The sequence below is a fragment of the Pelmatolapia mariae genome, linkage group LG18 (genome assembly GCF_036321145.2).
Source record: "Pelmatolapia mariae isolate MD_Pm_ZW linkage group LG18, Pm_UMD_F_2, whole genome shotgun sequence".
Lineage (NCBI taxonomy): Eukaryota > Metazoa > Chordata > Actinopteri > Cichliformes > Cichlidae > Pelmatolapia > Pelmatolapia mariae.
The window spans coordinates 21,104,200-21,243,266 of NC_086243.1; the positions used below are offsets into that span (position 1 = coordinate 21,104,200).

At 39.8% G+C, this 139,067-nt stretch overlaps 2 protein-coding genes across 7 annotated transcripts; one reads left to right on the forward strand and one right to left on the reverse strand.

Annotated features, from left to right (window-relative positions):
- The first annotated feature begins 5,877 nt into the window (after window positions 1-5,877).
- On the forward strand, window positions 5,878-52,018 carry LOC134616251 (pituitary adenylate cyclase-activating polypeptide type I receptor-like). Its single transcript, XM_063460979.1, has 13 exons — window positions 5,878-6,075; window positions 6,808-6,916; window positions 28,433-28,540; window positions 32,241-32,341; window positions 32,737-32,834; window positions 33,120-33,252; window positions 34,806-34,959; window positions 39,383-39,443; window positions 39,571-39,640; window positions 40,630-40,724; window positions 45,286-45,415; window positions 47,201-47,242; window positions 47,475-52,018. The coding sequence occupies exons 1-13, from the start codon at window positions 5,968-5,970 to the stop codon at window positions 47,619-47,621; spliced, it is 1,356 nt and encodes a 451-aa protein (XP_063317049.1). The 5' UTR covers window positions 5,878-5,967; the 3' UTR covers window positions 47,622-52,018.
- Window positions 52,019-53,807: 1,789 nt separating this feature from the next.
- LOC134616250 (pituitary adenylate cyclase-activating polypeptide type I receptor-like) lies at window positions 53,808-87,581 on the reverse strand. Of its 6 annotated transcripts, none has more exons than XM_063460973.1 (15): window positions 87,418-87,581; window positions 84,133-84,300; window positions 77,962-78,055; window positions 74,055-74,165; window positions 73,859-73,959; window positions 73,682-73,779; window positions 72,042-72,174; window positions 70,680-70,833; window positions 65,285-65,345; window positions 64,208-64,277; window positions 63,823-63,914; window positions 63,061-63,144; window positions 60,998-61,127; window positions 59,544-59,585; window positions 53,809-58,181 (listed from the first exon to the last, which is right to left on the reverse strand). In XM_063460973.1, exons 2-15 carry the CDS (start codon window positions 84,220-84,222, stop codon window positions 57,957-57,959), a joined length of 1,485 nt encoding a protein of 494 aa, XP_063317043.1. In that variant the 5' UTR covers window positions 84,223-84,300; window positions 87,418-87,581; the 3' UTR covers window positions 53,809-57,956. The 6 variants fall into 6 exon arrangements, with proteins under 6 accessions (XP_063317048.1, XP_063317046.1, XP_063317043.1 ...); XM_063460972.1 differs by having other exon boundaries at window positions 87,223-87,581; XM_063460974.1 differs by having other exon boundaries at window positions 53,811-58,168; window positions 87,223-87,581.
- Between the last annotated feature and the right edge of the window lie 51,486 nt (window positions 87,582-139,067).

The following is a 139,067-nucleotide window of genomic DNA, read 5'->3' on the forward strand; positions in this document are numbered from 1 at the left end:
TTTGGTTGGTAAACAAAGGAATTTTCCAACGTGTGCTGTAAATAAATTATATCTTATTTTACCTTACATTGTTATTATGAATGTGCGCATAAGCATCCAGATTATTCATTGTTTTAGAATATTATGAAAACTTCTTAAATAAAATAAAATTGTTCATTTAATTGTTATTCTTGCAGTTATTGTTCAAAACACATACATTTTATATAATATATAACAAGTACTGTGTGTTTTAAGCCATAAATCTTTATTTATTGTTTTATTTTTTGAGCAACATTAAAATAATTTTACACTCCATACAGGTGAGCTTTTCCACAGTTTGATTAAAAGAACTGAAGTTATAATACTGACTTGTAATAATAATAATCCCCCCCCCCCTGTCTGGAGTAGAACTCAAGCCGATGAACTCAGTTATCCTGGTGAACCAAAATGTCACTGTTGAAAGAGAATCAGCATTGAAGATGCTGTATATAGCTCAGGCTGATTAAATACAAATGAACTCTTTCATGTGTTTCTGACCTTCATTCCTCTTTGATCTCAGATGTTCCTGGATGCTGTCCAACAATATTACTTCGCTGACTGCCTAATCTGTTCTTCTGTCATCAAACCTCCTCCTGTCCTAGTTTCGTGTTACTTCCAGTACTTGTGATGTCAGTTGACGATTTTTGCATTATTTATGTTCCATATTCAAGCTGCACAGCAAGTGTCTGCTGGGGTCTGTTCCAGCACATGCTGCTTCATACAGCTGACCACAACATTAAATCCACTGACAAGTGAAATCAATGGCACTAACAAGTGTAAGTTAAGATCTGAGTGATTTTGACAAAGGTCTACTTGTGATGGCTATAACTGGGTCACATCTTCAAAACAGCAGGTTTAGTGGACGTGCTCCCAGTGTGCAGCAGTTAGCATTTTCCAGAAGTCAGCAGCTGAAGCAGTGACAGGATCACGGACACCCAAGGCTCAGTGATGTGTGTGGGGAAGGAAGGCTGGCTCGTGTCCCCATGCTGACTACACACACTGCCTACAGTGAGCATGTGAGCATCACTGAGCGATGAAAGAAGCTGGTCTGATGAATCACATTTTGTTTTACACGCCAAGCTGAGTAAGCATTGTTCACGAGGGGGAAGAAACAGCAGCTGGACAAACTATATGGGAAGAGGCAACACTTAAGAGGCAGCACGATGCTCTGCTGGTGCTCATATGAATGTTACTTTGTCACCGACAATAACTTGATCAGCATTCCCCCACAGTAGTGGCCTCACTAATTAGGATAATGTCCTGTTACACTGCAAACATTACTCAGGAATGGTTTGAACATGACAGAGAGTTCAAGGACTTAGCCTCCAAATTCCCCAGATCACAGTAATGATTAATCTTCTGTCGGATGTGACACAAGTTTTGTTCTTCGAGGCCCAATTTTGCTACTTACAGGACTTAAAGCTGCAGGAGGGAGAAAAACAATATGTGAATGTTAATTGAAAGTCAGTCCTCCTGCAGCTCTCCCCTCTGTTCTAAACCACACCAGCAGACAAGCACAGATTTCACTAATGCTGCTTAGCTTCACGCCGGATTCAAACTGTTGTGTTTAACTCATTTACCATCTCACCTCACAGCTCACTAGTTCTGGCCTAAAAAAGGTTAATGTCTCCTTTTAGAAGCTGCATTTTTAAAGCCTGAAAGCAGAGCCCAGAGTAAACTCAATGCTAACATCTTACTCCCTGAATCAAGGACAGCTTTATACTTCTTATGGAGTTCTTACCATGATGGATTAGAACATTTTGGCAGCAAAAGAGGGACCTGTGCAATATAAAGCAGGAGTTTTGCACGATAAAGCAGATCTGTGTTTACTTATGAAGTTAATTTGGAGCCAGCTCTTTGCAAAATCAAATAAATAAATCTCTTATTTGCCATTTGTTCACATATTTAAACAAATAAAGATAAGATTAATTGTTTTGGTTTGAGGAGGATGTGACCTGGATGGTGGCAGTAGAAAAATAGATTTAAATGCTATTTTAAGGTCCAAACACACTTGAATTCTTGAATTTCTTGAATTAGTGAATGTTAGTCTTTAAATTTGCAAAATAAAATGTCCTTTTGTCTGGATCCTAAAGTGGGAGACTGCTGTATATGGGTTTAAGATAAACAAATCCCCCACACACACCTGCATGAAAAAAGGGGACTGACTCTTCTGGTTATCAGACACTCAGCTGCTTTACGGCATCCTTGCAACATAAAGATTGGCCTCCGCAGAACTGAAACCAGTGATCAAACAGGCGATGTCCAGCCTTGTTGAAATGCATTGTTTGAAAAACAAGCAATTATCCACCAGGCAGCACAAAAACCTTTTGTTGCCCAGTGTGTGAACAGGTAACGTGTTATAGGATCACCATTATGGGAAACCCATGCTGAGGTGACGCCCTGATAACGTGTGACGTTTTTGCAGAGACATTTGTTTTTCAGTTTCACACCTGGAGAAAGATGAAAACCTTCACGATGCCCCTCTATTGTTTGATAGGAGCTCTGGTTGCAGTAAAATGTTCGATAGATTAATCACTCGGTCGCTCTGAAAAGCACTTCAAGGCTGAAACCTATATTCATGTTCTTGGAAAGCTACTCTTTAGGGAAGGCTTTGGCTTTTTTAGCACTGCACTGCTCCACATTCACACCTGAAAACTGTATAGGGTGACCCCATTTGGAAACCACCTTGAACGCTCCAGTATAGACTGCATTGTTTAAAGGCATAAATACGGTAACACTTGAGTCCAGTCAGTGAATTTCTTGAAATCATTCTGGGTACTTTAACAGCTGTTCTTTCATTGCAGCGACATTTTGCAGTCCTTTACAGTAAATTGATACATTCATATTCTGCCAAATTATATATGTCACTCTTTCTAAACAGAACACAATCATGTAATGCATCAGAACTAACCTTGCATTCATTTATATACTCTTATTAAAAGAATCAAATCATGGATGATAATGAGACTCTCAGTACTCTGCGTATTAATTCTCTTTTGTTCAAAGCCTGTTTTGATGCAGTTTAAATTGATAAAAAATATGTCTCACTTTAAACAGGAAGAAAGCAACTACAGAATGAGACTTAGGGTGGTTTACCACTTAGGGTGATAGTGTTGACCTGTTGGTGTGAGAGGGAGATGAGAATTATTTTCTGAAGGAACATAACTCTTTTTTGCACTTTTACTGTGCTTCTTTTTCCCGAACAAAGAACACCATAAATTCCTGCTCAGAGCAGCTCCGAGGCCAGATTTATCTTCCCACTTAGCCCCAGATTTACTATGTGGTCATTTCAAAACACAGCAAGCAACACAAGTAAAAACATTAACACACACTACCTTAGCAAATTGTCAGGTGAAAGCTAACACTACTGCTGCCCCAGCCGGTTTCTTCATCCAAAAACTCTGTATTCAAACCAGTGTGTGTGTCAACTTGGATTTTTTTTTGCTTATCTTTAACTCCAATGATTAGTCATGAATATTTTTCAGTCTCCTCTACTTTGGAAAATGGTGATAGAGTTGTAACGAAAAACATATTTTTAATAACTTTTATTATAACAGGATTTTTGGGCAAAGATCATGTGAGTCATTTTGGGGGCACGGGGAACTTCCAGAGAGGAGAGCAGGTAAATATGGTTGCAGAAGATTATTTCGCCAAAATTGTTAACAAACGACTTGAATCCTTACTTTTGTTTTCTTTGTGATTGGCAGTTGGCTTCCAGAAGGCCGTGCCAGAGGAGAGTGGGCAGGCAGGTGAGTTTGAAGGAGATAAAAGCAGCTTGGATTTGCAGAAAAATCCTTCCTCTGCAGATGAACAACATGAAAGTCTCGCAAGTGACTTGAGTCCAAGCTTGGTGCGAGAACAAGGTCAGGAAACAGAAGGTACACTCAAGAACTACTCATGAGTTGAAATCCAAGTTACTGCTGCAAAGGTGACAACAACCAGGTGAAGAGTGAAGGATCTGGCCACCTGTCCAGGGTGTACCCCGCCTCTTGCCCTAAGTGGGACAGGCTCCAGCTCGCCTGTGACCCTGAATTGGATAAATAGAGGAAAATGGCTGGATGGACGATAGACAGGTTTGGTGGCTCGATTGAGGGCAGGACACCAAGGCCTGACTCTACTCCACATGACAGCAAAAGAGATAGCAGGAGGTGAGAGAGACAGGAAGTGAAAGGATGCTGGCCTGCTGGGACCATGATCAACAGCGACTGTAACGCCAGATCAGAGAAGCAAGTTGAAACAGCTTAACAAGCTGATGGTTGTCTCTCACATCAGGCTAACTGTTAATTACTCATATTTAACAACTGCTGGCACACCTCTAGTAATTTCAGATATACTCAAATCAAACTGCTCATTGTTTAAAAAGATAGTGAGCCCTCCAGCCTCAGGTAACAGCACAGTTATCACCATTTTCACAGCTTTCATAAGCTCTGATACCAGAGACTTTCTAAATATGGGAACTATGACTCTCTGGTCTCGTAGAGGGTGCTCACAAGTCAGTAGAACCCTGTAGAGCTGTAACCCAAAAATATAACACTGATGAGATAAAAAAAAATGTTTTATTGTATTTGATAGAATACAGGCAAAGTTCTGGTTTTTATTTTTACTTTTGTTTTTGACATGTTGCTTATTGCAAAGTACCTCTCTGTAAGGATGGGGAATGCCACAGCTCCAAAGACCACTTTACTGCATTTGCCATTTAGATTTCACACATCAAAGAGCAGCAGCAGAGAATTTCTGCCAGCAGCCACCTGACAGCACTCATCAGGGACCACCCCAACCAGCTCCTTCTTTCAGATTCATGTACAATTTTTTATGCTTTGCTTCCAATGTGCTTCTAAAGTCTGTTGTACTTATCATTTTAAAAGCTACTGAGCGAGCATCTCCAGTTTTAAGTCGTTAACCAACCAGTCAGCGGACATAAGCAGAGCATCAGTGTTTTCTCCAAGAAAAACAAAAGGAGACTAATTCATTTTATTTTTAATTCTCATGTATAGTCAGTAACATATTTGTCAAATTCCAGCTTTATTGCATGAAGCAGCTTTACGTGAACACCCTCTGCGTAAATCACAGACAGCTTTGGTACAACTCTGCAGTTTTATATAGCTCCAAATCAGAGTGCCAAAACCCCCATTTGTGTACCACTCAACTGTAAAAACATAAGCGCAGCATCTTTGTGTTCTTTCTTATGAACAATGCTAAACCCAACCCTTACCATGAAAGGATTTTAACAATATTTATTGCTATCCATCTTGAAAAAAAAGGGGGGGCAGGGGCAAAGGCCCACACAAGCTGAAATGACATGGCACCTATGCTAATATAAGAATACCTACGGTTACGTACTGTTTATTTTGATTAAAATGCATCATCATTTTTGTGTGAGCATTACAATTGTTATTAAAATATGTGACTAGTACATTTCTAAATGCTTGACACTTGCACTCCACCCCCTACACACAGGCGCCATCTAATAATGAACGTCGTTTAGTAGGTCATGATGTCTTCTGTTAATAATTAAATGGTTTGCCTATTAGCCTGTGTACAAATACAAGCTTCTTTTTTTTGACACTTTTAGGCTGACTGTTGGCATCTTAGTCATAAACATTTACAAAATATAAAAATGTGACTTGAAAATAGGCCATTGGCTGTTTCTTTGTCTTCTTCTTCTTTTTTTAAAATTTATTTATTTTTAATATCTCGCACCCCCACTCCCATGTCTCTGAATGGCGATATTCATTCATCTGCACACAGCAAGAGAGAGAGAGAGACGGAGAGAGAGAGAGAGAGAGAGAGAAGCTTTCCTCTCCCTCAAGTTTCCAGCTGGCAGGGAGAAATAGGTTGACAGAGTACATGCTCGCACCGAGGCTATAAAGAAGAAGTCAGGCTTGAAGAGGCGGAAAAAAAGAACAAATAAACCTGGATTTGCGCTCTCATCGGCATCCGGTGAGGGATATGAAGAAGACAGATAAGAACATGGAAATGAACTGTAAGGGTTTGAAAGGACGACAGGAGAAATTTGTTGTCCTCATCTTTTATCTCCAGATGTTGTCCAGCCCCGTGGTGAGTGGCATTTTGATTCTTTTATTTATGCGCACTTGCCGCAGAATCTTCCTGTCTGCGCCAAGGTGCCGTTATCCATGAAGTGATTAAAAGCTGCTCAAAGTGAAACAAAGTCCCTTTGGTGTGAGCATTTAACACGCAAAAACGCTTTTAATTAGAAAACGATCTTCTCAATTACGCCCTAATGACATCTTTACTTTAATACCCCTTTTCACATTGTCCTCTGCCTTCTTTCTCGCTCTCTCTTCGGGGCATGCATCAGACCTGAATGGCAAATGTCCTCATTAAGCTGGAGGCGCTAATTAGCGACCGGCATCCATCAACCTGCGTCTTTATCAATCAAAGAGCAAATCAGCAGGGAAAACGTGGGGGGCGGGGGGATACAGAGATGTTGTCATATAGATCGGAGAATGAATTCGCAAAAAACGGGACCTGTTCTTTAGTATGATTCTAATTCTGGCTCAAAATGTCAACTTGAATTAACTTGTAAACATCAGGGAAGTCACGCGTAAATGTCGTTTTTCCACCTCTCTAGAGTGCAGGCTCGTTATCTGCTCTAAAACTATGTCTGTTGTTGATGTTTGTTTAATAAACTGCATTCCCCCCCCCGACCCCCCCCAAATTGCTGCACCGATTGGCACCATAACTCCATCAGGCTCCAAGCGAAAGAAAATCAGCTTGTGCACATGTGTCTGCTTTCCTGCAGATAACTTAGTTGGATCTTATTTTCAGGCCGAAGCAATTCATCCGGACTGCGCCATCATCTCCCAGCACCTGCGGGCTCGTGAGATATGTAGCCAGACGAGGAGGAGCGAGGCGCAAAACCAAACCGACCACAGCGGTGGGTTCGCGCGCGTGTGTGTGTGAGTGTGTGATGCTGCTTTGTGATTTTGCAAACACGCAAACACTTCAAGAGATAAGCAAGAAACGTTGGCGCACTGGGAAAGGATTTTAATAGACTGGAATGTGGGCTGAACTAAAAAAAAAGGAGTTTTGAGATGGCTGGGGAGTGAAAGGTACAACAAAACGCGTTTTTACGCTCACAGAGGAACACAGTGCAGGTTGAAGTTTCAGCTCTTTGCAGTTTGGTTGGATGTCTTCTTCTTTGTGCTGTGATATTTGCGTCCTTGTGAGAGGCAATTTGCTTTCAACACGGAACAAAAAAAAGAAAAAAAAAAGAAAAAACCTTTGATTTTATTCATTTCTTCATTTTTATGGGGGCAAAGGTTTTTCATTTATTCAAATAATTATTCATTGAGGAAATATGCTTGGTATAAACTGAATATGTACCAATCAAGTATTTTTCATTTGACCAGATTTCATTACATGTAATATTTTACATCGTACTTACGTAACAAAATTACGTGGAAAATAAGTGAGCATTTTTGAACATAAGCATATTTTTGAGTGAAATCTATCCAAGCACGGCGTGCAGGATGCATATCATAAAGACCAAACATATAAAAAGAACCATACCGGTGAAAACATTTGGAGCCTTCATCAATGAGCAGTGAGCAAGTAAACCACTTGAATTAACTGAAAATTATGTTTACATAAGAAATTCCCCTTAAATTTTCTATTTTTTTAAACCTGCATTTCTTTTATAACAGGTTAGAGTCAAAGCTTTGACTGGTTTCCTTTCTTTAAATGAACTGTTTTGACAAACCAGTGACAGAAAATGTACCAGCGACCACCACAGCAACTATACAGTTTAACCTCTGAGGAGAGACCATGGTTTTAAAAGGATCAGCTGATTACCCAATTTTACTTTTTAACCTTATCAACCATCCATTTAAGCTTCTGTAGATGCTTTCTTTCTGACAATGATCACAGTAATAGGTGGTAAAAGTTCATATGTCTAATGGATTAGAAAAGCAACAGAAAGGACTGTGCGCATTTAAAGTGACAAAACAGACAAAACAATATAGAATATGCCTCTGTGATTAAAATCGAATTATAATATAGGATAAAAAATAAATAAGCAGAACACAATACATTTAAAATAGTGACAAATTAATTCACTTGTATTGTCTGTACAGCTTTCAGGTACATTTTGTGCTCCTTGCTCATTCTACTGCATTAGAATGCAAGAACATCTTTAGTTTTTACCCCACCACATAATATGATATTCCTACTTTTACTTCTGTAAATGTTACTGTTTGTCATGTGATAGTATATTAAGAAGAAGTACATCATAGTAATATAGACATTAAAACTATAGTCTGTTTATTTGTAGTAGTTCAGCTGTGTTAAACTGAACTTATTTTAAAAGGCTGAAAATGCCAGTAACACTGGAAATTTGTGTTGGTGCACTACTTTATCTCCATAATGACCTTTTTCTCACTCTTGTCACCTTTACTTCCTCCTGGTGAGGCCTCACCTGCTCATTCTTCCAGTGTGACTCACTCATTATTATTATTTATTCATTTTTTAAAATTAATGAACTTCCATCTCCCCGTGCACTTTAATGTCTCCATAGCAGACATTTCATCAGATACTACTCTAATACAACAACAACCTAAAAGTTCCCTTCTGTGAGAGTGATGAACTTTAACATTTCCAAACTAATTTGATCTTAATTAACGGTGAAGTGGCACAACACATCGGTGCAAAGTTGTCATCTGCTGCTCATTACTGAGATAAACGTCTTTTGATAAAATGTGTGTTTGTGCCCCATTTGCATAATAGCAACTGTGCAGATGACATGTGTTATCATGCAGAGACAGAATCCAAAGAGGCATGCAGATTTGAACCTTATCAGCGGCTCACTCCTCGTGGTAAAGGGCCCAAACAGATGTTACATGAGCTGTACCAGTTTGAAATGTGACGCCATTAGCTACAAATTTGAAAGTGATGGTTTGATTCAATCTAATGCCTGTTAACACTTATTTGTATTGAGAGTTTAATTTGTTGGTTGCAAAGAAGTGCTCTGTGCATCACAGTGTATCGGCTGAAGTCCTGCAGCAGTCTGAACCTATAATAGGGTCACCTGATCCACCCAAGTATAGGTTTCATCACATAGGAAAGTGTCTGTCTTCTAAATCCAAATTGGGAGCTGGTTGCACAGGAGATGGGCGTGATAGCTGAAGGTTCTGCCTCCCATTTTACTTTCAGAAACTCTAGAAATCACAAGTACACCAGCAATCTGAGGGTGAAGTGCTGTAGTGTCATAATGTGGTATGAGGTCTTTAAGATCTGATAGGGCCTGATTAGTTAAGACTCTGTATGTGAGGAAAAGCATTTTAAATTCAATTTTGGCTTTTACAGAGAGCCAATGAAGAAATATTAATATGGGAAAAACACAATCAAAGTTGGTTGTGGCTCAGGCCTTAGAGCAGGTCATCTACTAATCCCTGGCTGCTCCAGTCTGCATGTCAGATATCACTGGGTAAGATATCAAGTTTCTCTACGATGCCCCCGGCTTCATTCGGATATAGCTGAATATCGTCTGCATAGCAAGGAAAATACATGCAGTGTTTTCTAATAATATATGGAAGCATATATGATGTAAAGGATACTGGTCCCGGCACAGATCGCTATGACATTTTGTCCAGAGTGCCCATCTACATGCTCTCATCTGTTTTGTCTCTTGTTTTAGTCTACATAGAAAGATAAGTCCTTCAAGTTTACGGACCTTTAAAATCTTTAAAAAATACTGTTGGTTACTATGGAATTTAAATTTTAACAATACTCTAACTTTCTGTCCCATCATCAGGGGGAAAATGTATATTTGTCCAAACATCTGTAAAAGTAATAATATCTTCACAGTTAATAAATAAGAGCTTTCTAATGTACAGCTTGTCATTGTGAGTATGTTAGCATGCTGATGCAACAAGAGTATACTCAGCTGTTGAGAAAAGGTTAATGGGGTAGGCAGGTGCACTTTTAATGCTATTGGAAATGATAGGATCAAGGACCATGCCATCATCTAAAATACAATACTTATGTAATTTCCATTGCTGCGTTACTTTTATCTTCTGAAGCATCATCAATGTTTGAGGGTTCATTTTGTCCATGTTCTCTTCATTCTTCTCCCCTGGAGAGGTCCTTTGGAGCATTGGGGGAAATCTGCTACACAGCAACCGATTTCTGTAATCATATTAAGTTTTTCGGGTTATGCAGCAATATAATGTATTATTTATTTGTATAAATGATACATTGAAAGAGAAAAAAATTAAATATCCTCCTTTCTTTCTGGACACTTGCACAACAATCAGGTGATTTTGGTTCATGTGCAGGGAGGAGGAAAATGGTGATGTGAAGATTACTTTTATTTTTGTTGCACATAAGGACAAGAGGGGAATTTGTGACCAGGGTAAAACAAATACGTTATACTGCTAATCCAGCATTGGCTATGTGCAAGCATCTGCACAGACAGCATGCTAAAACCAAGCCAGTTAAAGAAGCCAGAGTGATGTTAAGGCTGAGTGAATGCTGATTCCAGCCCAGCAGCATCTTCAACAGGTAACAAAGGCATCAAATGCACTGGAAAGAAGAGGAATGAAAGTCAGTAGAAGCAAGACAGGATATGTGTGAGAGTGAGAGGGAGACAGGCGTAACAGTGAAACTGTAAGAAACAGAGGTAATAATAATAGGTGAGTTTGAATACACAGGGTGAAGATTGTGCAGGCAGGGTGGAGTAAGGCAGAGTGATTTGTTAAAAAAGAAGGATATCAGCAAGAGTGTAAAAGGAAGGTTTACAAGATCGTCGTGAGGCTTGCTATGATTTGGAGATGTTGGCACTGACAAAAAACAGGAAGCCAAGCTGAAGATGTTAAGGTTTTCATTCTGAATGACTAAAATGGACAGAATTAGAAATGTGTACATCTGAGGGACAGTGGACTGATTAAGATAGACAGGCAAGGCCAAGATGGTTTAAACATGCGCAGAGAAGAGATGGTGGATATACTGGACAAAGGATGTTAAGGATGGAGCTGCCAGAAAGGGAGTGAAAGAGGAAAACCACAGAGAAGTTTCATTGATGTAGTGAAGGAAAACATGCGGAGGGTTGGTGTGACAGAAAAAGATGCTGGGGATAGGGTGAGATGGAGGCAGATTATCCACTGTGGCGACTCCTAAAGAGAGCAGTTGAAAGAAAAAGAAGATATCTTCAAATGCTGTAGCAAGGGCATCAAATATATGTCAGTCTTTTATGCATCTCTAAGTCAGCAGAACAGAGGATCTCTCAAAAGAATTCATTCAAGTGACACCAAGTTAGCTGCATCATCTGGCTGTCTAGCAGTCCTCATTAATTCCTTATTATTATCCTTATTATTTCTTTTTTCAAAGCTTGCCAGGCATTAAATGAGTTGCTTGTGAGATTGAAATGACAAATATGATTTTACCGAAAAACTATATAAACAAATACATATGAGATCAATCCCTTTCTGTATTGATCCAGCTGCTGGATTGGAGTGACTGTAGCTCAGGAGGTACAGCAGGTCATCTACTGATTGGAAGGTTGGTGGTTAAATTCCTGGCTCCCCCAGTCTGCATGCCAAATACTAACCCCCACTTGCTCTCCGATGCATGAATGCGTATGAATGTATGTTAGTTAGGAAGCACTGACAAAGCATAGACAACAGTGCTTGTGTGTATGAGTGAATGCGGTGTGTTGTATAGAGCGCTTTGAGTACTCCAGGAGAGTAGAAAAACGTTATATAAGAATCAGTCCATTTACCATTCCTTTCTCTCATAAATGAACTGATTGTTTGCAACTGATGATGCTTTTTTACTGAATTTCAGTTTCAGAATACTTAACAATGAACCTTCTGCACATTTTGAATCTTTGGTAAATAAATTGCTGAAGATGATCTAACATTGAACATATCAGTATAATTACAAAATAAATACAGAAATTTTTTAAAAAAAACTATAACTCTGATGTGGGATTAGTAGGGATGGAAATTTAGTGATTCAAATTTCATTATCGACATCACTTACCGATTTGATTCTTTATTGATTCTGATTGATTCTTATGTACTCCAAGGAGAAATAGCTACTCATTACTACTCATTACATTACATTTCTCTGTAAAATGGAATGCATTGTCTCCTAATTTAACAATTTGAACCATTTAACAATAAAAACCTAAAGGCTTCAAGTTGTCACACACAAATCCGTATCCCATTGAATACACGGTCGCCAGAGTGATTCTACTTTTTGAAACATGAACAGGTAGAAATGCGGGCTACAGCCAAGCTTCAGTTTGCTACCTGCTGAAGTTTAGGGTCTGGCTGTTGGGTTGGGTTAGGCATTCACTTAGCTTTAACATCATTCTGGGTTACTGGCTAGCTTAGCATTAGCATGCTGTCTGTGCAGATGCTTACAAAGAAACAAAGTTGTGTTAGCAACATAATGCAGCTGTTATTGTCCTAGATGCAGTTTTCCGTTTAAGATTTCGCTCTTGTTTTATAGTGCAATGAAATATAAATAAAATGTCCATATCCACGCTGCATCACCAATTTCCTCCCCCCACACACTAAGTGAAATCAGCTGATTGTAGCACAAGTGCAGTTGGAACCAATGAACAGGATGAGCAGGCAAGCAGAATAACAATTCCAAGGAAATGAACTACTGGGGACCGGTTCTCTATAAGATTCCCATCCCCAGGAATTAGAACTTTTGCCACTGCCAGGACATCCTCCTTACACAACCACACTCAGACTTACAGCAAGCATTGTTATATGTCACCCAGAAAAAAAATGTGTGTTCAATCAATAGATTAATTTTCAAGTCGCTTTAAAAAGCAATCTCATAACAATGAATACACTCATTGTCATGGTAAGCTGTGTGGCTGGCAGGATGAAGGACCCAAATGCAGAACTCGTACACGTAAAAGTAAACTTAAAATGGCAGCTTTATTTGCTGGGAAAAATAATCCATAAAATACACTCACAATAATCAAACCCAAACTAAGAACTAAACACTGGGAAGCTAGAAAACTAAGACAAAGAAAACTAAGAACACAGAGGAAACACACAGCAAAGAGGGCACAACGCAACAACAGACAGAGGAAAACACAGGGCTTAAATACACAAGAAGGTAATGAGGGAACGAAACACAGGAGGAGAGCACAGCTGGGAATAATCACACATAATGAGACAAACAGGAAGCAAAACTAAATATACTGAACATGGGATAAGGACTATCAAAATAAAACAGGAAGCATGACAAATATGTGAATGCAGACAAGACACTTTAACACTATGACTGGGGGAATACAAACAGAGACAGGACTAGACACTGAGACATGGAGACATGAGTGACCAGGGGAACAGAGGTAAGACACAGAAACCAACCGAACCAGGACCATGACACTCATGTTTTCTAAAATAACCATATCTGGGGCCAAAAGTACTTGTTCTTCATAAATATACTCCAGTATTTCCTGCTCTAGAAGTAGTAAGTCAAAGGTTTCTATTGCAAAATATGATCATGTGATCATAATCAACCATATGTGTACAGTCATCCAAAAAAGACAAAGACACAAACAAACAAACAAACCAAAAAACATCTGTTTGCACAATAAACATTAACATTAATAACACTGAGAAGTCAGTTCAATTCATGCTGTATAATAAATGAAGATGTTATCGAGTTGGGCCTCAGCGCTGCTCGGGAAACGCTCATTTGTGTCCAAAGTTATATCATACGTCACTGTTAATCCTAAATGGGGTGACATTCATGGCTAAGTGTAAAATACTCTGGAGATGTCTGTTAATCAAAGCCTAAGAATAGATCCCTGCTCAGTGTGGGTTAAAACCCTTTGATCTGAAAGGAAATGTTTAAAATGAATCATCAACCTCTTGACATTTCAGTTAATTGTAAACTCTAGCAGTTTATAGAACTCCAGAATCACCGGGGAATAAAACATTTCAGCTTCTGAGATGATTGTTTGCAATTCCCCCCGCAGTTGAACACAAAGATGTCAGAAACAGTATAAGTTTCCATAATTTGGGGTTTTGGCTGCACTCGCTCTGGCTTTTGTTACATGAATGAATGAGGACAAATGCAAAAATCCTTAACATAGATCACATAATTGTGCCTCTTTCATTGACACCTCTAATCTCAGGCTAAAAATGAAATCTTTTCACAATCATCCAACCCAGTTGTCACATTGCTCTAAGTGTCTGTATGACTCAAGCCCAGAGATCTAAGTTTAAGCACTTCCAAGCGGGAACTCTCTTATGGGAATTATTATTGCACCACTTGAGAGACAGCAAAAGTTTAATTTGAACTTGGAAGCAACACAACATGTATGAGGAACACAAAACAGCTTGAGGTAAACAACTTAATATAAAACTTGGTGCATATACACTTCAAAGGACCTGTTAAAAAGGCCTGTGGAAACAAATATGGAACAGAATGAAGAGTCTGCAGTCTTCTGACAGTCCTGTGAGAAACATGGACAGGACAGGATTGTAAGTTGTAAGCTGCAGCTAACGGCAGTGTCATGCTTGAACTAACTTGTATCACACCCTGTCAGAGCTTGTTGAAAATCAAAAGGTTTTCATACTGTTCCAAATGGCCACACTTAACAGCAGTGAAAAGTGAGCTGTCGTACAGAGTGACGATCCATTCATCCATCCTGGGTCTGCATTTAGGAAGTGCCCAGGAAGCATCCCAGTCAAATGCCTCCTTTGACCTTGAAGTACTTAAACTCTCCAACCCAGAGTAGGCAATCTACCCTTTTACAGCCGAAAAAAGGGTAGATTTTCTCACCTAGGAGCATGTTAAATATAAAGATTGTTTTTAATACTTAGATGAAAATCTTTGTGACTGTTTCTATTGTAGATCCAGCACAAAATACTATATTTCCTCTACCAGGCTTTTGGCTGAATCAGAACAAAGAGTAGAGCCCTGCACACTTCAGATTTCATCCTGCTACTTCTATCAGCATTCACATCATCACTAAACACTATGATCCAGCTCAATGCATACCCATGATATAATATCACATCCACGATAATTGGCAGATAATGTTGGATGCTTCAGATTATAAGCTGTTTATGATCTTCTCCATACTTTTCTCTTCCCATTATTTTGTTACAAGATTTTTTTCAGATCTGTGCAGGCTCTTTCAGATGGTTTCTGTCAGAATCTAATCTGGCCCTCCTGGCCCTCTCTGTTTCTTTTTATAAAGGTGTCCCTTGATTGTACACTTGAGAGTGTTCTTGACTTGGTTAGAGGTTTTGAAGTTGTTTTTCTTAACCATGGAAATAAGCCATCATTCACTTTAGTTGTCTTCTTTGGTCTTTCGGGGCTTTTGAAATTGTTGGGTTGGTCAGTGCATTAAATCCTTTCAAGAATGAACCAGATTGTTGATTTGGCCGCTCCTAAATTTGTTCCTGATTAGTTTATTTTGTTTTTTCAGTCCAATGGTCAATTGCACCAACATGTCTTTGGGCCTCCTATTTCAAATTACACTGAAAATCTGTACAACACAAAGTCAACACTTCAGATATCATGTCTGCTTCAATAATCATGAAATTCCATGAGGGAATAGGCACCATCTGGCCATGAAACTGCTTGTCAGTCAATTGTTGCACTCATTTTGAGCCTCTGAAAATGGGGGACTGTGTGTAAAAATGATTGAAATCCCTAAACAGTTAATGCAAAAATCTTTAAATCTGTTGAATTAAGTCCTGCAGTCTGCACTTCAACCACATGTTGGTTGTTTGGTTTCAAATCCATTGTGGTGGTTTACAGAGGCAATACTGCAAAAATTGGGTCAAAAATTTGTCCCAGAAATTATGGAGCTAACTGTAAATAGTGAACCACTCACTTTTTAAGTAAAATGGATTAAAAATTTTTTTTACACTACATGGTCAAAAATAGTGGGCAAACCTACACATTGCACCTACAGGAGCAGTTCAGCCTTCAAAACCCATGAAATGAAGCTCCCAGTGCACAGGTTTTGTGCTGATGTTAATGCCAGCGGAAGTTTGGAGCTCTGCAGTTGAGTCAGCAAAGCATTGGGGAGTTTTACTACTCTGCAGCTCAGCACTTGGCCACCCCACCATTTACCTCTACATGGTTTGTCACTTTTGCTTTTCTAAACATTTCCACTTTGCAATAATATCACTTACAGTTGATCATAGAAAATCTAAGTCGGAGGTCATTTCACAATCTTGCTTTTCTATTTACTTTTCCTGTTACAGTACCACACTCAAATTGATAAGCTCTTTAGAATGTGGTAATGGGACGGAAAACACCAGAATTAGAAGATTAAGAGGTGTGGTCCAATACTTTTATCTGATATAGTGCGTTTATACCGAAACAACCCACATCTGTCACCTTAAGACAAAAGGTTGATTCTGTTCATCTGGACGTAGCGTTTTCAGTGGGAGATACATTTCGTCACTCATCCAAGTGACTTCTTCAGTCTGAGGTGACTGCAGGTTTCCCCAATCTTATAAACAGTACATTTGCACAATGACTGAAACTGGCACCACTGAATGAACAATCGGCTGAGAGGTCAGTTTCTTGATCATTAATGTGCAAACTGTCATGACCATTGATCAACAACCACTGATCAAAGACCATTGATCAATGGCCATGAGTACCATTTACAAAGAGTTGTGGAATGCCTGCAATTACCCCATTGTAAGATGGCGAAAGACGTACCCTTAGGCCTCCTGCTCAATTCCAAGTTGGTCTTTCCCTTTTAATCTAAGACACTTCATATTGCAAAACTCTGCAAATTAGTGGTGTAGAAGTACAGAGTGGTTAAAAATAAAGTAAATTTGTACTTACACACATAAATATTTGAGTAGATTCATGCATTTCATTACTAAATTGCTATAATATAGTATTGGCAGTGGGTGCACTTCAAAGCATCCACATCTGTTTTTTCCTGTGTATAGTAAGCCCACGTGCTGTCACTGTGTCAGGATATGCCACTGTCCTAATTCACACTGTCATCGTGCACCAAGTCTTTAGAAAAGCAGCAATTTTAGCACATTTGGTTCCCATTTTGGCATCCTCTCACCTTTACAGCTTCATAGAGCTTCTATATGGGGCTTTCAATACGTGGTACAGGTACAACCAAGGGCAAACAGTGCACACTAATATTAGATATGTCTGACTTTTAATGAATTTACCTGCCGCTTTATATTGTAGCAAGTTGATTTAAATTCAACCCTACAAGCTGCCAGATCATTTTTGCTCTGCACCTGAAATTCAATAATTAAATCAGGTCTCCCTTCAGCTATTCTCTTCTTGACTGTCAACAATGCTGCAGCTGAGAAAACAGATAGGACTCCGGTTTGGGTTTGTTCATTCTCTGCCATGAAACTGAATTATTTTGTAACTGTTCTCTTTGTTCTGTAAGGATTAGACCTCTCTGTGTAAACCTGACGACGATCCTCCCACATACAGTGTGCTTAAGAAGATGTTTCCCTCTCACCAGATTTAAATTTGAGAGATCCGGTTTTGTCTATAATCAGTGAGAAATATCTGCAATCTTGGAGAATGCTTTTTCCTAATCCTTGATAACAATTTAGTCCTTGTATAAATCTTTTATTTCGAGCTTAACCCCAGCAGATAGTTAACTGCAAGCTTGTATCCACTATGTAACCATTGTTTTTACTCAGAACTTTACTTTAATCGCCTTATCCACAGTAGATCTTACCCCCCTCACAACAAGATGCTCTTGACAGGGAGTGGTTTGAAAAGCATTGTTTCTCAGGCTGTGATTAATTCTGGCTTAGTGTGGATGGAAAGCCATGAGAGAGGAGAAGAAGCTCTTTTATAATTAGCTGGTTTAGCGGAGACATAACAAGCTTTTTTTTTAATCTATTTTTTTTACTGCACATATTTGTCTTTAATAAGATTAATTATGGTTATTTTGCTTTTAAGTATCACAAAAAGCATGTAAGCTTTATCCTGGAACTGTCACAGACAGCCAAAGGGATCCAAAAGAAGATTGTGGTACAGACGAGAACAGTTTATTACCAGGTTTGCGGTTTAATTATATTTAATTAGGGTTGCCCAGAGATTGTGGGTTGCAGAAGGTAAGTGTGAGTGAGTGATCAAAGGTATGCTGAATTAGCTGAGCATGAACTGGCTGAAAGAGGGAGTTGCAGGATGAGGTTAACTAAGTATGCAGCTCACTGAGCCGTGCAGAGCTGGGCAGGAAAGTTTGCATATGCCCTACCATATAGTTGTAGTGCAATGGGAAAACAGCTGCCAAGGGCAAGGGGAGATGTACACAGGGCGCCAGTCCACCACAGAGGTGTTTCATATGTTCTAGTTCAAAATTAAGGACCGAGGTTTCCTCTCCTCTCGCTGTTGACTAGGGCAGTGTCCACCATACCAACAAGCAGCTAAAAGTGGTGGCAGGGACTAACTTCTGTATAGATTAAATTAACTAAAGCAGAGGTGCAGAATTGCATCTAAGCTTTATTAAGGTATTTGCATTATTCTAAACAGAGAGGGGACCAAAAATGTGGCAGTACAAGAAAAGTACGGATATCAGAATTATCCAGTGGACATCAAGTGTTCAGTGTCTGCATACAATTTTCAAGACAATCCATCCAGTAGGTTTTGAGTTATTTCATCCCAAAGAAAGACTGACACTTCTAGTCATAATGGAGCCAACAGATGAAGACATGAACTGTAAAACATGCATCATCTGTGTGTTTGGTCGTGACCTGCTGTGTTAAAACAACCCCACAATTCATAGCGCCAACCCTTGAGATACCAACTCACTGAACAAACACTGAGTGAGATGACAGATGATGTGAAGCATCACTCCACGCAATCCCCTTTGTCATTTCTGAATCCTCGACTTCAGGAACATCAGACCGAGTCAGCCTGACAGCCACACAGTCCAACCATCCAGGGGTCTCTGTGAATAACCGTGCACCCCTGTTTCACTATCGCTTCCCAGGGTTACGACGGGTTGCGGATTATCTGATTAGATGAGTGCAGTTGGTTTTGTGGGACAGAAAAACATGGGCGTAAGAGTGCATAATGGATTAGATATGGTGGCTTTATACAGATGAAGTGAGGCACAGAGAGAAAATGGGAATTTCACTCTGACAGAGTCACCGCTCTGTCTCACATAAATGTCAGCAGCCACTACACGGCTTAAAAATCACCTGCAGGGCTCATGACTGAGTGCTGAGCTGTTTAATCTACTATATAATGAAGATTATATCAGCCTTTATTTATATATATAGATATATATCTATATCTATATAGATATATATCTATATATATATAGATATATATCTATATCTATATAGATATATATCTATATCTCTCTCGCTCTCTCTCTCTCTCCACATACATATATATATATACATATATATATATATATATACATATATATACACATATATGTATATATATATATATATATATATATATATATATATATATATATATATGTATGTGTATATACATATATATATATATATGTATATACACATACATATATATATATATATATATTAGGGGTGCAACGATACTCGTATCGATATTGAACCGTTCGATACAGTGCTTTCGGTTCGGTACGCCACAGCGCAAGCTAGCAAGACAGAAGCTTAGCTCGTTGCAACATGGTAAATTGAACCTCCCCCACCCTCATTCAGATCTGGCCTTTGGAACTATTTTGGTCTTCATGTGAAGTACGACCCTGAAGGTAAGCGCATCATGGACAAAAGTAAAACAGTATGTCGGATGTGCCACGCAATGCTCAATTACATGGGTGGGAACTAGTGCGTTAGCGCAGTTTGCTCGTTAACGTGTTGATGCCGTCCAGCCCCACGCACGGGGCGATCCGCGGTAGCTCGTTAACGGAGATTTGCCTTGTTGTGGCGTTAACGTCATTTCAGATTAACGCTGACAGCACTAGTGGGAACACAATGAATATGACTGCACATTTACTCCGACATCATCCTAGTGCAAAGACAAGTGGAAGCAGACAAAAACAACAAGCACGCATGCTACAAACTTTACCCGAGTCATTTAGACAGCTGTTAGCACATGATTCTCCTTATGGGGACCTGATATGTTTAATATGCTGCTGAGAATATACCCCAGAAGAAGCTATAGTATAGCTTTTATTTTGGAAAGAGCCATTTCTCTGTAATAAACTCTCTTTTCCAAAGATGAGGGATTTTTCCATGAGATATTTATTTTTTTATTACTTTGTCATTTCAGCAACATTAAATTTAAAAACTGTACTTTTGAGTTAAAATATATATTTATAATTTTAATAAATGACAAATTAAAAAAGCATGAACATTTTTTTGTATCGAAAAAATATCGAACCGTGACACCAAAGTATCGAACTGAACCGAACCGTGAATTTTGTGTATCGTTGCACCCCTAATATATATATATATATATATATATATATATATATATATATATAAAGGCTGATGTAATAAAGGCTCTCAGCTATATGGGCTCAAAATGTGGTCATAAATATTTTGTACTTGTAAATCAGTTTTGTATGTGTAAAAAGAATTTGTGTGTGCGTAAAAAAGATTTGTATGTGTAAAAAAGATTTGTATGTGCGTAAAAAAGATTTGTATGTGTAAAAAAGATTTGTATGTGTAAAAAAGATTTGTGTGTGTGTAAAAAAGATTTGTGTGTGTGTAAAAAAGATTTGTATGTGTAAAAAAGATTTGTGTGTGCGTAAAAAAGATTTGTGTGTGTGTAAAAAAGATTTGTGTGTGGACTTTGCCAAAAACCCCCTGCAAGTTACAAGTACGGATTTTGACCCTATTTTTCTTCCTTTCATCTGATTGGTCAATGTCATGTCAATCACAAATGTAACAATCCAATCAGAGAACAGATGGGTTTGGCTGTCGGAGGGGCACTTTTTTGAACTGCAGGTCCTTGAAGGGTGATACAGTTTGAAGCTGGAGGATCTCTATATAAATATCCGATAGCAGCTAGGTCCTTTAACTTTCAGCAGCTGTTGAAAGGATAAAGTTGTGGTATGTCAGTGGTTAGAAATACCATCATTACTTTAGGATTAGTTTAACACAAAGTCAGGGCTGACCCGGGACCATTGCTGTGAGTCACAGTGCGCAGCATAAAAGTCCTTTCACATCGGACACAGGATGTGCTGCTAATGCTAACTGCTAACTAAAAGCAAAGGATCCAGAATTTGTTGCGCTGGCTGCTGGGCTCTGTGGGTTTTTGCAGCAGCTCTACCTGTACTAGATGCACCTGCTCCTTGTCGTTTCTATCTCTGACTTTATGTCCTCTACAAGAGTTTCGGGGGGGGGGGGGTTTGCTAGTTCTTCAAATGTTCAATAAAAACATGTATGCTAATTCATAACGAAGAAAGCTTTGTAATGAAGACTGTCATTTCCAAAACACTGCCCGCCCCCCCCCGCGGTCCGCAGCGCTGTTGAAAAGGCTGTGGAAGTCCCTGTATTAAGCACATAGACCTGTGACACAAAAATCACCAAACTCAGACCACAGACTGTTTTCCTTCGTGGTGATAAAGGAAAACGCTGAGTTGGCATGTAAAAGGGCATTTATTCCCTTCAAAGACCTGCAGTTCAAAAAAAGTGCCCCTCCGACAGCCAAACCCATCTGTTCTCTGATTGGATTGTTACATTTGTGATTGACATGACATTGACCAATCAGATGAAAGGAAGAAAAATAGGGTCAAAATCCGTACTTGTAACTTGCAGGGGTTTTTTGGCAAAGTCCACACACAAATCTTTTTTACGCACACACAAATCTTTTTTACGCACACACAAATCTTTTTTACGCACACACAAATCTTTTTTACGCACACAAATCTTTTTTACGCACACACAAATCTTTTTTACACATACAAATCTTTTTTACACATACAAATCTTTTTTACGCACACACAAATTCTTTTTACACATACAAAACTGATTTACAAGTACAAAATATTTATGACCACATTTTGAGCCCATACAGCTACCCTATCTTCTGTTTGCAAACCAGCTCCTTCCTCCAGTGTCTGCTTTTGGGTCCACTCTAACAATCACACCGGCGCACCCCGCCATGACACTCTCGGCCTTTCTTTCTCTGTATCTTCATTCAGATGACATGACATGAGGGAAATTGGCAGACGTCCTGACAATGAACAGTAAGAGACAAAGGACTTAAATACACACATGAGGTGATCAGGGGAAGTGGAGACACATGAGAAAAACAGCTGACCAGGATAAACATAATGATGGACAGGAAATGTAAAATAAAACACAAACACATGGAAACTGGACTTTCAAAATAAACAGGAAAACATGACAAGACACAGACATGACAGCATTAACCAGGCAGACCAGAAACATGACAAATAAGACACAATAAACAACAAGGGGAACTTTAACACATGGGAAGATGACCCAAAGAAGACCTACTAAACAATGAACAATAACTAGAACTAAGAAACCTAGGATCTAATGCCAAAAAGACTAACTATAAACAATGAATATCAAAATACAAGAAAACACAAAGTGCTGGGTCATACAACCCAGGACTGTGACAGAGAGATAGGGCTGAACTTGGGGATGGAGGGAGAAAGAGACAGGAAGCAACTGAGGAAAATAATTAGGAAGATAGAGAGGGAAATAGCAAGGAAGTAAGATTGGAAGTGAGGGAGAAAGGGAGGGAGAGAGAAGGGAGTGAGTAAGAAAGGAAGAGAGGGAGAATGCAAAACAGAGAGAGGGAAGGCATAAGATAGCAAGCAAAAGTGGGAGAAATGGAGGGAGTTGGGGCAGATGAAGGAAGATACAGAGGGAGGAAGGGAAGAAGATATAGAGGGAGGAACATTGGGATAGAGGAAGATTGAGAGGAAGGGAGGAAAATAGGTAAGGAACGAGATAGGGACAGAATAAATGGGGGTAGAAAGGCAGTGAGGGAGATAGGGAAGAAGACTGAGAGGGAAGCAGATGGAAGAAAATTAAGGGAAAAAGGATGGAGAGAGATAGGGTTGAACAGGGAGGGAGATAGGTAGGAAGACAGCAAGTGAAGAACTGTAGAAAAAGATGAGGGGGAAAGGGAAGGAAAGAGGAAGATAGGGAGGGAGGGAGATAAGAAGAAGCGAGAAAGGAAGATTGAGAAGAATGAGAAAGGTAGGGGGTCAAGGATGAAGGAAATCTTTGTCCTTAAAGGGCAATTTGTTGTACAGTCAGCAGAAATCACACAACCATCAAGTAAAATGCAATAAATATACTCATTTTTTTTTTTTTTTACAAATGAGCAACATTAACATTAAGAACACAATGAGTAGATAAAGAAGAAGATGGAGGGAGTGAGGGATGAAGGGACATATGGAGGAGGACAGGGAGGAAGAAGGGGGGAGATAAGGCAGGAGGGAGAAAAAGGATGTTGATAGTCTAGTCAACAGGATAATTTGTAATGCTTCTTTAATGAGCATAATAATTTTCAGTACTGCTCTTGTAATAGGTAAAAATATGTTTCTATTGATGCATTATAACCTTTAGAAACAAGCGATTGTTTCTGTATGTGTAGAAATCTCATTAGCTTCATCGGTTTCTCTACATACTCACATCTTTGCTGCCCTTTGTCACTTTTACATGATTCACTAGCTTTCTATCATACACTGGTTTCTTTTTTCTCATCTGTTCTCTGATGTAATCCCACAGGCTGCCTTACTGTTTCTGCCTGCTTGTTACCTGAAATCACAAAGGTGGGAAAAATAAGGAAAAGTTTACTTGGAGATAAATTATCTGAATTTCAGGAGCGTGACAACGCCCCTTCCGGTTCTTATCTATATATGACCACTCAGTTCTACAAGCTGTTCGTTCTCGTTTTCATGCCCCACCCTCCGTTTTTCAGTTCTTTCACTTCTTCACTTCTCATTAGTACATGGGGATCTGCCAGGCCCAGGAGCTGCCGCAAGTCCCCTCAGAGGACTTCCCCAAACCGCTGCTCAATTCATGTTTAAGCCATTCGCCTTTATCTACTAAAAAACGCTAAAATGGGGATGTGGGCCCAGCTAGAGAAATATTTTAAATGGATTCAACTGTCAGGAACCAAGGTTTACACGTACAGATGGGACCCAAAGGCAAACTCAATACAAAATTCACAGGAACTATGTACAGATTTATTTCTTTAACATAAATGACCAGGAACAACCAAGGGAATGAGAATATAACTCAAGCTGTAGAATCCGGGAACTGAAATGCCCTGGGAAGCCGTGATTGGGATCGTGGGAAGATGCAACAGAAAGGGGAAACAATTACTCGGGTGCAGGAGAACGGAGAGTCAAAACTAAACAAGAATTAGAATGCTGCGGCTTACAATCAGAGTCAGACCGTGGGGCTCGGAGGGGAGGGTGTCCGTGGGAAAATCCTAGCAGGAAAAGATGGAGATTGAGGGAGTTCTCTCGCACGCAGAACAGGCAGGAGGGCGTAATATTAACACAGGTAACAAAATACCTGAATAAACTCAGAGCTTAGGAGACCCAAGTTATCACCAAGAGTGACTAACGGACTGGCATGGAGCAGCCGTCCGCACTGGGTGAAATAGCCCTGCTGCAATTGCCTGGGATGGAATACAGGTGTGATGTTGATGGTCCAACCCGAGGGCGTGGCCACCGAGGCAACCCAAACACTCCCCGGATACTGCTCCCACGGACCATGACATAAACTACTAGACTAGAGTCTTATTGTACCTTTTTAAATGACCTGATTTTGGATCATGTTTTTGTTTTTTACCGTGTTTTTAAATGGGTCCCGCCCATGGACACTAACAAAAACAAACAGGCACAAAACAAACCCTGATGGAGTCATCCAGGGAGAACTGAGAGACTCTGGGAACAAACTAAGAATAAACTAATCAGCAGTTTGTAAACTGGTGCTAGGGCAGATTTTAATAATAAACACATCTTTAAAATTGTCAGTTTTCATCAGGTTCTCACATTAATTGCAATTACCACGACAGCAACTTCCAATTTTCTGGTTTGGAGCAGAAAGAGACCTCCAGACTAGTTTGTCCTTGATTGTTGCCGTGCTTCTGAAGCGGATTCCTGGGGGTTCAGTAAAAATCTCTCATAAAGTATTATTACTCTCAGCAGTTTCCAGTTTTTTTCTTTCTAATGTTTTTGATGCTGTAGCATGCGGCAAAGTAAGGTTTATGAGCTTGCTCTTGCTTTGGTTTAGAGCTGATCAATTTGCTTCTCTCAAGTTATAAAACTTTGTTATGAGCCAGTGTGAACACCTGAGATTTATATCTGTGCGAAATGCTGCTGTCATAGACTGGACTCGGGAGTCCTGATCACAATGTCTCAGTCTCACATCCTAAAAGAGATTTTCTTAATGAGAAGGTAATGAAAACTGTCTGCATGTTACATGGGGTTTCAGATAGTCCTATTTCTGATGATTTAGGTTTGCAGGTATCCTTCATTGTCCTCTGAAATCCATCCAAAAAGTTAATGGCCTGTAGGTAATAATCCAAGCTGAACTTCAGATTTTCATTCAGGGGTTTTCTGTGCCTGAGAAATACAAACATATCATCGGTGTGTCTTCTGCACCGCACAGTTTTTTGTTTGGAAAAATGTTAAGTTTCTGCCATTTTCCTAATAACAGATATGTACAGTAGATGGAAAACATGCATCCATAGCTGTAACCTTTTCTTGACTTAGTTTGTCCTGAAAAGGTATTATTTTGAAGAATCCACTCAGTGAGTTGCACAAAAACATCACTAGTGGACATAAGGTCAATCCGTCTGCGCCTCAAATAGTAGGCCATCGGACCTACATCGTGTGCTATTTTACTTTTTATATATCTAGGTTATCATAAAGTGCAATCCTAGCAAAGAACATGAAACCCCAAACTGAACAAGCTCACTGAAATTAGTCACCAGATTTGAGTCAAGTAGAGCACCTTGGAGATTTGGCAATAAAAACTTATATCTTAAGTGACTTAGTTGCTTATTTTCTCACATACAGCCTCTGGTACATTTTTCCCTTTGTCAGTCACCAGTTAAGAAAGTATTTATTACATCAAGGGTCACAAACACAATCAAATGAATGGCAGCAGTAGGACAAAATTTGCCTCACCAACATCCTGCCGAGTGCAGAGCAGTAATCTCCATTTCAGATGCAGGCGGGCTGTGTTTATGTTTTACTCAGAAATCACTCTAGCCTCCGAAACTGTTTTATGTTCCTCGAAGTTTATGGTGCCTGAGGATTTGATACTTTTTTCTTTTTTTCAGAGAAGAGATTTCCTGCTTAAAATGCATTTGACATTTATTTTGATCTCACCTCAGCCTTTGGGGTAAATGAAAAAAAAAATCTGCTTACATTGCCTTTTTAATTCATCACTGCTGTTGACATTTATCCACGGTGCACTGAGATGACTGCAGATATTTGGTGCAGCACACGCACCGTTTATCAGCACAATTAAAATTGATCAGACAAGCTACTCCATCCAATCATCCACTTTCTCCTGTCAAATCTGTCAACTCAATGAAAAATGAATTAGTCCATTATACACCGGCGAGTAATCCGCGGTTTACATAGAATGTATTTGATGAAAAAAAAAAGTGAAAGCTTTTAATGTGGGCCAATCACAGCTACGAGACTGTGGACGGGACTTGTCAGCTGGTTTTATGCATCACTTTGGATTTATTAGGTCAGGATTAATATAAATACCCAATTTTAATTATACGAGAGTGAATATGTGACTTGGCAATCAGGTCACCTGAATGTACTGTGTTTGCACATGAAGGCCTGAGGTTTAAATGCGTCTGCTCCGTTCTTCATAAATAAAACAGCAGGATGTATGTCACGCTGCAGGGAACTCTTCATAACATTGCTGGAGTTCAGGGCTTTTTGAAATGTACTCAGTCTTTCATAAACATGCGAGATGCTAAGGCTGTTGACGGACGACTGAAAAGCATTAGATCTCATTTTTCCTGCGTGGTACACATAAAGACACCAGATAATGTTGGTACTATAACAGAGATAATACAAACACTGATGTAGCATATAGCGTAATATCTACATAGCTTATTGGGGCTCAGATTCTTTTTTCAAATGTAAATATATTATTTACATATCTAGTATTTCTACTGTATTTCTCAAAAAAAATTTAATTGTTTTTAAATGATTATTTCTTTTACTTATCTATTTTATATGTGGATTTTTCTGTTTGACATCTGTTGTTGACAGTAAAGGATACATTTCATTGTACAGGGAAACATGTTTCTCTGCTGTGCATATGACAATAACTTTGAAACATAATGATTGTGCTTGATGGCGAGGGGATCATCACAGTAATTGCGAATCATCCTGAATGGCACAAAAATGTCTGAAACAAACTGTAATGTCAGTTTAATAGTTGTGGAGGTATTTGTGATCAAATGCGGCAATGGGGACTAAACACACAAACATACACACACTCACACACACACTATCAGAAAACACGAGAAGGTTTTCAGACTTAAAACAAAGTTTGCTTCCTGTTTCACAGTCTGAGCCCTGAAGACGAGAGAGAATGGAAAAGTGATTCGTTGCTATTTTTCCAGATTGGTGTGACAGATTGCAGCAGACAGAGCTAATCAGCTGAAGCTAATTAATTAAAAGTCCAGCATTGAAAATATACTCAAGTAACATTCAGAATAGTCGTGTTTTAGAAATTCAGTTATACAAATCTCAAGCGACATTTCATTTAAGATTAGACTTAAAACTTTTCTTTTTTCATAAAACGTTATAAACTTGATAAAACTGCCCCTCCCTGAGGCTGGTTCTGCTGGTTTCTTCCTGTTAAAAGGGAGTTTTTCCTTCCCATTGACGCTTGTGCTTGTTCATAGGGGGCTGACTGATTGTTGGGGTTTTCTGGGATCTTCACCTTGCAATATAAACAACTTGCCAATAACTTTGAAGTAACTGTTCTTGCAATTTTGTGATATATAAATAAAACTGAAATGAATTGAATAGTGAATATTTTGCTCATAAGGAGCCAAACTTTTGTGTAACTTTTAAAGTGGTCTTTAACAAACGTTTGTAGATGTTTAATAAATCACTGCACCTATTTCCCATTTGTAAACATATGAGGGGTAGCTTAAGACTTTTGAACAATACTGTATATTTTGCAAAAACTGCAATTGGGAAAGCCACTAAGTAAAGCTGTAAATGTTTGAATAAATTTAGTGAACTTAACCTGTTCTAATTACCTATGAAGTTTAAAATATAAGTACAAACTTTTAGGATGTGGTTTGTGGAAGTAGAGTTATTCTCACTAAAGCTTGACAAAAGAGATGTTCAGCTTTGCAGCTGGATTTTGCACTAAATCTTGAGCACCTGAGTGTCTATACTGTCAGTATTGTGACAGTGTTATTAATAACTTTCTGCTGCTTCTCCCTCTGTCTCTGTTTGCAGGATGTAAAACAGAGTGGGACGAGATTGGGTGCTGGCTGAGAGCTGAGGTTGGGCAGGTGGTCAATTTGTCCTGCTCTGAAGTCTTCCAGCATTTCTCCAGCAATCAAGGTTGGTTCCTGCACCAGCCTCAGTGAACACAGAAAAGCACAGATCCTCATAGCCAAATCATCTGATCACCAGAATTGTTAAAATAATATAATGTAAAAATCTGATTCTTGGATGCTGTGCTGCCGCACCAGTACTAAGTCTAATTATCTTCACTGGATAATCAGCACAGCTAATGCAGGCTGGAGTCACTGCTGGAGAATCATAGCATGTATTCATGTATGTTTGTTGGCAAGAATACACACACACACACACACACACACACACACACACATGTCTGGTTTGCTATCCTCGTGGGGACATCCCATTGACATAATGCTTTCCCTAGCCCCTTACCCTAACCCTAACCATTAAAAATGAATGCCTAACCCTAACCCTTACCCTAAACCTAACCATAACCTAATTGTAACCCTGACAGTAAAACCACATTTTGAGTGTGAAAATTGCTTTCAACCCCGAGGGGACCTGGATTTTGGTCCCCACGGTGCAGAAAGTCCCCACCAGGATAGTAAAAGTCAGATTTTGGTCCCCACCAGGATAGTACGAACCCGTACACACACACACACACACACACACACACATGTCTGGTTTGCTATCCTCGTGGGGACATGTCATTGACATAATGCTTTCCCTAGCCCCTTACCCTAACCCTAACCATTAAAAATGAATGCCTAACCCTAACCCTTACCCTAAACCTAACCATAACCTAATTGTAACCCTGACAGTAAAACCACATTTTGAGTGTGAAAATTGCTTTCAACCCCAAGGGGACCTGGATTTTGGTCCCCACGGTGCAGAAAGTCCCCACCAGGATAGTAAAAGTCAGATTTTGGTCCCCACCAGGATAGTACGAACCCGTACACACACACACACACACACACACACACACACACACACACACACACACACACACACACACACACACATATACATATAATGTGCTCTAGGATGTTTTTGGCAAAAGTGGTTTGAAATCTTGTCTGCAGGGTTCATTCATCACAATTTGACATCCTTTTAGGCTGCTGTCTCCTCAAAGAAAGTCCTTGTGACACCATGAGAAATAAATTCTTTCTTTATAATGAGCTGTTGCATTTAGCAGTTTTTATATTTACACATACGTGTGTAAATAATGCACATGTATCCACATTAAGATTTTTATTAGCTTTTTCTTTGGTTAAAACAATTACATGTTTTGCGACTATTAAACTGGTCCTTATAGGACAACAAGTAAACGTTTAAAATGACGCACACAGACAGAAATATTGGTCTGTGCACTGTTGTGCATTAGAGGAGGGAAAGCCACATTAATTAACGAGTAATGCTCTTTTCTCCTTTACCTTGATGGAAATAACGGCTCATTATGATCTGAATTGCTGATCACCCAAACAAACAAGAGGCTTTGCTTTCAGCTGCACAGTTTGCAGCATTTGGACTCCAGTCGGTTTCTGTTTGCTCAGAGGAAATAATGAACAAAGAAAAAAATCCTCCTGTCATGTATTTTTATGCATCTTTGTTCTGCTAAACACCAATTCTGCTATTACCTACGTGCTATCTCTGGCAAAGATATTTAAATACACAGTCCCACAAATACCGGATGACTTTCTCCTGTCACCCGCTGTATCCAAATGAACTTTAACTAAAAGCAGACGTCAGTGGACATAAAAGAATAAAACGTTTTTTGACTGAAAGCACAATGGACCGAAATAGTCTCAGAGAGGAAATACTGGTGCAAGTGTACCGGAATCATGACTTAAAGCTTGTAGGTTAAAGCAAGGCGTGTAAAGCAATTGCTGATGAAAATCTGTATCTTGCTGGTAGTGGTGTTGGTCACCCGCCACATCTCGGACCCATACAGGACGACTGCTTTCACATTAGTGTTGAAGATGCGGATCTTGCTGCGCTGGGATAAGACTTTGGAGTTCCAGATGGGTCGCAGGGTGTTGAATGCAAGCCTTGCTTTGTTGATCCGGCTCCTAACGTCTTCATCTGCTCACCATCACTGTTGACTATGCTTCCTAGGTAGATGAAGCGGTTGGTTTCCACTAAGTCTTTTCCCTGTAGCTGCAGTGGATGTTCTTGTCGGTTGTTCAGCCGCAACACCTCTGTTTTTCTGACGTTGATCTTCACCGGTCTTTTCTGCCTCCTCAGCGAGCCGGGTAAGCTTTTCATCAACAAGTGCTTGCGACACATCCTCAACAACAGATGACCTGAGAAGATCTCGAACGCAGACCTGTGGAAGAGAACCAGCCAGAACCTGAACGGCCCAGAACAGAGTCCGTTGGTGTGGTGTTGTTGCGGCCCTATGCTCCACCAGGAGTCTACAGGAAAATTGATTGATTGATTTGTAAAGCAATTACAAATAATATTTAATTATAAAGGAATTAATCAGCTCATGGTTTCACAAGCATTTTGCAAATTTCTAAATATTCTTATTTTTTTTCCCCTTCACACAGCTGCCGGGAAGCATATCATTTACTTAAAGTACGTCTCTTCGATATGTTTATGTGAAAACACTGCTGCAGTGTGAAAATAGGCTCCCCTGAGCTTATGGATGAGGTTCTGCATATTGTTTAACTGTCCAGCCAGCAACTTCTGTTCAATCTCACAGTGTTGCTTTTGGTGACAGAAGCGGATGTCATTAGTCAAAAATCACTGTACACTGCTGCTTTGTGCTAAACAGCAGATATATTCTCAGAAGAAAGCACAGTGGAGACTTTAGAAGATAAAGGGCCAGATATTTCCAAAAGAAGTTGGAAGAGACCAAAGTGAGCTTCAATAGACTGAGTAGAGGATTTGCTTCAAATACAGTGGAGAAAAAAAAAATTAAAAGATGATAATGGTGTAGTAGTTATTAGCCCTGAAAGATAAAAAGGAAAATATACCTGCAGAGTTTCAGTAGGTTTCATACAACACTTTTTTTCTTCACTTTTCAAGAATCCTAAAAGTTAAACTTGACCAAAGGAGCCAGGGTGTAATTTCAACAGCATTTCACAACAAAAACGGACCTGAATAACACATTTTAATTCAGGTAGATTTAAAATAGCTCTTATTGTCAGACAGTTGTGTTGTAAAATGTATGAAAAGACTAAAAACCAAGACAGAAAAGGACACTTGGCGTAACAAAAACAGCTTCACTGAGCTTCTAAACCCGGGCTGTCAAACAAACAGCCTGCAGGTCAGAACTAGCCCATCAGACTGTCCCACTGGAGGGATTTGAAAAGTGCCAAAACTGTAGAGAAAGAGGGCATTTAGCAGTTTCACCCAAACATCGTGTTGAAAGCTGATGGTCAGGAGACTGACTGAACATTGTTGAGATCTCAGGGTGTTCATCACCATGTTTTGCAAATGCATGGTGCATTACGTGTGAACATTTTTCAGCAGGTAGTTGTACGTCTTTACAAGAAAGAGAAAATTTGAAGGTGTTATTTACAGGTTCCCATGCAGTGGTTATGTGACCCATAAACTGAACTGAAATTGTCGCTTTCATTCTTGAGACTGAAAAAGTGGCTCCAAGTGGTTTGCACATTCCCCTTGGAAACAAAAAGATCCCCGGTTTATTCCTGGAAGGAAACACCAATCCTTTTGGGGTTGTGTCAGGAAGGGCACGCAAAATAATAAAAGAACAACATTCATATATTTGTGCGATTGAAACACTTGAAATTAACTGTCTTCTTGCGTTCTCTCTTTGGATTCCCCACATTAGGGTATGTTTACAGGAACTGTACTGCTGACGGTTGGTCGGAAATGTATCCACCCTATGAGGAGGCCTGCGTGTTCAGCGATGACAGCGAGCCTGAGTCCGAGGTATACGGACATGTGGTTGTAATCATGCCAGTCAATGAAGGATGAACATATTGTTTCTACTTCCTCTATCGCTGTTTCCTTTTTATGTCAGACCTATTTGTAGTTAGCTGTGAGGACTTTTGTTCCAGGAATAAATGTAAACAACTCAAGGGAAATTACAGGTCCTGAAATTGTTTATATATTTAAATAACCACACAGTTAAAAGTACATCTTTTTCAGTGTTTCAGTATAATTACTGCTTTTTCTATCTAAAGCTTAAATAAATTATTATTCATTCATGAATCTTATAAAGAAAGAGCCCTTGAAGTTGCAGCGATTTGAATCAGACTCATAGCTTCAGACTTTTATTTTGATATTGTTCTAAACTAACAGTTTCTCTGTTTTCCCGTCTCCAGACGAGTTACCTTTATACCTTCAGACAGGTTTACACCGTAGGCTACGCCACGTCACTCATCTCCCTCATTACAGCCATCGTGGTGTTCGCAGCCTTCAGGTTAGACCAGAGTGGCACACACCACCATCTGCACCCACAAAAGGCCAATAAAAGGGGAAATTTCTATGATGCAGACACATTCAGGATTTGTGTGGTTAGGACAGCATCTTATAATTTTAGGAAAATATGCATATATTCAGATGATAAAGCCTCGAAGAGTCTTTGTAGTACAGAGGATTATGAATCATCTTACACATGCAAATTCATGAAGTTGTTTACCTTCTTCTTCTGCCTTATGAAATATTAATTTACATGCAGTGTATGCTTTACGCTATTGTTACGCAGGAAGTTCCGCTGCACCAGAAACTACATCCACATCAACCTGTTCGCCTCCTTCATCCTGAGAGCCAGTGCCGTCTTCATTAAAGACACCGTGCTGTTTGCTGATGAGACCTTGGACCACTGCTCCATGTCCACGGTGAGGGCTCTAATTGATGTTTGCATCACAAAATAGATTCCCACATGCTGTGTGATTGAGTTAACAGTGGAAACAGAGAACGAGGAGGGGAAGACATGTGACAAAACGATGAGAGGAAAAATCCTCTCATTAGACTGATGAAATCTTTTAGCAACAATTTAAGATTTTTTTTTATATTGGAAAAATGAGAAAAAAGAGGTTTAAATCTACAATAGATAGATAGATAGATAAATAGATAGATAGATAGATAGATAGATAGATAGATAGATAGAAGAAGGTATAACCGTAGGAATGATTTCCTGAAGTGGTCTTTATGTTAGTGGGGTCTGAGGGAGAAGGAACTCTGTTGGCTCTGTAGTGTGAAATGGAGTGGGTGTGATGGGTTGTCCATGATAGACAACAGTTTGTCAGTGACCTCCTGTCCCTCTGTGACTCAAACGCCTCCAGATTCTGGCCACTGATGAATTTGTTGTTCCTGCTGGCATCTCTGGCACAGATGCCACCCCTCCAAGCAGACAACAGCACTTGCTGCTAAAAATTGGTCTTGCCGTTTTGCCTCAAACACTGGAGGAACTGAGGTTCCTCAAAAAATAGAGTCCAATCTGTCATTCATGTGAATACCCTAGTACCTGTAGCCGTCCACTGCTTCAGTCACCCACCATGCTAATGGGCTTAGTCACCGGAAATCAACCACTATCTCTTTTGAGTGGCTGACTTTCAGAAGGAGGTGGTTTTCTGCCAGAGTACTACACATAGCCCTTCATCACCTCCCACTCCAGCCCTGTCCCTAATACACCCAACCACTGCAGTGTCATGAGACGACTTGTGCAGGTGGCATGATTCATTCATGTGCTGGAAGTCAGAAGGTTATAGAGTGAACAGGAATACAGACACTTCCGCCCTGTATATATTTTGTATCAGGATCTCCTTATATAGAATGTATTGAATATGCTTTTTTTTGCATGTGTGTGTATTGGATTTGGAGAAAAGGTTTGTTTCTTTTTTCATGAATTGATTTTAAAAAACAGCCTTTGTGTTTGTTCTTTATTGAATGTTTTGGTCTTTGGTCTCTGTGTCCATGCTTTTTATTGCTTTCTTGTCATCTTTGGTTTTTATTCTCTTGTGTATCTTTGTGGGGTTTTTTTGTTTATCTTTGTTCACTTATTGTTTGGTGCTGGTTTTACACTTTTTGTGTGTTTTTGTGGTTATGTACTGCACATCTTCCTGTTGGTTTATATCTTTAGATTTTGCTAATTTTGTGTTCCTTTTTTATTGTTTTGTAAACTTTAATTTCTTTTGCAAGTCTTCTCAAATTGTCATTTTGTGATTCTTTAGGTATTTTATTTTTGTCTTTTTTTAATTGGTTTGAGTTCTTTGGTGCTTATTTTGTATTTCTTTGTACTTGATTGACTTCAGTTGAAGCAAAAGTAGAAGAAGAATCAAATATCCTTTTATCACTACCTTCCCTTTTATTACACAAAAAGATGTATTTTTATGTTAAATAATGACAGATCCAGTTTTTCTAACTTTGTTTTGTTGTTTCCTCTCTATAGAAAGCGTGCAAGTCAGCCGTGGCTTTCTTCCAGTTCAGCATCCTGGCCAATTACTTCTGGCTGCTGGTGGAGGGCATGTATCTGCAGACGCTGCTGGCTCTGACCTTCGTCTCACAGAGGAAATACTTCTGGTGGTATATCCTGATTGGATGGGGTGAGTAAGAGTGACTGAATTTGTCTTTACAAAAACAATCACACACTGTAGCTCCAACACAAACACTAAAAAACACAGAATGACATGTGACCCACAAACAGATTAATATTCAAAAGGGTTATCTTCTAAAATCATTTGTTAATCATGATCGAAAAAAATATTTTCACTGCAAGTAATTTTTAGTAGTGTGTAACTTTGGGTAATTTAAAAGAAATCCAAATAAAATTTTCCACAGCTTGCACTGTGCAAAATACATTGAAATTCAATTGAATGATATGGGAAAACACCCTTTGTTAACACCCGTATGACGTTAACTTGTTAAATGGATTGCAGCATTTAAAAACAAATGTTTTATATAGGCAGGGAGGGATTGGTTTATAAAAAGGCATTTCTCAAACTCTATCTATTTAGTGGTACTCTTTAAAAAACTAAAACTGTTCAATAAGCAGTATTCAAGAAGGATAGTGAAAGAGGAAAATGTAATAAATACCTTTTAAAAAATGTAAAAATGCAAAATTGTGGTCATAGCCTACAACAGTGATTGGTTTTCTCGCTACATCCCGGATGTGTCTGTGTGTGAGAAAAACACTATAAATGATTGATTTGAATGAGCAATGTTTTCAGACTTGAAGAGACTGTAGCCTTACAAACAGGATGTCTGTGAACTTAAAAAATGGAAAGATTTGATAAATAATTGAATCTGTGTTTCCAGGTAAAAGTAGCATTGAAGCGCCGAGTCACACAAAAGCTACCTCCCTAAATTTTTTTTCTAGAGCTACACTAGCTGATCATCATGTAGCCTGACAAATACAAAACAGCAACAGCCAGCTCATCTAACCGTTAAAATATCACATGTCAGAGCCCATTAAAAGATGTAAAAGTGATTAAAATAATCATTAAAAGATATTTTTGCTAAGCGGAGAAATCACAGCAGTTAGCATGTTAGCTGATATTAAATATTCAACCAGGGCTAGCAAGCCACTTTGACCTCCACACACAGTACTGCTCATATTATACAGTAACTAACTAGCTTACACAACTACACGTTAAAAAAATAGCCAGTAAAACATCAAGAACTTATCATTAGCTGTATGTTTTTGGTTTGTTTCCCCATTTCAAAGAAGCTCTCAATGGTTTTCCGAAGTCCAGAGTAGTGTAATCCAGTGCAAATCATCATCATCATCATAATCGTCATCATCTCTCCAGGCAGCCAGCCCATTGTTAATTCTGCTTATGGCAAGTTCTTCACTTCACCCACTTGAGGTCTCACTCCTCATTGTGTCTGACACCATCATTGGCCACATCTGCTAAAGGTCCTGCAGCAAACATGTCAGACTTTTACAGTCTTGCCAGCAAATGCCTGAAGGACCTGTCAAAAATTCACTCATATTAACTCCTTAATGAAGAAAAAGTAAAAATAATAATAATAAATTGACTCAGACAGAAAGTTATTTACGTATGAAAGCAAAATGTGTCAAGATCCACTGAAAGTTTAATAAATACATTTTTTTTTTATTCTACAACATCAGATGTACGTAATGTAGGTAAAGGAATAATCTTCAAGAACAAACAAATGTTTCCATCGTGGCTTTTGCTGATTTAAAGTCAAGGCGTCTTGTTGCTTTTCTGTCTCTCGTAAATGATGCTGCTGGAGAATAAGTGCCATCAGTTGCACATTGTGATGTGCTCAATTTAATATATTCAGCTGCAGAATATGAGATAACAGGGGAACAGTATGAAAACCCCTTTCAGTGCCTTAAATGGATTAACCCTCTAAATTATTCCCAGAAAATTAGAAATTTTGAAGTGAGAGAGATTATTGGACCTTTTGACAAAAACATAATATTAATTTATTTTACAATTTATTTAGAATTTTCAGGGGAAAAATTTAAACTGATGAGGTAGAAGCCTCAAACGCTTACAAAAACTCATGTATCTAATATAAAGCACTAGGTGTTAAGGGGTTAAAGTCAGTATTATCACACATTATCTTCATATCTGGGTTGGAAATCTATTTTTACACAAGAACTGAGCCTCCAAAATCCTGGTAGCAGTTTATTTAGGCAGCAGCACAGCCCTAACAATGAGTGTAGCGCTTGTTCCCCCCCCCCCCCCCCCCCCTTTTATTTTCTCTCCTGTCTTTTTTTTTTTTTAGCTTTCTATGGATGTTTTGAGAGGTTCCCATGTTTTCTCATCCCTTGTTCCTAAGCCAAGTGTTTTCCATTGTCTTACCATTCCCATCCCACTGTCTTTTTGTTTTGTTTGTTTCATGCTGCTGTATATTTTCCTATTCAAGCCTGTAATCTCAAGCAGTCTTAGTGAAGCTCCACCGCTCCTGTCAGTCTTATATGGTTCCTGTTACCAAAATGTAGCAGCATAGTCCAGCCACACAGGGCTAAGCAGACACTTTTGTTAAGTGCAGCAGTGAAGGTGAGAAACAGCAACACACTTACCTGAAACTTTTAGGCGATGTCCAGCTGGCAAAACAAAAGCTTTCATGCCACGTGGGCTTTTAAATCCTCCACTGCATGCCAGTGCAATGCTGCATTCACACACAGTGGCAGGGATATTTCTGATAAGGCGATGAATGGAATTTATGGTAAGATATAAATGGATCTGACCCTGAGGGCTACAAGCACGCCGTGCCAGCATAATAAAAGAAAAGGTGGGCCATCAGCATTCAGGCAGACATTATTATGATTTCACGTCAGGTCTTGTGAGCTGTCTCAGTTGTAGGCTGTTGTTAAAGGTGTTCCACATGCAAACAGTGAGTCACGCTGAGCAGGATGCTGTAGCTGGCAACTGCTGCTCAGCTGCTTTGACAGGAAGTTAAGAGAGGAAAGTGAAATCCTCCACCGCTGTCAATCAGTGCTGGAGATCAGTTGATTCTACATCTCGTCTGGGAACTTGCACTTGAACCGTGATAATTTTTCCAGCTCCAGTTCACAGCAGCACCACTTTATAAGCCTGAACTGCTAATTTTAAAAATGGAATAGCACTGAATTCATAGGCATGAGACAATATTAAATGTCATTATTAATAAAATAGCAAAAGTTACATCAGGTAGCTTATCTTTGATTAACAACCACCTTAACCTTTTGGAAAAGATCTCTTAATTATGAGATTAGTCATAATTACAATTGTGAATGCTTCCTGGAGCTGTGCTTCAAAGCAGGTACAACATATTCAGGATATCTTTTCCCTATCTCTTCTCTTACACAGACATCAGCAATCAGCCTAATCATTCACACAAAGGTGGTTATAATTTCAATAAGTCAGTCCAGAGCTTCCCAATCTAGCTGCAAGCGTGGTTCCCTGGAAGAGGCGGCAATGGAGGCATCTGACCAGTCAGTAATGTGAAAGGTTTACAGAGAGCAGAGTGACTGATTCTTACAAACGAAAATCAAACTATAATATTAGAAAAAACTGATTGGGCACATAATACAGTTTGAAAGCAATGGAGCGCAACCAGTTCGGCTCATGCTGTGTGCACTTTAAGCTCTCTTGAGCCAGTAAGGAAAGCTGGCAAAAATGCAGACTGTAAAAGCCTTATTAATATCACCCATTTATCATTAAGGAATACATTTATTAAAGTTTAGGAAACACAAAGACTTTAGATAATTTTACTATCCGAGACATGTTCTGGGAATGTTTACACAGTCTTCTGCATAGTCGATTAATCTATAGGCAGTGATTTCACCTGTCTAATGTTGAACATGACCTGCAGACATAACGTGCTACAGAAAGCACAAGTTACCATGGCGATGTAACCTGGTAAGAAGAGGAAAAAACTATTACTGAAAACCCAGGATTTCCTTATTCGCCTTATTTTCACCCCAAAATTAATGCACAGCAGTTTCAGCTGTTGATAAAAGGATGATTAATTAATAAATTCATCTATTCCCCCAAATGATCATATTTTATACCTGGACAACAGATGTTGGGTTGGTGATAGACTGCTTGTGATATTCTCTATACAAAGTTACAACAATAACAGCCATAATAATGCTTAAAAAATGAAACTACACAGCTGAATATGTGAATATATGTAAATATTTTTGTCCTGAATGTTTTTACACAAAGCACCTGAGGTGTGTTTACGTGTGTGTACACGAGTGGTGCTCAGACTGTACCCACGGTGGCTGTGATGCGTCTTATCAGCTTCTTTCCGGCTTTACTATCCTGCTCTCTCATGTATCCTGCTTTTATTCTCTGTGTGTTTCTTTTTTTTTTGGCATGAAACAGATGCAAGTAGCATGGAAAAAAATTATACACAGAGTCAACTTAATATTTTCTATGCTTGTCAACTTCCCATAAAAATAATGCAGCAAACAGATGCGTTTGGTCTGGAGCAATGTTCGGATTGATTTTACTTGACAGGTAAACAGAGCATGCATAACTAATTCCTGCCCTTACGTTATAGGGCTCCCATCTACAGTTCTCATACTGTGGGTTTTGACCAGATTCTTCTATGATGACAGAGGGTATGTTTTTACTGTTGTTATTTTCATATAACTGAATTTTATTTAAAGCAGCTTGCCAGTCCATGTTAACTATTATATCTATTTTTGTAGGTTTAGTATTGCACTGACATTACATTTGGCTTCACAGTTGCTGGGATGACACAGACAATGTTGGCATCTGGTGGATTATTAAGGGACCAATAACAGCCTCACTGCTGGTGAGTATAGGAGTTAAACACCAAGTACGTGATAAACTTGCCGTGCTTGTCTAGTTTTTTGTTTGTGGTGGCAGATTTACAATTAAAATTTTATGAGGAAGTTTTACACTAAAGTTGGATTCTTCAGGCACAGGAAGTGCAAGTTTGTGGCCCTTGGGGCAGTGATCATGAAATATTAAATAATTTACCAGCAATGTTTTAAAATTTTAGGAGCTTGTTAAGAAACATGCATTGGTGGTTTTGTATTTTAAATCCTTTGATGTCAGATTTTCTTTTGTCAAAGCTAAAGGTTAATAAATATTTGCCAAAATACTGAGAGACAGAAGTTGGCAGAAGTTTTCTTGCAAATCACATTTGTTCCTGGCACAAGTTTAACTAGCTAATTAAGATAACTTCACTTTAGTGAGTTGGTAGAAATGAACATCTCTGGTAGCCATGGTAATATTTCAGTTAACCGAGGTTGTTTACTCACCTGTATTTTTTCTGGACTCGGTCCACTTCCAGACAAACTCCAGAGTGGTTAGTTTATAGTGAGGATCTGATCCAACCTCGAGCCGACCCAATTTCCTGGTGTACGCTGCAAGATTGAGCTAAAAGCCTTCCTGCATTCTTTACGTTTTGCATTATGAGATGCAACATAGTTCTGTATACATTCAGAGTACATTTTTTTCCTGAAATATTACTGTGATAAATATGATAAACACATTCGTTTTCCACGTAATCAACTAGTCCAGAACATAGTATCTTTATCCTGTATTTACTTTTCTTGCCTCAGACACATTTGGCCCATCAGCGGAGTGAATGTTCTCGTTTGCAGTGACACATTGTGGTTCGCTTTGAATTTGTCTCAAGTTCAATAGTAATCATCTTTATCCTGTGATGATACAGGATTTTAAAAATTTTCATTCCCCTGTGATAACACTGAATGTGTTTTAACTAGTGTGTATCTGATTTTGCCATTTAGGCCACTGTGCATGTTTCTCTTCCAGATCAACATAGTCATCTTCGTCAACGTCATCCGGATTCTGGTTGAAAAGCTTAAATCTTCTGCCATGACGGGGAACAATGACACTGGACACTTTATGTGAGTCACGAGGAGAGATTATCTCTGTGGGACAATGTGGGACACAGTGTACAATGTTGTGCTAGTGCAACATTTTGTTATAGCTGGTTTTTAAAAATATCATGCAACAGATCCAGATTTAGTTGAACTGTTTACATGTGGCTGTCTGCACTTGTGTATTCCCTCTTTTGGTCAAAATTAATAGAAGAACAGTCCCTCTTTCTTGTGATACAAAAAATAGAGAAAAAACTGCATCAACAAGTTGCTCCACTACTACCTATTTACTGAAGGACAGCAATATTCTGAAAAGTCATTATGCATTTGCGTCCTGCAGGCCACCCTCCTAATCTCAATAAGGTGCATAAAATTCACAAGACAAAACATTAAACAAAATAGGTTAAATCACATTAATACAAATGAAAACTTTTCCAGAGAAAAAAAAACACTCAAAAACACCTGTTCTGTTTGTTCATCATGGCAACAACAGCATACAAGCCCACACAGGACGTGCACCCTAGCACCCTGAAAGCACCTGGTTGAAAAGCAGGAAATTTTCATCTGACTCTGAAAAAATGACTGGTGCTAGTTTATTGCAACAGTCTATTGAACTTCGTGATTGGGTTTGCTGCACAGTGTGGCAAATGCTAGTTATTTCAGCCACTTTTATCTTTCCATTCATTTTCTTTGGTTCAGAGTTTAAATGCTATACCTCCTGACTGTAGCTAGGTAACTAGATAGAGTTTGTCACCTACTAATCAGAAGGTTGGTGGTTTGATCCCTGGCTGCTCCAGTCTGCATGCTAAATATCATATCCTTGGGCAAGATATTAACCCCAAGTTCCTCTCCAGTGGGCCCATCGGAGTGTGAATGTGTGTGAATGTTAGATAAAAAGCACTTAAACACAGAAAAAAGTAAATGGGTGAATGAGGCAAGTTGTATAAAGAACTTTGAATGCTCAGGCAGAGTAGAAAAGTGCTATATAAGAACCAATTCATTTACCATATAAATTGGAATATGTGAACAGTTTGATTGGCATCATAAGGAGCCCCCAATGAGACGGCCTCTTCTTCTTTCTCTTATTGGATAAGATCCAGGCTTTGAAAAGTGTTACTCAGTGTTGATTTATGAGATGTAAGGAACCATTCAAAATGCTGAACATTCTCTCAACATATGCCCCTCGTAAAATGGGACATATGGTCACTCTAGTCACAAGTTATTGATGTGACATATAATAGCTTTGATTTAATAAAAAGCGTGCTGCTCTTTAATAGAAGCTGTAAAGTAGTAAATTAATATGAAAACCAAAAACCTTTAGGGCAGTAGTAAGGTAAGAGGAGTCTGTGAGGATGGACTGCTCAGCAACTGTGGAAGGCTGTTTTATCTAGTGAAAATGAGATTTGATAATACGTCTCAGCAGGAAACCTTACAGCTGATGAACAGATTTCTGATTGTGAGGAAGAAAAGAAGTAGCTTGCACCAATCAGCTAATGCAGCACTCCAAAGAGCTCTGAACTTACCCCAGTGTTTCTTGTGTGATGTCAGGAAATGATGAAAAACAAATAACCTATCAGATAAATTAGTTTCGATATCCATACATCTTACATAGGGTGCTGAATTTAATCTTAGTGCTATTTTGATAAACCGTCATTTTAATAATCTGTAAGTTTAAAATTTAAACACTGTACAAGAATGAAATTTGATTTCTTACAGATTACATTTGTACTTTTAAGAAATGTCTTGTATGACTGAAAAATAAGATCAAAGCCACACTTCCCCTCTCTGATGCAATCTCTTTCAAGTTTTTTTTCTTTTTTGGATTGGATATGCTCTGTGAGTTTGCAACTTTCACCGTCTTTCTTTGAAGCCTGGATGTGAGCCAGCACATCACAAGTATAGGTTTGAATAAATCAAACCAAATTCACACAAATATTTAGAAACAACTGTAAATTTTGTGTATTACATTTTTACAGACATATATTGTCCCCAGAAGATTAATCCTTTTTCACTTTTCACCAACATTTAATCTTGTTCTCTCATGTGGATGAAAGTCGTATAACTTACTGAAATGTCTCAACTATTGGAACGGTTGAAATCTGGTTTTATCCAATTTATCCAATCGCTCAGAAACTCAATACATGTAGGGATCTAGATTTGGCCAAGACGACCTGCTGAATTTCAAATCAAGCAGAATGAGGGAGAAAGGGGATTTAGGTGACTTTGAAAGTGGCATGGTTGTTGGTATCAGACAGGCTGATCTGACTGTTACCTAAACTGCTGATTTGCTGGGATTTTCCCACACAACTAACTCTAGGGTTTACAGACTGTGGTCAGATAAAAAGAAAAGTTCCAATGAGCATCAATTCTCTGGCTGAAAATAACTTGAAGAAGAAGACTTGCCCGGTCTGAGTCTAAATTTCTGTTGTGACAGATGGTACGGTCAGAATTTTGCAAAAAATAAATGATAAAAACAAGACTGGCTTATGACATAATAACTTTTCTAAGTCAGGTGAGGTAGTGGCCTCACCTCACCATAGTGGCCATGCAAGATGATCTACGCCCTTGGTAAGTTTTAAGGGAAAAAAATATGGTTTTGGTTAAAATAGATCCATCGGCAATGTGAAATCCCAGAAATAAAAATTTCTCACAATATCATAATTTTTTCCGCCCTGACTTGCAATGATACATCCCAAGAACTTGATGACTTGCTCACTTGCTATTAGTAGAACTGTACAATCATTGAAGATCAACACTACGAGTGTCTAACACCAACAAGTGGATAAATGAGATAATTTTGGGCTTCACTTATGGGAAGCCATTATGTTTGTCCATACTTTTTTATATAAGAATAAGAATAAGAATAAGAACAACTTTATTTATCCCGAGGGAAATTCTTTTGTCATGTACATGCTCAAAGCAGCAGGAGAGACAGAGGAACAGATAAATAAGATATACAATATATACAATAAAAATAGTAGTGTACAGTAATATACAGTAGGATAGTGCAAGACATAGTATCGGATAACTCTAACGAAGTAATATACATAGCTATATCCTGGTGAATAAATAACTTAACTATCAGTGCAGGCGATTCTAGAAAGTGACAAAGTACTGTGCAATAGAATAAAAGGGAGTAGCAGCGTATGATGGGGGGATGAAACAAATATTCAATAAGTACTCTTGGGTAATATTGCACGGTCTGGAAGGGAACAGAATAACATAGGTAATAGTCTCAGGAAAAATCACCTACAGAGTGAGGAGGATATGATACAACCTATAGCTCAGGTGTGAGTTAAAAACATCATATGCAGAGAAAAATGGTTCAGCATTGATAAAGCTGAGCTTTAAATCATTTTCTTGCAGTAAACTCTCTATTGGATAAAAAGTAATTTATTTTAACATGTAAACCTTTTGCTGGGTGTTAAGTGGAAACTGCTAACTGAGGCAGTAGTATGTAAGAAGAGAAGGGGAGGGGAGCTGTTTAAATCCCTTGACAAAAGTTTGAACGGCTTCTTACACTTAAATATAATATATGCATACATGAATCTATTGCAGCAGCAGTGAAACCCTGCTTCACCTGAAAGAATCATTCTTTCTCTTGACATCTGGCTGGTGCACATTTGTGCTCAGCTGAATTAATTTAGAATGAGAGCATATAAAAATAGCTCCAGATTCCAGAAATAGATGTTACCTACTTTGACGTGCGACAGGATTGTTCCACCAGTTCAATGAATGTTTCACAGGATTAAAAGCCCCGCCTGTCGTAGGAACTTAAATTTGATTCAGGAGGAACCTTGGCGTTCACACAAAGGTACAAATTATTCGCCTGAAATAAGCTGATAGTTCCCTCCATCTTTAATCTTTAAGCAGTTGAAGCTGTGATAATATTTCTGATTAGAGCTATTTTATGGTTTAATCTGACTATCTAGATGACTAAAACATATACTGCAACATCCTCATATATGTGAGAGTGTCACTGAGGAAACAAAAATGAGAATAAAAAACACAAACGTCAGTTGTTAGGATAACAGCTGTCTGTTGATCTCTGATGGACTGGATACTCTTGTGAGTGGATCTGTACCCAGCTAGGTTTTCCAATCTCAATAGGATATACAGAAAAGTAAATGAACATTATACTTATCTCAGTGTCTTTTGATGATGAAGCAGATGTTGAGTTGCTCTTTTCAAACCGCATTACTTGCGGGAAACCATTTCAAGCAACAAAATGTCATAAGAAATTAAATGGCAACATTTACATGATATTTAGACATCAGTGATATGAGCTGAACTAAGCACAATGTGTTCAGGTTTTGTGTTTTGACATTTTAATCTTTTCCACTGATTGGCCTGACGACGATGTTGTTTTAAAGGTCAGTGTAATGAAAATCTGACACCACCAATGTAGCTTTGATGAAACCTGAATGACGCATTTAGTCTGTCTGGCATTTGAAACTTGTACCTCTGACATGACTAAAAGTAGCTGACCATACTGGTAACACACTGTAATCTTTCAAAGTGTTACATCATTATCTGGACTTATTTTTAGGGTTTCTTTTTTCATTCCTTTTCTTTTTGCTTCACTCAGGAGGCTGGCAAAATCCACCCTGTTCCTGATTCCTCTGTTTGGGATGCACTACACTGTATTTGCCTTCCTGCCTGAGAACACTGGAGTAGCAGCCAGACTCTACATCGAGCTGGGACTGGGCTCCTTTCAGGTATAAAACTTCAGAATCACAGTTCACAAAGAATTGCTAAAAATAAATAACTCACATTTCTCAAGTTGAAATTCTTCCCAGCAGATTTATTTTCCTTGTCACATTAGAAGCACAGGTGTTACAAATCTGAATCATCATGGAATTGATATTTATACCTGTGCATGCACAATAATAACTAAAGCCCATCGGCTGAAGGCCAGATGAACTTATGTGATGGTGAGGTGTCTGCCATCCATCCCTCAGTCTGTTCCATCACCTGTCCCTCTACAATTCACTGAATTCTCAACTCGATCATTATATTTTAGAGAAACCTGCACACAGTGATATCCTATGGTATCTTCCAATTTATCAAGATTATGCGCAAAATTAAAACAGGAGTTCACAGAGGGATAAAGCTGATGAGTGATCCCATGTAGACATGCAGTTGTAGTTCATGGAGCTAGGTTAAGGAGAGAGGTGATATCAGCTAACAGCAGTATGGGTTCATGCCAAGAAGTAACACTACAGAACTTGGAAAGAAAAGCATCTGGACTGAAGACGTTTCACCTCTCATCTAAGAAGCTTCTTCAGTTCAAAGAGCAACTGGTGGAGAGTCCCAGATTTTAAGCCCTACGGGAATGTCCCCAAGAGGGTCTGGCACTCTCCACCAGTTGCTCTTAGAACTGAAGAAGTTTCTCGGATGACAGGTGAAATGTCCAGACACTTTTCTCACCAAGCTCCTTAGACTGCAATGATCTGGATGACTGAGAACCTTCACAGACAACACTACAGATAAGATATTTGAGAGAGCTGATAGAGAAATATAGAGAAGGTCAGAAGGAGCTTCACTGTGTGTTCATGGATCTAGAGAAATCATATGATTGTGTGCTCAGAGGGACTGTGGTATTGTATGAGTACATCACTGAGGTGCAGTAGGAAACACAGAGACACAGATGAGTTCAAGGTGGGAGTAGGACTACATCAGGGATCAGCTCTGAGGACCTTCTTGTATGCAGTGGTGATGGACAAGTTAAAAAAGGAATGAAAGTTAGTAGATATAAGACAGAATACAGGGTGCACAGCAGAAGTGAAGAGGAGAGTGCAGTCAGGGTGGAGTTGGTGGAGATGAGTGTTGGGATGATTGTGACAGAAGGATAGCAGCCAAAGTAAAAGGGAGGGTTTACAAAATGTTAATGAGACCTGCTGTGATGTTTGCTGATCCTGAAAGTGGCAAAGTTGAGGATGTTAAGATTTTCATTGGGAGTGAACAGGATGGACACGATTAGAAATTAGAATATCAGAAGGACAGCTTGAGCGATAGAGACACAAGGTTGAGATGGTTTGGGCATATGTAGGAAGAGTACATTCATATGAATATGTGGCAGAAGAGGATACTAGGAATACTAGATACTAGGAGAAATGGAAGCAGATGATCTGTTATGGCGACCCCTAAGAGCGGCAACCCTTGCTGGCTGAAATAATCACTGTCATAAATAACCACTCCATAATATTTGTGCATGTGTAAGACTATAACTATGTGGAATGTTGACATTTATGCAGCACAAAATGTATCCCATAAACATGACAAAATGAATTAACAAACAACAATAAATCAGCAACCGAATGACTTGTTCAAAGCCTGCAGCTTCATCCTGTTTTGCTTGTTTGTTCTCTGAAGTTATTATGATGCTTTGTGCAATTAAGTGTTAGCAACACAAGTCACTGTTTTCCCTTAGGCGGACTGTACATGCAATCAGTTCTTACTCTTATGATTTTATCTTGAAACAGATGTCTTTTATGTTGCAGGGGTTTGTGGTGGCGCTTCTTTACTGTTTCATGAATGGAGAGGTAGGCAAATGGAGGTGAAGCTTGTGTAATAAAAAAAAGTCATACAAACATTTATCATAAATAGCTGCCCTGAGGTAAGAGCTATTCTTTGGAGTGAAAACCTAAAACACATTTTTTGGTATGGGTAAATGGCAGCATTGCAGAGACATTAACCATTTTGCTCAACAGGTGAACAAAAAGCCTAGGCATCTGTAACTTTCTGCAATTTCTATTTCCATGCATTTGTTTGCAGGTTCAAACAGAGCTGCGGAGGTGGCTGTGGAAGTGCCACAATCAAAGTCATCTCACACCAGCTAAGAGAAGCATCACTCAGATCACAATTCGGACTCATGGGGGGCTCGGGCTGCCTGCTTCTAGTGGCAACATCTCTTCTGTATGATTTCAGAGATCATTAATGAAGAAAATGTTTCACAAAGGAAAAGGAAGGGGAAAAAATGAATCAGTCCTTGGAGCTGAACATGCTGATGACATTAATTCAACAACCCCTGTGTAAGAACAGGTTACCAGAATGAGCACAGGTGAGTGAGGAGGAAATGTATCAGGATGCATTATACTGATTTCAGAAGCAGTTGTGGCTGCAGTTTAAGGATGGTACAGCACACATTTCTCATTTGAAACACAGCGTGCTCTTTCTTGCACCGTCTCCGATGGTGATTGATTTGTAGGGATGTCACGGTGTCACAGAGGAAAGAGGAAAACCTGGGGACAGAGCTGGCCCTGAGTTAATGACTGAGCAAAAATGTTGACCAATCATATTTAGCATTTGCAGACACATGACGACAAACCTCAGATGTTAATTTGTCTGCCATTTTGAGTGTGCGAGCATGGTGACATTGCAGTAATAATGCTAATAATAATGCTAATAGTAATGCTAATAGTGATGCTAACAGTAATGTTAATAATAATAACAACAATAATTATTTTATTTAAAAAATGCAGTTACAAAATTCCTAGTTTGGATGAAACCAGATATGTAATGTACAAGTCCAAACACAGTCAAACATCTTACAGTACATTCACTCCTGCATACACACATTAGAAGAACAAGAACCACAAATAATGGGAAAAGACTAAGGAAATGTTATACTATAAAAAATTAGGTTTTAACCGTCATTTAAGACAAACCACAGATTCAGCTGACCTGACAGTATATGACAGGGTCACCTCCAGTAGAACCAGAACTGGACAGAAGGGGAGTATGGTGTCACAGTGAGGAACTGAGTGGAAAAGCAGTTGGTTCTGCAGCAGGAGGAGTGTAGAGAAGCTAAGTGCTTAGCTTGTGTAGTGATGACAGATGAGAACTCCATGGTTAGCTCATCCTTTTTCTCCAGTTCCTGCTTTACCTGGCGGATGTCATCTTTTAATTGTATGCTGGCAGGCAGTGTTAGCACACTGTCATAATAGTGCTTAACAGCTGTTGAAGGTAGCAAGCACTTAGCAAGCAGGCTAAAAACAAAACAAGGAGCTAGGCTAACACTGACCCCACCTAATAAAGCCACCAAACCAGGTTTCAGGAAAGGTGTCAAGTTGCAGCGGTGACAGTAACACAGTAGCAAATTGATCAAAAGGAAATTACTAAATCCACCAAAACACAAAATTCAAGAAAAACTGGCCTAGAGGCCAGTCAGTGACGACCTGGCAATTACCAGTTAGAAGGAAAAAAGTTTATTTCCCAACTAGTTAAAAGTGTTTGCTGGAGGTTAAACAGGCCTATAGATAGGTCAGTAACCACCTAGCAACCCCCTGTTTCTAGGGAAAAATGTGTATTCCCCAACCTTGTGATTGCTTTCGCTGCTAGCATGCTGCTGTTGTCATTATTTGAATGAAAGTGTTTGTCTACAGACGTTGTCTAGTTAACCCCTTTTTCCATTAATACCTACTCGGATTGACTCACCACGACTCACCCACGTTTTGACTCGGATCGACTGGTTTTCCATTACAACTGAGTACTACCTAATGTGCATGGTCGTTGTTATAGAAACAGGGCGGAGCATCGATAAATACACGGGTAATGTATGAAATGAACGCTACATCAAAGGTGGACATCGAGGCAAGAATATACCTGCTGTTCAGTCTGTGGCTTTTCATCAGACTTGGGGACCATGGCATTGTATTTTGTAGCCATTTCCCCTCGTTACTGGGTTTTTGATTTTCGTGAATGGGACGCTATCATGACTCATTGAGCGATGCCCCTGACTAGCCAATTGGTGGCATGCAGTCTGACCACGTTACAGTTTAGCAAAAGCTATGTTCACTATGAACCCTGGCCAAGCAGGTACTATGTTAGTACCTGGCCCAGATACTATGACTTAATAGAAGACCCTGAAAACCGTGGCGAACCATGGCAAGTCGATCCGAGTAGGTTCTAATGGAAAAGGGGCTTTTATCTCAAGCTGTAGTAAAACTGTGAAAAAAAGTGGAGACTGTGTGTCTACAAAGTATAAGTTGTGCCTTTTAAAAAATATGGACTGCAGTGCTGAAGCTCCTTGTTTAGACATAGAAATAGACTTGATTTATCTCACACTGGGGAAATTCATATTTTACAGCTGCACAAGGGTCAGCAAGAGAAGTGAATTAGAGACGTATTAGAGAAAAAAAAAAATCTTTGCACTCAATTACACCCAACAGCCTCCAGGAACCACTAATGACCAGTTGTCAAGTGGTGGGTGTTTTTCATCATTATGGAAGACAACTCTTGAGCAATGGGCTCATGACATGAGAAACCTCAATAGAGACAGCTGTGGAAACACTGGATTTGTGAAATCACTAACATATGTGAAATAGTTCTGTGCTGCAAGGAGCAGAAGCAGTCTATGCTGGAAACTTTTGAAGGACCACTCTGGATCTGTGCGTGCTTGCTCACTTAGCATTTCACTGACAGAAATATATATTATGTATATCTATATATAATTTTTTTAAGTACTGAAATCCAGAGAGTCCAGGACAAGCATTTTGCATTGCCATTGATTGGTACATCATGTCTTAACTTATTGGTTTGATGATGAGCCATTGGATTTGTGAATATTTATTTGCTGCTTTCCACATATTTATGGTGTTGTCAGATGTGATAAATCATGAGCATTTGATGTACTAGTAGCACTTAAAGAAATACCAAATTTTTAAAAGAGTGCCTGGCATTTACATAATACAATGTCATAAAATGGGTGTGTTTAACAAGACTGGGCTGGTTACCCACACTGACAATGGTCCAAAGTTACAGCACAATAAAACATAGCACCTCTTATTTGTGCATTCAAGTGCTCCTCAGGTGGTCCAATTTTTGGAGTTGGGAAGTCATTTTTCAGAGATCTGTGTGTTCATGTGCTTTTACAACACTTCCTCACCCCAGGGTGTCAAATTATGCCTTTCTGTGAGATGTGCCTGGGGTTGCAGAGATGCACAAGATGTCTTTTCAGACTTTCTGTGTTGCTGTTCCGACCTCAGGGGACGTTCACGTGATTTTTCTAGTCAGTATATAAATTTTATAGTATGTGTGCACACAAATGCATATTGAGAATTGTACAACCATTAAGCCTTTGCATTTGTAATTATGTAATTATGTAATTATTTTAAGCAGCAGTTTGTTAGATTTGCTCACCATAAAGACTGGGAACAGCTTGCTTAATTATATTTCCTAAAGTAATAGTTCATCCAGCATCTCTGAAATTAAGTTTGGTTTAACTTCATATGCTGGATCTCAGCCCTGCACTTTTTAAGTCTTTATATTCAGCAAAGCTGCAGACACATTAGTGTACAAAAATATTTCACTATACAAGATCTGTAACACAAAGATAGTACCAGATTAACTACACACAATTGACATCAAACACTGTAACAGTGTACCCGTGCATGTAATGCACAGTAATAGATGAACATTTGTGGTTTTAAAAGTATTCAGTGTTTACTTTTTCCATCAAAGAATAGGATTTCCTTTCTATCAGAATTTTAACCAGCTAAAATTTATTTATTTATTTTTTTACAAAAAAGCACATTTTCTCCTTTCACCAAATACAATGTTAGACCTGAAGCCAAACCTCACCTTCCTCAGACCCTCTTTATTCCTCAGACCTAAAAATTATGCCTATAGGCCAGTGGTTCTTAACCTTGTTGGAGGCACCGAACCCCACCAGTTTCATATGCGCATTCACTGAACCCCTCTTTAGTGAAAAATAAAATGTGATTTTTTTTCAAATTCAGGACATAGATATGTCTTTTACTGGTGCACGAAATGAGCCGTGCATGTCATGGCGGAGGCTCTGGCGAACCCCTGAGACCGACTCACCGAACCCCTAGGGTTCGATCGAACCCAGGTTAAGAACCACTGCTATAGACCCTACTTGCTCGATTCATAATGAATGTAAAACACTTCTGGTTGTCACAGCTGATATCTCAGTGATCCTACTGAGCCCTTCTATCCCCCCTTCTATTGGCCTAATAAGTAGATACAACTTGTATAATAATATTTTATTTCATGTATATATGAATTAGTATAATATATGTTATACAATATACACAAGAAGCTATACTCAATATAATGGGATGAAACTTTTATTGAATAGAATAATTTATAAATCTTAGGAAATGTAAAATATAGAAAACTGTGAAATATAACATTAAGCTTTGGTGGTTCTCCTCATGAACTGGTACTCCAATTAAGGTTACGGTTTAATGCTGCTGAGAGCAAACGTTTTATTTTTTTGCCTCGAATAAACACAATTGCCCACAATAACTGGTAAGAAATATTTTCTGTGTCTTGGATTTGACTTTTGCTTGAACAAATTTTGCAGTCATAAACTGAAAGCCAACTTGTTTTAAATAAAATGTTTTTTTTTTAGATAAAACATTTTATTTTAAACTTTTTTTTTTTAAATTACTTTTAAATCCCGTATGGAGCAGAGGACCAAAACTGGTCTTGAACGCCTATGTCCAAAAAACCCTTAGAATAATAATAATTAACATTTATTAACAAGCACCCAGGATTATCTGTTAAATCTAGCAAAGTCGTACAGTTAATGTGGATGATGTTTTAAGATAGTTTTTCCAAAGTGTACCCCTCAGGTTACTTTAGCGCAGACACCAACAAAGATTGTTACTCACACTGGGTGCAATCCCCTGCAATAAAGTTATATGTGTAGTGCAAAAATCCTGTTATTCTTCACAGTTGTGACATTCACACCATGGGTGTGACTGTCATGGTGATTCTGGACTCTTAATGATTTCTTTGATCGGTTCTTTTTCCAGGATGGAGTGATTGTACAGCATGCATCTTTAATGACTTTAAAAAACACAAGAACAAGAAGCAAGAATTAGGCGCACAAGTTTTAAGCTATTTTGGATTTTCTCTAATATACACAGAGTCAAAAGTACATATTCAGGGTCTAAAATGTCCTTTGACTTGATAAAGCAAAGACATATTAACTTCTCATCAGTAATCATAATTGACTACAACTGGTAGTTTCTCTTTTTCTTTGTTTTTTGTTTGATTGACCGATACTCAGAACAATGGTAAAGTCCAAGGAACAATGAAGCTCTAAAAAGGAGAACATTTGAGCCATTTTTAAACATCTGCAAATTCTGAGATCATCAGTTCAAACAACTGTACATAAGTACAAGTTATTTGTATGTGTCATCGCTTTGCCAAGATCTGATAAGGCATTCAGGAACAACCCAGGAACCACAAAAGCACATATAGACAAGCAAATTGTCTTCTGGGGAAAACGTTTTATGGTCAGATGAGATAAAGATTGAGCTATTTGGCTCCGACAGCAAGAGGTATGTTTGGAGGAGCATGGTGGTGGTGCTCTTGGACTGTTATGCTGTCAGTGATACTAGTACATTCAACAAAGTGTTTAGAATAATGAAGGAGTGCTACCTCCATATTCTTCAACATCACCTGAGATCAACAGCCATAAGCTTGGACGTAATTGGGTGTTCTAACAGGACAATCATCCTAAACTTGGATCTGGTTTTGGAATAAATATATAGCAGGCTAACATTAAGCTTGTGGAATGACCTTTTTAAAAGCCCTGACTTCGACCCTGTTGAAAATTTGTGGACTATACTTAAAGCCAAGTGATGCCAAGAAACCAACTAATTTAAATGAACTCTACCAATTCTGTATTTAATCAAATATTAGTGACGATGTAGGTATACCTTTGAGCTTATACGTGTACTTTTGACCTTGTGTGGATAATTCTTATTTTTAAAGTCATTAACCTCCTAGGACCTGGCGTCCACATATGTGGACATCACATTTTGGGTTGTCTAGACCAAAATACAAAATTTTGCTCTACAAGGGCCTGATATCCACTTACAAGGACATTATACTGCCTCTGTTTTATCAAAATTTAAAACGAATATCCTCATATGTGGCTCTCACTTTTCTTAGAAACAAAAATCGGGTAAAAAAAAAAAAAAAAATCTGGTGATTCTTTGTTTTTACATTCATCGGGTCCCAATCAGCCCAAATATCAAAGAGAAATTAAAAATGCATGCCATGGAAGAGTTCGGGTCTTAGGAGGTTAAAGATGGATACTGTACAACCATTTCATCCTGGAAAAAGAACAATTCAAAGAAATTATTAAAAGCCCCAAACTGCCATGACATTCACACCCATGTGTATGTAAACTTCTTACACCGATAGTAAATGTAAGTAAATCTTCCATCTTTGAATAAAGTTTAAAATGAATCACACTCTTTGCAAATACAACAACTTACCACCGATAAGTTTATTTTGCAGTCAATTTTACACAACTGGAGACATTAATGTTGGACACCAGAACGCTTGTTACACATGGCACACTGTCACAGGTAGAACTTAACTTTGATGAAAGTTCATAGATATTTTTTCTTCATTAAACTGAGAATTTACATATATTTAAATGCTTGTCATTACATACACATGCATACAGATTACAGTCTCCAACTTTCAAACACAGACGCACGCGCACACACACACACACACACACACACTGAAAACTGGTACATAAAGAAATGTACAAAATCACAGCCACAAACACTACAGGTCTTAGTCAAGAGGTCCACCTGTGTGCCAAAAGTATGCATACATGATAAAGAAAAGACATCATTTGTACACTATGGCAAATTCATAGCAGGCAACATTTAAGAGCAGCTGAGCGACAACGGTACATTCAATTCATTGGCAATCAAGACTTAACAGACACTCAAAACGTCATAAAACCGGCTCAACAAGCACAACCGCCAAAGTAACAGCATCTTAACACAGAGATATGCCACATAGAATAATTACAGTCAAAATATTTTTTAAATCAGTTTTAGAAACACTCATTTACTTTTTTTTTTTTTAAATTTTGCAGAAAGTTAAATGAGATTGATGCTAAAAATGCTGGCAAAAAGACAAGATATTAGCTTGCTGTCCAGGTAGCTTATTTAGCTAAGGGGGGATTTCTCTTCTAGTAAAAAGTCACTTCCAGCTAGTAGAATTCTACTAGGTATGGGAAACAGCCTTTTAGGATTATTCATAAATTATATATATATTGTATTTTTGGTCTGGGTATAAAATAGGGAGTTAAATGAGGATCAGAGGCTAGCTGTTTCCCTAATCACTGGATGTAGCTTTTTTTTCTAGCATACAGATATAAGCGTGTTATCACGCTATTATATATCTCTATATATAATATTTTAAAAAAATCAGGGTTTCTCTTTGATACATTAGTTTGTTATAATAATTCTAAAATAAATGCAAGAAGAGGTTTATGAAAAGCAGTGTGGTCTCTTTTAGCCAAAATTTAGCTAAAAGCTATAATTCTCAGTTTTCTTCTAGTGCTAAGAATCAAAACAAATTCTCCAGATTTCCTCTAATCTCACAGTATGGTTAAAAACTCACACAGTTCACAGTTCACTAAAGTGAAGGGGAGGAATTTGAGATATGGCATGATAAAAAAACACATATTTTTACTTTGAAAAAACAAAACAATGTTAATTTAAGTTTTAGTATGGACATCAAAATGTTGGGCTTGTCACAAAAACAGATGTAGAAAAAGAATAAAAATATGGCACATAAGCATCTCTATCCCCTATCCTACATTTCTAAACATGAGCAAAACGGTGCCTGTCAAATTTTTCCACTCTCCTTAACATTTTACTGCCACCCTGTGGTAGACAAATACACAGCACAGAAATGAGCAAGGAGTCATTTTTACTCTTCTTTTTTTCACATACAGTAACAGCTTTGAGACATGGTCGTTTACATCTGAGCTGTTTAACACTCAGAGTGACGGCTGGTGATAGAAACACTTAAGCAGCAGCAGAGTGTTTGTGTTTAAAGTCACACTCTCTTACACACTTTGTGTTTTGTCTGTTGCAGTTGTTCCACCTCTAAAAATCTATTTGAATAAAATCATGTCCCCTGTCTGTTGTCCTCACTCTACTGTCCACAAGCTGCAAAGATGATGCATTTGATATAATGTTACTTTTCAGAGGTTGCATCTGCTTCTTGTGTTTTTTGTCTTTCTCTAGAGTGAGAGACTTGGCTATGCGTCTCCCACTCTCACTTCTTATGACACTACATTTATGGCACTTAGACCAAGAACGCCACATCACTCAAAATAATGAAATCATACATTAGAACCACAACTATGTTTTATGCACAAAAAAAGCATGTATACTGTACATATAGTCACTTTACATGGCACCATTTCATGGAAAATAAATATACATCCTTGTCTGTAAAGTGTCATCAATTCATTGCTCAAAGATTCTACATTCTTACAATCCAACTATGACGGTACATAAAATAAATATGGTGAAAAAATTTTTGTTTACATCATTTCACATTTTATTCTATTAAATAATTTTCCCACTTGTACAATTATTGTTTCTCAGCCTGTTTTTTGCACAAACAAAACAGAAAAATGAGCAAAATTCAGCGATTGTCAAGAGCTGTCACATTAAAGCATTTAATGTTGACTGTTACACCACTTGTTGTTGTCTTTTTGTTTTGAAGCCATTTATGTTTCACATTGCTGCTAAAATGAGTGTTGTAGATTCATCATGGTTGTAAACCAAGAGATAAATAAAATAAATAAAAATTATGGAAAACTACTCAGCAGTACTCTTTTTACACTATATGTAAGTTAATAAACTGACAATGATGAGAAATTCACTAATAAAGTTTTGAGACACACAATGGAAAAAAGCATATTTTTTTCAATCCACACCAAAATCCACCACTCTGTACATTCTTTGAAATGACTCGCTGCACCTTTAGATTACCTGTAAAAATGTAAAAATGATAGATATTTGTGACCGACTAGGCACTTTGGAATATGAGCGTAGGATGGTTAAAATTAGAGTAGGAACAATTTATTATGGCACAATGGTCTCAAGCTTGGAGGAAAGAGATCAAGACACAATGAAATTTGTTATGTTTAAGAGCATGTTGACAGTGGGATTCTCTCCCCTACAATAAAACGATGTACATTTAAACTCATGGCACTAAGAAGAGCTTTGGGTGAAAGCATCCACTACATGGCACATGTACTGTTTATGTTCACAGTTGGCAAAATAAATCTGTCTGAAAAGGGAAAAGGGGACTCGAGCTCCACTAGTAGAGCAGCTAAAGGCTCTAGTTGGTTTAGATAGTAGGTCAGTGGTTCCCAACCTTTCTGATCTGTAACCGCTTAAAACAAAATTAAGTCAACTCACAACCCATCATCACACTCTGTGAGGACAGGCTGCTTATTTTAAGCATCAAGATGAGGAACTAGAAGGAAAAACAAACCAATATTAATGTCCACATTATGGCTAACATCTCACAGTCCCTCTAATTCAATCTAATCTTGGGATTCCCAAGGTTGGGAAACACTGCTCGTTCACATCTCTTTTATATATACTGTATGTGTTTTTATTTTTCATTTCATACAAAAAATAGTCCAGACTAGAGTGGGCAGGATCTTCTGGGTCCTCTGGATATGGGATGTAGTCTACAGATCTGGGCTCCAGTTCCTTTTATTTGAAAAGGTCATAACAATACTGCGTTATCCTAAATAAAGAAATTCTGATCTAGACACTAAAAGTCACTATTTACACAATCCATGAGTTGTTTTTTTTTCTTTATATATAAGTTATATTTTGACATACTCTGTACTTACGGCTGAAAGTAGAAAATGTTTAAATTCAAGACAAAACATTTAAACAATGAGCATTTTTTTTACAAGCAAGGCGAACGTTTGGTTGATAATTAACTTTGGGCTGTAATGAAATCCAGTCAGGCAACCAGTGTGGCACTTTGAAGCACATTTACTTTACACCAACAGCCAAATGTGACCCCATACTTTATATCAAGCTATTTATTTCTTAAAATGTATTATTATTATTATTTTAGTAGTGTCTCTTGTGGCACCATCTCCTATCTGAATGTAAATAAAACAATAAAAGGGGGAAATATTATATAAAGAGAGTTTAAATCAATAAAATGTAATTTAAGTTATGCAAAAAAGTCATTACTCATAAAAATTGCAACCTAAAGTAGTCTAAGGTAGTGAGATAAATTAAATATATTACTTCAATATTAAATTATAAAGACATAAAATCTCCAGTAAATGTTTTCAGAAAGATTCATTTTCTAAAGGTGAATTAACTACATGCAAGAGGTTTGAGGGGCCACTTTGGTCTGCTCTGGTTGGTCTGATGTAGATAAGTGGAACGGCACCTTGAAGTTGATTCTAGCAAATCAGATGCTCAGGTCGGGAGGCTGATGTTGGCATTCTCCGCCAGCGGGCTCGACATGCGTATCTGCGAGCTGCTCTTGCTGAGGATTGACAGTTGAGTCCCGCCGTTCACTCCACTGCTGGCCAACGAAGGATGCCTCTGCTGCTTCAGGTCCACAGCAAAGTACCGGTTCACCGTCCAGCTGCGCCATTTCCTCTTGATCTCCGATTGCACCTTCAGGGAGAAACTTCACAAGGTCATTTTTAATGTACTTTAAGCTGTACCAGCTCCATGAAAAGGTACAGTAAAGGTGAGGTTTTTAGAAAGAAGAGTTTACTAACGTGATCTAGAGCGTTCGAAAGACATGCACACATGCCAACTTTTTTGGATTTGGGACTGTAATATAACATGGCTTTTATAACAGATAATAATTTCAACGTTTTATGTACCAGGACATAGTATTAAAAAAAATCTGATTCTTAGCAGGTATTAAAATTAAGTAAATATGAATAATGGAGAAGTTGTGTATGAAAAACTATCTATACCTTTTCCGCATCCAGAGGAATTAACAGGATAAGTAGCAGTGAGGTACTGATAATTGAATGACCTTAATTATCTGATAACCAGCAAGAGTGAGCACCTCTATAAAAAAGACATATTTTGACTTTTCAGGTTCGTGTGTTTTCCGGAAGAAAGACATTGGCAACCATCTTAAATAAGCAATTGTTGCTGCTACTCAATCTGGAAAGGGTTATAAGGTCAACAATCTCAAGTCCATCATTCTACAGTTAGAAAAATTATTCAAAAGTGGAAAACAACCAAGACAGTTTCCAATATCCCAATGTCTGACCATGCAGTGCTCAGAGAAACTGCAAAACCCCCCAAGACCCAGCATCTCTCTCTTTATGGATCTCAGTCAGCATGTTAAATGTTAAAGATCATGACAGTACTATCAGAAAAATATAATAAATATGGCCTGTTTCAAAGAGTTGTGAAGAGGAAGCCTCAGTTTAGTTTTTGCAAAACTGCATCTGAACAAACCAAAAGACATCTGGAACAAAGTGGAGTGTGTGTTGTTGTTCATCTGTATTCAAATAATTTTCAAACCTGGTAAGGACAGAATATTTTTTTATTATGTCCTGATATATAAAACGTTAGAACTGAAACACTTTTTAAGATTCTTATTTAAAATTAATTTATTTTTTAAATTATAGCTGATCTGGGGAAAATATGGAAAAAGGTCATCAGTTCTCAGAACGCACACTTTTTTCAACACTGGCCAGTATTTACCAACTAATGCTTTATAAAATAACTCATTAGATTTTTAATATTTCTTACACTATATGATTAAACAGGCAGATTGCTTCTGCATCACTTGCAGATGCTTCATGGGAGAAGTTAAACTATCTGTCCTCATATTTGCTTACAACTAAAATATTGTATATTATACAAAATGTATTAAATGGTGATAAAATTTATATTAAGTTATATTAATTTGGGTAGGATTATAAGCACAGAGATTCATCCTGAAATTGCAAGCACAAGAAATATTATAAAAAATATTATGAAGAAGTGAGCGTGTATATGAATAAATAAGGGGGAAGCTTACCTCTCCATTGAGGAAACAGTAGAGGACAGCTACCACAAAGCCCTGAGGAGGAGGATGAAGAGAAAATTGAAAGCGAAATGAGAGAAAATTAGCTTGAGATTCAGTTTAATCTAACTGTGGTAATATATACATTTAATATAATCAAGCAACACTTATAACAGCTGTGCTATATATGTATAGCACTGATGTTATATGCACTGTAAGAGAAAAGAAAGAGGAAAACTGACTTCTGCTTTTGCTGTGCACAACATACAGGTTTCTTCAATATTTGGGATGTTAAATGTGTATCAAAGTACATTATTTGGCAAAATTGGCCACCGGCAGTTAGTTTTACCTACAGTTAATGGTTATATTTACATCTACCATTTTGTAAGTGACCAGGCTGATAAGACATATCTGCCACAGATACCTGTGTAAAGCATTATCTCACTGTAGCTGTTAAATGTCTCTGTCAGTTTACTGCCAGCTAAGGTGACCAAGGCCTAACAAAATGCATGAGAAGGAGCACTTCCTGGATTCAAACTGCTTCTGTTTAAGGTGTTCTTTGAAAAGGATATACATACGCTAAATCCTCAAAGAACTCCAAGGCACTTTCTTTTCAAATAAAAGAAATGCCTTCTCCCTTCACCCGTTGATGACTTAGCACAAAATAAATCAAATGCAAATGAAGGTAAAGGGTTAACCTGCACTAGGAAGATGATGACAGTCGTGCCTGCTTTTCATTAGAAAAAGGACAGACTTAGAAAAGCCTATCATGAACTCTCAACTTTAGAAAAATAGAGCCAGTAAAATTGTGGACCATTGTATCTACATGTAGCTTTACTTTAACAAAAACAACTGTCTATAAATGTGTTCCTCAGTGTGCTGTCAAAAATATAAAAACACAAAAGAAATTGACTACCTAGCATGTTAGCTGATCACCCCCTAATGGCATTTTATTGGATGAAACAAACAAAATAATTTAAGATGAGTCACTGAAGATATTTTAGTCTTTTTTTCATCATTACTGATGCTGATCTTTCACTGATAAACATATTTCCTCCTGGCATCGGAGACAATATAGAATAATTGTTTCCATCTATTTTATCCTTTTATAAATCCAGTTTAATTGCTGCAGGGCTCATTTTAACGACATTGTGTTTAACTGCATGTAGCTTTATAGCATTTATTTGTTATTCTTACTGCTTAATGTGCTGCCCAATATTACTTTCACAGTTTCACAACTGCTTCCAGTAAAAAGGCTTTATGGGGTATGTACTTAGCTCCTCTTCACTTTTCATAGCTGTTGATAATAACTGCAGAAGATAACTTTTGGATATTACTAACACTCTCCTTAAGCGCCTGCTGTATCTTGTATATTCAAATGATTTATTGTCCCATTATGTTCTCTCATTCATCATCTGGCATCTCTTCTTTAAGTAAAACTGGATGATGAAGGAGCTGCAGGAGTGTACCTGGAAGGATCCAAGGCCCAGCTCAAACACAAGCCTCTCCCTCTTGCTGACATCTTCAGGCGAGAAGGCGAACACGGTGTAGTGAATACCAAAGAGAGGGATGAGCAGGAGGGTGGAGCGTGCCAGACGCCTGAACAAACAACAACAAACAGTTTAATGAGATTGAGTGAGACACAAATCAAAGTTGTTTTAATGTAGATTTACTGGAGCTGGTCAGGTGACGCAAGAGATGCACTGCTGATGTAATGCTGTGCCACATTTTACTACTATACTGTTGTTTAAATGTTTCATTAAGCCGCACATTTATATATTGATATATTAAAAATATATTAAAATTTATATATTAATATAATACTATATTAATCCTCAGCTTTGTATAAAAAAAGAGGATTTCCTTAAATAAATACTTAAGTGTTCGAGGTAAAGGCTGGTGGTATTCTGTAGTTTTCTTAATGTCAACAAACCCACTGAAAAGACCAAAACCAACAACAAACTGCTTTGTTGTAGTCTAAAGCCCCTCATTTCTGGCCAGTATATATAAAAAAAGATCAGTGATGTACTCCTATTTTTAGATGAACTTTTTTTTAACAAGCACTACAGTTTATTTTCAATTCCACATACACGGTCATGCATAAATAAATGTTCTAAATCACCTAAAAATTGTACTGCTTAGCCCAGTTTTAGCGACTAAAAATCAGCATTTCCCAGCTGTTTAAGCTCTATAATATTAGGTCAAAAGTAGTTGACTGGATTTGTTGACAGTCAGAAAAACAGAATAGCACCACACATCCATTCTTAACTTTACGATTGAGGTTTATTTTAATGTATCAGTTCTTTTTAGGTCAAGACACCGGCAAGAACACACTCAACTGCCGCTGTGTTTGATATTTTATGGCAGTCACATGAAGCTGTGCCATTACACTGTGGTGTGTATGATGGAGCCAACAACACTGGCTGACGCACAATATCAACGGCACAATACAGACAAACACTTGGTGGACACAACTGTGCAAAACAGTGGTTTCTACAGCGCGGTCCAGTGTCGCCAGGGGTCCTTATGAAATAGTTTCACAACTAGAGTTTGACTCGTTTTCTTGCTGAGAGTTACAGGAGAAGGTCACCTGTTTATCTGTCCACTTAGTGTGACGCTAGCTTAGCACCTAAAGTGGAAATGGAGAAAGTGCACACTGTAAAAAGAAATCTCTAAAAATATATGTGATGTTTTGAAATGGAGAAATTTTCTACATACTGTTTTTTCTTAATATAAACTTGCACTGTTAAAAAATATATTCTTTTTTTTAACAGTGCAAGTTCAGGTAACAAAATCTTATATATTTAGATATATCTAAATCCTCACAACTCATTATTTAACACATTGTCTATATTTACCTGAATCTAAACTTTTTTTTTGGCAGTTTATGGATTAAAAGTGTATAGTGAGGTTATACTGTTTACTCTTGTTTAGCTAATAAAAAGGTGTTGCTCCTATTATCCAACTCTGAGCAAGAAAACAAGAAAACAATATCCCAAAATGTCAAATTCTTTTAAATGCTTTATCATAATGGAAGGAGATATGTAACTAATAGTAACTATAATAATAAAAAACAGCACCAGAAATACATTTTTAAACAAATAGAAATTAACTGTAAATGAGTCCTTTCATAATTTATTGATTAGAACATTTTCAAAAGCATGAGCACTGATTAGATTTGTTCTGTTTTGTGAGTGAGGTAATGCATTTCTGAGCCTTGACAATTAAAAACCCCTAAAACTTTAAGAGCCCCTGGTGTAAGATACAAACACACACACACACACATAAACACACACATGCAGTGAACACAAGACAGAAACTCACACACACACACACACAAACACACACACACACACACATGCAGTGAACACAAGACAGAAACTCACACACACACACACACACATAAACACACACACACACACACACACACACACACACATAAACACACACATGCAGTGAACACAAGACAGAAACTCACACACACACACACACACACACACACACACACACACACAAACACACACACACTTACAGTGTGATGGTGGATAACTCTGACATCCTGCACGAATGCTGAACAGCCTGTGTGGGCTCACTGAAGCATTTCTGAGCACAGCTGCTACACAGCACAAAGACAACACACAATACAACAAAGACAATGTCTTTAGGGACACAGACGCACAGTCTCACGCGCACACACATCTCCACACTCGGTCACGCACACTCAGGTCTAAGCTGCAGAAGACAAAAGTATTATCTGCTGGGCCTCCAAAGATACTATCCGATGGGAGGGGAGCAGGAGTGATGTCTGGATACAGTACAACTCCATAATGAGGTTCAAACTTCCTGACACTGGGTTCTACAAATGGATCTGAAATTAAAAAAAAAAATCTAGGCAGACATATCAGAGGTTATCACTGAGTATTACAAAAAAAATGGCTAGATTTACATGTTTCTGACACTCACAAGAGAGACAACAACCCTTGTGCAACATATGCATTTAATATGTTAGCGTGTCTCTATAAAAATATCACCCAGCTTTTAATATACAGATGATACCTTTTGTAGGGTCAGTCGGTTGTAGGTTTTGGTCTTTTGATGCTGGTTTTAGGATTTTTTGACAAGATGAAAAAAGTAATAGTGCCAGCCTTAACTTAAAATTCTGAATCCTAGCTCTGCGAGTAGCAGGGTTGCAAAATCTAGAAAACTACAGCAATCAAATTTATTAAAGCATAAATTCTTCATCCAAATTTTGACATTTTTGAACTCACGTTTAACCCCACTGATTGTAACTTACAGGTAAATGCTCGATTCATTTCCTCCGATATCAGGCGACTGCAGCTTCTGGACCAGGATCACGATTATTCCAATGAAGAGGACGAAATTGATCTGACATGAAACAGAAAATATTTTCACTGCAGTCAGCTGAACATTAGGTCTTTCCCTACTCTGCTCTGCTTGGCTTTCTGTTGCCTCAGGAAGTAGCGAGCAGAGGTTGGCCTACTCAATCACACGTTTGTCTATAAAAAATTATTTTCCCTTTTGTTTCACACCACATTAGGATAGATAGGATTTAAACTGGGGCCACTGTAAGAAAGACTTTGACATTTAGCTTTTTCTATTGCAGGCGAGCAAGTTAATGACAAAAGGAAAACTGAATGAGCAACCAGTAAATGTCATACCATTATAGATGCCACCACAGGTCCTTTGATCACCCACCAGAGGGCAGTGTTCTCATTCGTATCCCAGCATCTGGAGGCCAACAGTACATTTCAGTAATCATACACCATGCTTCAGACATTAGGTAATGCACAACCTCATACTTTGCCAAACAATGAGCAAGGTTTCAATTATAACACACCAAATAGTCAAATTAGTGAGGAGGATTTAAAATGAAGGGAAAAACTCTCAATAACTGAGAATGAAAAACTGAGTTACAAACTTAGCATAATACTATCAGATGTTTTTTGTTTTCTTACACTCATATTACATCACATATTGTGCTCAAAAATGATGAAAAAAGATGCAATAACCGAGAACTCAACAGAGGCTTATTAACGTACCCAACAAAGGGAGAAATTTCATAATGGCAAAACATTATCAGTATTGTCATCAGTATTTTGTTAATAAGAACAGCTAAAACTTCTCATGTAAACATCACCAAACCTCTGTCAATATCAGTTAAGACACTTACATTAATTATATTGTAAATTTCTTAATGAAAATATATTATTAAAAAAATGATTTTAATAAAACTAAAAGAGGTTTTCTGGCCTGTGTTGCTAATAATATGAGACTGGTGTTTATATAACAGTCCTGACGGTTCTTTGTGATCGTTAATAAGCAACTAGTTTCACATGTAAAAGAATTACAGGTGCCAGTGTTCACACATAAAAGAGGCTCCTGCTTAAAGGGCACCAAAAGCAAAAAAAGATAAAAATCATTGTAAAGATGACCAATATTATAATCTATTGTAACATTATCTGATATTATCAAACAATTTATCTAATAATGTTTAATTATCTAATCTAATATAAGAAGACCAGTATTAATAGATATTGATGGACAATTTATGATTTTTACTCCAATGGCTCTCAAGCCCTTTTTGAAATGTATTAATAATAAACCAATAAATATTGTGTAATATAATGCATAATATCTGCTTCTAAATTACAGTGGAAAAGGACTGTAAAGCAGCAGAAAGATTATATGCAGTTAGTTTCAGTGACTAAAGGTGGGGAAGAGGAGTTCAGACATACCCAGTGTCATGAAAATGGAGCCTCAGAACAGCCCAAACAGTCACACAAATTGTGGGAGTTCCTGTAATCATGAATAAAAAACAGAAATAAAAAAACAGAAAAAGTAAAACAGAAATAAAGTGCACAATGTTAATGTGACTGCCACAGTTCCTACTAGTCAAATCTCGTCTTTAGACATAAACATAGGAATCAAAAGGAATCATCCGATTTCAAAAGGCTATATTTTTAAAGCAATGAACAAATTTTAAATACATGTATATTAGGGCTGGGCGATATGGCCTAAAATTCATATCGCGATATAATTTGAAGCATGTGCGATAACGATATATATCACGATATATTCTTTTCTTCTGTATAACGTACAGTGGCTTGCAAAAGTATTCGGCCCCCTTGAACTTTCCCACATTTTGTCACATTACAGCCACAAACATGAATCAATTTTATTGGAATTCCACGTGAAAGACCAATACAAAGTGGTGTACACGTGAGAAGTGGAACGAAAATCATACATGATTCCAAACATTTTTTACAGATAAATAACTGAAAAGTGGGGTGTGCGTAATTATTCAGCCCCCTGAGTCAATACTTTGTAGAACCACCTTTTGCTGCAATTCCAGCTACCAGTCTTTTAGGGTATGTCTCTACCAGCTTTGCACATCTACAGACTGAAATCCTTGCCCATTCTTCTTTGCAAAACAGCTCCAGCTCAGTCAGATTAGATGGACAGCGTTTGTTTCAGATCTTGCCACAGATTCTCGATTGGATTTAGACACCAGACAGGTCAGGGATAAAGTTATTGAGAAATTTAAAGCAGGCTTAGGCTACAAAAAGATTTCCCAAGCCTTGAACATCCCACGGAGCACTGTTCAAGCGATCATTCAGAAATGGAAGGAGTATGGCACAACTGTAAACCTACCAAGACAAGGCCGTCCACCTAAACTCACAGGCCGAACAAGGAGAGCGCTGATCAGAAATGCAGCCAAGAGGCCCATGGTGACTCTGGACGAGCTGCAGAGATCTACAGCTCAGGTGGGGGAATCTGTCCATAGGACAACTATGAGTCATGCACTGCACAAAGTTGGCCTTTATGCAAGAGTGGCAAGAAGAAAGCCATTGTTACCAGAAAACCATAAGAAGTCCCGTTTGCAGTTTGCCACAAGCCATGTGGGGACACAGCAAACATGTGGAAGAAGGTGCTCTGGTCAGATGAGACCAAAATGGAACTTTTTGGCCAAAATGCAAAACGCTATGTGTGGCGGAAAACTAACACTGCACATCACTCTGAACACACCATCCCCACTGTCAAATATGGTGGTGGCAGCATCATGCTCTGGGGGTGCTTCTCTTCAGCAGGGACAGGGAAGCTGGTCAGAGTTGATGGAAAGATGGATGGAGCCAAACACAGGGCAATCTTGGAAGAAAACCTCTTGGAGTCTGCAAAAGACTTGAGACTGGGGCGGAGGTTCACCTTCCAGCAGGACAACGACCCTAAACATAAAGCCAGGGCAACAATGGAATGGTTTAAAACAAAACATATCCATGTGTTAGAATGGCCCAGTCAAAGTCCAGATCTAAATCCAATGGAGAATCTGTGGCAAGATCTGACAACTGCTGTTCACAAACGCTGTCCATCTAATCTGACTGAGCTGGAGCTGTTTTGCAAAGAAGAATGGGCAAGGATTTCAGTCTCTAGATGTGCAAAGCTGGTAGAGACATACCCTAAAAGACTGGCAGCTGTAATTGCAGCAAAAGGTGGTTCTACAAAGTATTGACTCAGGGGGCTGAATAATTACGCACACTCCACTTTTCAGTTATTTATTTGTAAAAAATGTTTGGAATCATGTATGATTTTCGTTCCACTTCTCACGTGTACACCACTTTGTATTGGTCTTTCACGTGGAATTCCAATAAAATTGATTCATGTTTGTGGCTGTAATGTGACAAAATGTGGAAAAGTTCAAGGGGGCCGAATACTTTTGCAAGCCACTGTATTTTCCAAACTATAAGGCACACTTAAAATCCTTTAATTTTCTCAAAAATCGAGAGTGTGCCTTATGTATGAATTCTGGTTGTGCTCACTGACCTTGAACCGATTTTGGCGTGTAGAAATCTGTTAAAAAATGTTTTAGTACAACTTTGGTAAGCCTGCTGATGGACTGCTTGATGGATTGTCAGAGCATTACGGCTGCCGTAGTGAGGAGTAATCTGGGTCCAAAACTCCGTCCCCTTTCAGGTCCCAAAGTCAAACGAACACTGAGAGTTAAAAACGGTCTAAATTCTTTCATCTTGAATTAAATCATCAGCGTTGCTGCTTTATCGGGTGTAACAATTAAGTTTAACATCCAGGCATCCATGAAAACAGAATTTATTAAATTTAACCGAGTTAGAAGTTAACAGGAAGTTAGCTCGCTAGTTTCCACCTAAACATTTCATACCATGTTCTGACAGAGATTTTTGAAACTAATTAAAACGTACAGCTCTGCTATCACTTCCAACATAAGTGAAGACAGAAACACTAAACAGCAGTGGCGTTTGCAGGGTTACCGAAGTTGGACTACCTGGTATATAATGTTGTGCTACGTGATTGCTAGCGACACAGCTATGTTAGCATAACATTAGCACAGTGAAGCTGGAGGATGAACGGCAACTTTTTTTCCACTCGATAAAAGTTAACGTGAGGGATTCTGGTGGTTAGGGACAAATGCAATCGCATAGCAGGATGCTATACACGGGCCAAACTTCAGTCAGGAGAACATAATTTACTGATGATAATGGTTGTAGCCACTGTGATACTTTCTACCAAAACAGGCGCAGCTTGATGACATCATCAACATGCGATATCGCGATATAGTCAAAATCTCTATCGTTGGCCAAATCTATATCGTTTCTATCGTATATCGTTTATATCGCCCACCCCTAATGTATATAAAGTTAAGGCACTCAACGTTTTTCCCTCCAGATGCACGGCTTATCTCAAAGCCAAGTCCAAGTCAAATATGTTTTGCAAACATGTCTGAACAGCCACCGCTGTTGTTACATTACTTACCTGCAACCACGTAAAACTCACGACTCTTCTCGGTCTAACAATATATGTTTTGATCGCTACCGGTGAACGGCCGTGGAATTAAAGCACTTTGAAATTGCAGAATTGTTTCTGATATACCCTGTATTAAAGGCTACAATCACAATCAGCAGATGAAAATGATTTGCGTATTTCCCTACTTCAGCTTTGTTTTGCCAATATTTAAAACATTTAATGGCAAATTTCACTAATCTCTCAAAGGCAAACAAACAGCAATAAAACAGTTTAAACAAGACATCAAGCAACTGTGAAAGAAAATACCACTTGCTTTAAAAAAAAAATCTTTTATCAAAACTATACAATGCAGAAGATATAATAGATAATAAACAAAATTTTAAATGGTAAACAGCACAAATTTTAAAATTCACAATCTGATTAGTAACTCAGCAATGGCTGCTTCATTTGGCACAATTTGCTAGTATTGCGTTGGGTCCCCTTTTGCCTAATTAATGTCTTTAATTCTTCATGGGATAAAATTAACATGGTACTGGAAACGTTCCTCACAGAGACTTTGGTTTATATTGACATCTCATCATCCATGATGAGAATTTCTCGTTCCACCACATCTCAAAGGTGATGTGTTGGACTGAGAATTGATGACTGAGGCCATTTGAGTACAGTGAACCCATTGTCATGTTCAAAAAACTAGGGGTGCAACCATACACAAAATTCACGGTTCGGTTCAATACTTTGGTGTCACGGTTCGATATTTTTTCGATACAAAAAAATATTCATGCCTTTTTAATTTGTCATTTATTAAAATTATAAATATATATTTTAACCCAAAAGTACAGTTTTTAAATTTAATGTTGCTGAAACAACAAAGTAATAAAAAAAAATCTATCTGATTGAGAAATCACTCATCTTTGGAAAAAGAGTTTATTACAGAGAAATGGCTCTTTCCAAAATAAAAGCTATACTATACGCTTCTTCTGGGCTATATTCTCAGCAGCATATTAAACATATCAGGTCCCCATAATGAGAATCATGTGCTAAGGGCTGTCTAAATGATGCGGGTAAAGTTGTAAAGTTAACAAGCTAACTGCGCTAACGCACTAGTTCCCACCAATTGAGCATTGCGTGGCACATCCGACATACTGTTTTACTTTTGTCCATGACGCGCTTACCATCAGGGTCATGCTTCACATGAAAACCAAGATAGTTCCAAACGCCAGATCTGAATGAGGGTGGGGGAGGTTAAATTTCGGGTAGCGTTGAGGCAGTTGCCGTGTTGCAACAAGCTTAGCTTCTGTCTTGCTAGCTTGCGCTGAGCTCAGTGGATCTGCACTCGACAGTGCAGCCTAGGCAGAGTAGTCGAACGCAGATTCACTGAGCTCTCAACACAGACAGCATTGTCAGAAGAAAAGTTGATAAAATAAATAAAAAATTTTGTATTGTTCGATACATATGCGTACTGAACCGAAAGCACTGTATCGAACGGTTCAATATCGATACGAGTATTGTTGCACCCCTACAAAAAACCAGTCTGAATTGATGGAAGAGGCCATCAGAAGATGGCACAGTGATCATGAAGTGACTGACATGGTTAGCAACAATACTCAGTTTAAACAATGCTCAATTGGTACTAAGGAGCCCCAAAATGTCCTCCCCAGCATTACACCACCAGTAGTGTCAACCGTTGATACAAGGCAGAAAGATCCATGCTTTCATTTTGTTTACACCAAATTCTGATTCATCCAACTGTAGCAGCAGAAATCGAGACTCATCAGAATGTGAATTGTTGCTTCCTGTATTTAGCTGACAGGAGAGGCACCCAGTTTGGTCTTCTGCTGCTGTAGCCCATCTGCTTCAAGGTTTGATTCGGAGATTCTCTTCTGCATATTTGATTTATAACAACTGTTATTTGTTGTCTTCCCATCAGCTGAAAGCAGAGTGGCAAATTTTCTTCTGACCTCTGGCATCAACAAGGCTTTTCTTTAGCTCAGTGGACATTTTCTTGTCTTTTTTAAAAAACATTCTCTGTGAACCATCTAGAGGTGGAGTATAGGAAAATCCCAACAAAAGAGCAGTTTCTGAAACACTCAGACCAGCCTGTCTGGCACCAATAACCATGCCATGTTCAAAGTACGGTAACTTAAATCACCTTTCATCCCCATCCTGATGCTCACTTTAAACTTCAGCTGCCATTCGAGTTGCTGCCATTCGACTAGCTAGATATTAGATATTTGCACTAATAAGCTGTTAAACAGGAATATATAGTAAAAGGAATATGATAGTAATAAAATGGCCAGTGATGTAAATTAGTTACCACTTTATGCCAATAATGATAATCAAGCAAAAATGTCTACTTACCCCACCCAACAATGGTATACCAGTAGAAGTAGCGTCTCTCGGGAAAGAAAGTCTCTACCAGCAGAGTGAAGAGATACAGACCTTCAATGAACAGCCAGAAATAGTTGGACATGACACAGTAATGGAAGAAAACCATCACTGCTTTACATGCCACCTGCATATGAAGACACATTAGGAGATAAGTTGTGATTACCTATCTGTATGAAACGATTATTATCTTAGAAGATTCTGTACCAATATTAATATAAACAAGAAAAATAATCTTCAAAATTTCAGTGAAGTTAATTATGATAATCTTGTTTCTTCTTCTCTAAACAGAAAATTTGTGTTTAAATGGTCAGTCTTTATTCAAAAGCAATAGACCCCAAATGTCAGAGTGACATTATCCATGTAAACAACAAGGCTACAGTGCACCGCACAGGACGGTAATAACCCTAAATATTTAGCATGACCTGATGAGCTAATATGCAAATGATCTCCCCCAGCAGCAGGAGCGAGTCACCTACATGCCAGGTGAAGTGTCATGTGATGACACTGTGTTAATGACTAAAGTCCATATACACTGTGAGGTCAACCAATTACAGGACTGATCTGATTCTCTGTACTGCCATGACAATGACCTGTGATCACCATGGCAACAGTGGTAAAGCGTATGAATTCAGAAAAAAAAAGAAACGGAAAAAAGGCAAAGTAGCCATTGATATGTTAATAAGACTCTAGCAGAAGATTTCCACTGGTCTTGCTAAAGCCATTAGCGCACCTAATTAGGTTTATTTATCATGGCTGCTTAACAATAGTGAACAATGTATTCTTATCAGACAAAGGCTAAGAGCTTGTTCTGCATTTGTAATCAGGGAGTATTAGTCATCTAATAGCATGTTTGCTTTTTGTAAAATCTGCATCTGATTGAAGTTCTTTCAAAGGTGAACGGCAAACAGGAAACGCTGGAGGAGACGTATTTCTCAGGCTTTCTCAAGCTCTCGCTGTATCTCAAACAAAACAAGCCTGGCCATATTTTTTTATGCCCATTTTCTTTATAACCTGATTGGCTGGATTTTGGTGGTACACCCGATAAACCAGGACATGTATTTTACTGACTCTAGTGTGCACTTATTTTGTCAGAGCAGGGATTGTTTAGAATATTAAAGGCTTCAGCTTAAAACAATTAGCTTTAAATGAAAATTAATGATCTAATTAACCTTGGAAATTGAAAATTACCAATTTTTCATTAATCACTAAAACAGCAGTCATAATTGCTTCCCCTGGAAGTGATTAACACCACCAGCAGCAGGTGAAGTTTGTATTATGGCTGCTAGATGCCCACATAGTATATATATATAATATATGGTTGTTGTTACTGACTGTGTCCACGAAGCAATGGTCGCTGTCTTCCTGAGCGTACAACACGCCGTCCTTGATGAAGACTGAGATGGCTCTCAAAATGAAGGACACAAACAGATTCATGTGAATAAAGTTCCTGGTGCAGTGGAGCTTCCTGGAGAGATGAGAAAGGACATATGCACATCTTTATCTTGTCTTTACATCTGTGCTCTGTTTAACCCTTCGAGCTCCGCGATGATTTAGAAATTACCACATGAAACCTTGTGGAATTCAATCTGAAACCCTGTTCTTGCAACTTTAACTAAAAACCCCTGAATGTGCCGTGTTTGCAAACTTAAAAATGCTGACGAGCTTTGCTCTAATAACAGATAAGGGCTGGTCCCTGAACAGGGACCTCTAAGATAGAAATATGTTAAAACTTCAACTGGATATTATTGGTGTCTTTGAACCTTAAGATTTATGGTGGGGCGGCCTTAAAACAACCACTGCCACACCCATCTGGTGGGACATTAGGGAGGTTTAGGTCTGACAGTTTCCCACACACACACTGGCCATTTGTGTAGCAATAAGAAAGTAAAGAGAAGTTTGCATTTTCCTCTTAAGCTTAAGGTTTTACTTTATGAATAACTAAACGCAATCCAATAAATGCCTTTCAGAATAAACTGTCTATAAAATGTGCATCATTACCCTTCCATGATTCCAAGCTTTTAGTCAGTGAGTAAAAACAGGGTGAATTTTAAAGACTCAAGGCTGTCATCAAGCCCGTCATTGAAACTAAAGGTATAGAACCAGAACCTAAAGGACCTAAAGATATTTATTTTCTATGAATATACATAAATATAATGATTTATATAATGATCAAAGCTTCTAGTAATAATTTATCAAAGTACAATAATCTTCTCTTGTTGGACTAATGATATAGATTTTTGCTTGAATGTTTGAAACAACAAACACACAAAAAAGCTATTTTTTAATAAACTTTGTCACTCTTTGAGTTTGTTATTTAAATGGTTAAAAAAATTGTGAACATGTTTTTCCTATCAATGATTGATTTTCTAGTCCATCAAAGTTCCATCCTTTACCTATAGTCATGGGATCTGAGCAATGACAGAAATAGTGAGGTCACAAATACAATGAAGTGAAATGAGGTTCCTCTGTAGGGTAGCTAGGCCTGAACCTGTCGCATACATGGACAGCTGTGGAGACATCATAGTGACATAATCAGCTCTGTTATACTTCTTTGAAGTCTGCTTGAAGTTCACTGCCTAGGGTGCATAGTTGGTGCATTGCAATGTGAAGTCTCCACGGATGAGTCCTAAGAAACCTGGCAGAGACAAGAACATCTGCAAAGACCCTCGTGCTCACTATCTAAAGATGAAATTCATGTCATCAGGACCCAAGCGGACCCCAAAATGCTTTTAGCAAAGTCTTAGAGATAAGTGAGGAGCTCGGACATCTGAAGGGAGCTCAGAGTAGAACTGCTGCTTTTCTGTGTTTGAAAGGAGCCAGCTGAAGTGGTCCGGACATCTGGTTAGGGTCCATATTGGACACCTTCCTTTGGAGATTTTCAGGGCATGCCAATCTGCTTGAAAGTGTTGCTGGGGTGAAGGACGTCTGGAGATGGATGGATGGATGGATGGATGGATGCTCAGAAAGCTCACCTGAACCTGCAGAGAATAACCATGGCTGTGGTCAGAGACACAAGCGACGTGCTGTAGCCGACTGTGTAGAGGGCTTTGACTGATGCGTAGTATGGATCCTAATGGAGAAAGACAGAGAATGAGTCTGTGTACTTGATTTACATGCCATATAGAATAAAAAGATCCACAAAGCCTTACAAGTTTGGTAGTGTTGTCATAGAAGAAACAGACTTCCGCATAGTGAGGAAAAGGTTCTGACCATCCATACTCAGTACAGTTACGACTGACCTTCCCCATTTCTGCAAGTAAAAAAATATGCCTGAATAAAACTGCGCTGACTGGAAAGAAACTTGATGCTCAAATAAGACTATCTGAATATGGTGTTGCCACTCACCATCTTCAGGGACCGTGTAGTCATGAAGGAGCTCCGGACAGTTAACCTCCACAACCTCCCCAACATTGGCCGCTTGCCAGCAGGTAAGATTGTCCCACATCCAATCACATGCTGACAGGCAACGGAAAGGAAACAGAGCAACACATGTGGTCAGTGTGAAGCTCTTTTTGCTGGAAAAATGCAAAAGAAATTGTGCAGACACAATTCAGGAAAATTTAAATGGTGGTAAAACAGTTCAGTTTCAAAAGATATCTAGTATTTTCTTGGCAAAATGATAAGAACCAAGGAAGCAACTTTCAAATGTTATGACCTCTCTTAACCAATCTCAGGTCATTTTATTACCGACCAGTGTTACTACTTGACTAAAACGAGGCATTACCCCTTTGAAGAGTTCTTTCTCCACATGCTCCAGACAGCTTTATTATAGTTTCTCAGACACACACATTTTAAAGGCAAACAAGCTAAAACAGCTTGTTTCAGAAAATGGACAAACTGAACAACTGTACAAAGGCCCAGTCTAGGTGTGAATCATTTAAGAATAAAAATATGAGAAAAATATAAGAACTTGAAACGATTGCAATGGGTTCCCTGTAGTCTTTTAGCTCCATTTTTGGTCTCCTCCAACTCGTTTAGGAAAATTCATGTGGCTTTTTAGATGCTTAATGATCCACTGTGTTCACCAGCTGTTTTGTGTGGTTGCTGTTGGACTCAGATCATGTACGATGTGTTTTCAGAGCACTTTTACTGCCTGCTATGGCAGAAAAAGACCAGCTCTTTGAGCAGTGAGCGTTTGGAGGAACAGCGAATTTGTAAGATAAAAGTCAATAAAGCTCTGCTGCACATAACTTCACATTCACCTTTTATTATCAATGGATATATTTTTTAGTATATAAGCATTAATTATAGCTATTTTAACTATGTGTATTTTGCACTATTCGCCACCTTTTATGCTCTAAATGTAGTCACTGGAAAGACCATTAAAGAGGATGTTGAGGAAGGAGGTAGGCACAAGTACCTGCATTTATTCACAAACATGCACTGTCAGAGCAAAAATGACAGATTTTAGTTGGTCTAACATTTATCTGTGCACAGACACACCCTTGAGAGCATCAGCCCTCGCTGTCAAAAGAGCTGACAAACGATTCCTGTCTGACCAGCAGCAGAAAAAAGCCCTTCATTTCACACTGTAGGGCTGATGCTGTTTTAACAGTTTGTATTCCTGTGGAACCAAAAAACACACTCAGTGATCAGGAATAATGTCAAAAACACACAAAATATGGAAACCATCAGGAAACAGAACTATTCTATTGTTCTCCATTCTTGCCTGAAAGGATTTTTTCCTGGAAATCATTTCCATATGTTACCCTGAAAAATGTGAATAGAGCAATGGGAAAGGGTGACAGTGTGATGCCCTCCCTGGTTTGTTTGCCTTTTTCACAACTATATTTTCTTTTTGCAGGAAAATGGTGAATGGTTAAGTATAAGTTTTTGCAAGCTGTACCTTATAAAGGAGCAACTCTTAAGGTTTTTTGCAGGTTTAATGTGATACAGTTAATTCCCCTGGTGTCCCAGTTGAATCAAGCTGGAAGCAGACAATTTCTTAGCTCATTTCCATTTACTGGTTTCTGCTTTGTTTTGATCTTCTGCTATTCATCTGTCTCAATGCTTGACTGATGCTCAACATTTTTGTTGGTGTGTGTTGGTTTCACAGTTTTAATTTCTGTCTGTCTTTCTCTCGGCTCCCATCGCTTCTCAATCGTTCCCCCTTTTTTCTAGTTTATGCTCGGGCGGTTTATAGTGCTGCAGAGGCAGGCAGAAGTCTGATTTGTGTGCACTTTGAGTGTCTTTGTGACTGGGGGTTATCTGTTCATGTGCATATGTGTGTTTGTGCATGTGTCCAGTGTGTTTGCAGTGCTTTCTCTACTCTGCTTGGCTCTCTAATCTGTTTTGGTTCTGTCTGGTGAGCCGGACACAAAGCCAATTACCTTTTAAAGGGCAAATCTGAGCCAAATGAGCTGCACTGAGCTACAGAGGTAACTGGCTTAATAAAGCTCCCTGTCCCTATCTCACGCAAAATCTCACAGTATGCTGACTATTTGCCGGGCTTCAAAAATTCAGCATATGAAAATCACACGTCACACATTCTGTACTGTCCACGTAAATATAAAATACATTTGTACAAAAACACATGGCTGGATTCATAAGACTGGTATAATTTCATTTTCTGAAGCAGATTCGATCAACTGGTTTGACTTCCCAAAGGCCACGGCAGTATTGTCAAACATTTGCAGTGCAACATCCACAGATAATTAATTTGTAATGAAAGAAATGTCGGATTTCTGCAAACCAGGCAGTTTTATTTCCTCACAAATGATTTACTGTCAGCAGAAAACATCAGGACGGCTTCTTTTACAGCGAGGGGAGGATCAGTTAAAGTGTCAAGGCTGGCTATTATGTGCTACTGCGGTCTAAAAACTGAAAGTTAAAAACAAAAATAAACAAACTGTTTGTGTTGCAGAGCAATGAGGGAATAAAGTAATAACAGAATGCCCAATCCATACAATATAACAAATAAAAGTGTGATAAACTAAAGATGCCCAATTTGACCTCCTAAAGGCCATAGAAGTGTTATCAAAATCTGCACAGTCCAACATCCACAGATAACCTATTTGGAATCAACTGAAATCAGCAAATCATCTTAATTGAGAAACTGGAGACTGTTTTTGTTGATGTCAGTTAATTTTTTATCAGTTTGTTTAGATTTTTATCAATCAGAAAAAAAGCCTCATCATAACAGCTTCCCTATGCTTTATCTGACTTGTCGTTTCCTTGTTTTCATTTTTCTCTTCGCTTTTTCTCAAACCTCCATGTCGGATTTCTGCAAACCCGGCATTTTTATTTCCTCACAAATGATTTGCTGTCAGCAGAAAGCAGCAGGACGGCTTCTTTTAAAGGCGTGGGAGGAGACAGGGATCGGTTGAAGGTTCAAGGCTGGCCAATATGTGCTACTGTTTGTGCTACAAAAAAATTGAAAGAAAAAATAAACAAACTGATAATCTTTAAGAGGACTGAAGGAATCAATAACACAATGCCTCATTTTAATCATTTATGTGTGAGAAATTGTGCTCACATTTGCTTATAAATGACAGCTCTACTTTACCACCTCATATTGTGCAAAGATAAAGCGAAAACACTCAGATAAAAACAGACGAACCTAATGCAGTTTGCTGTGCAGCACACAGGGAGACTACAGGGCTGACCTTTAAAATCTACAGATGAAAAACGAACTGACCTTACAGCTCCTCTCCTCCTTAAATTTGTTATCTTACACTCTAAATCTTTTACATTTTCTTTTGTGTTTATTTTTTTTTTTCATGGCTCTGTGACTGTCACCAAAGCCGTAAGTCACAGTGCAGTCTGGGATTTGCAGTCTGCTGCCCAAATTTCAAGCAGCAGGAGACCTGTAGCAGTCGCTAATGAAAACCACAATCCATAGCCAAGAAAATAATTGTTTCCAGGGCCCACATAACAAGTTTCCTGTGTTTTTTTTTTCTGAAAAGTGACGTGGATAAAATACAAAAGCAACTCAAGGAAAACATTTTTCTCTTTGCTCCATATGACTGGCCTTTTGAGGTAATGCAATGTGAATCAGAAATACAGCTCCATTCATCTTTCATCCTTACATGTCCCTGTATGACCTTTTCAAACATGAAAAATGCCAGATCATTGAGTATAAAAACAAGCCTGTATTCCATTAAATCCCATTAAGCTATTCATGACTTTTATCCGCAGATCTGTGTTTTTGGAGCTGACCAAGGCGTAGACCATGTAATCACAGGAGCACAGATATGAAAAGCAGCATATGAAAACATTGCATACCCACACTTGGGGACGCATCCTCACTTACCATATTCTTCTCCATCTGATTTGTGCATTGCGATCCTCTCCATGCATTTATCATGTTCACGCTTTATTACGCAGTGCTCAGACTCGGAAGCCACCTAAAGAAAACACACAAGCGCACACACTGATGTGGGGAGACTCGGGAAATATAGTCCACATCAGATGCATTTGACTAGAAATACTCTTTTTGCTTGTTTGCTTTTGGTGTGGGTGCTCTGCAGAAGACCATGTCGTCCACTTGCTCACTGTGAATTATCAGGATAATGACCTGTGCTATTCTCATACGGGTGCAATTGGGTTTCTGCTAGCGAGGTGGCAGGATAAAAAACATGTACTGGAATGCCTGTGCTGGATATATGCATTCTCAAGCACACCTCTAACCCGATCAAAGAGATGTTGCTTGACTGTTATAATAAGATCCATTGTAATAAAACATCCTCTTGTCTCTTATCCATTTTGCCTAAGAGTTACTAACTAAATTTGGGAATAATCTTCTAACACAACCAGGGATCGGGACAGTGGTTCCAAAATTATGGTCCTTCCTCTGCTAGCCACTAAAACCAAAGCCCATTAAAAAGGCACACAAAAGACACCACAGTGGAGTAAACAAGGAAAGCTATTTACTCTCAGGCAGTAGACTTACAGTATGTCTGTCAACTTCTCTGTTGATGTACCCCCGCACTCTCCCTTAAGGCCAATCTCTATTTTGCACCTTTAGCTTTCTTGCTTCAATTCTGCTCTCATGGTGAAATGATAGGTGTAATATATCCCAGCCCTCTGAGCCATGGCTGACTCATCACTCTATCTCCCTCCTCTTCGATATGAATTCACTTCAGGCATCGGTATTGAGATAAGATAGGTCATCAGCTGACTGTAAAGATGTCCTAGAACTCACTTCCTTCCTTTATCTTTCAGCACAAGAGCAGAATTTTGAAACACTCCAGGAATAATGTGAAAAATTATTAGAGCTATCCATTCTCTGGCACGTTACCATTTAAAGGGCAACAGTTGTTAAATGCAAATAATTTCACCACCTCTCTGTGATGGCAAAAAATAAGCAAGAAACCCCCCCCCCCCCCCCCCCCCCCACTTCTTCATGTTGTCACAACCGTTTGGTATTCTTCAATAAAACTAGTGGAGTGTTTTAAAGGAAGACCTCTCTTTACCCATCGCAAGCATCCATGTTGCTAAGCAGCAGGTTACCAGCCAGGAGTCAGCACACAGTGTAGGCAAAGATTCAGAAATGAGAAATAATTGGATGCAGATGACTAATATCTGTTTGGCATGAATGCAGACAGGCCTGTAAGATGACAGTATGAAATGTGCTGTTCATTCCATTTCAAGTTACTCACCTGTTTTGTGCATGTGTGCATGTGTGTATATGAACCGTTTCCTGTTCCCAAATAAGCTTTAAAATTGTATTTCTGCATGAAATAATCCAAAGATGTAGCTATGACTGTAGTAAACATAATGTTTGCAGGCAGTGATGATTACTCAGAATGATGTTTACTGATTCTATCTGCAGAGTAACTTCAGTAAATCTAATACTTTATGAAAGCATTGCAAGTTCATGCTACAGGAGTTTATTTTGTTATCATTCATGCTTGAGGACATTTTTATGTGAGTGCATGATACCAGAAATAATTTATACATTTGGTGTCTAGTGCTGTGTGATGTTGATGTCAGTAACTTTCTGCTGCAATTGACAGCAAGCTAACTTAAGTGCCTGAAAATGTTAGCTTGCTAAGCTTTGACATAGTCTTATCACAGTTATACATCTAGTAAAAGAGATCATATGAAATACGGTCAACATATGTGACCTGATGTTTAATCAAAATGCTTTTAAGCTCATTATAAAGCAGTGCCTACACTGTAACAAACAAACAAACAAAATACAGTATAATGTGCTTTTTTAAAATGAGAATGTTTTCCATATTAATTTTTTACACATTTACCGATTACTATTTACAGACACTTTTGTTAAAAAATGGAAATAAAAATGTGAAATGTAAAACTTAGCTCGGAGATAGTGTACTGGCAAAAAATGTACATTTTGGAGACTGTTTGCTTTCAAAGTAAAAGTTGTTCCATATGTAAGTTACTGAGTATTTGTAGAGAAACATAAAAAATAAATGACAGTCAACTGTGGCATTTTTTGAGCAGCACATTTTTAACCTCTGATTGTACCCAGTAAGAGTCAACAACCTCCAGGAACCACTGCTAACCAGCCGGGGAAAACACATTTTTCCCTAGCAACCAGTGGCTCCATCACGTCCAGACTGGTAGACAACTCTTAAGTTATGTGTAAGACACATGAGGACCAATGTTCCCTCTAATTTTTCATGTGTCTGAGCGAACACACAAGCTCCCTGAGCGGTCCCTTGGACCACTGTGAGCAACAGCAGACGTGTGCACTGTGGTCACGCCAGCATCGAATCCATCCAAGTTACATGGTTTATTAAAATAATCAAATTACAGCATTTACATTTATGTTAGACTACTTTTAATTAACTGCTTTAGCCCACTTACAATGAAAATTAAAAAAAAATCTTGTTCATGACCTGTGTAGTATGTTAACACTATTGGAAGTAAAAATAAGTTGAACTCCAATTTTGAAAAACACAACTTTCTTTTTTTTAATTTTATGTTTTTTTTTTTTATAAAGCTCTGACTTGTATTATGAGTATGAGTCTGTGGTCTGGGAGAGAGTCCTGTAACTCTCTGTCTGCAAAATACAGTATATAATGACCAATGTTGGGCAATTAATTATATAGTTACTTCTTCAAAAAAAGTAACTGAGTTTTGCAAAAAACAAGGTTTTATGCAGCTGTTTACCTAAAAATGCAGTCAAGGCGTTTTTTTAAATAAACATTTCAAACTGTTGACAGAACAATCAGCTGTTCTGCATCAAATTTGATGCCACACAAATTATTTGTGCCACTCCAAAAAATAATTTTTGTCCGCTATGAGATAAGGGAGAACAACAGCCTGATACCTGCAGGCCTGACAACAGGAGATGTATCACTCCTGTAACACCTGTAACATTCAGTAGTCGCCTCATTGTTCTGACACACACAACAACTATTGACTACACTACACACTAACTACACAAGATTTGCTCTAAACGTCGCAGATCTCTCACATCTCAAAACACCACCGTCACTGCTAAAACTTCCCCCTTGCTAAACAACTAAATGTCATGTTGCCATATCATTTTTTGATTGGTCGACATGGTACTTTTTTCCACCAATAGGAAAGGCTGGGGGTTTTGGTTTTGTTTTTGCTCACAGGCGGAGAGTGCTTTCGAGGGTTTTCCTTATAAAACGCCGTTTTTACCATTTCTTCCCGCAGTAAATATAAACAATGACAGTATTCAGGAAAAAAACAAACACTGCATATATTTTTTTATCATAACTCTGGTTTTACGTGGCCTATCAACACAATTTAAAAACTGGTATAAAGTCCACACTTTTTCCGTAATTGTTCCGTCTGTCCTGCTCACATCTCCAATGGTTGTACACGTTGTCATTAACGTGGCTTCACTCCACATCAGCCACGCCGCTTTGCTAGCTAAAACACCGGTGTCGGCACATAAGGACGCTGTCGTAGCCTGTCAACGATGTTGATTAGCTGCATATATACGAATGTGAATCGCATTATTGGCTGGACTATGGGATAAGGTGGCATCGTTCTAATCCCATACGGGAGCAGCCAGTCACTTACTGACTAACACTGCAAAACAGAATTGTTAAAGTATTAATTTTAATTTCAATTCAGGTTAGATTTTTTTTTCTGTGCCCAATCATGCCAGCAGTGCGCAATTGCGCACGTGCGCAGCTTAGAGGGAACATTGATGAGGACCTCAAAAACTACTTCTTCCCCACTGCTATCAGTCTCTTGAACAGCTGACCTATTTTAACAGTAATAATAATTTTTGCACATATGCAGGTCATCTTGCATATTAAGCTCATAGCTTAATATCTATTTCACACTTAAATTTTGTCTTTATTTATTTATACTGTTTGTATTTTATCTGTTATATTTCAATTTGCATATATTAACCGGGCATCTGCCTGTGGACAGCAAAGAAAGAATTTCATTGCACAGACAAATGCTTTTCTTTGTACATATGGCAATAAACACTTTGAATCTTGAATCTTTGAATCTTGGATCTTATTTAACTGTTTGATTTATAGCTTGACCAATATTTACATTTATGATTTAAAATGAGAGATTGCTAAGAAAAAGGCAAAACCTACAAATATACATAATATTCATGGAAACATACATAAATACAGTATCATAGTTGTTTAGAATTGAAGCATTAAAATGACTGTAAAGTTGTTTATGCAGTTTTGTGCGAGAGAAAATAAATGTACATGGGAAATAAAATATTCAGAGATGTGTTTTTATCCTATAGCTTTAGCAGTATCTTTCTGTGTTACAAAACTGAATAGAAGTAAAACTTTTTGGTTTACTCTGTTACTTGGTATCGGTACTTCTTTAATTACAGCTTCCAAAGGTACTGTACTGTAGGTCTGCCATTTACATCAGTTTGAATTGACTACAACCCTGCAGTGTGGCAAAACAAAACAAGCCTGCATGTGGTATTTTGACTAAACATGGGACAGACAGCATTGTGAGTTTTCCTTTTAGCTCTGTTTTGGAGTCTTAAAGCTTCTGGGGGCAGTAATGCTGTTACCTGCTAAATGCTTTAATTTGACTTCCCTAGCTAGTTGCTAACTTTAGCAAGCCTACACTGGATTTTCAGAGCCATTTTTATACAATACTGTTGCTTGCTGTGATCTAAACCCACAATATTAGCAAGAATTTCTACCCACTTTAATACATCGTAGCTCTAATATACAAAAGAACATGCTTTAAGCAGTTATTGAGTCAATGGTTCTTAATGATAATATTCATGCTAACATTAGTTTCAGATATTGTTAAACCTTGGTACCGTAAAGACTTTTGTGATGGGTTTTGAGGCCACAATAAGACAGCTAATATTGTGATTAGCACCTTTTTCAAGTTCTTTTTTTAAATGTGGAAATATCAGTATATAATGTGAAATCAGTATTTTTTAAACTTGATGGTAGAACTATGAGCATCAAAATTTTTGTATTTGATTTTAAAAGACAGGTCCCATGACTAAGCTGCGTAAAAACACAGGGCTCATCAGTATATTTCTAAGCGTGCTTTTTAATCTCTGCTCCCTGTAACTCTTCTTCTCTCAAACAGATGTCTATCCAGATATGGCCTCCATTCTGAGGCTGCAGAATTCAGTTTCCCCCCTCGAGGCTATTTTTACGAGAGCCAGATAACTCAGTAGCACCCACAGAACCACACAACACAGATAATAACTCCCATATGACGTCGCAGACCACTGGCCCACTGTACAGACCCATCGGACACATAATAAGTACATCACCACAGACATATCTGCCACATCAGTCGCTAAAGGTCAGCCTTAGATGGGCACTGTTCAAAGATGTCAGCTGAAGAAGCACTTCACATATGTCAGGGGGTGGTGACTTCAAGGTTGACACAATGTTTCTGGCTGCCAGGTCACTTTATGAATTCATTTGAGTCACCATCATCAGCTGGCACTGCTGCGAAATTTTTACTAGCAGCTACAAAGGCAAAAAGAAACATCATCACGAAAAGGACGATATTAACTTTCAAATAACCAAAAGCAATTTCTACATCTGTGTGGTTTAGCCAAGGAAAGAGCTGCTGTGCTGCATCAGTTCTCTGAATATAATTCCTCCCACACACCTTGCACAACTCTTCCATTCTGCTTTTCATTTCAATGAGACCACAGAAAAGTGAGTCACGGCAGATGGATGGGTAGTTCTCTGGTCAGTCAGGCCATCTGTTTTTGTGCTTGCCTTAATGATGAGCTGATCCTGAATCTGTAACGTATGCTGATGTGCTGTGCATGGGGGTGATTTCCATCCTTCTACTGCTTGTCACAAACACATCAGCAAAAGTGTGGATATAAAAATAAACCAGGCTCAAGCTGAGGAACAGGAGGGTAATAACAGAGACCTAAACATACACGTATGGATGGATATATGCATTCCAATGCTCCTGAACACCCGCACAAGCAAACGCACAAACAAACACACACAAATCTGGACAACATACAGATAAATGCCCAGAAGCTACTCACCAAGGGCAACAGAAAGATTGCAGTCAGCAGGAAGCCTCTCATCATCCCCTGGGAAGTGTTTGCATCCAAAAGGCTCCTCGCTATCTTCATGTGTGTGTGTGCCTGTGTGTTTTCAAAGGGATGCACTAAAAATGCTCCCCACAGCGTCACCGTGCTTCATCAAGGGCTCTGAAACACAGCACACAGAGAAAAAAACACTAGAAGAAGAAACAACAACCATCACTCAACAACATCATTAAGTTTTTCTGAGTCATAACAAGAATCGCAATTTGCAGATACACGTGTGTAACCTAATAATGTTACTGCTGCTAATTGTGGCAACTAAAATGGTTCATTCTTAAGAGTTTCTGCTTTATTTCAAGTGCTGACGTCACTGCTCATGTCAGATGAAGTGAATGAATCTGTGTAAACGAGACGCAAAGCCAGAATGACCTGTAACGTCATCTTTTTTTTAAAAAAATATTATTTTTAATTTTTTCAAGACTTTATTCAACAGACTTTAAATCACAGTGCACTTCTAACGACTGAAAGAACTGTGTACTATAAATATAATTAGTGGTTAATTTAATGCTAATGTCTAAGCCAAATTACACTGAAATGCTTCCTGATGCCTTTATTCATACTGAATTGATTTTATAAGAGTTACACAACAGTTTTTGGACACTGTGGCATCTTTCATTTTAACCTTTATTCAAGGCAATCTTTGGATGTTTTATGGAGCAACTCTATGAAATAATTTGGATGTTTCCTACCCTTCTGCTTTTAAAGTATGTGTTTTATTGTTCCTCTGTGTTTCTTTCATCTTTTGATACCTTCTGACACACTTACACTGGCCTCACACAGTCCTACTTAACAATGTGCATGTGTGACACAATGAGAATCAATTCTGTCATCAGGTATTGTTTTAGGTAATTAGTAACCCTGAAGAAAAGAGATAATATTGTCACTTAAAAATAGAAAAAGAACAATTAGATGTGGTTTTTGTGTGTGTGTGTGTGTATCAAAACAATGAATTTAAGTAGTTAATTAACCAGCAGGTTATTTTAGATCAGTTGTCAACTCATATCAAATAATAACAGGTGCAGCCCTTCAGTGCATTTCTATACATTTCCATCAAATGTTGGATTTTGTTGTTTGCCTAAGCTGTGTAACATGAATATAAACAAGCAAAAACACCCTGATTTATACTGCAGAGCACAACTTGACTCTCATACTAGGAGACATCACACATATAAACAAACACAGGCCTTCAGTGGGTGTGCATAATTTGATATTTTGTCTCTAAAGCACCCCACACTTTGATTAAATCACAGAGGCAACATTTTACTGAGTAAATAAACAACAGAAAAAGAGATGTCATCATCTATTCACTAAATTAAAACATGAACATGGGTTTGTGGAAGACAAATTGATTTCCAAAAGGCAAGAAATTTGGAAGATTCCTCTAAATTTCCTTTAAGATAATAAAATTCATGTGCCTCGGGTCAGAATTTAAAACATCCCCCTCCCGAACCTCCCTGACTTCATGTCTTACTCATCCGCTCAGCCTCCTGAAAACACAATGATTCACTGCTAACACAAAACACAGCAACACCAGAAACACATAACAAGCACACAACCAGTGAACCAGCAGAACATGCACACCTTCTCCTAAAGATAATTCATGCACACATAGAAACAAATTCCACTCTGCATCCCCTCCTTCTTGTACTGAATCCAATTACCTCTAAAGCATCTCTCGGATGCTTTATCAAGTAACAGGACAGAGTGTGCTCAGAGGAAAAATCCAGAGATACAGAGGAGGAAGACATATGTCCAACAGAGCTGAAAGCAAACTTTCAGGGTGAGCAATCAAACCGAAATGCACAAATAAAACCAGAGAGGGGCAGATAGGTACGGGGACTGGCATGATTGGTCCGCTCTTTTTTCCCACACTCCATCTATTTAACCCAAAAGCAGTCATGCTGCTCTGGGCTTCAAATGAAGTTAAAAACAGCCTTATGTAGAGCAAATCAATGTCTCTGGTCCTGAGAAAGCTCTGGTGCAGAAAACAACAGACGGGCAGAACTATCCTGAGGGCGAGAACGCCAAGAGAGTCTGCTTCGCTCAGTACTGAGTCACCAGGAAATATTGGAAGGTTTGCAGCCATGGGACTATTCAGGTTTATTCACTGCATGAAGCAGAAGACGAAGCTATAACAGTTTTTACTCACATCTGTTTGGCACGGATGTCAACAAAAGCTGAAAAGAAAACACTGGGAAACACATCCACTCACTAAGATGCCAATCAACCAAAAGACTCTCTGTGTGTGTGTTTGTGTCTATAAGCAGATGCACGACAAAAACAAGAGAGAAAATCTGAGACCCAGCGCAGATTCCTTAAAGATTTATATTCACTGCAAAGGGAATTTTACAGAACAGTTCCCTCTTTCCGTGTGTGTGCGTTGAATTCCCCAGAACATTGTGTTGCATCAATAAATCATTTCCAATCCAAAGCGATCCCGGCAGGACCGAGAAAACCGCGTCCAATCAACCCACTTCCAATGCCGTGAACGTGTACCGCAATTCAAAACCTCCACATACATTCAATGAATGTTCCTTTGCTGAAGCACAGAGGTCACATGGCCCACATACCGCGGATGAAGCCTCTTTTCCTGTCATTTAAATCACAGCTCGCAAAACGTCAGTTGATTTCTATCATATCTACAGGGAGAAGAAATCAGTCTATACAAGACACCGTAAGTGACAGTTGCTTTCTCCTTCGCTAAACCGCACAGAAGGGGCGATTTTTTTGCCCTGTCTTTTCCCTTTATTCCCACATTCGCACATCTTTAACACATCAGGCATGTGTGTGACCTTCGCTTGCACATGTAGCAGGAAAAAAACCGTCAGCCATCCCCTTTTCACGGCACGTTCACTCGAAACGAATTCACTGCTTCCCATTTTTCAATAAAACAGACACACACACAGCGTTTTAAAGACCTGCAGGCTTCAGCTGAATGCCTCCTTAATTCACCACTCACATCGAAAGCCACAGATGTAAGTGAGAGCGCGCTGCGTTCGCCCCGGAAAACAAGTCAAAGCAACTTACCGATGCCTAATTTTCACCGGCGCAAATGTCTGCACATGGAGCCATCGGCATTTACGGTTCTGTGTTTCTACCTTGTTTTCACTCCTAAGACAGTTAAAAAAGAAAAAAAAAGAAAAAAAAGCCTGTCCTGGGAAAAAATAGACAGGTGCCGTTACTGCTGCTGTTGTTGCTGCTGCTGCTGCAGGACGCACTCACCGCTTTGGCTGCTGCGGCACCACGACGAGGTGGAAGAGGAGGAGGATGATGATGATGAAGGTGTCAGTACCTTCGGGGTTCTCGCCTCGTCAGACACGCAGAAAGCAAAGTGAGACAGCTGTTTAGCCTACAAGTGCATCGATGCAGCGCGGGGAGGAGACAGATTTTCAAAGTCTGGGACGTGGTGGAAGAAAAAACATCCTCCTCACGTCTTTGCGTCGCGTGCGTGCGGGGGACTTTGTTTCCAAAAAGAAACTACTCATAAAACTCTGACATTTGCGCCTGCGCCTTTCAGACGCTCCAGAAGGTACAGGGTCCGGTCCCCTGCTGTGCGCAATTTGTGGGCAGCGTGATGTGCGTGACTCACATTTAGTCAGAACTTTAACATCTGAATTCCTGCATGTGCTACTTAGAAAGCCCAAATTGCATGCTGGTCGAGTTAAGACTGTCAATTGGACTCCAAAAGGCGTGGCCCGCAGAGGCCACTGTGGCCCGCTGGCGATGCTGTTTACTTTCAGGACCACAGACAGCACACACAAGAAATCGCAGCAGGGAACCAATGAACTGAAAGCAACGCCTCCAGTCAACCACGCGACCTTTTACCAGCAGCTAAACAAAGCTTAGGTATCAATATTAAGCTGCTTTAATTAAATCTCCAGTTGAGTTTCTTTGTTGGGATCCACACATGAGAGAGAAGCCAGACGAATGAATTACTCAAAAGGCCAAGAAGAAGCAGTTTCTGATTTGGGAAACAAGTTAAAAGGCTACAAAGACATGCAACAAGATGACCAATACTTAAGATAAGATGACCCCCGCACAAAATTACATTCAAAACGTGCAAAGTGTCAGTATATTGTGGTTACACGATCATAAAATAAAATGAGTAGAAGGAAGAGCAAAAGTACAATTGAGACAAAACTACAGAATGAAAAACAACCACAAACCTGTACCAACAAAGGCAAAGAGAAATAAAACCTGCAGATGCAAAACAAGTGAAATTGGATACAAAGCAACATCATAAAACATCAATATTGAAAAGCAAAGTGAACAGATAAAAAGATACAAAATGAGCAAAACCAGACACTCAGCAATAAAGACAAAAAAAAGACATAATCAAGAATTACTAAGAGATAAAAAGGATACACAATCATATTACATAAGTGTGACAAGAATAAGGACCCACGCACACTGCGTTGCATGCTGATGGTGTTTTATTTGCAGTGTATCCCACAATATATTTATCATTGCGCAGCTTTCCAGCTGTGTCCCTCCGCTCTGCACACTCAAAAGGGAAACCATTATTAGACGATGGTTGTCAGCATTTCTGGTCATCCTCTGCTAACACCACAACCTGAACCCACTGCTCCACCCCTCCCCTACACCCCGCCACATACCCCCATCACCCTACTTAGGCCATGGAGCTGTCCCTCCTAGTCTAACCACTGCAGCAGTGGGTAGATCTGGGACACCTTTTTGGGTGAGATCAGTCAAGAGGCTGGTCAGTTATGCAAAGCCGGGAACGAACTGGCGGTAGTAACTGGCCAGCCCCAAGAACCGCCTCACCTCTTTTTTAGTTTTGGGACATGGGCAGGATGCAGTGGTTGCAGTTTTATCCATCTGTGGACACACCTGCCCACCCTACCAAGTGGTACCTCAGTGTACCTTCCTCTGCACATTTCTTTGGTTTGGCCGTGGGCCACGCGTACCTCAGGGACTCCAGGACTACGACCACCTGCTGCACCAAACAAGCGGAATGGACGTGTGACAAATTGCTACAAGCCATACGGAGAGGAGAAGGCCCTCTGCTAGTAGCCCTTGGTTAAATCCAGTGTTGTGAAAAAGCAAGCCGTGCCTAACCAGTCAAGGAGCTCGTTGACCTAGGGCATGGTGTAGGGATCAAACTGTGACACTTCATTCACCATGCGATAGTCGACACAGAACTATATAGACCAATCTTTACTTCACCTCAAGAACTATGGGGTTACACCAAGCACTGTGTGTGAATTTGGCACTTCCGGCTCCAACTCTTCTCTCCTTCACCTGGATCACCAGAGACGCAATTCCAGCCTCTCTCCATGCTTTTGGGAGGTTGAATGTGATATATCTGTGTGGGTCATCCCCTATCCAACCGTACCACCTCATAGTCTAGGTCCCCACTAGTCGTGTGACCACAAAGGATCCTTGTCAATTGGTGAGTAACTCTGAGCTAGAAGATGGGAGTACTACAAGCACAATACGTTTTTCAGCTCCACTCAGCACACCACACACAGCCATACCATCAGGTCCCGGCATCATACTCAAATAGGACAGACATAATTAGACGATGGTCGTTAGCTGTTCTGGTCAGCCTGCCCTGACACCACACCCTGAGCCCACTGTTTTGACAACTTTGGGATGCTGTGCGGAAGAAAAATGTGTCACCTGTGTGAGGTATTTGGAGTCACATACAGCAGCTATTTATGCATATTATTATTGCATATTGTTCATACATGAATTAATTCTGCATTGATTCATTGAAACAAACAAAGAAGCTTATTTTTATGCTCAGTTTAAACCTTTTTTTTTTTTTTAAAGCTGTTTCTTTAACCTGCCCCAGAATCCAAGGATATAGACAGTTTCCAGTGTTTTGAGTGCGGCTCGACTCAGACGTGATTGATCACCCAGCATGAGGCTTTTGATGGGTTGGCTATAAATCAATGAAGCATAAAAAGTATTAAATCCAGAGAACCAAACAGGAAATAGAAAAGGCCACATTAACTGCCTTGAAGACACTCGGCTCTATCAAAATGTATGAAATAGGGGTGGGGGTGGGGCCCATGAAGAGCAATGACGCATGCCTCCCTCTGTTCCTGGAACATTTTAACACTGTTACTGGACTTGCCTCAAGGACAGACACAGAAATGCTCCCAGTGAGACAAGTTCAGAAAATCTTCTGTTATTAAAGTCAGAGATTTGTAGAGTGTTGTACATCATAGCACGTGAGACAATGATTTTAGCCTCGTTTCCATGGGAAACACGGATTCTACCAGTTACTTTCAGTAATTTGGCTTTCCAGTTCTCTATTAACTCAAGACCAAGCAGCAAGGCAATTGCAGAATCCTACTGCTGTGATAATTGCCTCTGTGTGTGCGCAGAATAGCAAGGCAAGAAGAAGATAAAGCTGCTTGTGTTTATATTTTTTTTTTCTAAAATATCCACATTCATAGAGTTTTTCAGTGCAATTACTGCACAAACAGTCAGTTTAGGGTTTCAGGCATTCAGTCATGGATGGTAATGGGTACTATAATAGAAATGTGGGTCTGTGTCAAGGGTCAAACCACCAACTCTGGATATAAAATAGCCTCTAAACCACAATGGTAACCTGTGTGTTATACGACACTGGTGTTCATTTTACCCAAATAAAAACCCTAAAACACAAAAAAGAGAGAAAGAGATAATTGTGAACAATTTTGTCCTTTATTAAAAAATACTATGGTATTAAAATGTTTTCAAAAAGGTTGTGGAACTAATATTAATCAAGCTTTAAAAGATTTTCAAGAGTGAGTCACTTGGGGTTTTTTTTGTCTAAAAACCACATTTTTCCCTCCTCACTGAAAGATGATTTAAGATGTTGTCATTTGTAACCTGAACGCCTTGACAACTCCATTCATAAATTCAAATAGCTGATGCTTAGCAGATTTATGGCTTACCATGCTAATTGTCTTAGTTTAGCCTGTTAACATACTGAAATAGACTTTTTTCTTTTAGCCAGTGCCTGGGGGTCGCCACAGCATCTACCTCAATCTCACCCCATCTCTATATCATCCTCCTCTGCATCAACCCTCTGCATAAATGGGGAGAAAAATGCTAACATTTTCTAATTGACACTAAACCCAAAGTACAGTTGAAAGTTATTGGAAGGCCATTATATTTGTAGGTATTTGGTCATAACCAGTGTTACTACTGATCATCCCAAAGGGCACATGAATGTCTATACATAAAAACAACAACAAAACCCCCCCAAACAAACATCATCCTACTAGAAGTAGGAAGTACCAAGTTTAAGGAAAATGAAAGGGTTCAGGATTTGATTTGACCACAGGGTACATTAAAAGTCTAAAAAGGCAATTCAGATAATGGTTGTTTACTTATATGAATAAATAAAGTTGGTAGCACAGCAATAAAACCTGCAAACAAGTACACAAGTGGAAGGTGCTCCACATAGTCTACTGTCAAATATAATATTAAGCATTACATTTTACACTCTATCCATTTACACAGATTCAAGAACATCCCCAGGAAGAATTTGCTTCTTTAGTCGTGTTATTGATATAACAAGTGTGTACGCTCCATTGGGCCACCACTCAATGAGGCTCACCACAGGACTTCTCTCCTACTCTGTCTGCCATCATGCACTAATCAGACTATTGGATTGCCATGGAGACTCATCTTTGACAGCATGTGGGAGGATAGCATCAAGTGGTTGAGTGCAAAGACCACCTATCCATCTCATCGCTGAGAGGACGCTGTGGGGAACCAGGCAAGACCTCCTCCTAACTTCCATGCCATCTTCATTCTCCTCCCACATGTCAACCTCCCACGGAGCGGCTCACATGGAGGGGATTAATCAATCAGCTATGCACATGAGGCAAGGCAGAAGGAGGAGGAAAACTATCCCTTCTTGGCGATACAGTGCCAAAAACACAAACATTATAGAGCTTAAAAACTTGACAATAATTAAAGCCTGTTTGTAGCCATAATGCAAGCTAGATGGCTGCCTTGGACAGCATCAGAGGAGCTTCAGAGAAAAAGACTAGAACTTCAACTATTCTTCTTTTACTCCTTTGTTGTCTGAACATTTTTCCACTCTTGATTCATTCAATAATTTGTAATTTCCTAATCCTAACCAAAAAGAGAGGCAAAAGTAAATTAAACAGTAACATTATTTAAACTTCATAATAGCTGTCCAGCTAACACAATGCATGGATAAAAGCACTGGGCCACCTAGACATTACACCTTTAGGAGCTGCTCAGCCATGGAAATCCATGCAATGAAGCTCCCGCTGTATGGTTTTTATGCTGATGTTAATGTCAGAAAAAGTATGGCCACTTACAGTTGACCCCTGGAAAATATAGAAGGGAAGAAATTTCACAAACTGACTTGATGCAACATTATCATCCTGATGGGGAGGTGGAGCGTGAATCAGACCAGTAAGTTGGTGCAGCGTCAGCAGTAATGTGGGCATTGTACTGGACTATTGTGGTGAATAGAGAGCTGTGCCAAAAGGCAATGCTTTTTACCAGTCCACCTACATCCCAGCCCTCACCTGTGGTCATGAAATCTAGATAATAAGTTTCCTCTGCAGGGTTGCTGAGCTCAGCCTTAGAGATCGAGCAAGGAGCTCAAACATCCAGTTGGAGTGCAACTGCTGCTCTTTTATGTTGAAAGCAGCCAGTTAAGGTGGTTCGGGTATCTGATTAGGACGCTTCAATGGCACGTCCCTTTGGAGGCTTTATGAGCACAATGAACTGGGAAGAGATCCCAGGGTATACTCCAAACCCCCTGGAGAGACTATATTTCTTGGCTAGCCTGGAAATGTCTCATATCTCCCAGGAGGGACAGGAAAATGTGACTGGGGGGAAGGATGTCTGTAATACCCTTCTTATCCACCATGACTTGATTTCAGAAAAACAGAAGAGAATGGCTCGATGGACGGATGGAATCAAATGGATAACAACTGTAAGGCTTAAAGGTTTTGTTATTGGAGCGTGGCCCAAATAAATAGCATTTTCTACCTACTGATTTTGAGTCTCCTGTACTTAAGATTTTTATTTTTACTCATCATGCATTGCAGAAATTTTTGTTAGTCGAACCTTGGATTCGGGAGGAGCAATGTGGTTTTCATCCTGGCCTGGTTTCAATGCTGGACAAACTCTTCATCCTCTCAGGGCTATATGAGTATGTGTAGATAATGTAAACTGTAAAACGACCATCTGACTAGGATGCCTCCCGGGTGAGATGTAGTCACCTTTGTCACTCACTATGTATTATACACCTCTACATTTAAGTATCTGTTATTATTATCTGTGGCTCTCTTCCACAGCATGTCTTTGTCCTGTCTTCATCCACTCACCCACAACCAGTCGCGCCAGATGGCCGCCCCTCCCTGAGCCTGCTTCTGTTGGAGGTTTCTTCCTGTTAAAAGGGAGTTTTTCCTTCCTACTGTTTCCTTTGTATTATTGTAGGGTCTTTACCTTTCAATATAAAGCACCTTGAGGCAACTGTTGTTGTGATTTGGTGCTATATAATTAAAATTGAATTGAACTGAACTATAACAATAGCACCCTCAAATTCAGTGAGCTTTCTAGAAAAATCCATACTTTCACAACTGTTTGTAAAGGCAGACTAAATGGCTACATTCAGTTTTGTTGTGTATTCCCAATTGCATCCCCAATTACATGGCACACTTCTTATACTTCAGTGTGAAATCTGTTTTAAGTGCATTACCCTCTGAAACCCTATGCCCCAACCTGTGCTGTAACCTCAGGTTGGGGCAACCGCACTCTCCTGGAAATGTAACTGCATGCATTGCTGACGCAGCCTGCAGCTGTTGTGTTTGATCTGTTCAGTAGTGCCAATCCCTTATATGCATTTCCAGCTACTATTCCCAACAGTTTTTGAATTTATCAGTAAGAGAATAACAATCATCACCTTAATATAAGGAACAATAATCATTGCCTAAATATAAGTTAGCAAATTCCTCATTACAGAATGGGCACGAGGAAATATATAAACATGGGGAAAATATGTTACCTCCAACAAGAAGTGACCACAACAAAGAGTCATGATCCAGGAGGGGGAAAAGTCCCAGCATTTTATTTGTTTCTATCATGCCTGGCACTGCTTATAAAACCACAAAGTAATTAACACATAATAAACCATACACAAGCACAAATGCTGGCAACGACATCGGCCTTGTATGTGTATGTCAGATTAGTGGCTCTATGAAGATTGACTGCAGGAGTTTAAATCAACTATTACACTGAAGGTTACATTGTAATGGTTTCAGAAAGGTTTTGTGGTTACAATGTACTACCCTACAGTGCAGACTTAATACAAAACTATATTTCCACACAGTGTTCCTGTGGATAGTGAGTACAGGGATATGGCAAAAGAGATTTCTTCAATGTTAATGCTGTAATCTTTATTTTCTATAATAATATGCAGAATTTTTAGAAATCTCGTTTTATGAGTTTATGTATTTAAAGTCAGCCAATCTAAGTGCTACTACTAGGTCGGTAGGTTTCACAAAATTTACAAGCTAAGATTTACACAAAAGGAGTGCTTGCAAAAAATTAAGAGAAAATATTAATTTTTTAATAATAACCCCCCTCTTAATTCATCCTGACCAAACTGGTTTCATAAAAGGTAGGCACTCATCAACAAATACACGTAGATTACTTAATTTGATAGACTACTCATACAGTAAAAACCTTGAAACTACAATATTTTCTTTAGATGCAGAAAAAGCGTTTGACAGAGTTAACTGGAAATTTCTATTTGCAACTTTACACAAATTTGGTTTTGGATCTTCTTTCATCAACTGGTTAAAAATATTATATAATTCCCCAACAGCTTGTGTCAGAACAAATGACCAGACATCCTCCAGCTTCTGTCTCCTGAGGGGCACCAGGCAGGGATGCCCACTCTCCCCTTCACTGTTTGCAATTTTTATTGAACCACTAGCAGCAGCAATTAGACAGAATTCAGTAATTAAGGGCATAAAATGCAAGAACGTGGAACATAAAATCAGCCTTTATGCGGATGATGTGCTACTCTTTCTCCAAAATTCACAAACCAATATCTCTGGGGTGATTGAATTGATAAACTCTTTTGCAAGAATATCAGATTACTCAATTAACTGGTCAAAATCTACAGTCCTTCCGATTAATTGCTCCTTCCATAATTCCTCTTCTACTCCACTGCAATCGGGAAATATAAAATATTTAGGTATTAATGTTTCTCCCAAGCTTGCAGATCTAACTAAATTAAACTATATCCCACTTTTAAAGAAAGTAGAAGGCGATCTGGCTAGGTGGAAATGTCTACCCATATCACTCATGGGAAGGATTGCCGCTATAAAAATGATGGTCTTACCAAAAATAAATTATTTATTCTCAATGATCCCAACTAAACCGCCGCAAGATTGGTTCAGATCTCTAGATTCATATATGTCCAAATTCCTTTGGAAAAATAAGCCCCCACGTATAAGCTTAAAAACACTACAAAAGACCAAGGATAAAGGAGGATTAGATCTACCTAACTTTCAGCACTACTTCTTAGCCAACAGGCTCCAATTTATCTCAGGATGGCTAAAACATACCCTCTTAGATGAACCTTGGCTAGATGTAGAACAAGCACTTTGCAATAATCTAGAGATTTCAGATCTACCATTTATCAGCTCAAACATTCAACGACATGAATGCTTCAAAAGCGTCAACATTAGCTCCTCTCTGACAGCATGGTGGGAGTTTCTGAAGTTGACAGAGTCTTCATTAATCCCATGCAAATGTACACCTATCTGGAACAACCCTGACATATTACAAAACAATAATATGATAAACTTTTCAGATTGGAGTGGTAAAGGAATCAAATATTTAGAACATATACTAGAAGGAACAGAATTTATTTCATTTGACAGACTAGTTACACAATATGGGATCAACAAGAAAAGATTTTTAGAATATCAACAAATTAAATCCATAGTAAAAAAGAAATTTAAACCGGGTCAAGTTGAACTACAAACACCACCAAGTGTGGTTCAATTTCTTACTCTTAAAACCCCCAAATTACTATCCAAAATATACAGAATGCTTTCTAAAATAGATGAATCAATATCACTTCCTATTGCAAAATGGGAAGCGGATTTATCAGTTAACTTAGACCAAAACTTCTGGTCTCAGATTTGCTTAAAAACCTTTCATCTAATTAGAAATCCCAGTCTTCAATTAATTCAATACAAAATACTACATAGAGTGCACTATACAGGTCATCGGATGTTCAAGATGGGCTTTACGTCTACCAACAACTGCTCACACTGCCAAACCAATTCACCGGACAATTATATCCACGCTCTTTGGTTCTGTCCACCAGTTCAGAAGTTTTGGCGCGAGATATGTGAAGACTTATCAAAGTGTCTGAAATGTAACATTCCAACTTCTCCTTTAGTGTGTTTGTTGGGCAGCTTAGATAATGTCACTTTAGAAAAGAATATAGCCCACATGGTTTTCACTGCCCTATGCATAGCCAAGAAAACAGTCCTCATGAACTGGAAAAATAAAAATAATCTTAATTCTAACCAGTATAGAAATTATCTATTAGATTACATTAGTCTTGATACAGCCTCTGCCACCACATCAGATCAATTGCTCTGGGCTCCTTTGATCAGCTCCATCACCTAGTGGGGGTGGGGGGTCATAGTTTGGTCCCACCTTCACTGTTGTGATTGGTGTGGGGGTAGGGACAGGCTTAGGGCGTCGGGGGGTTCCCCAGGAGCATCTTCCTTGGGGGGCTCAACCCGGGGTAGCGGTCATGGCCAATTAAGGGCTCTGTTGGCTCTTAGGTGACGGTTTCCTCATGGCTGCGTGCAGCGGGGCTAGGGGAGGGTCTGTGCTGACGGATGTGGGTTACTGACCTGGTAGCCTGGCTGCCCCTGGGTGGGTCCGGGACGGGCGTGAGGTTCTGGGGGCGCTCCGTCTCTGGGCTGGGGCCCTGGCCGGGCCTCAGGGGCTCGGGTCCTGGTTGGTGTGTTGCTGGGGTTGTGGGCGGGTGGGTATATGGGGGCCCAGCCCTGGCGCAGGGTGCCGCCAGTGCATCGAGCCACCTGGGGGACTCTTCAACTGGTCGGGGAGGTTGTCACATCTTGCAGGAGCTTTCCTCTCCTCAGGAATTCTCTCTGCAGGAGGGGGAGATATAGGAGAGGTGGAGGAAGATCTCAGCCTGGGCGTCTATTGTCTTGTGTAGTCTGGAAGATGAGTGGATGATGGGGTGGGTGCAGTTTTCTCTGTAGTGGGGTCGGGTGGGCTGTCCCGGGCTCTGTGGGGCCGGGCGGCGCTGCTGCACTGGGCCCTGGTCCGGATGGGCCTGGGCCCCCTTTCCCTGGCGGGTTGCAGAGTATGGGGGTGCCTACTGGGGTCAGCGGGGGAGCTGGCCCCAGGGAGGGGTCACTTGCCCCTCCCTTTCTTCCCTCCCCATCTCCAGCTGCCTCCCTCTTCCCGCTCCACCACAATCACCCACACATGCAGGGCCTTGGGGTAGGGGTGTGTCACCAGGGTGCAGAGGAGGCATCCACCCCCTCTGTCCCCTTCTGGCTGCCTCTGCCTCAATTTTATCTCACAACTTAGACATTCACATTACTCACACTCTCATAACACATACATATAGGATCTTGGGGGTGGGCTCACAACACGGACTCCAAATTACCATCAGGTTGTACACCTCACCCCTGGCGTCGTTGCCCACCTCTCAATTTTAAATACACGTAGACATTGAGGGCTATCAGGAGGGGCTATGCGCTTACCTGCTGCTCTCTGGCAGGTAGCTCCATGCCCTCCTGGGTTTTAAATGCACCTTAGAACACATATACATCAACACTACATATGAGCGGGTAGAGGGAGGTTTGGCGTCTTCTCACACCCCCGGTCTCTGCGGCCTGCTGGAGCGGGGGGGCTAGGAGGAGGAGTTGACCGTCCGACTGGGGTCTGGTGTGTGGGGCCTCCCTGCTGCTGCGGAGTCGGGGCAGTCTGCTTCTCCCCACTGCAGGGAAAAGGGTAACACCACCTGGGTCTGGGTGCAGTTTCCCCCTCCAGGGGCAAGGGTACCTAGACCCGGTTCTTAGAGTACGCTTGGGGAGTGTGATTGTGTGTACAGCGTCTCTTTATGTCTGTCTCCACGTTGGTTGAGTGTGGAATAATTGCCTATGAGAGCATGAGGGTGGGAATGGATGTTTGTATTTGAGTGTGCCTGTATGTCTGTGTCTATATGTCAGGTTGGGTATCAGACGCCACCTCTCTGGGGACATCTCAGGCCCTCCAAGGTTTGGAGGCCTATCTCCCCCCACCACTTCCCCTGCCGGTGGCAGACGCCCTCAGACATCGGTGCGTTGGTGGTTCTTTGTGTCCGGGGGTGGGCGTCCGGGTACATACCGGCTCACTCCTTGGTAGCTGCTTGGCGGGGCCTGGAGCCTGGGGCTCGCTCGGGCCACTTCGGGGGTGGGGTGCCCTCGGCCTCTCGGCCTGGGGCTCGGTCACTCAGGCACAGCTGGCTGCCAGCGGAGCTCACGGGCACGTCACTGCAACACCCCCTGGCTTCTGCTCCGCGGCTGCTGAGTGACCCCTCATCTGGGACTCTCCTCAACTCTTTCTGGGACAGTGGCGCGGCTGCCCCTCTGTTGGTCTTCCTTGGTCTCTTGTGTTCTGGGGGCCTCTGGATGCCTGGAGTTTTGATCTCCTCCATACCTGCTTCATGCCCTGGAGGATGGGACTGTGGCCCCCCACACCCTCTAGCAGATCATTACATTAAGGAACCTTTTAAATACAAGCGCGCTCATGCTCACAGGTGTACACACAGGTGATCACACACACAAACTACACCCTTTTTGGCTCCTACCTCCTACACTGTGCGCTGTCGATCTTACGTGCTGCACAATAATGTTTAATATTAAGTATTTAGTGTTATATTCCCATATATCATTGTGATGTTGTTTATTCTATTACTCTCGTTTTCTTCTGCTTGTTTTCTTTTTTCTTTCTCAACAGGTGATCCAGGTGATCGATGTATGTATTTTTTGTCTGCTTATTTTGTTGGTTTTTGTTTTTTGCCCTTTATCCCCGTCCCTCTTCTCCGCTGTTTTTTTTTTTTCCCCCCTCTTTCTTTCTCCCTTTTCTTTTCCCCTGTCCCGTATCTAGCAAGTAAAAAAAAATAAAATAAAATAAAATAAACAATAAAAGGTAAATCAAATGGACCATTACGGCAAGGCTGGGATGGTCCATTTGGTAAAGTAAATCCGTTGGGCATCTTTCTTCGCCTTTAGACAATAATTCTGATGGGAAAAGAACCAAACGGGACAGGTTTAAAAAAAAAAAAAAAAAAAAAAAAAGAGAAAATATATCCTCTTAATGCAAAGTTAAAACAGAAATGTCTAGAAAGTGCATGGTTAACAGTACAATGAACAGAAAGACTGGATCATAAAGTATAATCCAGACATTTATAAATGAAAGTCTTACCACTAGTTTGAGGACACCGATGTGGGCAAATCAGTTCCTGCACAAATAATCAGAAACAGATCATGTTTGAATCACAAACAGACACTAATAACACATTGTTTCATATCAGTCTCATGACAAAAGGTAGAATAAGTTAGAACAAAGTCGAGTATTCATATAAAGTCTCTTTACAGTTGATGACATTTAATTGTCACAAGATCATCTAGTCTAAGTCTCTCCAGGGTACCAATGGATGTCTTGCACAGGGCACTAAACTCTTTGGAAAAGTCTTAGTAATTATCATAAACAAAGACAGTTCTGCCAAGGTGACTGGCAACTTCAACTGGTGTTTCCTCTACATTTACATTATATCTTCACAGGACGTCTGTTGGGTTGGTTTATAGCACAGAAGCGAGGGGAATGAAGAGGAGGAAGACTGTTGATCTTCCAGCACAGACGGAGCTAAAGTTTTCTCAAATGGCAGATGGTGAGATGAGCAAAAGGCTGAATAAAAAACTCAGAGTTCTCAGTTATGAGCTCTCACCCACTTATTTGCTTTTAACGAGAAATGCGTGCAGAGAAATGCCAGTAAGTTGGAGGGAGCACCACAAGAGGCATGGCTTATAAAGACATGAGTGAAATATCCATCTAAATATTGGCTAAGTTGATCAGTAACTTTTAAAATGCTCTTAAATATAGCTGCAAAACAGATATCATCTTGTAAAAACAATATAACCTAAGACGTCATAAATAGTAATTTGGGAATAATATACAGAAGCAAATTTTTTAAAACATACTGTAGGAACTGTCATGATATCTGATCGTCTTTCCGAGGCTTCTTTCTAAGCAGTCAGCGTTAGTACGACAGCACAGGGTCTGGACCTCCAATTTGTTCCTGACAAGACTTTTCAAAAGCTCTGAATTGCCTTTAATGTGAGGCTGGCAGTGTGGATTGACTTCTCCGATGATGTGGATATAATTGCAGGTTGTCAGAGAAAGAGAAAAGCAGCTCAACAAAATGTTCTGTAATGGATGACATGTCGTCACGAGGCCCTTTCACTGGTGTGGGAGAAGAGAATGACAAATCACCCAGCAGACGTCTCGGTAGGGGAAACTTTGGAGTGTTTGTGTGTCTTTGAGAGTGCATGCCTGACTGCCTGTTTCCAGTGCATTTGTTAATTGTTAGTCTCTGTGTTCATTTCCACCAGTAATCACTCGCTGCTCAGTAGGAATCAAGAGCATTATGCAGAAGTCTAGACAAAGAAAGACAATTTGCAGCTACTTTATCTTCTTTTTAAAACTACAGGATACAAAGACATGACAGTACCACAGATCAATCTGTGCAAGTAATATTATTCCTACAGAGTGCTTTCTCAACCTTTTGGTTTGAGACCTCCTTTAAAGCAAAACTATGTTTTATGACACGCATTGTGTAACTGAACACTGACTTTTAGCTTGTCTTGATTTGAATACATTTAAACTCGAGTGTGAAACAACTGAAATTAGCCTGTAATTTAGCAGACATTTTGGCATTTTGTTAATATTTTAATGAGACCTTCCAAGCCATTGCTCTTAAACTCATGCTGCTTCATTTTAACTAAATCACACCCTGATATTCATACTGCAGGTATTTTCACAGATAAACTCAGATAAAGTTTCTGGACATTCAGGTTAGGATTGATGCTACTGTTGTTCTTATGCACATGTAGCACAGTCACACTGCTCACTTACCCACCGCTATATCAAAGGTGCTTTAAAGTTACAGTGTGTAACTGCTGTTAGCTGTTGTTAGTTGGTCTTCGGTAGCATTAGTGACACTTTCTCTGAAGTGGATCTAACATTGTTGGAAGAATAAACTCTGATGTAATCAGAGGGAAAATGTAATTTTCCCAAGCCTAACATAGTGTTAGCTTATAACGGGCTGTTGTTGTTGTTTAGCTAGCTCATTGTGTGCTGTCTGGACACAGGAGGATCATATATCTAACCTGGTGAAAATAATAATGACAATATCAGGAATAAATAAGTATTTTTCTGCATATTTGTATGTGTTAGAGCCCTGATCTCACTTCAGTCGGTGACGTTTGGGGTGACGCAGAAGAGAATTTTCACTTCTTTGTTGAAAGGGAACCCTCTCAGATATGAAAAGATTGGTATGAGCTTTCATATCTTATGAATTCAAATGTACTTCCATTGTATGCAAACACATATAAGTTTGCTTCTCCTCCACCTTTGGTGTACTACGTGGCCAGACTCTAGCCATGTGATTTGGTGGTGGTGGAAAACGGACCTCATGTCAATAGAGGAATGCTAAATAATATTATTGCATTATGAGCTTGCCACAATGGAGTAGATTTAACCTACTAGCAAGACAGAAAAATACTTAACAACTATGAATAGCCTTTTCTTCTTTTAGCTGCTCCCTTTAGGGGTCACCACAGTCTATCATCTGCCTCCATCTCAACCTCTAGCATCTCTAGCATCCTCCTCTGTCACATGAATCCTCTGCATGTCCTCCTTTACTGCATCCATTAACCTCTTTTGTGGACTTTCTCTTGTCTTCCTGCCTGGCAGCTCCATTTTCAACATCTTTTATCCAATATATCCACTATCCCTCTTCTGCACACTTCCAAATCATTTCAGTCTTGCAGCTCTAACTTTGTCTCCAAACTGCTCAACCTGAGTTGTCCCTCTGATGTAATCGTTTGTAATCCTGTCCATTCATGTCACTCCCAGTAAAAATCTTCAACATCTTAAACTCTGGCACCTCCCGTTTGGCCTGTCTTTTTGTCAGTGCCACCGTCTTCAGACCATGCATCATTGCAGGTCTCACTAGCATCCTGTAAACCTTCTCTTTCACTCTTGCTGCTAGCCTTCTGTCACAAATCACCCATGACACTTATCTCCACCCACTCCACCCTGCCTACACTCTCTTCTTCATCTCTCTTGAGCCAATTTTGAGATTTCAGCATGCAACAACAGCTACCCAGTCTACAAAATATAGCACACGGGAAATGACTAACAGCAGAGACCAGAGAAAGTAAATGACGTCAGTCAGGCAGGTCTCAGGCAATAAGATGAAAATGGTTCTCTGCTGGCAGTGTGTAGGGAGCTACAGGAAGCTCTTCTACCTGCAGAGAGCATCTGTTGCCAGGTGGAGGCAGTACTCAGAGTATGTGGCACGACCGGCCTGAACCATAATTGCCTCAGTTGTGCTGTTGCTGGTCCTTCAGCAAGCCACAGAGAACAAGAAGCTATCACAAACAAAGAGCAGAAGTGAAACCAAGTAAAAAAAATTAAAAGTGTCCATTGCAGCAATTGTCTGTACCTCTCATGCAGTATTTTGTGATGTTTGATTTTTTTTTTATCCTCTCATATTTCTAGTGAACTTTCTGGACTCTGCTATTGCTCTGTTCTGCCTCAGTTATATCAAGTAATCAGTATTCGACTTACGCACCTCTCCATAAAGATTTTATTGTTAGTGGCAGGCGTATGGAGAGCTACGTGCTGTAGTATTTATGGAGAACTGCACTGGAGCACATTTATGTAGGTTGAAACCCCTCCTAGTAAGCTCTCATTGGGCAAATATCTATGCAAAAGAATACAACCATGGTACTATAAAACAGGAATTAAAGTTTTCTCAGCTTCAAGGCAAGCAATTCCAGCAACTATAGCAATGAGTGGAGGATACTGTTGATTGACTGAAGACAGAGTAGGAAATACATTTGAGGGTTACCTAGGCAACTGGAGTTCGGAATGTCAGCTAGCAGCCAGTGACAAAACAATGCACGATGAGCTAATCACTTCCTGTGCAGACGCCCTTGAAGAGTTTTGAAGTCATTAATGCTGCAAAACTAATGCAGTAGACGATCTCTTGTTTTGATCTGTATGTCACATGAAGAGCGTAGCGCTTCCCCCTTCTAAAATGGCGCACTTTCTTTTCTCTGTTCCTGCATCATTTTCCTTGTAAGAACACGTTTTGTCTATTTAGTTTCAGCATTTGTTGAATTTCTGGAAGCTCGACTTGTTTTCATTAATGTTTGTGCTTTCTGTCTTGCATTTGCTTTGTCCCTAGGAGCCACTGTACTTACACACAGCTTTGTAGAGTCAGGTTTTCATTACACCACATTCGCAAAAACAAAAAACAGCAAGCAAATCATATCAATCAGGCCTTCTTTTGTCTTTTGATACATCGACAGTATGAAAACTTGCATGTGTTTTTGTTGTATGAAGATCATAAATAACCTGAGGCCGTGCCTTTTCAAAGCCAAAATACATAACCTGGGGATGAGGGATGAATTGGCTCAAAACTCTGTTGTTCTACTGTTGTTATAGACAACATTACGTGAACCATCAAAGAAATTAGTGTGGTTATGGTCAATTGTGTCTGTAATATGCCAGAAAATACAGCAGACACAATCTGCTGCTCATAATAACCAAAATTGTTGTTTCATCTGTTGGAGTCGATGTATCTAGGTACAGTTTGTCTTGTGAAATGTAGGTAGCAAACAAAGAGCTGATGTTACAGAGAAACAGGACAACAGAAAAAATTGCATTTTCATCAAACCACAAACAAAAAGGAAATTATATGATGGTTTTTACCCAGAATTCAATTTGGAGATAGTTTGGGTCTAATTTTGTATTCAGTGCCACTCTGTTTATTCTAAAACCGTGTGGCACTGATGTCTTTGTTTTTACCACTATGACTTTTATTTCTTAGTCACTGCCTTGCTAATGACGGCAGGCGACAGCATTGCAAATGATTCCAAATGGCCTTTCGCAGGTTGTGTCTAAATTTAATGGTTTGTTTGCAAAATTATGCATCTTCTGTTCACATTAAAGCCCCATCCTGTGAACAATCATGCTAAACGCACCTGAATCCAGACAGAAGCAGAAATTATCACCAGATGATGACTGTCATCAGCTTTATTTATTTTTTTTGCTCTTGGCTACAGTATATTAAGATTTTACCACTTGGATTAGAGAGGTGCCTGTTTCGGCTTCTTTTTCATTCTAAACATTTACCCAACATATTCTCAGGATTCAAACCCTCCCGTGAGCCAAAATTTGCTGCATTAATCACTATGCAGTTGCTCAGTTGATTAATGGTTCCACATACAACGTAGTAATCACTGTCATCCTGCTTTAGATAACTAATTATAAGGTGAGTGGAAGCCAGCTGCATGACCTCCAGGCTTTGTTCGAGCAGCTGGAGGTTTCAATGCACTACAATGACCATTTGGCCTGCACTGATGACTGAGATCTAATGAGTCTCTTGAGGCAAGATTACAAATGTATTACTTAGTGCTACTTGTTGGTGATCCATGAGAAATTCATTTTTAGTGGATTTGTAATTAAGAGATTGATTTCAGGTTGTTTAGCATCAGAGTGATTTGCCTGGCTAACATTTGCCATATTTGGAGTGTGTCTGTTTATAAATTCACTGTTAATTTACTACTAGATACCGAATAATAAAGTGAAAACACGACTCCTTTTTTTCCCTGCAAATTTACTAAAAGTTAAAAAACTGAAATTTGTTCCCAGGTTTTGCACAGCTGGACTCTTCCTGGCAGATCCTGTCAGACTGGATGTGATGCATGTGTGAACTGCAGTCTCCATACCTCTCCACAGATGATCTAAAGGCTTTGACTCGGCCACTCAAAGACAGTTAGAGACTTGCCCTGAAGTCACACCAGCCTTGTCTATATGATGTGATTCACTGTTGTGCTGATAGGAAAACTGCCACCTCAGTCTCAGGTTGCTGCACTGTGAAGGAGGTTTTTACCCCAAGGACCTCTCTATATTTTAGTGCATTCATTCTGGTTTAAATTATGAAAGGTGTCCCTGTCTCTGCGTCTGAGAAGCACCACCCAAAAATGTTGCTGCTATCACTAGTTGTGTCCTTGGGCAAGACACTTCACCCGTTGCCTACTGGTGGTGGTCAGAGGGCCCGGTGGCGCCAGTGTCCGGCAGCCTCGCCTCTGTCAGTGCGCCCCAGGGTGGCTGTGGCTACAATGTAGCTTGCCATCACCAATGTGTGAATGTGTGTGTGAATGGGTGGATGACTGGTTGTGTAAAGCGCTTTGGGGTCCTTAGGGACTAGTAAAGCGCTATACAAATACAGGCCATTTACCATTTACTAGTGTGCGATATTGAAAATTTTTGTATTGATCCAATATGAAGAAAAGACAGGGTTAGCTCTGGTGTTATTGACATATACTGAACTTAGAGGATAGAAACAAAGTATTGATCCTCTTGCACTAATATTAATCCAATACCAATACCTGAGTTGGTATCGATACTATCAATATTTATTGATACAATCCACCCACCTCTAGCTACCACAGTTCTTTAATATCTACTTCTTAAGTGATTATCAGCCCAACTTTTGGGTCCTACTGCGTTCATTGAGGCTATTGTTGTTTTATAGTGTCTAATAGTTTTTATCTTGTTTTAATAAATATAAAGAAGGCCACAGGCTCACAGTTAGCCAGACAATAAATAACTGAAAGCTTCAGAAAAGAATCTTTCTCAGATTGAATAAGATGTTATTGAGGATAAGAAGCTCAAGATCACAAATTGTTCATAGAGAGTCATCCAAACCATGCACTAGAATATTAATGACTAAACTCGAAGTTTGAATTTATTTTCAGTGTCCTCTTCCTGCCATGTGTGTGCATTTCTCTCTGTCGATTGGAAAAACTCAGTTTGACATTTACTTAGGGCAAAAACGTAAACCCTCAGTCTCCATCTCGAATGTGCTAATGTTTTTATATTATCCTAACCATAGCTCTGTAGTTAGCCACCAGGTAGCAGACTATTATATGTCAGCTAGCCTAACTTCAGAAACCAACAAACATCACTGCTGTTTAGTTTGTTGTTCTTTATTTATGTCCAAAGTGACAGCAGAGCTGTACATTTGAGTTTTGTTTTGTTTTTTCCAAAAAATCCTTCAGTCAGAAAGTGGTCTATATATCTCTAGATAGAAACTAGCAAGCTAACTTCCTGCTAACATCTAATTCTGCTAAACCACGAAAAATTGTTTTTGATGGATGCCTGAATTTTAAACTTCATTGAAACACCTGAGAGAACAGATACACTGATTATTTATTGGAGATGAAAGAATTTGGATTGCTTTTAACGCTCAGTGATGCCGCTGCTTTATATTGACAAATTCTAAGGAAACTCTTGTGTGTCTTACTCAGAGTTGCTTCCATCTAGGTAGTCTCCTATCAATGCCTCATTAATAAAGTGAGCTGGTGAGCTGCAGGTTCTTGTATTGCTGCAGAACACATTTTTGCTAGAGTGACAGCTTGGTTCTATATTTATTAGATGGAGAGATTGTTGTTGAACTTTTTAATATGGTCTTTCACTTGAATAGCATCTAGATTATGCCTTTAAAAGCTGCAGTCAAAAAGCTCATTGACTGCATCCATAAAAGCAAAAACCATACTGCTGTAATTAAACCTATACTGAAAAAGGACAATCTTGACAAGACACAAATGAATAACTACAGGCCGATCTCAAACCTCCCATTTTTAAGTAAGATCATTGAAAAAGCAGTTTCTCAACAGCTCAATTACTTCTTAACACAGAATAACTGCTATGATGCCTTCCAGTCAGGTTTTAGACAGAACCACAGCACTGAAACCGCTCTGACCAAAGTGTTTAATGACATATGTCTGAATACAGACAGTGGAAAAATGTCAGTCTTAGTTTTACTGGATCTCAGTGCAGCATTTGATACAGTTGACCACAACATATTACTCAAACGACTGGAGAACTGGGCAGGTCTTTCAGGAACTGTACTAAACTGGTTCAAAACATACTTAGAAAACAGGAAATACTTTGTATCAATAGGTAACTTCACATCTGAGCAGACAAGTATCACATGTGGAGTTCCCCAAGGTTCCATCTTGGGACCCCTTCTGTTTAACATCTACATGCTCCCACTGGCACAGATTATAAAGAACAACAAAATAAACTATCATAGCTATGCAGATGACACACAAATATATATCACAATGTCACCAGGAGACCAAGGCCCTGTACAGGCTCTTGGTAAATGCATTGAGGAAACTAATGACTGGTTGTGCCACAATTTTCTCCAGCTAAACAAAAACAAAACTGAAGTAATAGTCTTTGGTGCCAAAGAAAAACGATTACAGGTCACCAGAGAACTTCAATCTATACACCTAAAAACCACCAACCAGGCGAGAAATTTGGGTGTAGTGATGGATGCAGACCTAAACTTAGAAAAACACATTAAGACAATAACAAAATCGGCTTACTATCACCTCAAGAATATTTCAAGGATAAAAGATCTGATGTCTCAACACGACCTGGAAAAACTAGTCCATGCATTCATCTTTAGCAGGCTTGATTACTGTAACAGCATCTTTACAGGTCTACCTAAAAAATCAGTCAGACAACTACAGCTCATTCAGAACTCTGCTGCTAGAGTCCTCACTAAGACCAAAAAAGTGGACCACATCAGTCCAGCTCTGAGGTCTTTACACTGGCTGCCTGTCCGTCAGAGGATAGACTTTAAAGTTCTGATGCTGGTTTATAAAGCTCTGAATGGTTTAGGACCAAAATACATCAGTGACCTCCTGACCCAGTATGAACCTTCCAGATCCCTCAGGTCATCTGGATCCGGTTTTTTATCAGTTCCCAGAGTCAGAACCAGACACGGAGAAGCTGCATTCAGCTTTTATGCTCCATATATCTGGAACAAACTCCCAGAAAGCCTCAGATCAGCTGAAACACTCAGTTTATTTAAATCCAGGTTGACGACTCACCTATTCTCAGCTGCTTTTGAATAAAGCACCAAATCCACACTTTTAAGCTTAAATTTCAAAACTTACATTTTAACTACTGACTTTATCTACTGTTCTGATTTTATCTACTGTTCTGATTTTATCTACTGTTTTGATTTTTGATTTTAAATACTGTTTTGTTTGTTTGTTTGTTTGTTTGCTTGTCTTAATCAATTTTAAATCGTGCTTTTTATTTGTTTTTGTTTTTAATGTCTCTGTAAAGCACTTTGAATCACCTTGTTGTTGAATTGTGCTATATAAATAAACTTGCCTTGCCTTGCCTTGCCATACCTAATCTAAAGTTGGCTGTTAGTCATCTTGCGCAGCAATACACCACTCCAGGGCTCCTGTCACGCCTGGAGCACTCACTGGAAGTCCTATTTAGAAAGCGCATTAAACACCATCTGCGTCACATGCTGAATATCCTACACTGTATCAAAAATTGGGAGAAGAGCATGAATTCACAGGGAGCCAAATCTGGTGAGCTAGGTGGGAGGGAGTAACAGTTGTGTTGGTGCCAAAAATCTTGCATACTGTTGTGTCTTAGTTTAAGTTCCCTCCCTCAGGCGCCTCAGGATGTTATAGCAGTAGACTGCATTGGTCCTGGGAGAAACATTAATGGTCTACAAATGAACCTCAAGAAAATCACTGGCACTGCTGATGGTCACCCCTCTGTTCTTTCTGGTTTTGAGATAGCAGAACAATCCTCAACACAACGGTTGGTCATCTATTAACAGAGATCCTCAGAGACTTTGACGGGGTACAACAAAAACACACTTTCAAGAGATGAAAAACTGTGTGTAACACAGGTCTCGATGAGGATCAGGCGATGCCACATGCAATCTTGACTCATGAAAGTTACCAGAGGCACTAGTTGGATTCCCACAATCCTTTGTGTTCAACAGGCCTCAAAACTTTTTTGATCTTACCACTTACATACACACTTTAGTTAGCCAGACATGGACTCCAGCTAAAGTTTTAACAACACATTCCGTATGATTAAAGCAAATGTTATTTATTTTATACATTTAAATCTACAACTGGGCAGCACAGTGGTGCATGGGTTAGCCTTAGAGCAAGAAAGCCCTGGGTTTGAATCCACCAGCTGGGGCCTATCTGTGTGGAATTTAAGTGGGCTCCCTTCTGTCAAATGTGGGTTTTCTCCATGTACTCTGGCTTCATTCTACTGACAAAAGAAGTACATGTTAGGTTACTCTGGATTGACCATAGCAGGGGTAGGCAACTCCAGGCCTCAAGTGCCAGTGTCCTGCAGGTTTTAGATCTCACCCTGGGTCAACACACCTGAATCAAATGATTAGTTCATTACTAGGCCTCTAGAGAACTTCAAGACATGTTGAGGAGGTAATTTAGCCATTTAAATCAGCTGTGTTGGCTCAAGGACACATCTAAAACCTGCAGGACACCGGCCCTTGAGGTCTGGAGTGTACTAACCCTGGACTATAGGTATTAATGTGGGTCTCTGTCTATGTTTTAGCCCTGACCTTTCGCCCTATCACAGCAGGTCCCAGTGGAAGTGGAAGAAAAAATGGATGTAATAAATTAGCAACCTATCAAAGTCAAGGGGATCCAAAATAATCACTTTGATTTGAGTTTTACTTCAGTTGACGAATCAGTTTCAGAAGTTCCCATTATTCTTTTAAACTAATAAGCAAATGTTAATGCTAACAGGCTAAATTAAAATGGCAAACAGTCTAAAACAAAACCCTTCTAAACACCGTTTTAGGATCTCCAAACTAAGCTGTGCTCAGGTGTTGAGGTGCAAGCATTTGCAGACTGTTCTCTTTTTTTTATGTTGGCAGCTCCTGCAGAGTTAATCTTCTTGACCCATGTGGATTTTTCACATTTTCAGCTTTCCTGAGCTTTTTAGAAAAAGTTCATTATTAATTACTGTCTTTTAAATCTTTGCATAATGTATCACTTTTTTCCTGTCAGATATTAACACCTACTCATTTTAATGATTTATCTACACACATCCTCATATGTATCCTAGGTAGTTAAGTACTGGATGTCTATTGATTTTATTATCCCCTTACATGTAAATTTAGACTTAATGGACTCTTCAACATTAAACCTAATAAAAGGGTTCTTACATTAGACTAAAAGCTTCTTTCTGCTTTTGACACAGAGGCTATTGGCCTCCTTGATGCATTTCTTTTTGACCATGAGTCTGTTGTTTGAAGACCTTTCACTTGCTAATCCTAAGACTTGATACTTTCTCATCACACAGCTGAACTTTGATTCTGCAGTTTAATTACAAGAGACATTCTCCACCACAAAGGTTATTTCAGTCAGGATGGCATTCTTTCAGCAGTCTTTGTGTATAAATCCTGGACTGTATTCAAAGTCAGCATGCAAAAACCAAATGACCTACCTCCTGACAAATTATCAAACTGAAAGAGAAGCTGAATGCCAGGGAAAAGCAAATGAGTCCAGTTCCTCAGAATAGCTTTGAACTTGTTGCCAGAAAGCAGTTAATTATGCGAAATTAGCTCATTAGCTTATCTCCAATCAGCAAAAAAGAAATACATTTCCCAGTACTTTTGTTAAGTCATGAAATTTAACAGTTCGTAGCATTAGTTCGTAGCATTAACTATATTGGTGAAAGAAGGAAGGATTATTGAAAGATTCAGTCATGCTATTAATAGCTTTAAAATGATGGTCATATATTTTTTAAAAACAGAGATCCATTAGATCTTAGAAACAGAGATCAATTTCAACCTTATACAGATTTTTGTCACGGTTCTGGGTCATTCTGACCCAGCTTCTTCAGTTCTTTATATTTTGGTATATTTCTATAGTATTGATTATTATTCTAGATTAAGTGCAGTGTCTGTCTGCCTCCTTGTAAGTTGTTTCTTGTTTCCTGTTTTACTTTGGAGGTTCGTGTCTGTTGTCAGTGTGTTCGGTTTACTATTCCCCTGTCTCGTCAGCTGTGATTTCTCCCAGGTGTGCTCCCCTTCTGTGCCTCATTCCTTGATTACTGCCGTGTGTATATTAGCCCTGTGTTACCTTTGTTCTCTGTCGCATCGTCAACGTCTACTCACCCTCAGTTTCTGCTGTGTGTCCTGTTACCTGTTTTTGCCTGCCTGTTAGTTTATATTTTCCAGTTTAGTTAGTCTTCTGTTTGGTAAGCAGCCTGCAATAAAGCAGTTCATTCTGAGTTACTTTCGCTTCCGTGAGTCCTGCGTTTTGGGTCCTTCCTCTCTGCCTGCCTGCACACAGCCATGACAGAACGATGCGACCAGTACACGGACCCAGCGGACTCACGGTGGAAGCGCAGCTCCCGTTTTGACGGGACCCGGCTAGCGCTTGGAGGGCCTCCGTGCTGCCTTTCCTCGCTAGCAGCCTACACTTCGGCCCGCTCATCTGCTTCCTCCCCTCGGACGCCCCGGTCTCGCAGAAAACGCTCTAGCCGGTCTGGGGAGGATTACTACGAGCCCGCAAGCAACCAGCTTACGCCGGCTCAGGCATTCTATAAGATGTTAGGGATTATTATTGTGCCACCCGACTCACCCAGCGTTTCCACATCACAGCAGGAGCAGCCTCAGCCGAGTCATCCCTCGTCGCATTCTGCCAGCGCTGCTCCCTCTTCTACGAGTAAGCGGCGAACGCGCCGCCAGCACTCACCGCTCCAGCAGGAGCCTGGGACTCTTTTCGAACAACCGCCTAGGGTGAGTGACAAAGTCTCGCTACATTCGCCTTCTGTGTCAAGGGATAAACACACTGTTTCCCCCAAGGCCGCTAACGTCGGCTTCATGAACTCTGGGACTCGTGTTTCTCCTGTTGGGGAAAATGAAAGTATTCGTTTTGAGAGTGATCGTTTTCCTGTTGAGTCAAAAGACTGTGCGCCTAAAGCTCCTTCGGACCCAGGAATTAAGACTGGAGGTATTTATCCTGGGGCTATGGCTGTTCAGTTAGCCGCCCGGCCCGAAACTCAGTTAGCCGCCCGGCCCGAAACTCAGTTAGCCGCCCGGCCCGAAACTCAGTTAGCCGCCCGGCCCGAAACTCAGTTAGCCGCCCGGCCCGAAACTCAGTTAGCCGCCCGGCCCGAAACTCAGTTAGCCGCCCGGCCCGAAACTCAGTTAGCCGCCCGGCCCGAAACTCAGTCGCCACCTCCACCACATTCAGCCTCATTACCCATAGCACAGTCACAACCACAGCTAGACTCACTACAAGCCTTATTACAATCCATAACCCAGTCAGTAGCTCGGTTAGCAGAAGAGTCACTAGCCTTATCATCCGGTCAGTCTCCAGTGTCCTCATTACCTGTTGTTCAACCATCTTCTCCACCGCTAGTTTCATCCTCTCCTCATCCGATACTTCAGCCTGTAGCAGCCCAGTCCCCTGTAGCTCAGTCATTCTCTCAATCACCAGTTCCACCTTTACCACAACCACCACTACAACCTGTTCTTCAGTCAGTTCAGTCTCGTCCTGTTCTCCAGTCTGTTCAGTCGAGTTCAGTGCACTCTCTTGTATTGCCAGCACCTCAGCCATTAGCACTGCCCGCTCCTCAGCCACCATCTCCACCCACTCAGTTGCAGGAGGAGGATAGCCCCACACCGACTTTTGCTGCTCCTCAAGACCTGGCTAAATCAGAGACTTTTACTCTTTCCAGGGCCTCCCCAGAGGTTAAATATCAGCGTTCAGTTAACTCTGGCCCCCTGGACATAAAGAAGCCAGCTGAGGACTGCAAGCGGCAGTCACTGCCTGAGCGGAATCAATGCTCCGTGCAGCTGCAGTCTGCTGTGTGTTTGCCAGAGGCCCGTGTGCCTGCTGGTTCTGTTCCGTCCCTGCCAGAGGCCCGTGTGCCTGCTGGTTCTGTTCCGTCCCTGCCAGAGGCCCGTGTGCCTGCTGGTTCTGTTCCGTCCCTGCCAGAGGCCCGTGTGCCTGCTGGTTCTGTTTTGTTCCTGCCAGGGGCCCCTGTGCCCGCTGGTTTTGTGACTGTCTCCGCTGGAGGGCCCGAGGAGCCCGTCCAGCCTCCTGTCTCCGCTGGAGAGCCCGAGGAGCCCGTCCAGCCTCCTGTCTCCGCTGGGGGGCCCGAGGAGCCCGTCCAGCCTCCTGTCTCCGCTGGGGGGCCCGAGGAGCCCGTCCAGCCTCCTGTCTCCGCTGGGGGGCCCGAGGAGCCCGTCCAGCCTCCTGTCTCCGCTGGGGGGCCCGAGGAGCCCGTCCAGCCTCCTGTCTCCGCTGGGGGGCCCGAGGAGCCCGTCCAGCCTCCTGTCTCCGCTGGGGGGCCCGAGGAGCCCGTCCAGCCACTTGCCTCGTCAGCTGGGGGGCCCGAGGAGCCCGTCCAGCCACCTGCCTCGTCAGCTGGGGGGCCCGAGGAGCCCGTCCAGCCACCTGCCTCATTCACGCCGCCTGCAGCGGCCTCCTCATCAGCATCATCGGCGTCGTCTGGCCCAGCCTCTGCTTCTGCTTCATCGGCTTCGTCTGGCCCAGCCCCTGCATCAGCGTCATCCACGCCTGGTCCAGCCCCAGCCTCATCCACGCCACCTGCAGCAGCCTCCTCATCTGCTTCAGCGCCGCCGGCGGCAGCAGCCACATCGGCGTCACCTGCTGCAGCGCCTCCGTCTCCGGCTTCCACGCCGCCACCAGCTGCAGCCTCAGAGTCTCCACCCTCGCCAGCTGCAGCCTCCTCATCACCTGCATCACCCATGCCGTCGTCTGGTCCAGCTCCAGCTTCACCCACGCCGTCGCCTGGTCCAGCCTCCGAGTCTGCGTCGCCGTCGCCTGGTCCAGCCTCCGAGTCTGCGTCGCCGTCGCCTGGTCCAGCCTCCGAGTCTGCGTCGCCTGGTCCAGCCTCCGAGTCTGCGTCGCCTGGTCCAGCCTCCGAGTCTGCGTCGCCTGGTCCAGCCTCCGAGTCTGCGTCGCCTGGTCCAGCCTCCGAGTCTGCGTCGCCTGGTCCAGCCTCCGAGTCTGCGTCGCCTGGTCCAGCCTCCGAGTCTGCGTCGCCTGGTCCAGCCTCCGAGTCTGCGTCGCCGTCGCCTGGTCCAGCCTCCGAGTCTGCGTCGCCGTCGCCTGGTCCAGCCTCCGAGTCTGCGTCGCCGTCGCCTGGTCCAGCCTCCGAGTCTGCGTCGCCGTCGCCTGGTCCAGCTGCGGCCTCATCCGAGTCTGCGTCGCCGTCGCCTGGTCCAGCTGCGGCCTCATCCTCATCTGCAGCGCCACCGTCTCCGGCTTCCACGCCGTCGCCTGCAGCGCCATTCTCGTCTGGTCCAGGCTCCGAGCCTCCAGCTTCGCCTGGCCCAGATTCAGCATCAGCTCCAGCGTCGCCAGCTCCAGCGTCGCCAGCACCAGCACCTGCTTCGGCTTCGGCTACGGCTTCGTCCTCGCCTGGTCCAGCCTCTGCTTCGGCTTCAGCTTCTCCTGTCCGTCCTGCTCGTCCTGTCCGGCCGCTTTCCAGGCCTATGACTGGACGTCCTTGCCGTCGTGGACGGTCCCCTTCCGGGCCGATGGTTGGGCGTCGCCGCCACTGCTTTCCGCGTGGCCGGCCTCCAGACTGCCTTCGTTTGCCTCGCCGCCGTTGCCGCCAGCACGGTCGGCCCCCAGAACTGTGTCTGCGCCACTGGCTACTGCATGGCCGGCCTCCGGACCTGCCCCGCTGCCGCTGCCTTTCACACGGTCGGCCTCCGGAACTGAACTGGTTTAGCCTCCTGTGCGGTCGGCCTCCGGGTCGGCCCCCTGAACTGTTTGTTAGGTCTGTGCCTTTTGACCACCTGGGTTTTTGGTTTGTTTTTGGACTCTGTCCCTCCTTCCGGGACCCCCACCGCCCGCCCTGGTTGGGTTGTTTTCTGTTTTGTGACGTTTCTTCTGTTGTTGTCGTGTTGGGCTGTCTGGAGCCAGCCCTTGAGAGGGGGGTACTGTCACGGTTCTGGGTCATTCTGACCCAGCTTCTTCAGTTCTTTATATTTTGGTATATTTCTATAGTATTGATTATTATTCTAGATTAAGTGCAGTGTCTGTCTGCCTCCTTGTAAGTTGTTTCTTGTTTCCTGTTTTACTTTGGAGGTTCGTGTCTGTTGTCAGTGTGTTCGGTTTACTATTCCCCTGTCTCGTCAGCTGTGATTTCTCCCAGGTGTGCTCCCCTTCTGTGCCTCATTCCTTGATTACTGCCGTGTGTATATTAGCCCTGTGTTACCTTTGTTCTCTGTCGCATCGTCAACGTCTACTCACCCTCAGTTTCTGCTGTGTGTCCTGTTACCTGTTTTTGCCTGCCTGTTAGTTTATATTTTCCAGTTTAGTTAGTCTTCTGTTTGGTAAGCAGCCTGCAATAAAGCAGTTCATTCTGAGTTACTTTCGCTTCCGTGAGTCCTGCGTTTTGGGTCCTTCCTCTCTGCCTGCCTGCACACAGCCATGACAATTTTGGCTTAATTCAGAAAGCTATCATCCAACAAAATTCAGCAACAACTGAAAACAACACATTTTATGGTTTTCAACTTGGAAAACAGTGAAACTGTTTGTTTTAGCGCCAGGCAGTATCATTTATCACTTCTTTAATTATACAATGCAGTATTCAGCTAATTACCATATTAATATGCATTCAACTGGTTATCTATACCAGATACAATCCAAGTATGATTACGAAGCATACCGAAACCAAGCAGTTTTAAACAGGAGCAGATTTTGGCAGCAACGCACTGTTCTGTATGAATGTGGCTCCCACAGCTTCAGAAAAATCGAGGCACAAAATTCCCAGTTGTCATGGAGACAAAAGAATCTGAGGTGCTTTGTATATAAACTACTTGTTGGTAATGTGCAGAACTGAGATGTCAGTCTCTTCCGTTAGCTCTCCCAAAAGATAATAAAACAAGCAAACACGATTTAGAAAGTAATGTAAGAGTCAAAAACCCTGGTTCTTTACATCTAAATGCATGTTAATACAACACATAAACACAGGCTCTGATCAAGAATCTGCAATTAAGAATCTGATCCCTTTCTCAAAGCTTGAGTCACACTGCAACTCACAGTTCTGTCAGTTAAATAGACCAGATTAAAATGAACCCCTTTGCATGTACAAATGTACAAGCAGGAGGCAGAAATGGCTCAGAATGGCTGAACAGGACCTTAACATGAAAAGTTGTTTTTGTGCCTTAAACTGCAAGAACTGCAAAAGTATGAAAAAAATAAAAATGGAAAAAGTTCATCACATCAATAAGAATATCTGCTTGTTTACAAACTCTGAACTCCAGCAACCCGATTAGCTACAAATTGCTGAAGATAGAAGTTGGAGGGTTATAACGTAAAGGTATGAAATGCAAAGGTCACTTTGAAATCTTGATTTTCTAAACCTTTCAAAGATCTGATGGCCCCCTGCACAATTGTAATAAAATAAAATAATTAAATGGCCTTGCTAGGATCTAAGAGGGGATCAGGCCAATGTCAGTCACTTATTTAGCCACTGGAAAGTAGCTAATCTAATATTATTCTCAGCTGTTCATTCAGCAAGCCGAGTCAACCCTGTAGGTATAATTTGCTTGGATCATAAAAGCCCTTACTTTTGGATAATGGGTGTGTAGGCTTAACTCAGACCAGCCGCTGGATATGTAGCTGCTAGTTAGCTAATACCAGGCAAACTCTTAAAAAAAAAAAAGCTAATGAACTGCTGTTTCATTTAATTAGAGTGCTTTTTTTATATTTTACTTTGAGTCATCAAGATGCTTTTGTTTTCTGACATGCATCGAGTTTGACATCAACATCAAGAAATAAACTTGGCGTGGAGAAATAAAGTTGGACAGTGAACCATGTTAAAAAGCCCAAATCAAATTACCTATTTGTTAAATTCACAATGACTGGGCCATTTCTTACAAAATCCTATAATTTTGTGTAATTGGACTGATGAGAAGCATGAAAGATTGGAAGCACAAGACAAACTGTACTTGTTTGGCCAGCTAAAAGAAAGAAAAGAAAGAAAATAGTACTCCAGATGGTAGAAAAAAACACATTAATATGGCTGTGACTAATCTTAAACCACATTAACTGAAGAAAAAAGTCACTAAAGCTCTTAGATAAACATTAGAAATGAAAAGTGTTATAATAAAAAGCAAAGCTGTCAGTTTACCTGTTGATCTATATTTCTACGCTTGCTTATGGTCACGAGCAGTCTGGGTAGTGTAGTAATGAGATCATCGATACAAGAGTCGGAAATTAATTTGCTCTAAAGGGTGGCTGGCCTCTTCCTTATTGATAAGATGAGGAGTTCAATCATTTCAGGGGGATTCAGGGCAGAGATGCTACTGTTCCACATCAAAAGGAGCCAGCTGAGGTGTCTGACTATGACACCTCTTGGCTGCCTCCTGAGTGAGATGTGATGAGCAGGGAGGAGGTTCCGGGGAGGAGGTCCCAGGAAAGCCCCTGAACATGCCGGAGAGATTACCTCTTGGCTGGCCTGGGAACACCTTGGTATACTCCAGGATGAGCTGGTGGAGGTGGCTGGGGAGATGGAGGTCTGAGCCTCTCTGCTTAGGCTGTGGCCCCCAATGTTTTTTAAATAGGGTGTGTCATTTTGAACATTTTAAATTCAGACTACATGGACAGAGACATAGATAACAAACGTGTGTGTGTCTCTTTTAAGCACACTGAAACTAAATGGCAGTAGTGTAATCAAGCTCACGTGTTGCAAACAAGAATGAATTAAACATTTTATAATACAAATATGGTATCATTTTCTCTTAAGGTTCTCCTGAAAAACAGTTTGCCATGGTACTTAACAAAAGTTTAAGCCAGTCTACAATTTCTCAGTGTCATACAGTATGTGAAAGCTTATATGTGATACACGTTTGGTTCTAGCCTGCATGCAAAGACATTATTAGGCATAACATATTTTTTAAATGAGGAAATGTACCACAAAAGGCATCAGCCCACAAGCATGTAATAAGTTCCGTCCTATGGACATGCACACACAGATGTTTGGCTTGGATAGCTGAAGAAAAGACATGCTGTGCAATTCTGAAGCTTAGCGATGCGAGCAAGCATGAAATGTTTGGCAGCCTGCGATGAGCACAGACTCTGGTGAGCTGAGACACGGCAGAGGACAAGTAAATCAAAAAGGGCTTTAAAAGAACAAAGTAGTATGCATGAAGAAGTTCAACAAAGAAAGTAGCGCTGGCTGTGTGCAGAATCTGTATTTATGAATGGCTAAATACATTTTTAAAGGACTACATGATAAGTGTGCTTTGAAGTAATGCATACATTACGAGAGCTGAGCGCTATACAGTGTACACTGTTCAGACAGTTTACAGTTTAAAGGTCACCAGAGCTGAGACTGTCTGTCCTGACCTCATCTGCTGTGGCTGAGTCATGTTACGGCAACTCCGAGCAGTTATATAGAGGTAGGAAGTCAAAAATACTCACAAAGTACGGCACGAATTAAACATGCTCATTAAAAAAAAAAGAATTGATTTCAGACCCCCTTTTTGTCACACAGAAACATAAACTATTCCAGGCCATCCATCCATCCATCCATCCTAGACCCTGGATGGGTCACTGATGTATCATAGGGCTAACACAGAGAGACAAATAATCTAAAAAAGGTTCAGTTAAATAAACATCTACTTAGGCTGAAGAGGGGTGGAGTTGTGCTGGGAATTACTTTACATCACCAAACTCAAATTATTAACAACCATCATGTTTGACCATTTTGTGTGGTGCGAGCTTTCATAATGTTGACATATCTTCCAGATTTTCTTCTCTTTCTCCCTTCTTAGTTCCTACCAGTTAGGATGCATAAGAGATGTTGCTTGCTATTATCTCAGAAGGTGTTTATTTACCTTCCTCCTCAACTTCATAACTTCATTAATCTGCACAGAGATGTGTGTGTTTTTGTGTAGATGTGTCTCTGACCTTATATCCCCCTCTCCCTTATCAGTTTACTCTTTGGCTGTTGTCACACTAATATATATATATATATATATATATATATATATATATGTATATATATATATATATATATATATATATATATATATATATATATATATATATATATATATATATATATATATATACATTTATATATATTTATTGATTAAATTTTAAACACAGTCCTAATGAACCCCTGTGGTCCTTACACTGGGATGAGCCTATTTTAATAACAGAGGTCTTTGGGGAAAAATATACCTTTTAACAGCATCGATCAGTCTGTTTTGGCAATCTGACTATGAAATGAAGAGATGAAGATTCAAAAATACAGAAACAGTTGACACAAAGTAGGCCTTTTCTTCCTTGTGTTGATTTTTTATTTTTTAGTCATTTAGACAAGCACACTAGAAATCACATGAAACTAAACTCTCCACACTTTGTTTCACACAAAAATAAACATCGGAAAGGTTTTTCCCCTGACTTTACAATGTGTTAATCCCAAATATTTAGCATGGCGGCCTGATCTTTGGTAAATGTGCCAATATTTAGGAGTAAACACTGACTGTGGGCTTATAGTGCAGCTTTTCCATGTGGCTATGAGAAAACACAATGACATTAGGGCATGTGGCATAATAAACAATGCAGCAATGCAATTCCTGGCTTATAGCTTAAATTGAAACGACACAGATAGAGACAGCTGGTAAAACTATTTAGAGTGACTGTACAAAGTAAAAACAATTATGAAGCTTTATATGTTTAAGTGTATCACAATACGCTTTTCTGATTCTTGAGCAGCTGTGGATCTAAAATGCATGTCTACAATAGCAAACTTGAAAAGGGGGAGAAGACTTCATCCAGAAACACAAGGGGCTATAACAACACAGGGCTGCAGACTGGGAACAGTTACAAGAACAAAGAAGGTACATTCAGACATGACTATTTATATGCTATATATAAACTGAGGGCTGAATGGGTGCAAGAAACAGGAGACAAACAACACACAGGTGAAAATAATCAAGACGAATAGACAGAAAGTAAAGCACAAAACAAGGTGCTACAGAAAATCATCTATCAAAGTAAATCCTGAAACACACTATAAAAGACACACGGGACAGAAGACCCACATTAAACATGAAGGCAGAAAGAAGGGAAATACAATACAATACAAATATAATAATACAGTGCAACACATAATTACTAGTTGTTACGAAGGCATACAAACAGTAGTAGGGTATGTTGTGAATTGTGAATAGATAGATTCTGGATGGACACCAAAGCATCATCTGTCACAGAAGTCACATTGTTTTATATAAGTCATGACAGTTATCATAAATAGACCTTTTTCACTGCACAACAATTTGTTGTGTCTTGATGACTTACGACTGTATGTACTATCTATTAATTGTTGTGTCATTGTTGTCATGGATCTGAGTCTTTGACCCAACATTTTGAGTTTATTTTGCGTTTGTGATTCTTTCCTTCAAGTTTTGTACGGTTTCGTCTTGAGTTTAGTTCTGTTAGTGTCTCTGAGTTTATTTGTACTTCTGGTTCATGGTTTCTTGTTTGTTAGGTTTTGAGTCTTTGTCTCATCCCTGTGTCTTCTGTGAGAGTCAGTTGTGCCCTGTGTGTTTATTTATCTTTTTGCTTTCCTTCTGTTCGTGACTGCCTCTGTTGCTCTCTCTGTCCTGCAATCTTTCTCTCTCTCTCCTTCCTCTCTCTCGTCTCTAGCTCCCTGGTTCGCTTTGTCTTTCAGCTTTGTCATGTCTGTCTGCTATGTGTGCTATTGTATTCCCAAGTCAAGTTGTGTGTCTTAGTCTGTGTCTCAGTGTGTTTAGTGTTTTATTTTGATAGTCCTTGCCTCATGTGTTTGTGTTTAGTTTTGCTTCCCGTGTCTCTGTGTCTAATTTGTTCCAGCTGTGTTTCCCTGCTGACTCCACTCTCCTAATCACCTGCCTGTGTATTTATTGTGTCAGTTCCCCTTTGTCTCTTGCTGGAACGTCAGTTTGTCTCCCTCCATGTGTCTCGCCTATGTTCCATGTTTCCATGCTACTAGTACTTCCCAGTTTAGGTTGTTGTTAGTCTTTGTCTCCTTTTGCCTTTTGTTTTGTATTCGTGCGTGGTTTCATCCAGCCTACATAAACAGCTCGCTTTTTGTTAAGTCCAGTCCTGTCTGCATTTGGGTCCTCTCTTCAAACCTTAATATCATATAGAAAAATCAAATATCATATAAGCAAACTCTAAAACAAGCAAAACAAAATTTAGAGAAAACATTTTTTCCCTTTCTATTCAAATATTAATATGTAGTCAGCACTGTGTCCCTGGCCTTAAAGCTTTCTCTGTGGTTATCAGTTTTCTCTAAAACTGTTGTCACCATCTAATGGATATAATGAACCCCTGTGCTGCTCACACTGTGATGCATCTATTTTAATAAGTCATAAGATATGACACATTTTACTCTAAATACACACAATATACAGAGTGAGCATCATTTCTTTTATGGGTTACAGGTTAGATGAAGTCTAATTAAAGGATTATCAGTTCACTCTTTTTTTTTTTTTTCTTTTTTTTTTTTATCACAGAGGTAAAGATTAGTGGTGGGCGGATCGATCCAAATATCGGTTCTATCAATACCAAGTCGGCATCGGTATCGGATCGATACTAACCTGGTGAGATCAATTCTTAGTTTAAGTACCGCTCTTGTTTGCAATGCTGTGGTTTAGGCAAAGACGAAACAGCCAGGTAGCCGGACTCACCGCTCCAGTGTCAGCGCAGAGCAGGCACACTTTGCTCCCCCTCATCCCTCTTGTGTTTAGATGTAGCGCCGTCACGTGATGTGACTTAGATGCTTTTGGGGGTGGGGTGGGTATTTGGTATCAGATCGATACCAATGCAGTATCGCACACCACTAGTAAAGATACTAAGCATAAATTATTCAAATCAAACCATAAATAACCACAGAAATGTATATGATCTCAAAGCCTATCAGGTACACTCCAAAAAATGCCCAATTAAGCAAAGGAGTCATCAAAAAGTATCCTGCAATTTTTTTGTCACTCTCAGTACAGTGCATGGGGTTTTATGGACAAGACTGGACCAAATCTACGTTCTTTTCTTGTAATGGCCCTTTAATTGTTTAGATGTTGTGAATTATTACATTTCTGGTTTATGTTACAGTTTTCAGATGATGCATTTCACATATGTGTCCCACACAGACTTATATTCACAATGTCTCACTTTCTTTTTAAATATTAACAAATAATCACATGTTTATTCCCAAAACCACCCTCAGAAACAGTGAAACCACGCTTATGGCGCTACAATTTACAGCAAATTTAAACTGGTTCGGTACTCATCAGAATTAATGATCACTGTCTGTGATGTGAAAGCTGAAATAATGGCAATCTGTTGCAATCAAATCAAAGCACATGTACATTTTTCACCGGAGCCATTCAATCACGAGTCCTTTTCATCAGATTGTCATGGCAACTTGGGGCTCGGCGACTTGTGTGTGTGTGTGTGTGTGTGAGTCAGGATTTAATCACGTTGTGGGGACCTAAATCTGCTTCTCGCAGACACATTACTGGGGCATCTCTGCCTTATAACAGGAGAAAAACAAGACCCCAAAATGTAAGCCAAATTAAGACCTGTTTTAAGATTGTGGTAAGATTCAGACAAGTAGCAGTTTTAATAAGATACAATAAAAAATGATACAATAATACGATGAGAAAAACTGAAAGTAAAATCCTCTGAAGTTATGGATACAAGAAGTGTGTTTTACAGGCACCAGGAAATGCTGGAAATTTCCGATGTTACTAGCCTTCATCATTTCACTGATGTGAATGTTCGACAAAACATAGAAGCCGTGATGAATAAGCAGAGCTCTCATCTGTCAGACCTGTGAGGGTTAAATTTGGAATTGGGTGCTGAGATGATTTGAATGAAAAAATGAAAAAGGGCAGATAAAGTCAGAAAATAGAAAACAAAGAGACAGACAAATAGGATGAGTGGATGAAATAATTTAATAAATTAGATGGAGGAGCAGATAGGTGGTTCCTTCTTCAAGTGAAGTTGAGCTATGTTATGTTCTCAGCCCACAGAAGATTTTTTTGCCTTTTTTTTCTAAACCAAAGTATGGGTCAATCGGATGGTGGTCTTTGGTAATAATAATTTTGAGTTCATGAAGGACAAAATTGGTTTATGTTTCCAGCACCTGAGGGATTGAGGCCAATGCCTCTGGTGAGAGTAAAACTGTGGGTGGTAAAACCAAAACAATGAATTGAAGAATAAGTTAAAACGTTTGATGCAGTCCAAGAGTTTCAATGGAAAAATATTAATAAAAGAACCATAAACCATATACAGCCATGGCAAAAAGGTTTTATATAGGATATAACAAAAAAAATGATCTAGTCTTTACCAGGTTCTAAAATTAGATGAACTATAACTCATGACGTCTTACACTGTGTTATATTTTTATTTAACAAAAGCTAAGACAAAATATAGTAGCACTGTGTGAAAAATTAAGTACACCCCATAGTTGAGTAGTTTGTAGAGCCAGTAACAATCTGCCTCTTATGTCTGACGCCATTAGCCGTTTCCAGGTCCAAGTTCTTCAGTTCCCAAACTCAAACAAACTTCTAAATTCTTTCATCTTTAATAAAATAATCAGTGTGGCTGCCCTACCAGGTGTAACAATAAAGTTTAACATCCAGGCAGCCATTAAAAACAGGTTTCATGAGGTCTAACAGCATTAAATGTTAGCAGGGAGTTAGCTAGCTTCGATCTAACAATGATATAGCACGTTCTGACTGATGGATTTCTGAAAAACTAAAACATACAGTTCTGCTATCACTTTGGACATAAATAAGGACAGAAAACTAAACAGCAGCAATATTTGTAATGTTACTGAAGTTGGACTAACTGGCATATAATGTTTTGCTGTGTGGTGGCTAGCTACAGAGCTACAGTTAAGATAATATAAATGCATTAGCACAGTGAAGCTGGTGGATGAATGCTAGCTTTATTCCCCTTAATAGTTAATTCGAGGGTTGCCACTGGGCAGAGACACATTCAATTGCATGGCAGGAAAAAGATGCTGAAAACTGATCGAACTTTAGTAAAGAGAACCCCTGAAATGATCCATACGCAATATGAGGTTAGTCATTAATATACTGCTGTATAGTTTGGATTAGTTTATGTGAAAAATTTATACTCCTCAGCTTTATGTACCCATTCAAATCTTTGTTAGCCTCAAAGTGAATCTTTTCTGACATGTTCAGGTATTTGATTTCTGGCAAACTGTGAGCTAATGGACTGAAGTTACATCATAAGGTTTTAAAACTTGAGCTTTAAAACATGCTGCAGATGAATAGAGAAATAAAAACCCAAAGAGGCAGACAGTGATCACAGACTATTTTAAGGGCTTGTTCAGACTAAATAGAACAAGATACAAAAAAGGTTAAAAAGACAACAGCCTTAATAAACACAGTGTAGTTTGTAGTTTGGAAGCAGGTTTCATATGTCATCGCTTAACAACTGGATAACGAAAGTAATCATTTCAGGTTGAGGAGTGAGGAGTTTGACAAATGCAACGCCTCTTTTCTTTCATCAACCTTTCCCAGTTTGGGTGTCAGACATCTAGTGTCTTACATTTGACACTAGAATACTTTGGTATTGAGAAGTTTATGGTTGACCCAATGACTGCAAGGTGCCTAGGTCCTGTGGCTGCAAAACAAACCCAAATCACCACACTTCCATCACTGTGCTTGAGGTATTTTTGCCAACATGCTGTGTTTGGTTTCCTCATGATGTGGTGTTAAGCACTATGGCCAAACATCTCCACTTTGGTCTCATCTTTCCAAACAACACTGATTAAGTCAGTATCTTAAGTCTTGTGCTTTGTTCAAATGCAACTTTACAAACCTAAGCTGCTATGTTCTTTTCAGAGAGTTGCCTAGCAATGCTTCCAAACAAGACAGTGTTTCTCTAATTGCATTGTCATGAATGTTAACACATAACATGCTAACTGAGGCCCGCACTGTTACTGCAGTTTCTCTGAGCACTGTGTGATCGAAACTTACCAGACAATTTACTTGGAATTCCACTCCTGGAAAGATTGGCAGCTGTCTTGAATGTTTTCCATTTGTGAATAATCTTCCTCTTTGTGGAAAGGTGGATTCAGATTTTTTTTTTTTTTTAAATGACCTTCTAATACTTCCTAGAATGAGTAGCAATAATTGCTTCTAAGATCACTGCTAACCTTGACAGTATGTCACTACATCTGAATGCTCCAGACCTGCAAACTGCTAAAAATGTCTGCTTTTATAGAAGTAATCACACTTACTGATGATCAGTTAATCATAAATAAATTTGATTAAGGGCACCGAGTTACTATGCAAGTCAAAGGTTGTATTTAACTTGACCCGCAAAGGACCAGATTATTTTTATTATGCATTTATATGTAAAACCTTTGACTATGAAGAGAGAGAGACTCATGTACTTTCTTAGCATCATATAACATCACTACATGCTTTGATTAACTAGCATGTCCAATAATGGCCTCTGCTTTTATTTTTAATAATAACATAAAAAATAAAGTAAATATAGCGACAGTCATTATTGATGTTCAAATAACTGCATATCTAATCCGCAAATCTCTAAAAATGTATTCCAGGAGCTTCACATCCTCAAAAAGAGGATAAATATAAAACAGGACAAAGTGAGCTGAAACCCAAAAGTTCATTTTCTTCAAAGCTTGTGACTTTTGAGAGGTGAGGTTTTGATCTGGAACCATAGCCAGTCCTGTCCTAACCATCTGCTCTGCTCCAAGGGCCGGGCTGCTGTCATCACATTCTGTCCCCAACTGCCCTCTTGTCCATGTCTCGCACGCGCACACACACATGCACACGCACACATTTTCTCTGCTCTAGTTTTTTATACCTCCTCCTCTCCTCTTGTTGTCACTCCAGCTGGTGGTTTTCAGTGAGGGCTGTCAGATGCTGAGCTCCCTGATGCGGAGGCGAGGAGTGAGGAGAAGAGGACGAATGGATGAATAAAAGATCACAGGGCAGCTATCACCCTATTCTGTTTTCCAATGAAAGGAAAAATTCTGACGCAGATGCACATGAAATGAAAAATGCCACAGTGTTTTGAAACTGTGTGAGAGAAGAAAAGGTTGAGCAAGAACAAGTAATCAAATATGTGCAATTTCAAAAAACAAAAATACTTCAAAGTTTGTTGTTGGGTTTTGTTTTTTTTTTTACATTTTGGCACATTAGTGAAAAGGAGTTATTGTGGACAGAGCAGTGCCCTTTTTGACAGGTTGTCCTTGGACTTTCTGTGGATTATATTTTACTTTCAAGATGAGTAAATTGAGTTGTTTTTTTTTTTTTTTTTTTTTGGGGGGGGGGGGGGGGGGTTAAATTCTGCTCAGTGACTGAATGTGTCATCAAGCTCTACATCCTCTTACATTCAGAGGGACCTAAAATTGTGAGATCTGAGGGAATTACAGCTTCTTTTAAAGGGATCAGTGTGATCGTTCCCCGTTAAATTTGCACTGACGACCGTTTGGAATTGTACCTGTTCTGCCCTCGATCCTTTATTCCACATAAACTGGAAACTTCACTTATTTGTAGTTTTTGGCAGAATCATTTGTCTGTTTAATTCCCTGTTGTTCTATTGGCAAACCCAGTCTTTAGAAAGAATTTCTAAATAAATCTATTTCAAATGATTAAATAAAAAGCTACTTTATTTGATTTAAATTCTTATTTTAATTTGTATTAAGTTTTGTTTCAAATAAATTATTTGGTATGTGCAGAATGTCACAAATAAACTTGGAAATCTATATGTAGATTTTTTTTTACCTTGCATGCACTGTATATTAAAGATGGCAAGACATAGTTTATAATGCCCATTCATTGTGACATCTACTGTTGTGGATAGCATATATGTGATGGTGGGCACTGAATTAGTTTCAAATAACTTGCAAATGGGATTACATAAATAATCACTCACATATCCAAATGGCATCGATTGTGTAGAAAGAATATTATTTGTACAACACGTTCACAATATTAGATCCAGAGTGGTAGTAACAAGTAAAGAAAAAAATAACATTTTAGGCTTTTGGCTTTGTTTTAGTTTAGCGATCAGGTGGTTGACAAATCAAAATAGCGTTTCTTGACCAATTCTTAGCCAAAGACATTTGTAGGTGCCAGGGTAGCCACAATGCTACTCTACACAGGCTATTTGTAATTATCAGGTACTTCAGCCAAATCCAGGGGGACACAGGAATAGTTATAATATATGGATAGTACTGGCTCATAATCACCCATCCATCCATTCATTTTCTTATCTGGGTCTGGGACAGGGTCACATGGGCAGCAGCCTAAGCAAAGAAACTCAGAGCTCCCTCTCTTCAGCTCCCTCCTCCAATTATCCTGGTCTACCGCATGGTCTCCTCTTGGTACGACATGCCTGAAACACCTCACTTCTCTCTTCACCATGACTGATACGGTGTCCGTGTCACTGAAGCCATGGTCCCAATCTGCCTGTCAGTCTCCTGCTCCCCTCTTTCCTCACTGATGAACAAGACTCCAAGGTATTTAAACTCCTCCACTGGGTCCTGGAGTGAGCACCACCTTTTTTCTGACTGGGGACCATGGCCTCAGATTTGGAAGTTCTTATACCCACCACCTCACACTCCGCAGTGAACCACTCTAGTGTGAGCTGAAGGCCACCACTTGATGATGCCAACAGAAACACATCATCCACAAAAAGCAGACATGAGATTTCGAGGCTGCTAAGGTGGATGCCTTCTGCCATCTGGATACGCCTAGAAATTCTGTCCATAATCTTGGAGTAAAGCCTCAAGAGCGAGGGAGAGCACCTGGTGGCCAGGGCCTAGCCAATGGGGCCCAGCTGTGTGGAACCTAAAGAGGAGCTGGGCCTTCCCTTTTGTTGGACCACCATCCACAGGAGGTGCTGTAGGGGTTAGGTGCAGTGTGTGAGTACTGAGGCCCTCACAGACTGATCCTCTGCTATCTAGGCTATAAAATAAAACTCCATGCCATGCCGTTTTCCTTTTCATTTTGTCCATATAGGGTATTTATGAGTATGCATGCATGCTAACCACTGCTACTGAGTTTGAGAAAAAGGAGGATAAAGCAGCAGGTGATAGACGGGGCTATGGTGCGCATTTTAGAGGATGGGAATGAGTGGGAGGGGAGAGTGCAGCAAGGCTAAATGAAAGTGACGCATGGTTCTGCCCAGCTAGAAACTGGATAAGTTTTTCAAAGGGCTGACAGGTTAAACAGGACTGCCCATCATCAATGAATCTATGAATCAATCTAGTGTTATGTGACCGTGTGTGTTCAGTGCATTGGGTGTGCAGAAAAAAGTTTGGGAATAACAACAGTGTACATACCATAAATAAAAATAATTTTCTGAGTCAGCTAAATAACATAAGCATGTTTCTTATTACAACAATAGTGGACATGCTTGAGTTCATCACCAGAGAAAAAATCAGCATCGTATTTTCTTGCTGTGTCAGTCCATTTAATTCAATGCCAGCATTTTTTGGGGCGATGTAATGAAGACCTTACAAACCTGGGACTGACTAACTTTAATTTTCCACTTTAACTTCAAAAACCTCTGTTCCTGTGAATCCATCCGCACAAAAAAAGAAGCGGTTTTCCACGGTGTTCGCACAATTTGTCCACAAGAGCTCAATTCCTCTGTGCAAACACCACGTCCTCCCCACCTGTGCTCCCCTCTGAATAAAAGAGAAAGTAATTGTGTGCTTTTCCGCGCCCTGAGGTCCACAACGTTTCATCCCTGTGGCTGAACGTAGAGCTCGCTGTGGTAATTAGCGGGGTTAATATCCCGGGCAGCATCTCTAAATTAAATCTCCAACTCTGTGGCGATGAGGCTGAGTAATGCACCTGCTCACAGTAATTACAGATGCAGCCTGGGAGTGTGCTTGTAATGAGTTGGGATAGTCAAGGTTGAATCACTTTAAAGACACATCCTGCCAATTTGCCAATAATGTTTTTGTCTGTCTACATGGAAATAGAAATTATCTTCTAGCAAATGAAACCTGGGACAGGCTTCACCTTTCTTTAAGGTGGACTAATTCATTTTAAAGTTTGAGAGTGGGCATTTTTGGATAGAGGGATAGGATAGATTGCCATGGCCTCCAGAGGGAAAAAAAACAACAGTTGAGCTTTGATATTTGCTGTCAGTGTTGCCAATCATGCCTGCTTTATGCATTTTGTTGTGTTGGCACTGTTCCCTAACATGAGCACTGGTGGTTTGATGGGCACCAGTAGTACTACTGTTATTTCATTTAGCCTTGAGTTTATGTTTATTCAGCTTGCCATTTGTCGTTTTGCCTCCTTAGTCTTGCATATGTTCTTCTGTATGCTCCATTTTTGTAAAGTCCTGTTTGTCCCTGCATTTTTGATTACTTCTGCTCTAGAATTTGAATTACTTTTGGATTCATGTTTAATTTTTGGATTTGATAGTCAGCTATTACAACATTGCTTTTTGTTGGTGAACTCTGCCTCCTTTATCCAGCACCAGAAGTCTATATCTAGGTCTCAAATGTGACTGTTTCTTTATAGCAGCCTTTATTTCTGGGTTTAGCAGTCGAAAAAGACCTGTTTAAAATTTAAAAGAATGCTTGTTGTAGCTACTGACATAAAGTATACATGATTGGCTCTACAGTTTCCATTGATTGCTGCAGCTTTAGTCCATCTTAGAGTCCCAAGAGTAAATCTTTTTTTTTTTTTTTTTTTTTTTTTTTTTTTTTGACAATGTCCCAGTATTCAAATGAATGCCATTACGCCATAAAGCTTTCCCGCAGTCCTGTAAAGTAGTCTCGGACAGATCCCAAGCTCTTAGATCTCCTCTGACAATTTTCTCCCACCTTTGAGGCTGGCTCTCTGTGTAAGTATGTGCTCAGGCAAGATGGCCTTCTGCACTAATTGAAGTCAATGACACAAGCTGCAGGGGCGCGTGAACAAATTGCGTCTCCATGGAAACACACGCTGGCAAGTGTGTCCACTGAGGAGCCTGCAACGCTACATAGGATTTGCTGTATACGCTCATCTGAAGTCCCTCATCAAGGAAGAGGGGGGAGGGGGTGACAAATCAGCCCCAGACAAAGTAAATGAGAACAGAAAGCGAGAGAGAGACTCTTATTGTCTGAGCCAAGTCCTGCTGAGTCCAGTACATGTGGAAAAAGACACATTACATCCTCCCCTGGAAATTAAATCAAACGTGTGAGTGAGGTATTCAGATTCAAGTCCACATTAAATGAGGCGAAAAGGTGACAAGTGTTAGATGAAAACATAATAAGGACACAAGTTTATTATTAATTTGGTATATAGTAACACAAAATTAAGGCAAAAGTAAACTCAGACAAACACCTCACCCTGTCATAAATGAATAATTAAATATAAACAAAACAACAATGAACCTTGTGTCTGAACTTTAAAGTCTGCGTAGATGAAAATGTTAATATTTTAAATACCATTACAGCAGGGCAACGACTTTTAGGCACTAGTGGCGCATTATTCGTGAACACAGCAGTAAAATGAATAATCTTATTGCAAATGTATCACAAGTTCAAAAAATCCTTACCGATGAGAAAGCGATAAAAACAGTGAGTATTATATTTTTATGTTTTCATAAACTTTACAAGCTGAGAAAACTGTGCAAAAGAAGTTAAAATGTTTCAGAAACTCACCGTCTTGTTCTCTTGGAACGAACGCGGGATGTACAGGATGTGAGTATCATTGTTTTTCAGTGTCTGTGTTGAACTCTGTAATGGCATAGCTCCTATTAAAGTCCTACACAAACACGCGGATGTCAAGGCCCTTTTCCGTGCATTTCATCAAAAATGACTCCCAACATTCGCTAATGGTCGACCACGTCTGTGCGAGAATTTATTTCTCTGGAGCTTCAGAAAGCATCTTGTTTCATGCTTCTTTAAAAATAACATCTCTGATCTTTTGAGATGTTGTGGGCAGAGGTTGCTCAAACAGTTACCATGGAAACAGTGGCCATCAAGCTACCTCCACAAAGAAGAAAGGCTGTAATGAACAACTGTGCCGTACCCTCCCCCTCCTCCTTCTCCCCCTCCCCTTTCTGCTTCTATATGTGATTTAAGATGGTAGGGATTTGTGGGTGGATTAATGTACGACTGGAAAAAAAGAAATAAATATGGTTCTCAGGCAGCCACTCACTCATATAAATAGTGTATCCAGCACACATACGAGGCAATTTATATTCGTTTTCCTAAGCTCTCTGCTGCTTCTCCTCATGAATCTGTTTCTGTTAATGATCAGCCTGCTGGATCTATGTGTCAGGCCTCCTGTATCTCTTATGCATTAATCACAACGGCTTCGACAAACCTGGCTGAGACGCTGAAAATAGAGAAACAAAACTCCAGACGCATTAAAAAAAAATAAAAAATCACTGCTTCATGTGATACCTGCAGCAAAAAAGCACAGGCTCAAGCTGTGTGCACAGCACACAGCACAGCTGTGATATGTAGTAATAATACTTTGGTCTGCGACCACTGCAGGATAATGCAGCATGATGAGGTCATCATCACTAGTTACTGTGGTTTTTATTCGACTCCACATTTTGACTCTCGGAGGAAATGCGTGCACTTGTTGTTCCCTCAGGCTCTCTTTCTTTTTATTCCTAAGAAAGTAGTTTCATTTTAATCTGCCCCATAAAAGACTTAAACTCTAGACTTCAGTGAAAAGCCAAGTGTGTTGACCCCACCGGTGAAGGAGCCGGATCATTTATTTAGGGATGTCCAGGTCAAACCTGCTGTTATGTAATTTCCTGTTTTGTTTTTTTGTTGTTGTTTTTTTTTTTTTTTTTTTTTTTACACTGAATCTTATTTTTTTTTTACTTCATGTCTTTGTTAGTGACTTGTGATTGCTGCCCTCCCTTAATCAGTTTCACCTGTGTTGTGTTAGTCACACCTGTTTCCAATTAGCCAATCACCTCCAGAGTACATAGACCTCCAGCTGTTCAGCTCCAGTCTGCTAGATTTTAAATCACTTTGACTTCTGTTCTTGAAACAAAAGTCACAAAGTACATAAAAGTAAAAATGCAACAATTAAGGCATCTGCTCTGAAAGTGGTCACCAAAATTTTGAGATCCTATTTTACTTAAGCACTATATACAATGTGCCTCATTCAGCCACACATGTGTCTAAGTGCTTTATAACCAACATAAGGATGTCTTTTGTTGCATCTTCCTCCTCTCACCCCAACCGGTCTGCTGGCGGTTTCTTCCTGTTAAAAGGGAGTTTTTCCTTCCCACTGTCGCCAAAGTGCTTGCTCGTGGTGGTGGTGGGGGGTCTTATGATTGTTGGGTTTTCTCTGTATGTGTTATTGTAGGGTCTCCCTTAAAATATGAAGCACCTTGAGGCGACTGTTGTTGTGATCTGGCGCTGTATAGATAAAATTGATTCGAACTGATTAAATACTCTAATGAACATGACAGGAGCAACATTATATTCCCCAAAGATAAGCTGGCATGCAGGCTGAACCACCAACCTTTCAATTAGAAGATGGCCTTCTTTACCTCCTCACTTGCACTAACTCCACCCTAGTTAAAACCTAAACTTCTTAGGGAGCCAGGGTAAAGACAGATCAGGGGTCACATGAGTTCCCTTTAGAAGACCTGGCGAGAAGCCTTGCAGCAGGATTGTGAACTGTTTGAAGCCTTTCCAGGGATGATTTGCTCTGGCAAATGAATAATGAGTTGGAATAGTCAAGCCGTGACGAAATGAAAGCATGTGTGATCATTTCCAATGTTCCGCAGATGATAAAAACAGGATTGTACAAGAGACCAAAATGTTCATCAAAATTGAAAGCTTGATCAAATCTAACATCCAGATTCCTGATGTTTGGGGGACCTGAAGATGACATGGGTCCAAGATTCTCAGTTTGTAGTTAAACCTTTAAGTGGTTCCCAGTGTTTTCTTCCTGTTTGCCTACCTGTCTTTACATGTCTGACCTCTGTTTAGGTGGATTAAACATCTGGAATTTTGGATGTTACAAAAGCATTAAAAACTGCTGTTTTATGACTTTTCATCTTGTGTGCTCCAGGTTCTTTGGATTTGCCACACAAAGAGCACAGACAGCTATGACTGCTATAGATAAGTAAACTATGAGGACTTGTAAACCTTTTTAATGTAGCCCACAATTGATTGGAAAGCCTTGATTTCTTGCAGAAGTTTCTTTTGTAAATTTTGCCAAAGCTTCCAACATTCTTCCTTCAATCCATCCATTTTCTACCAGTTATCCTGGTCTGGGCTGCTGGTACCACAGTCTAAGTTGAGGTGCTTCCCCTCCTGAGGTACTGCCTTTGTGAGACATTATCTCAGAGAGACGTAATCTCTCCAGTATGTTCAGCGTCTGCCCCTGGGTCCCCTCTCAGTGGGCCAGTCCACAAACACCTGACCTGAAGGCACCCAGGAGGCATGCTGTCACATACCCAAACCACTTGAACTGACTCTGTGCCTTTCCTGAATAACTGAGCTCATCCTATTTCTAAAGCTGACCCCGAAATTGCAGGAACTCAATTCCACGGCTTATATTCGTGATTTAATTCTTCTAGTCACTTCCCACAGCCTTTGGCCACAGGTGACGTTAGACTGGCAACACCAAAATGAACTCTCAAATCGTGACTCTGCCTCTGCACCCCATCTGCCATGTCACAAAAACTGTGTAGTTTAAAATTTAGACTATGCGCTGTTTTTAGGGAAGTTTACATCAGTCAGTTCAGACTGTTGGGATGTGATACCATGGCAAAATGTGGTCCTAGAGACACTTAATGTAATTACCACTAAGGTTTAGTTTTTTAAAGGTTTCTGTTTTTTTGGGACATTTTGTAAATGCCCCAGCAGTTGCCCCTTACCCAACGTAATTAGAATGTCTATTTTTAACTTCTCCCAAGGTATCTTTACCTGATGCAAACATGTAAAACACACAGCTATATACTGGCCTAAGAAGTTTGTGTAACAGCAAGTATGAGTACATTGGAGGACAATTCCTAGCTTGGGCTGTGTGTGCTTGTGCATTTTTTGCAGCACAGGTATGAAGCCATAAGAAATCAGGAAACAGGAGAAAGTTCAAAAAAAGGAAAGGGGAGTCCAGCAGAGAAAAACGAGATCTGCTGCTGCGTGAGCAAAATGTCCGACTGGCCTGCAGCTTGTGATGGAGGGTCCCAGGGCAGCAGGAGCTGAAAGTGTCTGGTTGAAACTATGAAACTATATTTGACAGGAGCAAACTGTCTGAGAGGGGCCAACGCGACCTGCCATTACCACTACAGGGGGCTGCAAAGCCTGAGCAGAGAAAGTGTTGAGAGAGGAAACACACATACAGTGAGCAAACAGATGGAGGCACATTCACAAAGACACACCAGAGTGTCCGTGTGTCTAACCTCACAATGCATACAGACATGCGTAGACTGCTAGGGACACAGCGGCAAGTCCGGATCAGTGCTGTGCTCTCTGCACATAGACAGGCTGCCAACTCACTCAGACCCATCTTTATTCAGTTATGATAATGCAGTGTCACGCAGGTACAGGTTATGTTAAGGTGTCTGAGGGGAAGACTTTAATAAAGCATGAGAGGTCTCTAAACAGGAGTGTTACTGTGGACAGTGGGTGGTCTGAGACTTCATCCACTGCAAATTGGAGATGTTTAAGTCTACTGTACTATAAGTTATAGGTAAGAAACACACAGTATTTTGACAAAGGATGTTTTTTTGTGTTTATAGTGAAAAGCCAAACTGTCCATTTTTTTTTTTTAAAATTATATAAGCAACTAAAATGTATTTTCCCCACTGTGTTGGGCTAATTCGCTGCTCTGACTGTACACAGGCTATCAAACACCCACCTATGCACAGTAAATGAATTTTTCATTTCATTTTACTGCCAGTAATGCTGATATAATATGCATTATGATTGATGGACAGTGAGTCAGAAATCTGCACATTAGGATTAACCCATGTGCATGATTCTGCCAACCTCAACATTACCGTGCCAGCATTGTCAACAGTAATCAGTTGGAGCAATGTGACATGGAGAACAATGTGGGCTAACGTCCTGAACTCAAAGACTCCAGGGGGCTGCAGAGCTCCAGGCTAAATGTGTGCAAGCTTTAGAATTACATACCATTACAGCATAATATGAGTGAATAAAAGGGCTTTAAAGATAAAACTGTTCTGCATTCCAAAAGAAGTTAATTAATAAGTTCTATTTAACAGGTTAGGTAAGATACTTTTTTAGGGCACTGTCTTGCACTATGAGCTCCATTTGCACATGAACGAAGAAAAAAAAAAAACGTTTCAAGAGTTTCTAGTGCATGCTATGATTAACTTCATTAGTAGATCTCTTATAGCATCAAAACAAAGAACAACAAAATACTGTAATTCATTTTCACATCAATCATCAGGTAAAAAAAACAGACTTTTCTTTTGATTCTTCATCAGCTGTCAACTATGAGGTGCTAATATCTTCCACTCCAAACAAGAGCACATCAGAGATAACGTACCTCACACATTTTACTCTTTTGCTGCAATGTGTTGCATCCCTTTTAATTAAAGTAGCAGAACACAAATACAGTGCGTAACAAATTTATTAGACAACATATCATAAAAAAGAAATACACAAATATTTTAGAAATCTGTCAAAAACTTGTCTAAAACTAAAAACCTACTTAATGAACTGATGTTGTGTTTTTATACCACGTTTGAGTCGGCATACTGGACTTTTCTGGGAAGTCAGAAATAAATCAAACATCCGACCACTAAAACGAATTAATCTGTTCAGGAATGCAAATTAAAAAACTGCAATTTGGCATCTTAATCAACAATAATAATGTGCAGTACTTTTTTCTGTAAAACAGTAAAAAATAATTAGATTTTTAGAATTAAAAATATTTCAATCAAAGAGCTGGAACATGCTGGTGGATTAATGATTACAGACACATAATAATGAGTTTTGGTAACTACCAATACTGTGAAGGACTGTATGTGTTTACTTTTTTCAACTAGAAAAGAGAAGTTGGACTGATAAATTGAGTTTTCGGGGGGAAAAAGACACACTTCTGTGTAACTGTCAGATACATGACGACCAGAACAGAACAGCAGAGGAGGCTGTAAAGCAGTTTCTCCACATATAAAGGAAAGTGTGATGTACTGTAATTGTGGAATGACATTTCATATAAATGTGCATCGTATGCACGCTTGTGCAACAAAGTGATTTTCCCTTTACATGCTCACACGTGTGAATGTCCCCATCTACATTCAACACGAAGTCACTATTATAAACAACCGCCTCCGACGGACACGCAAATTCATGCATGTGCACAGCAACAGAGCAAATGACAGATTCAGTGAAGGCGACAGGCAGGAGGAGAAAAGCAGGAGAGAGGGGAGTCGGGGAGAGGGAAGGTGGATGTGACATGATTTACAATGAGATCATTAACCTTGAGAAACAGAATGGCCTGTGCGACATAAACACTATCTCTGAGACAAACACCCTCTTAGAACAATACCATGTGTACACACACACAGACACAGACTGATGTACGAAAAGGCAAACACACATCCTGTGAGCCTTAAAATAACACGACTTAAGCTGTGTCCCAGACACGGTGAAGATGTGATGGATTCACACTAGAAGAAGAACAAGAAGTGGCAAAATAAAGGCATAATGAGAAAGAAACGAGAAGCAAACTATATTCTCCTTCTCCTATTTTCTTTTTGGGGGTTTTTTGGTAAGAAGACAAATTCTTAAAATGCAATAAACACAATTAATGCAGTAGCTGCTCAGAGCTGAAGTGATTGCCTCAGGAGAAAGGGTGCAAAACTTCAGCTAACCAAAAATATTCAGACATGCATTCTGATTTTAAAAATGATATACTAAGACATTTAGATGTTTATATCTGATCATGATTTTGTACAGCAGAGACAGTGGGCTTCAAGCCACAGTACTTCCAGTGTTGGTCCCAAGCCTGGAAAAAACTGGGATGGTTGCATCTGGAAGGGCATCCGCCATGAAATCATTGCCAAATCAAACATGCGGATGAGATTTTCATACTGATTCAGTCAGGGCCCAGAACAACAGGGTTCTGTGCAACTGTTGGACAAAGACAAAAGACGAAGAAAGGGAGAACACCACAGAGAAGATTCATGGATAGTGAAGGAGAGTTGGTGTGACAGAGGAGGATAGGGTAAATATGGAGTGAGATGGAAGCACAAGATCTGCTGTGGTGATCCATAAACAGAGCTGCTGAAAGAAGAAATTAGATTTTTAATCTCAATGAGATTTTTACCTGGATACATTTTAAAAAAAGGATTGCTAGAAGAAGCGATTTTAAGGATATGGGTACATAGACTGCAAGACTGCACTTTGAGTGCAATGAGCTAAAAGCTAATAAGAGCATCCTAACACAGGACATTCACAAGGACATGCTAGCACATGTAGTTCTGCATCTCAGGTACAGACTACCTAACAGTTCTTTGAGTACACAGTATATTTAAAACAGTCTTACTGTACTATTTTAACAGAGTATCAAATTAAATTTATACCAATTATGAATGCAAGTTAACAATCTAAGTAACTAAAATACTCATATATAAATACAATAAAACTGTAACTTACAGTTGTATGCAAGTTACATGTTGTAGTTTCCCTCAGATTTAATATTTCTTTTGTTTTCTCAGATTTGTAATTTGGACCGTTTCCCCAACCTTTTCCCAGCTACATGCTGCCTATGTCTCTTTGTCCACTGCATTATGAGTACCAACAGCAGGCTGAGGAGTCTTTTGTATTTAACATACCAACTCTGTGCTTTGAGAACATTTTGTTGCTTTGTGAGAAAAATGCTGTTCAGATAACAAAAAATGCAGTTAATGTGAAATTTGAGATTGTAGATGTAAAGTAAGGTGGGTCGGGAAATTTATCCTCACCACAGGGACCAGTCTAACCCACAAGGTGGCTTTGCAAAGTGTGAAAACTACACAGAAATCGTTAAAAATATATAATGTTATCACTCCAACTCCAGCTGTGTGGATACCAGCATTATGTGACTAAAATATGCAAATTAAAAATTGTTCATTCATTTAAAGCTGTTTGAATCATAAATAACGTGCTGTTGCTTCTTTCCAAAAATGTAACATAAAAATATTTTCTGCTTTTGTACATACATTGTACATTTTAATAAACGCGGTGAAACAACAGATTCAGTAGTCACCTGTTATGTAAATAAATGTTTCACTGAATGTATCCATTTTCATCCCAAAAGCTGGCGAGATCGCTGTTACCAGCTTCTAGGTCCTGTCCGCCATAGAAGTCATACAGCCAGGTATGATCATGCTGTGGTCGGTGCAGTCAGGGCGTGACAGTCCCAGTACAGCGCCGCATGGAGCGCATCAAACTCACTGAGTTCCCTCTGGTCTTAATCAGCTTACCGAGCTCATCAAACGTTCCCCATGATGATCACTGTATCAGCTCCAGCACTGAAACCCTCTTGTTTACACCGTAGCTCCTCTGAGATTACAAGCAAAAATCACCCCCCACAGAGCATCTATGAAGGGGGAAACTATCTATATAGGCCAAAACTACCTTCTGTAAACATGCCTTCTAATGCTTCACAGTTGAGGATTTTAACATCAGGCTAGCTT

Bases quoted from the DNA above. Each gene is read 5' to 3' on its own strand.
- LOC134616251 (XM_063460979.1), top strand. From the start codon at position 5,968: ATGAAGAAGACAGATAAGAACATGGAAATGAACTGTAAGGGTTTGAAA. The intron at 32,835-33,119 runs GTTAGACCAGAG...ATTGTTACGCAG, and splicing joins GTGGTGTTCGCAGCCTTCAG to GAAGTTCCGCTGCACCAGAA. The intron at 39,641-40,629 runs GTGAGTATAGGA...TTTCTCTTCCAG, and splicing joins CAATAACAGCCTCACTGCTG to ATCAACATAGTCATCTTCGT.
- LOC134616250 (XM_063460973.1), bottom strand. From the start codon at position 84,222: ATGAAGATAGCGAGGAGCCTTTTGGATGCAAACACTTCCCAGGGGATG. The intron at 73,960-74,054 runs GTGAGTGGCAAC...TTTTACTTGCAG, and splicing joins CTACACGGTCCCTGAAGATG to AAATGGGGAAGGTCAGTCGT. The intron at 59,586-60,997 runs GTACACTCCTGC...CCTCCTCCTCAG, and splicing joins TGGGCCTTGGATCCTTCCAG to GGCTTTGTGGTAGCTGTCCT.